Here is a 144,179-nt window from a genome sequence, read left to right as displayed (position 1 = left end):
CTGTTTAATCTTAGATAAGGACTCACCAGTAATAATAATTTTTATTATTGACCAATCATTTTTAGGTCATGTTCCACTTTTTGTTACCCCATCTTGGGTTTTGTTGGCAAAGATGCTGTAGTAGCTTGCAATTTCCTTCTCCAGATCATTTTACAAATGAGAAACTAAGGCACACACACCCTGATTTGCTCAGGGTCACTAGCAGTAAATGTCTGAAACTATATTTGAACTCAGGAAGATGTCTTCTAACTTTAGGCCTGGCACTCTATGCACAGTGCTACCTAACTATCCAGTAATGATAATAATGATACTCCAAAAGATTAGCTCATAGTATTTCTTACTCTCCACTCATATATATATATATATATATATATACACACACACACACACATATATATATATATATATATATATGTTTCAGTGGGTCTAGATCTACATATATTTAATATAATACAATGATTTAGGATTTTTAAACTATGAAAACTTCAAAACATAAGTAATAGAAATATTATTAATAATATAATTCCATTTATTAATCAGGACAAAGTCAGAATAGGTGAGCAAAATGATGTAGGAGACAGAAAATTTGCACTATTGTGAAGGTAACATAGATTCAAGTTCCATCTTTGATAAATGATGGCTATGGGATTCTCAGAAACTTTCTAAGACTATAAGACGCAGAACAGTTATTTAAATAAATGGAACAGAGGGAACTTCCTAGCTGGGTGTTCTTTATTTCAGTATAACCACTGTCCTGGACCAAAAAAATATCCCTAAAAACTAAAACCCCCAACATCTATAGTAGCTACCTCATAGAGTAACTGTAAGAATCAAATATGAGAATATATGTGAAATACTTTGTAAAACTGTTCAGTTACCCAATGCACACACATGTACACAGAGACCCCTAATTTGTGATTTGACAAATGACAATACCACTTGGTGGAACCCTACCATCAAAGCTGACCATTATCTACCATACAGTGTGCTAGAGTTAGCAACTAAACAGGGTGGCAAAAGTAGTAGCAATATACTAAAGCCAATTTGAATTTGAGAGCTGATGGCTAAATTTTCAGTGGAAGCATTTATGCCTCAAAAATTAACAAATGCTTCTAATCAGAGCTTGAACTATTGTTTTATGAATGCACTTAAAAATTGAGAGAAAAAATGTGTGATAATGAAATAAAATTTAAGGTCAAACTTAAAACTTAGTTGTCATGTACCATGACATATACATTCCTTTTCCACTTGGAGAACTGGTTATTAAATATTTACCAGAATACCACTGGTAGTATGTATTAGAGGCAATATTTGAACCTCACTCTTTCTTCTCTAAGGCTGGCTCTCATTAATTAACACATTATCTTTCTTATAAACTTTCTAAGTAATGCATAAATAAAAGCAATCGTTACTGAGAGATGTATATGAAAATATAAATACTATTTAGTTTTATCTTGAAATCTAATAATATATAGGGTAATATTTTTCAATTATATAAGCAGACCAGAAATCCTAGTTCTTATTTTAGTCTATACAATAGATACACATCATTTATTTTGTTTGTTTATCGCTATATTCATGATTTCTTCATCATACTCCTCCCCACACACACTCTGATCATTTTAAAATCATTGCATCTGTCAGAGTACCCAGAAGATTAGAGCAATGCAATCATTTATTTCATTTAACTCACTTGTAACTACTTAGAGTATGACTTTGGGTGTGTTTGTGTTTAAATATACAAAGTATCCCTAAATATTTATATCTCCAAAATCAAAGTCATTTAGGACACTTCTATATTTATATTTTTATAAGTTCATTAATACAAAAGTAGAACAAAAAAGGTGACATCTTTCAAAAATGTTTTAAGGTTAATATACTTTCAGTCACATAATTTTCAAAGCTTTAAAACAGTGAATTAAACTTACTTAGTTACCATGAGGTCAAATACTGGGAGTTGCAATTCATTTTGTCATGTGTCTATACCATGAAAAAGATTTTTCTTGTAAGGAAAAAAAATAAAGACCAAGGGATTATAGGCACCATCTAATACAAAACTGGTTTTAACAAGTACAATGTTTCATTAATATATTATACAAAGTCTTCTATAGGTTATTCTTGTTAAATATTTCTGTATTTTCATGTTGAAGAAGTCAGGAGAATGGCTTGCATGGAAAAATGCTTTATTAATGCTGATTGATCAAAGAAGAAAGGGAATATTGAAGCATTGAAGGAGTTTGTAAGTTTGGAGACCATGCCCTAGAAGGAGAAAAAAAAAAAAACTTTTTCAAGACAATTTTAGGAAATACTTGCCCCAAGGATTTAGGACCAAGAGCTATCAGTCCAGGATATGGGGTCCAAGATATCTTATAGCATGTTCTAATCCCTCAGTGACTAATAATATCTTCCTATGCTGTCAACAACATCAAGGACGGTAAGGAAAGGAATCTGTCATACCTTTACAAAGCAAAAAGAGAAAATGAATATCCTTTATGTAGAAAAATTGCACCCTCTTCCAAAAACAATAATAACAACAAAAAACCAACAGCAACCAAAACAGATAAACAAACCAAAACCTTGATACAGAGAATTAAGAGTTCTTGCTGAAAATGTTTGTAGCAGCCCTTTTGGTAGTGGTAAGGAACTGGAAATTGAGTGGATGTCCTTCAGTTTGGAATAGAAGACTGAATTATATTATATAGATATTACAGAATATTATTGCTCTGTAAAATGATGAGCAGGCTAATTTCAGAAAAGCCTGGAAAGACTTATATCAACTGATGATAAGTGAAGTGAGCAGAACCAAGATAATGTGCTTAATAACTAAATTATGTGATGATCAACTGTGATGGACTTGGCTATTTTCAATGATGAGGTGATTTATGGCAATTTCTATAGACTTAGGATGGAAAAGTGGCATCCACAATAGATGTGAATGAAAACATAGTATTTCACCTTTTTTGTTTGTTTTTTCTTTTAGATAGTTTTTTTCCCCTTTTGATATGATTTTTGTTGCACAGAATGATGAATATGGGTTGCTTGTTTTCTTGAGGAGAGGAGTGGTGGAAAGGGAAGAAGAAAAATTTGGACCAAAGATTTTGCAGAGGTGAATGTCGCAAAAACCATAGTTGCATGTATTTGGAAAAATAAAACACTATTAAAAAAAAGAAAACAAAAAAAAAGACTTATTGCTGGTAATTTTTCCAAAGGGAAAAGGACTCAACACATTTTGAATCTTTGAATATTGCTGCTGACTGTGTCACTGAGATTCTACAGAGAGAAGGCACTTCTTTACTATATGAGTGAAGAAGTATTCCTGGGCTTTTCATAAAGCTGAAACTAACAATGTTGTCTTGATGTCCTGAATCCTAACTGGAGGAATCTTTATGACTTTAGGAATTCAACTAAATTAATTGGGAATGAGTTTTATGTTTTCTGCTGATCTCTACTGATCTTTTTTACCTATTCTCACCAGGATTGGACTGGTAAGAGTAGCTGAGTGGAGGCTAAAGAGGGATCACTGTAATCTGAAAAATGCCATTATAATGGTGTAGAAAAGGACCAACTTTTAGACATGGTCAACTGACAGGAATTGGAAACTATATCTTCAGACATTCCCCTCATGGAGGAAATTAAGGAAATTAAGATCACCGAAAAATGCAGCATTTTTTATTACTTAGGTGAAATGTATTTAGGTAATTAGAGCAAATTATTTCCATGGCCTGATTATAAAATTATAATACATATTGAGCCTCAAAACACTTGCTAGTAATCTACCTTGTTTGGAGGCAGCCCTCTAATTGGAAAACAAAACAAAATAGAAACCTGATCTTTGATTTATAAGATTAAGATTATTCTCCTTATTAGCAAGTCAATGACCCAACATTTACAAAAAAATGTTTTCACAATAAAATTGTGACAATGAAATGCATAATATGTACATAATACATACACATTAAGCATTTGAAAGATGCTCAATTTTGTCATGTACTATTGCTGTATTGCCACATAATTTTGGAAGTACCAAGTGTACATAAATGAATAATCTAGCCTAGTGTAATAACTATCTACAATCAGATATATCCAAATACCAATAATTTTTTAACCTAAAAGTGGGATAATGAAATGTAATCAGGCTGTAATTGCATGATAACTCCTGATACATGTGCATAGAAATTTTGTAGAGGTGTGCCACAGTCAATAAAACCTTAAGTCATAGATTGTCAGCTATGTGCTTAAACCTAATAATCAGCCAGAGATCACAGCTCAAAGAAAAGATATTAAATGAAATGGCAAAGTAAGAAAAGCAAACAGCCTGTTGATTGTATATAGCTCTCCTTTACTTAAATACATTTGCATGTGTGTCATGGAATCACCTTCCTAATGTTATGTACTCTTTGATAATAAAGGACAAACAAAAATCTGGGAAGAACCCAGTATAACATACCTGATAAGTGATAGAACTAGACAAGTGGACAGGTGATTTAATTTCTGATTAAAGATCTTTAGTGAAGGGGAATTTACTACCTTCCCAAGTAGAATTCTACTTTTGAACATGATTAATTGATAGTAATTTTTTTCTGAAGGGTAGGCTGGAATTAAGCTTTCTGAAACTTCAATATGACAGTCTTTCTAATACATGCCTTCAAGAAAGTACAATAATCTATGGTCATTCTATTATGATGAAAATTATATCTATTAAACCAAAAGACACATTACTTGTAATGGAGATAAAAGACATATACAGAGTGTATTAATCAAGGTGTATGCATGGCTATAGCAAACAAACAAATAAACAGATTCCTAATAAATGTTGGGGAAATAAGAGAAACAAGGAGTCTCCCATTTTTGTTTTACATAGCTCTAAAAATGTTAGTGATAGTTAAAAGAGAAAAGAAAGAAAGTAAAGTCATAAATAATGATCAAGAGAGGTGACATTTTCTCATTTGATTGATAATATGGCAGTTTACTTATAAAATGTGAGAAAATCAACAAAGGAATTGAACTAATAAGTTCAGGAAAATTCAGGATGCAAAATAAAAATTATAAGCATTTCCAAAGAATACTAACAAAACATAGGAGGAAATGATAAAAGATGAAATTCATAGGAAAATAATAAAGTCTAAAAATAAGAGAAAAACATTGGAGGTCCCTAGTTTTTATTTATTTAAGACCTCAAACATGTAAGTTTCATCAACAATTGTATAGAAGGAAAAAACTATATGTTGGTAAAATATTGTTTGTATGTTTGGTGAACATATCTTCTGTTTTAAAAGATTCAAATTTTGCACAATCTAATTATTTGGAAACGCAGATTTTAGCAGAACTGCAAAATGGCATTAACACATACTGTTATGCCACAGTTCTCAGTTTCCATAATTATCCTGACCCACTCCTGACTCGGTTTCCCTGCTTCTCAGTTCTGCAAAACCTCCCCTCCATCTTTATCAGAATATTTGATAAGAATAAAAGATTTTGTGTTTTAGAATATCAGAATGCCTCTCCCCATCCCAAGCTAAAAGAACATCAGATACCGTCTTATCAAGATGTCTCTCCCCATGTCCGGGGTGCCTCCCCCTGATTATGTCATCTCATTTCTGGAGACTCACCCCACCTTGTCAGCATCCAGTTCTTGCTCTCAGCACCCTGACTCCGTCCACCTCAGTCTACCCTCTGAGTCTGAGCCACATATGTATATAGGTCATTGAAAATTCTGTCTGCTGGATTCTTGGAGACGATAGTCTCATTCAGCCCTGGGACCAAATCAAGGATCATTTTGGTCCCAGTAAATCTCTCCCATTTAATAAATTATTAAATTGTTCTCTAATGTCTATCTTGCTCAGTTTCTCTGGCATTACAATAATTGCTTGAAAGCAACAATATCTTAGATTGACTTGATACAAGCCAGTCAAATGATTCAAACAAAGATTTGGAATTAAAAATGTCATAGAATTCATTACCCTAAAAAAAATCTGACCGAAGTTGAGAAAGGAAATCCAGAAAGCTATAAAATTGGTTCAGGTAGTTCCCATTTCCCTTCCTTCTGCCCTTTTCTTGATGTTTAGTAAAATCAGTAGGGTATATTGACTCATGATACAGCAGGGAATCAATCAGGTCTGAAGAGGTCTTGGACTATGGGATTTTTATTAGGCAACATGGAAGCTATGACACTTGTATTATCCTTAGGAGACTGGTCTAGAAGATGGTTTCCTTTCAGTTGTGAGTATCCCCTAAAGAGTCCTATTCCTTGCATTAATAGCTGATGAGAAAATTGGGTCTAGTATCTACCTTCTTCCTGTGCTCATATAGAAACAAAGGAAGAAATCATTCTATCTTAGTTAAATTGGGTTAAAGACTGCAAATGCAGATTAGTAACCATGGAAATAAAGAGGATGGAGTTTGTCTTCAATTTAAAATGAGATCTATTGTACATACCTAAGGGGAAAAGGGCTGCCTATTTAATGGAAGCTTAAGTAGAAAGGAAATTTGGAGTCTGATACCTACACCAGACAAAATAACACTGGTGTGTCCCACAGGGCATTATCTATAAAGGAATTGGCAGACAACTCTCACTTCTACAACTCATCCTAATTGTAAAAAGAATAGCTGGTGAATCTACCTTAGAATAATCAAGAATGATAATTCATACACATATAAATGCACACATTTATCTCATATGCTAGATAAATTAAAAAAGGAAAGAAATATCAGGATCAGTGTAGCAATTATTTGAAGTCAAAAAGGATTTGTTTAATACCTATTATCTGCAAGATAATATGCTAGCAGAAGCAATAAAAAGAAAAAATTCATCATTGAACTTAGAACTACTTTCATTCTACTAAGAAACGCATTGTATAAAATATATAAAATAAGTTGAAGAGACAAACATTATTAATATTTTAGGAAATTAAGAAAGGCTTTTTAAATGAGATGGCTCCTAAATAATGCTTTCATCCAAACTAGGAATTCTAAGACATGAAGATGAAGAGTGAGTGTGTTCCAGACACAGAAGACCCACCTGTGTTAACAGACAGGAAGAAGCAGCTGGTAGGCCAGTCTTGCTTGGGATGGAGATTGTGGGAAAGTAAATCACAATTTTCCAAAGGTAAATAAATGGGATCCATATGCTGAGAGACTAACTAACTGATAATCAGGATTCATATTTTGTCCTAGAGGTTAAAAATAGGGAAGTCTGAACATTTTTGAGTGGGGAAATTAAGGAGATTTCCCAATCAGTCAAAAATCATTTAGGTTATGGACCTGGATTAGCTGTTGAGGAAACAAAACAAAACAAAAAAAAGAAACAGCCTTAAGGAATTTACATTATAATGGGGAGACAATATGAAGATATGTGAACAACAAAAACAACAATTGGTAGAGTCAGGAACCACCTCGTACAAGAGAAAGTGGTTGAACTGAGGTTAAAAAACAAAAATAAAAATGAAACAAAAAAATTGGGATTTCAAAATATAGAAGAGGAAAATTAGAATGGAAGAACCTACAAAATGGTTCTACCTAACAAATTCTATCTATCTAGGGAAAAAGAGAGTAATTTGTTCTAATGGCCATGAAAGTGGTTGAAGTAGAGACTGTGGAGTGCTTAGAGTTTGGTCAGACATCAACAACATCAAAATCATTCACTGCATCCTAAGCCATCCCCAGTTGTCTTTACTTTTATCTTCCTACTGGACTTGTGACTCAGAAAGAGAGAGATTAATAACTTTATGCAACACTTCTCACAAATCCAGTTCATGTATGAGTCAAGACATTATCCTGTAATGCCACTGGTTGGCTTAAAAAACAAAGGAAAAAACAACAACCAGTGATTAACTATGATTATTAGTTTGGTATCTGATTTGGTTGGAAGTTTAGGGTCTATATTGACTATAATTTCCATGTTCAAGCAGCTTTTTCCTTCCAGCTTCAGAAATGTCATTCCTAGCATCAGCAAATTAAATATTAATAGTAATAATATTTATAATAATACTTCTGACAACATTTATTTGGTACTTTATGTTTGCTAAGTACTTTGCTAATATTATCTCATTTTATGTTTGCAAAGTCTTAGGAAGTAGATACTATTATTATCCCCATTTTGTAGCTGAGGAAAATGATTCAAAGAGGAATTTTTCCATTGTCATACAAATAGTAAATATCTAGGACTGGATTTGAACTCAGTTCTTCCTGACTCCAGTTCCAGCAATCTATTCCTGATGCCAACAAATTGTCTTAATGAAATTTCCTCATTTTAGATAAATGAGTTTGCAAATCAAAGATGTCATGTTCATAAAGATATTGCATTTTCTCTTCAATTTTTCATTAATTTAGCATGGGTACACAAAGACAATAAACATTAAAGCTTAAATGTTGACAATATTTCAGGATTATAGAGTGATTTTACTTGCAGCCTGCAAAATTTGGTAATTAAAAACAATAACAATTTATGTACACCTCTTTAAAAAATGACATTTTCCAAGCATCTAAGCATTCCCATTTTACAGAGCAACATTATGAGTTTCGGTAATGTTTCTAACAATATCACTCTCAAACTGAACAGGAAGCATATCGGATAAAGAGGAGAGAACTCCCATTATCTATTCATTGTTGCATGGAATGAAGCTAGTTTCATATTATAGAGATCCTCTAAGTATGAGGACATTTTTTGTTACAGTGTGCTAAAAATAACACTGTCCTATAATTTCCTTTTTTTCCTGACAGGAACATTTTGCTATTTTTGTACATTTTTAGTAATGCTGATTCTGGAGGTTAAGAAGTTAGAAAACCAGCAAAAGGCAAATGGTACAATGTTCAAACACTATTTAATATCCTATCATGTTATCTCCTAATGCATGACCTTGGGAACCGAATTGGTTTCTTTTTCTTTAAGGGGAAGAATTGAGACATGGAATGGAGATCAAGGTCTATGAGAACCCATAGGAGAGTTCAGACTAAGAAAAATTTTAACCACTATCCTTACCAATATGTCTTAATTTCAGATTTGAGAAATAATATGTAATCTTTCATTTTTAAATAGATTAGTCTAAAAACTAATCAATGCACATATTAGTATAGGATGTTTATTCAATTTACAAATGCTCAGTTTAAATGTAATCTCTTGCCTGTCAAAATGAATTCAGACCTTAAAAGTCTAAACAAATTCAGACAAGTGTCAGTGAAGGCTAATCTTACTCTACTAAAATGGGAAATAAAGGTTTGTTCCTCCAAGCTTCTGGACAATTAATAATGCCTGGTGGAGTGACCAAGCATAGTCTCAGAATCAAACATGATTGATCACTGTGAATTATGCATTAGTAATGATTAATTGTGCTGACCACCTACTGGTTCCACATCCATGGACAATCCTAGTTGTCATTGTTTTAGAAATTCCTGTCTAAAAATGAGAGTGAAACTCTACAGATAGCTTCATTTTTTTAACCTAATCTTGTCCGCATTTTACTTCTACTAAGTATAGATATACATTTCCCTAAATAATTCCCTTAAGATAAAAAAAAAAAAAACATCACTCTGTTTACAATGAATAATACATAATGTAAGATATGATTTAGTCAATGTTTCATTACATGACTTTTGGAGGTGGGTTCATTTTTGCATTTTATTTATTTTATATAGGTTAATGTATTTGGTTTTCTACAGAAATAGACATTACTTTGAAAAGGCAAAAATAAATAAAAAATATAATAATAATAAAAAAGATAGTAAAAAAATTAAAAACTATATTTTAAAAAAGTAAAGGCTGATATATTTTCAGGAAGTACACTGAGGCACCCAGTGTGGTTTTAAGAATTCTTGCTTTTTTTGTACAGAATTTTCATGATCTTTAATTAGATCATTAAAGAAATCAATTAAAACACATTAGTATGATGCAGAAGCAACATTATTTTTTTAAAAATTCAGATGAGAGCTACATTAAAAATGAACTTTGCTTTTGTTATATCTGACTCATGAACCTATTTGTGATTTTTAAATAAAAATTCAAAGTGTTTTGCCAAAAAAAAATAGCAAAAACAAATATTACTTCTAAAAAGCAAATATATATCTATATATAGATATGTATTTATACATTTATTTGAATATATTAATGCATAACATATTTTGCATAATATATATTTATAAATGCATACATATATATATATATATATATATATATATATACATACATGGTATGGATCATTACAAAAGTGACAATGTAAAATGCAAAAAAAAATGAGTATCTCTAGAAATTATCCAGAACTTTTTCTTAAGAAATGGAGTTTAAGAATGAATTTATTCTTTAATAGTCAGAAAAGTATAACGGAAAAGAAGCAAGTAAAACAAAGAAAACCCAAACTACACAAACATTTTTACATATAATTCTGATAATATTTTGATTTGCATTCAGAAATAAATAAAAGATTAAATTGGAATAGCTTAAATGTATGATGTTAAATATACCTCAAATTGTGAATATACATTCTACATCTATTATTATGTTGAGGAAGCCTCTAGGGATGATTAATCTCATGTGATTTAAATAGAGGGAACAGCATGCATACAAGTGAGCTTTTAATAGCTTGTTACATCTTAAGATTCAGAACAGTGTCTAGAAAGAATGAAAGCACACACACACACACACACACACACACCCCTCTAACCCAAGACCATAATTCACATCATTCAACAAACTAAGGTTCTATCTAGCTTAACCATTACACCATCTCCCCATCTTATTTGTTTATTCCTCTCACCTGATCCCTCCCAGCTCCTCCTTTCCTGGCTCAATAATCAAATCACTATTAATTTTGTTATTGGAAAGGAAGTGAAATTCTAATGCTCTATAGTTTTCAATTTCTGTAGTTTCAATTTCTGATCATCATTTTCCAATATGTGATGTTTCTCCCAAATAAAATCTCTTTGAGAGCAGTACAAAAATCTCTTTTGTAAATTTATGTATCTACCATATAATTTGTTGATAAATTATATGAAATGTATCTAGAATAGAGTTGAAAGTTGTATTTTCTAGAGTACTGTTTTTCTGGCATAGAAGATCCATGATTTAATTAACCACATAGGTATTCCCTCCAATGATACTATCACAACTTTGCCATATTTTTTCATTTGACCATTTTCCCCATAAACTCTCCATACAGAATTCCAATAAAAGTAAGTAACATCATAGTAGTAAAAATGCATGGCCTAGAATAAATAAAACCTTAGTTTAAATTTCAACTATCTCTGTCTTCTTATCTGTAAAATGGGAATTTAATGCCTGCAATATGTAACTCACAAAACTGTCTTGAATTTTAAAGGAGATAACAAATAGCAATGGTATAAAGTTTATAAAGCATTGTCATTACAATTTTTTTTCTTGTTCATTGTTTAAGTTAAAACGGTGTTACTCCTCTTAGGGAGAGCTTAGGGAACATAAATTCACACAGATAGTTTTAAGTCACCAGAATGATAAGATTTATAGCTAAAGAGTTTCAGGAAACCAAATCAGAAACCAAAAGTATTTATGTTGGTCTTAGGATCATAGAGAATGACATAACTTCACTATTTCTCTAGAGGGTCCCACAAGCCTTGCATTTATTCACATTCCTAAGTTCAAAGTCAATTTCATCTCTTTCTTCTTTTTAAAAATCTAATCAGTTGCCAAATCTTGTTGCTTCTACCACTCACTTCCCCTTCTCTCTCTCTTTAGAAGGCTATCATATTTGTTGGGGTTCTTTCATCTAAACTATAACAATTGTTCCTCATTGTTCTTAACACTTTCCTCATAGAGGATGCTAAATTCATATTCTTAAAATATATTGATTGCCTCACTCCCTGTTCCAGAAATTGCACTGTCTTCTTCCTGTTCCTTGTGTAAAATATAGTCTGTTTTACAGAAATTAAAAAAAAAAAATCTCCAGATAACCTTTCCAAACTTATTGAGAATTGTTTTTTTCATTCATTTTTGCTGTCAAAATGACCTTCCTTTAATTCCCTGTTCACAATAATCATATTCATAATCTCTGTGCTTCTGCACAGCCTATTCTGCTGCCAATAAAGGTGGGTGTTGATTGATTATCCTAATCCCTCTTAAAAGTAATTACCTTCTTAAGTAAGAATACTTCTTGATTGAATTAGTCAATCAGTACTGAGTGTGAACAGGGCCTGTACAACTATTGGAATCAATCAAAGCCATTGTATGAGAGATTCAGTCACTCCTTGAGGTACCTGCATGAAAAGAAAGCCCTAGCTAAGAACCAGATAGAAATTCTGAACATCTAAAAGGGGAAAGGGAGGTAGAGGCCTACAAACCTGAGCCTTAAAAACCAATCAGTGACTTGGGGAACCAAAGGAAAAAAAAAAGTTATTTCAATGATGTGGTAAATAAAGGAGAAATTGAGGAAGGCAATCAGAAGGCAAGCATTTAGGAACAAAAACCTACCAGCAATTGTAACTACCTACTGAAAGACAAAGAAATGCCAAGGGAAAAAAACCCCACAAAAAACAAACAACAACAACAAAAATGAAGCTTTTTCTTTTCCTAGCTTCATCACCTGGTCTATTCACAGAAATGTAATACAATCTGCTATCTCATTATCTTAATGTTTCCAATGACCTGAATTTTGTCAACCATAAAGATACCTTGGTAGCTAGAGGTAGACATCGATGTAAATCAAGTCAGGGAATAGAATTTCTGGCTGAAAGAATTTTCCTAACTTGAAACTCTGAGTAATTGTGATTTTATTCTTAATTTTTCATCTAAAATAAACACTCTAAAGCCAGGGAGAAGGATAGAATTATGTGAAATTTAGAGTTTACAATATTGCTCAGGCTTAAAAGTAATTAATATGGTGTTCTTACTTCTTCCTCATATAAAATCTCACTTTCTTCAAACTTCATTTCACTAGCCACTTCATACAAGAAGTCAATCTTTGCTCTTTCCCAATTGTTCTCTCTTCATTTATAAATTATTTTACACAGAGTTTAATGTATTTAATTTTTACATACCTGTTTCCCTCCCACATAGACTCTTTTATTTCAGTTCTTTTATCCTAAGATCTATTACAGTTTGTGGTATACCATTCAGTAAATGCTTGTTGAACTACTTCCTTTGACAGATAAATAGTTGCAGACATTTATTAGAAACATTTTGATATAAAGAAAGTACACTGAACTAAGAATCTCAGAAGTTGGTTTCTCAATTGATTTTGCTGTATACAAACTGTGAGTCTTTGCAATCTACTTTTTAGTCAGCCAATAAGCATTTATTCAGCACTTACTATGCTCCAGACACTGTGCCAAATTATGGTGAGATAAAGAAAGGCAAAATCGATAACAAGATATATACAGGCTAAATAGGAAATAATCAACAAATGAAAGGTACTGGAAGTAAAAAGATTGGGAAAGGCACCCTGAAGTTGGTACTTTGAAGTTAAAAGGTAGATATGAGAAAGCATTCCAGGCTTGGAAGATATCCAGTAAACAATCCTGGGGTGTTTTTTGTTTTTTGGTTTTTTTAAGAACAGCAAGGAGGTCAGTATTACCAGATTATACCACCATGGGAGTATAAAGTTTTGTAATGTCAGAGAAACTGAGGGAAGATAAGTTTTTTTAATATTTTAATAGTGGAGAATTTGGACTAGCAGAAACTAGTCAGCTAAATGGGACTCTTGTCTCAAAGCATTCAGCAGCGAGCAATTAATTCCAGAGACTTTTATAGGACTCCAGCTATCAGGGAAACAAACTCAAGGTGGGGGTGTGTATGCAAAATACCAGGTAAATCATAATTTCAGGAAGGACTATAACTTCTTAATTCTGAGAAGGCAAGAAGATCAGGGACAGGAAACAGGAGTCTGGGGCAAAAGATACCCAGGCATTTGAGATAAGCCATCTAGAGTTTTATAACTTATGGGACTATGAGAGTGACCAGAGCTTAATGGGATAAGGAAAAGGGTAGTGGCCATAATATTTATTCAGGGTATAGCATAATAATTCAGGAAAATGAGGTATTACAATTCAGGAAAACTGAAGCATTACAGTTTAATAAGGAATGTGTGGGTCTTCATTTTCAAAGAGGTTGAACACAAAACAGGAGATTTTTATTTAATTCCAGAAGAGATGGGGAGTTCTGGAGTTTATTGAGTAGTAGGTGACAAAGTTGGAAAATCACTTACATCGATGCAGGATAGATTGGAGTTGGGAGAAACTTGTGGCAGTAAGCACAACCAGTAGGCAATTGTCCCCTTAGCCTCTCTCCAAGTATCAACTTCATCAGTAAGATGGGAGATAATAATTTACTATATAGATCAGAATATAGGATTATAAGGGGTGTGAAGTGCTGTAATTAAATCCCTTAAGGCAGCTGAGTCCCAAAGAGGATAATTAATTTGTATATTTTTGATCATACAAGGAAGTAACCAACATGGAACTTAAACTTAGGTGGATAGAAGGGGCTAAATGTTATGTATAGTCCAAGGGGTCATGGAGAGTCACACATGTTGAATAACATCTAACTCTAAATCTAGCATTAATTTTGTTGATTTTGTTTTTCACACAACAGACATTTCCTGGGATTCATCCTCACCAAATAAATGTTTTCTTGTTGCATTACAAGCAACAGAACATTCCATAGCCCTACTCAACATTCCTCTTTCTTTTCTGGCTCTCTTTCTCCTGCATCTCTTCCCTCCAACTTAATAGCTTTTTAAGAGCTCTACAAATGTGAGCTGCTGTTATTGTGCATTTGTTTCTTTTTAAGGAAACCAATTGCAATTGTAGAAATGGTTAAATTTAGCTAATCCTGAAAAGACAAATTCTTGAGAAATGTTATTGCCAAAAAGCGAGGTGTCTGAATAATTAAATGATCTGCCTTCAGTAATATTTGTAGAACTTTGGACTTTTATTTGATTTCTGTTTTCAGGTACATATTATTCCCTTGATTTTTGATTTTTTCAGTTGGCACATAGTAAATGCCTACTAAATGCTTTTTCATTCACTAATTCATGCATTCTGAGCCTTTGCTATGAATAGCAACATGTCTTATGGATTGCATTCCTAATAGCATCTCCATCAAAAAAAATACTTTTCATATATTATATCTTTATCTAACAAACTGCTTTGTATTAAAATGATATACAAATGGGGAGTATGGGCAAATATACCATATGTTTCAAAGCTATTAAGTGCTCATTTTGCTGCCCAATATTTTACCTGAAATTTTAAAGTTCTCAATCTTATACAGTAATAAACCTCAGTATGATGGATTAAAAAGTGAAGTATACAAATAAATTAAGCCAAATGTAGTATCTGGAATTTTAATGATCTCCAGTTGTTTGCTTAGTTTATAAACGAGTTGTTATTTACAGAACAAAATAGCATACTGATAGAGAGCCACAAACCATGGGCAACAAGAATAGTGCTCATGAATAGAAAGTGAAAATAACTGTCATATGCCTTAGCTTATAGTAATTTCATTTTTTTGTGCACTATTATCAGAAAACAAAATAAAGCAAAACAACAACAAAAACCAAACCAAGAATGGTGAATTTACTGCTTGAACTTTCTCTTGCATTTTAGAGGTTGAAAAGTCATTCTTTTTTTCATTACTTTAGTTTTTAATCCTTCTAGCTTTTGGAGCTAGGGGATGGTTTTGATAAGAAAGCCTTCCATTATGGCGAAGAAAATTCAGTATTAGGATTTAAAGGATATGGATTTGTGTTTATTAAATTCAGTTGCTAACTATGACATTGAATAAATAACTTTAATTCCCTTTGTCTCAAATTTCTTATCAATATGTTCCAGAATTAGCAGGGAGCTAAGTGGTAAAATCTTAATTAGGCAAATTTTCATAACTGATTTGGGGGAAACAGAAGTTTGACCTGAACATAACCACCTATACTGAAAGTGATCTCTGAACCTGCCAAGAGCCTTAACTTTGAACTTAATCTTTGTTACCATAGTTTAGTGTTCTATACTATATTTCCTTGTTCATAATTGTATATATAGAGACACAGGTTAGGAGGTGGCTTCACAAGGGTAACATGCTTAATAAATGGCTGATAAAGGATGATAGCTGTCTTTAATCATTTGAAAGGCTAGAAGGTTTTCAGTTATCTACATGGCCCCTAAAGCCAAAGCTAGAAGCAACTTTGGAAGAGCTACAGAGACCTAAATTGGTTTGAGTTTAAGTAAATCGATGATCTCACTACCAGAGCTATATCAAAATGCAATGGGAATTCTCAAAGCTTTGCTAGACTTACGATGGCTACAGCCTCATCTCATTAATCATTTTGTCCAACCCATAACTGTGAAATAATTTAATTTACAACACATTCAACACACGATTATGCAGCTTTTGTCTCCTGTTCATTATTGATTGTATTATTGAAGGTTCACTTTATATATATTCAGAAAATAGTATGGTATGAAAATAAGTGTTCTCTCTCTCTGCGTCTCTGTCTCTGTCTCTCTCTGTTTCTGCCCTTGTCTCTCTCTCTCTGCTTTTTTCCTAAAAGAAACCTGGTTTCAACTATTATTGTTTTGAAAGTTACCTAATAAACTAACTCACACTAAGAAATCAGTAGCCACTAACAATTTAATGTATTACTTCTTTCAACTGTTTATGTTTTATTCAATTATCTCAGAGAAACCTCGACTTCAAAAATGAATTCACTTTAAAATATTACTGTTCCTCTGTAGGTAATTTGAGGAGAGATACTTTGGCCATGGCTCAGTACCCCTAAAATCAATACCACTTATTCCAACTATACTTAAAATAGATTCTCTTTCAGGTTCCGTGCTGTCAGCCTAGGATTCTAAAATGTTAGCGTTAGGAGAGATTTTAGAGATCTTGGAGTGTGGTCTTCTATGGAACGATTAAAGGACCTGCATAATTAAGTTGAAGAAAAATAAGCTCAGGAAGGAAATGCTACCTGTCTTTATGTATGAAGGATTGTCATTATCGCTATGTTGTTGAAGGTATCATGTTTTTATGGACCATGTGATAAATTTTGAATCAATGTATAGAATAAACATCATCTAGAACATTTAACTATCTGCACTACCTTAAACAAATCACATCAACAATTTGGGTTTCAGCTCCTTTATAATTTTAGTTAGTCTTATGGATTCTAATTTCCTGTTGGTTCTAAATCTGACATTAAATTGCAGGCTAACAATCACCCAAGAAGTATTCAGTTCCCTTTCTTAGTCTGTCTAGCATCTCTGATTTGCAATTGGGTGGTAGGTGACAAAGCACCCAGTTAGCAATTGTTCCCACAACCTGCAAAGAACTGCAGACACTCTGGGATGAGTCAGGGATATTATTCAGTTTCACAGCTTCTCTTGACCTGAAGTGCTCTGAAGTCCTGGGCAAACCCAGTCCCTTCTGTACACAGTTTTCTTTGTCTCCATATGCTAACCAGTAGGAGAAGGGAAAAAAAAAAAAGCAAATTAAAACAAAACACTTCTGCCTTTTTCTTGCATTTCCTTATCAGGATTTATTGATCTCTTTGGAGAACTTTTTTTTTGGGGGGGGGCAGTGAGGGCAGAAGGAGCTCACTGTTCTTACTACTTCTGGGCTCCACCAGATTTCTTTATTTGTACTTTTTTAGGCTCCTTAGCATGAAGAAATGTACATGTGACTGGTACATTGTACTGTAGCATATACAGTGACTGGTACATTGTAGATGCTTAATGAATATTGTTGACAGACTGACTAATTGAAGGGGTTGCAACATGATTTCTAGTGTTCCTTTTAATTCTACTTCAATTATTTAATGAGTAGACTTGGGCATAGAACATATTTTCCCTAATTTTGCTTTCAAGCAGTCTGATAATTCTTCAGCCATCAATTGCCTCATTTGACATTCATGTAATCTTCTTACTCCACTTCTAAAATTATCCTTTGCATACCTAGCCACTTAATTTTTAATTTCTCTCTACTAAAATTTGTTGTTGACTACAAGGATGTCCTGGCCATCTAAAATTCTTAAAAAATCATCATCATTGTTATTAATAACAAGAACAACCGCAATAGCAACAAATATCTTAATTTGATTAATATCTCCTCAATTGCTTCATACTATATTGCTTCTTTTCATAAGCTGATATTCCAATAAAAGTTGTTTTCATTTTATTCAATCAATTTTTAGTCATTTCAAAATCATCAAAACCCCATTTGGGGTTTTCTTGGCAAAGATACTAGAGTATTTTGCCATCTTCTTTTTCAAATAGGGTTAAATAGACTTGTCCAAGGTGACATAATGAGTTATGTTGCCTGCTGTTTGTACTAGTTATGTTCAAATATTTTATTTTCATTCTCAGCCCTTTGCAATCTGCCTTTTGACCTCATAACAATTGAAAATATTAATTCCAAAGTTATTAATGATATTAATGGAAAAAAATTGTCATGTATTAAGGAACGGGCACATAAAGGGGACAGTTACTCGCATATCTTATAGGTAATATATATTTTCATACATTGTAGAGATATGTATGAAGTGAATATAGACAATTCCTACAAGATTCTAGTGATGGATGTAGGTTGGGAAAATAATTGCAAAGGCAAGAAAAGTGTTATTTGCATTCCAGTTCTGTAACTTATCTTCTTTATCATTTGTAGTCTAAACTTGAACTGACTTTCCCCTGAACTCTGTATGTATTTATGGAAGAATGTGTCATGGACTTTGGAGGATGATATGTCTTGTACCAATTGTTCTACCATAATAAATATTTTTCTATGTTTGATTTTGTTGTTGTTGTTGTTTAGACATTTTCAGTCATGTCCAACTCTTCATGACCCCATTTGTCATTTTTTTGGGTAAAAGTACTGAAGTGGTTTGCCATTTCTTTTTCCAACTCATTTTATAGATGAGGAGAGCTGAGACAGTGTTAAGTTGAGCCCAGAATCACAGTGTCTGAGACTACACTTGAACTTGAGCTTTGCTGACTTTAGGCATAGCGCTTTATCCATTGAGGTGTCAAATAAGCCTGTCTGGCTAACTATTTAATATCAACTGATAATTATGGTAAGGATATAAAACACATTGGTGAAGATTTATTATTAATAATAGTGGACCCACAACCCTCTTCCTCTTCTCAATTAAAATAAAAGCCTGGGAGAACATAGAAGCTACTCTCTGAGACAACATTTGTCTGTGCAAAGTTTGGGTGAGGAAATTAGTTCTAGAATCTACTGTTTAACTCTAAATAGAATGTGAACTCCTTAAGAAAATGGGTCACTTCTTCATATTAAAGATTCTCAGGTTTTTCAACTAAACTTTATATAGAATGATAAATCTACATGTATCAAATCCTTAATTTGCCTCTTCCAGGACTCCATTCATTTTCATCTTCCTTAACTCTTTTGATTATTTATATACTGTGAATGGGATATTAATTCCTCTCAATAGTGGATCACTTCATTTTTTTTGGACCTTAATCTCACAGAGTATTAAGATTCTAAATAATATGTAGATAGTGTAAACATTATATGATTCCAAGCACTGAATAATAATAAACATATAAATCTAAGATTCAAAGCAATGAGTTCATTTTTTAAAATGTTATAGAATTAAGAAAATCAATTTTGAGATTTTTGGTGTTGAAAAAAGTGTTATGATTGCACCTTAGTTATTGCTAACACCATGCTGGAGAAAAGATACTGAACTGGGAATCAAGGTGCCAGGTTCTGTTAACCTGGGAAGCTTACTTCTGGGATTGGTCTCTTTATCTGTAAATTGAAGACATTTCAATTATATGATATCTAAATTGCAATTCTACTCTAAATCTAGAATCCTATTATGATCATTATTATTTCTTTGACTTTTTATATTGTCTTTGCCACTAAGTTCCTTTCCTTTTATGTCTTCATTTTAATTTCCTTCAAGCTATAAAATATGAAATGTATTAGTTTTGGATTTTTCTTATTAATTTCTGCTAATACTTTAGTACAAGTCATATCAATGAGTTTTAGGAGGAGAACAGATCACCTTCTTAGATCATTTTAATGTCTTGTTCATTATCAAAAAGATAATACTACAGTTAGGTTTGGAACTCAGGTCTTCTTGATCTCATTTCCAATACATTATCCCTTATTCAGAAAGTGTCTCTTGAATAAAAATGTTTTAAAATTATTTATATTCAAGCAAATTATGATAAACATCAGGGATCTTATGAGATTTCAGTGACTACTTACTTTCCCTAAAAAATCCAGTAATTCTTACATTATAAAGAGATAAAGAGAATGTCAGATGATTGGCTACCCCGTTTGACTGCCAAAGCCTAGCATTTAAACATAATCTTTCCTTAATTGATATTTACATTTCTCTCCCACTTAGTCATATGCCACATGATATAATAAATGCAAAACCATATCTGCGTTTATAATGCAAGTCAGTTGCAAAACTGGTCTACCCCTTCATTTATAAATTCTATTTAAACCACCAAAGCATTATTCTGACATTGTCCAGATATATATTTGTTACAAAAATTAAATACTGTTTGAGTTTCCCCATAGGTATTCATTGCAATGATGATGTCAGATCTTGTTGGCAGTCAGAGGCAAGCAAAACTATTTTGGTAGCAGGTCTACCCCTCCCCCCATCCTAAATTGCTGAGTAAAAGTACAAATGGACAGATTTATCCTTGATTTAAATTAGAAAACAAACAATAACACATATGCTGCTTTGCATAAATATTAGCTTCCTGATACACACTTTTGCCTTGTAATATTTCCTCCTGGGAATGAATACAAACATGTATACAGACAGATACATATGGCTGTTGCTGCTCAAAAGATGCAATTTAGTTGAAGGTCTATTGGCGGCAGCAAGCCATTTGGTGAGTATGCTAAGTAATGAAGGAAAAAAAAAATCAGGAATTTAAAATATAAAAATATACCAAACCAGGATAAAACTTTTTGTAGATATTTGAATGAAGCTGAATTTCTTTTAAACAGATTCTCATTTTCTTGCTCAGTCTCCCTTCTACACAAGCACCATTTCATGCCCAGTAGTGGGTAAGCATTGCTATTACTAATAGCATATATTGTAATGAATTCTTTGGAGGATAAGAAAAGATTAAGTGAAAATGAGGCTATACTCTAATCATCCCGCTGCGTTTAAGAAGGCATAGTTACTTCAGCATTATTAGTTAGCTTTGGGCATCATTTTAATTCATTCCCTTTTTCCAGATTGTCTTCTTTAATAACAATAGTGAGAAAAAAAAGTAGTTCATGGAAGAAAATTTAAACCAGACAAATCCTATAGCTGGTGCAGTGACTGTGTGTATCTATATACATAGGAGTTCTTTCAGTCATTCAGAAATCTTTGAAATTTTAGGTGGGAGTACTCTTTTCATTATGCAAATTATACTTTCTTCATGGTCTTTATAAACTGATATGACAAAAATGAAACAAACAAAAATCTCCTACAGTCAACTTTGTGTTTCTCTTTTAGTGTTATGAATTTTTCTGAGCTTATCCTTGGATATCAAATACAGCCAGTATTCTGATGCATCATATATAATGAAAACAAACAAATAAACAAATAACAGACAAACCAAAACCCAACAATAGTACAACTTTTTGGATCAGTAGTTCTTTGAAGAGCTTATGCTGTATTGGCCCAAACATTGAGACCAAAATGTTATCTCCATGATTCCAGGAAATGATATGACTGACAGGGTGCTTATTATCCAGACAGATTATCCAATGTGATTTATGAAATCAGGCTTGTTTTATGTAATTATGTGTATACATCAATCAACAAGCACTAATTAAGCACTCAATATAGTCCAAACACTATGTTTGAAATACAAAGACAGATGAATATAAAGGATTTCATACTTTAAAAAGGCATATATTCTGATGAAAGAAAACAAACAAATATGAACACACACACACACACACACACACACACACACACACATATATATATATATATATATATATAAAATAAATACAAAGCAAATAAATGGTGAATTCTAGGAAAAGGTACTAACATTTGGAAGGAAGGATAAGAAAAAATGTCATGTGGGAAATGGAACTTGTTAACTCTTGAAAGAAACCAGACATTGTAATAAGTGGGGGTGAGGATATAATGACTTTTAAGAATTGGAGACAGCACATGTATAAAAATGAAGAGATGGAACATGGGGTTTCATAATTAAGAAAGGGTGATTTGATGGGACCACTAAGTGCGTGTAGGGATGTAATTGGGAATATCCCGAAATGGTAGGCTGGAGCCAACTTTTGTAGGGACTCAAATAGCAAACAAAGAAGTTTACATTTTTATCTCAAAGACAACAGGTAGTCATTAGAGCCTCTTGATCAATGAAGTTATATGGTAAGGACTGTGCTCAAGGAATGTCATGTTGGCAACTGTAGAAAATGAATTGTAAAGGGTTGAGGTAGGGTGATCATCATCACAGGGGTCCTCAAACTATGGCCTGCAGGCCAGATGCGGCAGCTGAGGACGTTTATCCCCCTCACCCAGGGCTATGAAGTTTCTTTATTTAAAGGCCCACAAAACAAAGTTTTTGCTTTTACTATAGTCCGGCCCTCCAACAGTTTGAGGGACAGTGAACTGGCCTCCCATTTAAAAAGTTTGAGGACCCCTGATTCTAGAGGGATAAAACAATAGCCCAAGCAAAAGGTTGTAGGAAGCTAAACAAAGTAGTGATTATATACATGATTATAAAGGATTAATATGAAAGAAGTTGTGAAGAAAGATAACAATATTTAGAAAATTAATAGATTAGGGGATCAGGAAGAGGGAGAAGTCAGGGCTAACTGTAGCTGCTGAAAGATGAAATGACTGAGCAAACAAAAGTTTGAACTTTGAGCATATCAATTTATTAGGCAATGTATACCAATTGCCCAAGAAATTGGGACCCATTTTCCTCCCTTAGTTTTGGCATTAGATCTAGTATACATATACATTACATACTAGTATACATTAAATAACAATTAATGAAATAAGACCAATTAATTAAGAGAAAACAATTAACCAGAATACAAAATTAGCTAATTTGATTTCTAATTGGAAGAAAAATTAGGGACTTTCCAAATTGAGATGGGGAGAGCTAACAGGCTCAATTTCCTAAAATTGGAAACAAGAGCTGTCCTTTCCTCACCTCTCGCTCCCATAAAATGTCTATATACAATTAAAGGAACATTCAAACAATAACTGATTGATAAATATGGAAATAAGTTTTCTGATAAGTCGAATGGGTTCCTTAAAATGTGCAATTGTTAAAAAATTGCTTTTATCTACTTTTGGATCTAATTGGATTACTGGTCAGCATAACTTAAGTCTTCTGCTAAGGGTCTCTAAATAGGAAGTACATCATCCAAAACCAGACCAGACTGAGTTTGAGGCAAGAATGTTTTCTCTTAATTCCCACAACTGAAGAAAGTTTTCTCACAAAATATAATTTGGGCCAGAATGGAAAGAGAAAAGAGTTAACTCCAGCATTGAGTCATAAAATGGTCAGTGTGATTCACTCAATTCCCACAATTAACTACTTTTGGTTGTAATTCTCTTGATTTCTTTCATGACTTTGAAGTTAGGAATCTAGGTAACTGGAAACACAGTGAAACCTTAAAGAAAAATAGTAATGTAAAAGATGAATGGGTTTGGAAGGAATGATAATGAATATTTATACAATGACATTATAAAAATAATTTTGAAATATTTTAGAATTCAATTTTTAGAAATGAATGTAATGACAAATCATTAATCCAGGACAGAAAATAAAACATATCTCTAATCTCCTGCCAAAGAGGTAATGAATTTAAATTAATTTTAAGGTAAGAACAATGTAAGAATTTGGTTCATGATAAGAAATTTTATTTGCTTACTTGTTTGTTTTTGTTTTCCCCATGGGCACAATGGGAAGGACAGATCATAAAGACATGTAAAGATTAATATTATTTATTTAAACATTCTTTTTAAAAGTTTTGAGATCAAATTCTCTCTCTCCCATTCCCTTTCCTCACCCACTGAGAAGGTAAGCAATGCAATATTAATTACAGATGCAAAACATTATGTCCATATTAGCCATACTTCAAAAAAAACCCAAGAAAAATAAAGAAAATTATACTTCATTTTGCACTGAGTTCATCAGTTTTCTCTCAGAAAATTGGATAGCATTTTTCCTTCAAGAGTCCTTTGGAATTCTTTTGAATGTATTAAAGTAGCCAAGTCTTTCACAACTAATGATTATTATAACATTACCCTTACCATTCTCAATAATCTCCTGATTCTTCTCACCTCACTTGTATGAAATTCATATAGTTCTTGTCCTGTTTTTTAAAAACTTAATTTCTTTATTTTTCTGTTTTTAATTGTATTTCATTTTCTCAGTCAAAATCTTATTTTTAACATTCACTTTTATAAGATTTTGAATTATGAACTTTTTTCCTTTCTCCTTTCTCTCACTTCTCTTCCAAAGATAGTAGGCAATTTTATATAGTTAATACATGTGCTATTATATATAAAATATATTTTGTATAATTCACATTAGTGAAAGAAGAACTATATTAAAAGGAAAAAAATGAGAAATAAAGTAAAAAAATATGCTCTGATCTGCAGAGTTCACCAGTTGTCTACTTCCCTCCCTCATTTCGTTTCCTTTCTTCCTTACTTCCTTCCTTCTTTTTTTCAAACTTACTGATCTTTGATTTTAAGAATTTCCAATTTGATGCTAAATGGAAATGTTCAATTTGTTCTTTATCAAGGTTTTTCTTTTTCATGTCTAATTCACTCACTTGTTATTTTTGCATTGGTTGATGTAAGAATTTAAAGAAATCCATTTTCCCTAAGTACTTTTTTAGATACATAAAATAAATTGTGGCATATTATCTCATTGGTATCATTCTCTTTAATGAAATTATTGATAGCTTCTATCATTTGTTCTTTTACCCACTTACTTATTCTTTAGGGTTAGATTATTAAGTTTCCCATTACTTTTTAATTTATCCTTCTACCATTTTTGAATGTAATTTTTTTTATTTTTATCCAAACAGAATACATTTAATATTTCTGCCTTTTTCCAAACATTTGATATTGAGATTTTTGTGACCTATTACATGCTTTCTTTTTGTGTTGATACCCATTGCTGATGAAATAAAAAAATGAGGTACATTTCTTCTGTTCTCATATAATTTTCTCCAAAGGTTTATTGTATCAAACTTTTAAGCTTCAATTTAGCTTTTTAGTTTCTTCCTTGTTTATTTTTTTGATTGGATTTATCAAATTTTGAAAGGAGTCATTTGAAGACTCCTTCCCTCCCCCCATTAACATAGTTTTACTGTCTCTTCCTCTTCTTTTTTAAAGCTTTTGGATACTATATAGCTTGATGCCTACATGTTTACTGTTGATACTTCAAGTCTGTGATATCTCTTACCAAAATTCAATGTTTTGGCTTTAGCTTCGTCTGAAACCCAAAATTGCTATTCCTGACTCTATTTCTGTGCTTCATGTGAAGCATAAAGATATCTTACTCCATCCCCTTAACTTTATTTTGTGTATTTCATTTTCATGTGTAATTTTGTAAACAATATATTGTAAGTTTCTGGTTTTTTATCCACTTTGCCATCTGCTTCTGTTTTACTGAAGAGTTCATTCCATTCACTTTCTTTAAATTTTTTTTAAAAATCAACAATATACAAAAAAGAAAACAAAATATGACAAGACAGAGAAAAAATAAAAAACAAACAACAAATAAAAAAAATTGCCATGTTCCCAGCAGAACATCAGAGAGGATTCAAAATATATGACAAATTTTCATTTCAAGAAAACATATATAATAAGAGTTTATATTCATGACTATCCATCTTTCTTTATTTTCTGGTAGATTATTCTTTTTTCTCTGCTGTGCATTTTTTATTTTATTCTTTTTTCTCCTTTCATCTTTCCCAATTCTCTTGAGAATGCTACAATAAAAAATGTATCTATATGTATATATTCTCACCCATTTAACCCATACAGATATCTATATACACACATGTTCAAATGCTATGTGCTCACACATGTGTAAATATGCATCTAAAACAATATTAATATGGCTGACATAATGAATATTTGTCTCTTGATTGAATCTTTGAGTTTGACTTTGCCTGAGACTGAGGATTATTAGTCTTTCTCTTTTTACTCAATTTTTTTTCTAATAAATTCTACTCCTGATCCTTGTTACTGTATTTGGGTATATTTCTTATTTCCTATCCCTCCTCACTCTTATATTTTAGTTCTCCTCTTGTTGCCTTGCTATTACTTAACTTTCCCCTATCTATGGTTCCTTCCTTTTTCTTTCCCCTCCACTTTTTCCTTTCCTCTTTATATCTTTTCTATTAATCTGCATATCTAATCCCACTCTAATTAATCTAAACATCCTTTGGTAGGGCACAAAATCCTTTTTCACTTTTTCCCCCCTGTAATCCCTTTCCCAATAATTTATACAGTTTGTCCTATTGACATAAAGTATACAACCTTTTATATTGCATCTTATTCTTATCCTCAATCTGTACACCTCCCATTATTATAAATTTATACATTTTTTATACCCCATTTATCCTATTCTCTCTCTCCTATTTCTTTATAGATTTTGGAGGGTGCTATATATTCTTTCATTGTGTGTGTATGTGAGAGTGTGTATATGTGTGTGTGCATGTATATGCAATGTTCCCTATTTAACCTATTCCTGACATGAGTAAGATTTTAGAACTACTAGCCCACATCTCCCTCTAATGCCTCTGTGTCTATCCTTCTTCTGCACCACATTTGTTTAACCTAATTGCTATTTTTACCTGATTGCTATTTTTACATTTTTCTAGACAATTTTGCTTTTTAAAGTCAGATGATATTCAAATATGCCCTAACCTTTCTTTTGAGCTATTCATTTACTAATGGCAATCTTAAACATACAGTATGTATTTCCAAATAAAGAATAAATAATTTGCCCACGTTGAATCTCTTGAAATCTTCAATGTTGGCTCCTATGTTGTTTTCCATTAAATTTGGGTTTTAGATAACATCCTGAAAATCTGCAAATTTGCTGAATGCTATTTCTTTTTTTATCTATTATAGTTTTGATATATTTTTGGCTACAGGCCTAGTTCTTTTGATTACTGATATATATTATTACAGAATCTGAAGTTTTTTTATGGTGGCTGTTGATAAATCCTATATAATTTTAATTAGTTTTTGTTGTTTAATATAAAATTCAGGTAGTTCAAATGTTCTTATATTTTCTTTTCTAGATCTATTCTCCAGTTGTGTTGTTTTTCTGATGTTTCATATTCTGTTCTATTTTTTTCATTCTATTTTGTTTTATTTCTTGGTAGATATTTAAAATATTACTCTTTTTGGGTAGAAGAGCCTTTTTTAAAACTTCCCTGCCCTCTGAAGATGAACCTTGATTATCCTTATACTCATAGTAAATTTCTATGGTTGGGTTCTAATCTTGGGCTAAGAGTGAAGGGGTAGAAGGTGCCTCTAACTCCACTTCAGCTCTTTTTTTCTGGGCTAGAACCCTAAACCTATAGCTCCTCCCTCTAGTAAGTGCCTCCTTGTTCCACTGCTTCTGCCTTCACTAGGTGTGTTGGTTCCTTTTCACCCAGGGCTGTGTCTCAGTAGCATAGCTGTGACTGACACTCCTATTCGACAGAAATTCCCTCAGTCCTCCTGGACTCAGACTCCCAGACTCCCACTTTCCTTTTGCTGTTAGGGAGGTGAAAGTTCCTGTGGTTGTACTTTAGGCTCCCTATAAACCCAGCTAGCCCCAGGGATCTGCACATACTTTTTTCTTAAGGGCTAGCCTGGAGGTTTTTATACTCTACATTGCTTAAACCCTTAGACCTGGGATCTTTTGGGGTCTTTTCTGTTGGTCCTTCCAGGACTACTCCTTTTCTGCCCCAAATCTACTTGTTTTTCACCAGTCTCTGTTCTTCCTGAGTTACACTTTTCTTCTGTTTGTGGAATAAATCTGGAGAGCTTAGAATTTTCTGACTTACTCCCATCTTCCCAGAATGCTTCTCTTTCATTCACTTTCACAGTTATAATTACTACCTATTTACCTTGATTGTATTTTTGCTTCTGTTTGTCTTCTCTTCTATCAGTTTCTCCTCCCTACTCTCAACTTTTACTTAATTTCTTCCCCTCTTCCTTATCTGTCTGGTAAAATAGATTTCTGAGTGTATATATCATCTCTCCCCTTTGAGTCAATACATATGAGAGTAAGGCTCAAATGATGCCTTTCACCTACTCTTCTATTTTTCCTCCATTGAAATAGGTTTTTCCTGCCTTTGCTTTTTAAAAAATTGATTTCAGGTATTATTTTAAAGTTGTTTGAAAGGGACTATTTGGACAGTTAAACTGATAGCTGTCCCCAATTTACCATAGTGATTCCACTCCCATACATCTAAATTTAATCACTTTATTGCTTTAAAAAAAGAAATATGGGCCTTGTTTTAAACATGTTGAGTTTGAGATGGCCAATAGACCTTAGATAACTGTGGATAATGGACAATTGTTCAAGAGAAATATTAGAGTTGGTTATATAGATCTTGGAATCATTTGAATAAAAATAGCAATTAAATTCACAGAGTTGATAAAGTCACCAAAGTAAAGTATAGAGACAGAAGAGAAATGAACCTAGATTTCATACTTTTGGGTACCTATATTGAGAAGATATAGAATTATGGCCCAGCAAAGTTGACTGAAGACATGATTAAGAAGAAGACCAAGAATGAGTATGTTCAAAAACAAAACAAAACAAAAACCTCAGAGAGGGATTGATAGACTATTAAATCCCAAAGAGAAATAAATAATAGTAATGATTGAATAAAAAACTAAAGTATTTGACAATTAAGAGAGCATTGGTAATAGTGAGGAGAGCAGTTTGAGTTGAGTCAGTTTGAGTTCTTAGGTATATCATGTCCGCTCTGGGTAGTAAACCTCAGAATCAGGAAGATATGAGGTAAAGTCCTGCTTCAGATACATACTGCTTGTTCAATCCAAAATAAGTCATTTCCCCAGCCAACTCCCTAAGATCACAAATTATAAAGTAGATAAAAAATTCCCTATGGCAAAGGAAGAAAATTTTTTCACTAGTTCTTTGTTAGTGAAATCACAGATTTGGGTAGATATACATGCGCATGTGTGGGTTTATAGGTATATGTATATATGTTGTCTATGTGTGCATGTGCACATAAAGATATCACATGCACACAGCATGCATATATTTTATAAATTTGCATGAATGTCTATTATGTCTATATAGACCCCATCCATCCATGTATGTATGAATGTCTATTTCAAGATGCCATCCAAATCCAAGTCCCTCCACAGAGACAGGCAGTTATGAGGAAATTTTTTCTCCCTTCAACTTTTAGAAAAGTTGGGAATGGGAATTACTAATATTCATGGTTCTGTCTTAAAAGGAAATAGTTACAGATTATGTATATATATATATATATTTCTGGAGATGGGAGAAACTGAATTCTTATAAATGATCCCTATCTCTTACCAGAAGCTTGACTTTTGCTGAGGCCTTATCTTTTACAATAGACTTCTTCCTGGAGACTCACCTGAGTTACCCTCATAGAGATCCTTCTAAAAACAATGAACAGTGACTCTTACATACCTATGGAATAGCCAACTATGGAAAGTCTTTTTTCTGTTAATTCAAAGAGATTAAAAAAATATAGAATCTTAATGTTATTAACAAAGTCATATCATCTCTCAAGCCCCTTGGAAGTCTCTACAACTAAGTGGGAAAGGGAAACTCCCTAAGTAATTAAATTTTACCTAGCCCAATTGCCAAAGACATTCCTGTTTGTAGTCTTTAAATGAAATTAAAGGCAAACATGCAGACCAATTACCATCCATTTAATCTTTTATCTAGCGAAAGAAGGAATTAAAGTATTATTGAACAAGTAGGGAACATTTTGAGAGGAAATGGAACTTAAGACATAGAACTCTTTTTTAGTGGAAATGGGAAGAGAGAAGAGAAAGGGGTATGAGAAGTTAGAATTTCATTAGCCATCTTGATTTTCTATGGAATCTTGGTCTATGGTGGAAATGTTTACCAGTAACTGGGCTTATATTTCATTGCTGTCTTTTTTCCCCCTTTGGTGGATGAGGATGCTGAGTGTCTTGGTGGAAACTGAACTCACCTATCATTCTCAGCCTTAGTCATATACATATTTCTATATCACCTCTGATTCTTGTTATCTGACTAGATCAAAAAACTTTTGAATCAGTATATTATTCTGATATGTATCAGAATATAGAATATTCTACTGAATAGCCTCTGAGGATGGTTTGATCTTTCCAAATTATGTAGAGGAAATCTTGTGAAAACTACAAGTCATAGAAATCAGGTTTTAAGCTAATTCTTTCACATGCATAAATTTTTATAACATGTGGAATGATATAGCATCTTGTTAGTAATATTCCAAAACTATTTGGGAATTTCTGTACATTCTGGAACAATATCAATATATTTATCAGTGTTTATTATTTTATCAAGTAGGATAGGACTTACTTGGAATTAAAAAAACTCTTTTAAAATTTCTTCAGGGAATGGATGTTTTAAAATCTGATGAAGATGATCTTATAGTTTCTCCTGGGATTTTGACAATGGTTTCAATATAGACTTCAAAGAAAAAAAAGTTAATTTATTCAGTAAGAATTACTTTTATCCAATCTCTAGTTTTATATTATCTTTCTCATTATAATTTTTTAAATTTAATTTACCTTTTTTTTGTAGCAGCTATTCTTTTTTTTTTCTTTTAACAGTCTTCTTGCTGTTCTTAGAAATGCAAGAATTCTTTGTCATTTTATAGAGAAATCAATAACAATTCCTGTCACTTTCAGGTTACTTTGAAAATTTTTGTTTTTCTTAGGATTAATTAGTTGCTTTGTAACAATAATTTCTCAGTTCTTATCATTTTTTGTAGCTATTGTTGTTTTCAACCCTACTTTATTTTGTATTTGTGTGATTGAATGACATTTCATTCCTGCCACATCAACAGTTGTGACAAACATGATTGATAGTCATTCAGGTGAGCTCTTAAAGATTTACTACTTTTGTATTTTTTCTTAAAGTAGTATCTATTCTTATAAAGCACAGGATTAATATATTACAGAAGGCGGTTCAATGAATCCATGGAGATGAAATCATACATACACACATATATATGTATGTGTACACATGTTTGTAAATGTTTGGGTATGTGTGTTTGTGTTTCATTTTAGAAAACCTGTATTTTCATTTCGGCAAAACTAGCCTACCTGCCCTGTGGTGAAATATATCCAAACAGCTTTTCTGAAGTTCTTATGGATTAGAGGTCCATAGCATAAAATGTTTCTTTTCAAAAAAACTCAGAGTAATTGCTCACAAATACTTAAACTCTTTTGGGTATTCTACAATTTTTTGAGTCTTTTATTATTTTGTTTTCATTTTAAAGTTATCTTATTTATCTAAGTGAAATGTAGATTCATACCACCAATTGTGTTCTCTATTATTTTCAGAAATCTGTGAAGAAATTTGAAATGCCTGGTATTTGAGAGAGTACAAAATTAATTTTCATCCCAAAAAATCTGAATGATCCTTGGCAGAGGGGACCCTTAGTTGAATGGGGAGGTGAGTGACCTAGGGCTAAGTACTGTCACAAACAACTATCACCATGAAGTGATTTGCTTTCTCACCTGAAGGATGGAAGGATAACTACCAGTCAAAGGCAAGAACCCAATCCTCATGGTGCCAGTCCCCCATCTTCTTTTGGAAGCTCATTCATTGAGTGGGTAGGATGAAACTTTATTTTTTTTCCCTTCTGTTTTAAATTATCTTTGAATTAAGGAAACCTTTTACACATTCACAGACAGGAAGTAATATACAACATTTTTGTAAAGTGATTACAGTTAATTAAAATTGAATAACCATGAATTTGGATATGAGTGCAATCCCCAGACCCACCACTTATGATAGGCTTGCGTAATCTGGGGTACATGAGTGTTTTACTATAGGGAAAGGCAAGAGAGGGTGATCTTGGTCCTCCCATATTTGTATACCCAAAAGAAAGGGTAGATCAAAGAGGTAATTGAGACTATTGACATATTAATATATTGTGATCATTTATGAAATATGAAAAACTTACTGACAAAATTAAAGAAAGCAATTTAATTGAACAAACAAAAATTGTGCAGTTTTAATTGCTAAACCATGGATGAGATCAACAATTCAGGTGAATCAGAGTCAACAACTAGAAAAGGAAGGGAAATCTGGGCTCTATACTAGTTGACTTCAGTGCTTTCCTCTAAAATACAGTAGTTTAGACTCATCCAGATTCTTAGTTTTCTTTCTTTTTAATTCTTCATTACTGCTATAGGTGATGTATAAGAACAACTGGGTAGTCTGATAACACTTTTATTTCATTTATTTTTTTCCTGAGGCAATTGGGATTAAGTGACTTGCCCAGGGTCACACAGCTAGGAAGTGTTAAGTGTCTGCGGCTAGATTTGAACTCAGGTTCTCCTGACTTCAAGGCTTTTGCTCTACCTAGTGCACCACCTAGCTGTCCCTAATTATACTTTTGATGTGTTGTTATTTTTGAAGATTTCTGAGAACTTTCATTACAGACAGGAATAGCCTCATGAAGATTCCCTAAATGGCCTAGAGGCTGTTTAGTGAATATCTCACTCTTAAAAAATACTTTTTCCCTATTATTGAATGTCTCCTTGTTTTTCTCTGTTAATGGAAAAATCATCAAAGTTAGTTATTTTTTCCTGGATCACTATTCAAACAAAATTACATCAAAAATTAGTTTAACTCATAAATAAAATTGCATCAGAAAACTGTTTAAAATATATTTTCACCTTTAGTGGATCCCAATGACACTACAACATTCAATAAGTATTAAATGAAAAAAAATTTTCATTAGGTCTGTACCAATACAAAAAGGATGCCACAATTAATCTTGGATGAATTCCTAGAGTATGATATACATATACAAATATATATATACACATATAAACATATACCTACTCACACATACCTATACACAAATATATACATACGTATGTATATATTTACATATATATGTATTGAGGGAGAGACAAAGGGAATACAATACTGACCCTTTAAATAAATATCCTCTTATATACATATATTCAAATAGAATCTCTCTCTCTCTCTCTCTCTCTCTCTCTCTCTCTCTTTCTCTCTCTCTCTCTGCTTGAGGCTGATTTTCACTCTTACTCTACATTCAAGTTGCCAGGTAATATTGTTTCAGCCATAAAAATAAACTTTTCAGAGATCTAGAGATAACCCTAGTGTTGGGGAAATTGTTAGCAATACTCACAACTTTAGCACCTGATCCCCCACAAGTGTGCTATTTACACAAAATCAACCGAAAGTCAATAACACTTTAATCTGAAACATTTACTGAGTAAAAATAAAAGTTAAAAAGCAAAATAATCATATAATAACATTTATTATTAGATATAAAAGAATAATGTAAGCATTCCAGTTCAGTCTTAAACTGGTATCACATTTTCCCACTAATTCTACACAGTATAAATGGGGATGAGTGTTAGGCATAGTTACAGAAAATTAACAATGGATCATATAAGTAAGGAAAACCATGTACCTTCGGCAATTTATACTTCCAGATAATAAGTATGGATGTTTATGGATCAGTCTGCATCAGCTACTGAGAACTCTTCTCATATGAGTCTTTTTCCCCTTTCCCTGTAAAATAAAGCATTTTTGTCCTGTATTGAAGACACAGAAGCAGTGTTTATAAGTTGTTTTTTTAAGCTAAGCCTTTAAGCTTCTAGTCTGCAGTGCTATACTTTTGAGTATTTTCTAATTTCCTTCAGTTTCAAGCTATTCAGTTTAGTACTGGGTTCTTCAAAAGCATTAGGGTTTATTTTCTAAAGGCTTTTAAGCATTTATCACTCAAACCAGAGAGGGAAAAAAGGGAATGTAATGAAGTCTTTAAGATGCTTTTTCTTATCAAATATAATCTAAGAGAAAGGAGTAAAGAGAGGAGAGACAGGCAGAGAAAGAGAGAGAGAGAAAGAGTGAGTGAGAGAAACAGAGAGACAGAGACAGAGAGAGACAGAGAGACAGAGAGAGACAGAAAGAGACAGAGACTGAAAGAGAGAGAGAGACAGAGACAGAAAGACAGATACAGAGACAAAGACACAAAGACGGAGACAGACACAGAGGCACAGAGAGACAAGACAGAGAGACACAAAGAGAAGGGGAGGATCCTTTTTCATACCAACTCTTTACTGACATCCTACAATAAACCATTTCAAATAGCAAAGATTTCCTCCAATCTGTTTATTAAATTCTCAGTTTTGCTTCTCCAGTCTTTCTCTTCCATCAGGTCCCAACTTCTGAATTCTGTAAGTAGCTTCTTTAATCTTTCTCATGTATTTAGTTTCTGCATTTGCTACTTTCCAATCCTCTATTCTGGCTTTTAACCTCTCACTTTTAAAATCTTAAAACATGGTTTCTTCATATGTATTGACTTCATACCAATTTAGGTTAACAAAAATCAAATCCATATATCTGCCAGTCACTATACAAATAATTATTATACAATATTCCCATAGTTCCCAAACATATTTAAAAATTTAATTCCTCAGTTTCAAAATTCTGGAAACAGTAACATTCAAACTGGCTGATAGGAATAATGTAATGCTACTGAAAACCAATGCTATTGTCTCAGAGAATGATTTTTCTTAGGTCTTCTAAGTACTGTTATCTGAGGACCTTTTTTTTCCAGAGAATAATCTAGGAAAGTCAGCAGGGATAAAATAGAAGAGATGTACACAAACACAATAATAACAATCAGGAATAGAACTTAATAGAAAAAAGCAGAGGTAGTAATCATTGAACTCAGACAAAGTTAAAGTTAATATTGTTTTAGAGTATTGAACACAACTAGATAGTGTAAGGTTAGAATATAGCTGTGGAATAGGAAATGATTTATTTAGTGGGTTTAGAATATTTTTTAAAGACTTTGTCCTACAAAGGAAGATGTTATCTATCTGCAGAGAAGCAGAGGACAAACAAGCATAATACAACCTTACAAATATATATATATATATATATATATATATATATATATATATTTAAATGTATATGTGTATAATATATGTGTATATTAGGCATCAATGTATATGTAGCCTTATAGTATGTGTATATATTATACATATACATAGATACATAAATATAACAGTATTTAACTGTAACTTACTAGGGAGACATGGAGGGAGGAAAGAGGAAAAAAATAAAAAAAAAATTTAAAGTGAACAGCAGAGGACAAAAGAAAACCTACAAGAAAGCAAAAATGGAGAATTCTGAATATAATTTGAAAATTATTGTTGCATATTTTGAATACTCTCATATTTTGTTGTGCACATGACAATTTTTTCTTCTTTTCTGTTTTTTTCTATTTTGTATTTGTTTCAAACAATGTATTTTTAAAAAGAACGACTTTGAGCAAATAAATGTTCTTGTCTATTATTAATACATTTGATCTCACATGAAAAAAATGCTATGTGCATCTAGAGAAAGAACTGATAAATATAAGTGTAGATAGAATAGTTTTGTATATGTATGCAAAAGTTAAAAAAAGAAAAAAAATTACATGATAATTTTGTTGTATATTTGAAAGGATAGTAACTTGTACATATTAGATTTGCAGTTCCATGTACAATCAATCATCTTTTGTTGTATTATGTTATGGAAATGCTTGTTTTATTTGATAAATTAGAATTTAAGCTTTTAAATAGGGAATTGTATGACAGGAAAAGAAGATGGGCTAGCTAAATGGTGAACATAAGAGATAACAAATGGACACCCATTAGTACGCTCATGATTTCAGAAGAAAGCAAGAGGCTTTAAGTATATTAAGTGACCCATTGTAATATAGACATTTAAGACAGTAAGTACTTGATGACAACTATTAGAGTAGGATATGGTTTAGGTTGGTAAAGGATGTGCAAGTATATATAGGTTATATTGTTGGTAGAAACTTTCAAATCAGTGAGATCACAGCTGTGTTTGAGTATGTAATCATTTTCTCTTCTATTAGGCTAAATTCTGTCCAGAGGAATGGTGCTGTAAGGTCTGTCAGAATTCATAACACTTTCATAGATTTTATGGATGCAGTATGATTAAGAGGTAATCTGTTGAGTTTCCCATCCTAAGTATTGCATATGTATTTTTAAAATTAACAGGCATTTTTTTTCTTTCTTTTTTGGGAAGGGGGGAGAAAAGAAAAAAAAAAAACAAATTCTTGTAACACACATGAATAGTCAAGGAAAAAAAAAATTACACATTCTATGTCCAAAAATGGGTTTTCCATGTTTAATCCAGTTAGGCAATATTCTTCATTATCAGTTTTTAGACCATGTTAATTATTCAAATGATCAGAGTTCCTAAGTCTTTCAGAATGGTTTATTTTATGAAATTATTGTTATGTTGAAACAGTTATTATAAATTATTCTCCTGGTTCTTTTTGCTTTAATCTGCATCAGTTCATACAAGTTTTCCAGATTTCCCTGAAATAATCTTTTTCATCATGTAGGTAAGGGTAGGTAAGACTTGTCAGTACTTGTCAGACCACACTTCAAAACTGCTTTCAGAATGACTGGTTCAATTCCCAAAGTTTTATCAAAAGTGCATTTTTGTTTGTTTGTTTGTTTTGTTTTGTTTTGTTTTTATGTCAAAGCAACTCCAACATTTTTAATTTTCCTTTTTCTGAACATTGCCAAATTTCTTTGATAAAGCTCTTATTTATAAGATATATAAGGAAATGATACAAATTTGTAGAAATAAAATCCTTTTCTCAATTGATAAATAGTCAAAATAAACAGGAAGTTTTCAAGGTAGTAAAACAAGCTACCAATAGCCATAAGAAAAAAATGTTCCAAATCATTAATATTTTAAGCAATTAAAATGAACATAACTCTGAGGTTCTACTTGTTGCACATATGTGAGTGTATATACACATATATTTCTTAATTTCATACACACATTATATATACACATAAATGCACAATATGTATGTATATGTGCACATTGGCTCCCCTGACTCAATTTTACCTTATTTAGGAATTTTTTTAAAATAAAGAAAAAAGTATAAAAGTAAGCTATGACAAAAAGTTAATTGTATATTACCATAAACAATTCTAAAATGGAATAGCTAATTTAGTATTAGCTCAGTAAGATCAGTATTGATGTATAGGAAAGTGCACATTTAAACTTAGAAAATGAGCTGGCAAAATGTTTAAATAATCAAACACTTAAGTGATTCTAACAATTGATTTTGAATCAATAAAATTGATGAACAAAGATTAATCTTGCACAGTATTTTATTTTTAGTATGTAAGTAAAAGAAATCATTGACATATATTATGAATCTATATGCTTCCCTATAATTATGATCTGCTACTGAAAGTAATCTTACTGATTGCTATAAAATAAAATAGTTAGCAATCAATTTTATATTGTGTAATTTTTAAAAATCACCATGTAAGATGAAATATGCTAATGGAAGAAAGCCTTCTTGATACCTTTTCATTTAATTTTTTATTATAGCATTTTATTTACAAAAGATATGCATGGGTAATTTTTCAACATTGACCCTTGCAAAACCTTCTGTTCCAACTTTTTCCCTCCTTTCCCCCACCCACTCCCCGAGATGGCAGGTAGGCCAATACATGTTAAATATGTTAAAGTATATGTTAAATCCAGTATATACACATATATATACAGTTATCTTGCTATACATGAACAATTGAATCTAGAAAGAAAGAAAAAAAAATCTGAGAAGGAAAACAAGAATGTATGCAAACAATAACAGAAAAAGTGGAAATGCTGTTTTGGTTCACACTCATTTCCCATAGTTCTCTCTCTGGGGGTAGCTGATTCTCTTCATTACTGAAGAATTGGAACTGGTTTAAATCATCTTATTGTTGAAGAGAGCCACATCAGAACTGATAATCGTAAAATCGTGTTGTTGCCATGAATAATGATCTTCTGGTTCTGCTCATTTCACTTAGCATCAGTTCATGTTATTCTCTCCAAACTTTTCTGAAATCATCCTCATTTCTTACAGAACAATAATTTCTTACAGAACAATAATATTCCATAACATTCACATACCACAAATTATTCAGCCATCTCTAATTGATGGGCATGCATTCAATTTCTAGTTTCTAGTCACTACAAAAAAGGCTGCCACAAACTTTTTTGCACATGAGGGTCCCTTTCCCTTCTTTAAGTTCTCTTTGGGATATAAGCCCAATACTGGATCAAAGGGTGTGCACAGTTTGATAACTCTTTGAGCATAGTTGCAATTTGCTCTCCAGAATGCTTGGTTTCATTTGCCCACAATTTATCACTGTCCTAGTTTCCCCCCCCAATATTTCCAGTAAATGGAATTCACCTGTTTAATTGAATGTCCATCTTCTTTCCTGGAAGAAAATTCTCAGTTTAGCTGGGTAGTTTATTCTTGACTACATTCCAAGTTCCTTTGCCTTTCGGAATATCAGCTTCCAAACCATTCAGTACTTTAATGTGGAAGCTGCTAGATCCTGAGTAATCCTTTTTGTGGTGGTTCTGTATTTGAATTATTTTTTCTGGCTGCTTGTAATATTTTTCCTTGGTTCAATAGTTCTGAAATTTAGCCACAATATTCCTTGGGATTTTAATTTTGGGGTCTTTTTCAGGGATTGTTCAATGAATTCTTTCAATGGTTATTTTACCTTCTAATTCTATGACATCTGGGCAGTTCTCTTTGATGATTGCCTGAAAAATAGTGTCTTGACTTTTTTTCATAATGATTTTCAGGGAGTCCAATAATCCTTAGATTATCTCTCCTAGATCTATTTTCCAGGCCTATTATTTTCCCAAATAGGTATTTAACATTTTTTTCTTTTTTCATTTTTTTTGGTTTTGTTTGACTGATATTTTGATGTCTCATTGTGTCATTAACTTCCATTTTTTTCAGTTCTGATTTTTAATGAATTAATTTCTTCATTTTTAAAATTTCTTTTTGTATTTGTCTACTTGAGTTTTTAACTGGGTTGTTTTGTTCTATGAATTTTTTTCCATTTCACAAAAAAATTTTAAGGAGTTATTTTCTTTTTCCAATTCACAAATTCTGTTTTCCTGGGTGTTCTTTTACCTTTTACATTTCACATTTCAGCGAGTTTTCTGTTTTCACTTTATCAAATCTTTCTTTTAATGAGTTATATTCCTTTTCCAAACTCTCTTGTAAAGTTTTCCTTTCCTTTCCCCATTCTTTCTGTAGCTCTCTTTTAAGATCTTTTAAAAATTTCATCCAGGAGAGCCTTGTGTGGTGGGCACTAGGTTATATCCCCCTTTGGGGCTTTTAGAGCTCAGCAAGCTTTGCCTTTTTACTCTTTTTCTTTGTTTTGTTTTATTTTGTTTTGTTTTATTTTGTTTTGTTTTCAATGTTGGGACCTGCTTTTTGGGGAAAGGTGGTTCCAAGCTTCCTATATAGACTCCCAGAAGCAGCAAAGGCTGTGATGGGATTGTGCTGAGTCAGCTGGGTGTGGCCAGGTTCTGTGAGATTCTGGTGCTTTGGGGTACAGTCTTTAATTTCCACATTTGTGTTGGATGTTTTATAATTTCTCTGCTGATCTACTGGCTTGCAATCAGGGCAGAGTAGCCAACACTGTGGTAGAGTCCTCCCCTTAGATTCTTCCCCTCATCGAGACTGCACTCTGCAAAGTCTGCTCAGTGTGTACTGGCTTCCATGCCTGTCTCCCTGCTTATACCGAGTCACCTCCTCCCATGGCCTGACTCGATCAAAACAGACCTTTTCTGGTGATCTTTGGAATTATCTTTTGCTGTTAATTTCCTGCACTCCTAATATTTGTGGATTCTGTCGGTCTAGCACTAATTCAGAGGCTGAATTTCATAATTTGTGTGAGGGTAGCAAGAGAGCTCAGAAAGAAGCATGTGACCTCTCCACCATCTTGGCTCTGCCTCTTTTTAAATTTATTTTTAATGAAGATTTTTTTTCTCTATAAGTGATGACGTACTATTCTCTGTAGTCATTTGTTAAAGAACTATTTAGTAAATCAAGGTCATGGAATGTTGTTCAGGAATGCTTAATAATGTTTCTTAAAGGTGTGTTTCTTTTTTTTAAAGTCACTACTATAAGAAAGTATATGTTAAAACATTGAGCATCAATTAATTTTAGATAAAAGTCATTTGTTATTAAAGACAAAATTTTTCATTTTATACCACTTGTGTCCTTTAACCAATTCATTATTTTTATGATTCCACCTGGGAACAAGTTTCTCCCTTTTAAAGCTTTAAAATTCTTAAGAAGCCATTCTCCATTTTCAGCAATTCTAACTATATATTAGGCATGCCAAATATTACATTTCATCTCAATTGCCTTGATCTATATTCTCTATTACATCTTTCCTCATTGGCTATTTTTATTCTTTTCTAATTTTTTTAAATTTACACACACACGTACACACACACACACACACACAAATACACAAGATCAAAGATCTAAAGCTGGAAGCTGGAATACCTTTGAGACTTTTAATTTAAACTGTTCATTTTATAGATGAAGGCCTAAGGGCCAGATTTGTTAAGAGATGTATAAGTCAAACAGTGGTAAAGCAGGATTTGAATCCATATCTTCTTTTAGAAAGTATATGTTTGATAATTTTATTTTATTTTTGTTTCTCATAATTTATTTCCTCCCAAATGCATGTCTATCTTGACACAAAATTCTTACTTTTAGCATTCATATTTTGAGTTTCAGAATTTTTTAACCTCCTTCCCTCCCCTTCCCTCTTTGCCTAAAATGAACACAATTTAATGTTTTATATATATATGCAATAATGTAAAAAAAAATAGTCACAATTGTGAAAGAAGAAACAGAAAAAAGTAAAAAATACAATAAAAATAAAGTGAAAAAATATGCTATGATCTTCATTCAGAGTCCATCAGCATTTTCCATTATGGGTCCTTTGTTAGGAATCCTTGTATTGCTGGGAAAAGCTAAGTCATTCATAGTGGATCACCATACAACATTGCCAATACTGCAGACAATCCCTTCCTGTTTCTGCTCATTTAATTTTGCATCAGTTCTTACAAGTTTTGCTAGATTTTTCTGGAATCTTCCAGCTTATCATTTCTTATAACAAAATTTCATATAACACAACTTGTTCACTCATTTCCCAATTGATGGATATCTCCTCAATTTCTAATTATTTTTGTCACCACTAAAAGGCTGCTATAGTTTTTGCACATACAATTCCTTTTCCTTTTTTTATGATATCTTTGGGATATAGATCTAGTAGTGGTATTGCTAAATCAATGAGAATGCATATTGTCCTTTGGGCCTAGTTCTTAACTGCTCTCCAAAGATCTCCTAGATCTTTCTTGACTGGAGGGCTGGTGTTATTTCCATCACCATCTCTATTATTTAAAGTTAACATGATTTTGGGGAAGTTCAATGACTCACTAAGTGTCAACTAGCTAGTAAGTGAGTATTGTAAGGCAAAAAGTCAAACCCACTGACTGCAATGCTTTTTCTGGTGCAATTTGCTGCAATTTTCTCTCAACTTTTCCTCATCTCTAAATCAGAACCTTACTATGACAGTTTTTAATAAGTTGCTGATCCCTGGCACATAGATTCATTCTAAATTTGAGGAGGAGGAAGAAGGAAGAAAAATCAGTAAGATCTACAAAGATGGAGTATAAGATGGATTATTCTCATATTATCCATGGCAACTCTTCCAAAACCTTTTCTCCAGACTTTAATTCCTAGGAGAATCTTCCTAGTCAGTATTACCATAAAGCAAATTACTTACTTTCTACTTGAGCCAGATCACTGAGGCCACATTATAAGCTTCATTAGCCCCCTGCATCGTATCTCTGAAATTTCTCAATGATGTTACCCATCTCTTCTCTCCAGTAACAGAGGATCCTAGTCAGACTCTACCTTTATCTTTTGTCATATAGACTGTAAACATGTATAGGAAATGAATTACCTTTTATTTCTTTGTATTCACAGTGCCAAAGTGCCCAGCACATAGTAGACAAAATAAATATTTGTTACTATCTAATTCTTTCCAATATATCCTTGAGATTCTTGTTCCCTCTTTTTTCATTTATGTTCTATATCTCCAACATAATTGCTCTCAACCCAGCTGCCTATAACCATGTTCAGATCTCCCTAATCTTAAAAAAAAGAAATAAAACAACAATAAAATGTTTGACCTCATACTACTATTCCACAGTACTATTACTATTATTCCTGCTCCTATTACCCCTACTCCTACTCCTTCCCCTTCCCTGTTGCCTTCCCTTTCTTCTTCCCTTTTCCATTTCCATTCCCCTTCTCTCACTCCTCTTCCTCTTCTGTCTCCTCTTCCTTCCTCTCCTCCCCCTCTTCTTTCCTCTTGTCTTTCCTCTCCCCTTCTCTTTCTCCTTCCCTTATTTCCCCTTCTTTGCCCCTCCCCTTCACCCTCTTCCTCTATCCTCTTCTGCTCTTTCTTATCCTCCTTCTTCCTCTTCCCCTCCCCCTTTCCCTCTTTCCTCTCTTTGCCCTCTTCCACCCCTCTCCTCCCTCACCCCTTCCTCCTATTTCTATCCCTCCTCTGCCTTCTCTTCCTCCTCCTCAAATTGAGTTTAATTCCCAGACTCTGGATTCCATTGCAAGCACTCTGCTGAAATTGCATAGGTCAACAATGACCTAATCAACAAACAGTATCTTACTATTGACCCCTTTTTCTTTTCTATATTTTTTCTTCCTTTTGTTTCACAGACATCATATTTGTCTAGTTGTTCTACGTTTCTAATCATTTCTCTACTACTGTCACCTACCCCTCTTCTCAAATGCTTGAAAATATGTCTGTACTCCAGAGTAACATCTCTCTGTTCTTAGACAGTTCTCCACTCACTAACCTCATCTTCTTTGAAATACATGTAATCTAGCTCTATCTCACAATCAAATCCTGGTGACAATTTTGTATATATCTTCAAATTCTGAGCAAATATGCTACAATTTATATTAAAGAATGTCACTAGGCCCTCACTGTTGCTAGATAATCTTTCTATACACTCAACTCATTATTTCTTTTCTGTAGAGATATCAACTCTTTTCAAACTGTTCATTCCTCCTCAGACTTCCCATAGCTCTTAATGTCCCCAGACTCTTAGCTGAGAAACTTGCCTTATGTTTTACAGAAAAAGAGAAGTTATTTTCCTTTATCTCCCTTCCTCCTCCCCCAATTCCTTGTTTCATGTCAATCAGAGGACTACAGCTATTATTTATTTCGTATATTTAACTTCTGTTTTTTTTTTTTTCTTTTTGATAAAGCCAACATTTCTAGTACTATACTGAATAATAGTGGTGAAAATGGGCATACTTGTTTTACCTCCAGTCTTATTAGGGATGTGTTTAGTTTCTCCCCATTATAAATTATGCTCACTGATGTTTTTAGATAGCTACTGCTTTTTATTTAAAGTAAACTCCATTTATTCCTATGCTTTCTGTTGTTAATAGGAATGAGTGCAGTATTTTATCAAAAGCTTTTTTCTGCTTTATTGGGATTATCATATGATTTCCATTAGTTTTATTATTTATATGATCAATTATGCCAATAGTTTTCCTTATATTGAACCAGCCCTGCATTCCTGATGAGAACCACATTTGGCCTTAGTGTATTATCTTGTTGATAAGTTGTAATATTTTTGCTAATATTTTATTTAAATTTTTTGTATCAATATTCATTAGTCAGACTGGCTTGTAATATTTTTTCTCTGTTTTTGATTCTTCCTGGTTTAAGTATATAATCACTATATTTGTATTATAGAAGGAATTTTGCAGGACTCCTCTGCCTATTTTTCTAAATAGTTTACATAGTATTGGAATTAATTGTGCATTAAGGGTTAGGTAGAATTCTATTGTAAATCCATCGGGCCCTGGAGAGTTTTTTTTAGTGAGTTCATTGATGGCTTGTTCAATTTCTTTTTCTAAAATGGGATTATTTAAGTAATCTATTTCCTCAAGCGTTAAACTAGGAAATTTATATTTTTGCAAATATTAATCTATTTCAATTTGATTATCAGATTTGCTGGCATAAATTTTGACAAAATAGCTTCTTACATCAGTGGTAAGTGCACTTTTTTCATTTTTGATGCTAGCAATTTATCTCATTCCTTTTTCTAATCAAATTAACCAAAGGTTTATATATTTTATTGTTTTTTCATAAAACCAAATTCTAATTTTATGCAATAATTCAATATTTTTCTTATTTTTAATTTGATTAATCTCTCCTTTAATTTTCAGAATTTCTGAATTAACTGGGAGTTTTTAATTTTTTTTTTTAGCTTTTTTAGTTACATGCCTAATTTATTGATCTCCTCTTTCTTTCTTTTATTTATATAACAATTTAGAGATATAAAATTCCATCCAAGAACTGATTTGGCTGAATCTCATAATTTTTGGTACGTTGTCTCATCATTGTCAATCTATGATTTGTTGTTCGGTTTACTCATTCTTTAGAATTACATTATTTAATTTCTAATTGATTTTTAATCTATTTTTCCCTAACCCTTTATTGAATGTAATTTTTATTTCATTGTGATCTGAAAAGGAAACATTTACTATTGGTAGCTTTTAACATTTGATTGTGATGGTTTTATGCTCTAATATAATTTAATAATAGTAAATTTTGTTTATGTAGGGCTGAGTAATTTTTGCAAGGGGTCTATCCTATCTAAGTTTTATAAGATTCTATTAACTTTCTTAATTTCTTTTTAGTTAATTAGTGGTTAGATTCATCTAAATTTGAGAGGGGAAGGTTGCGATCCCCCACTATTATAGTTTTGCTATTCTGTCCTGTAACTGGCTTAACTTTAAGAATTTGGATGCTGTTCACTTGGTGGATATACATTTAATATCAATGTCACTTCATTGTCTGCTATACCCATTAAGGAAATGTAGTTTCTTTCCTTATATCTCTTAATTAGATTTTTTGCTTTTGCTTTGTCTGAGATCAGAATTGTTAGCTGTTTTTTTTTCTTTATTTTACTTTGAAGCATAATAAAGTGTGCTGCAGCCTTTTATCCTTACTTTCTATGTATCTCTCTGTTTCAAATGTGTTTCTTGTAAACAACATATTGTAGGATTCTGGTTTTTAATCCAATCTGCTATCCCATTTTGTTTTATGGGGAGTTCATTCTATACACATTCATGGATATGATTACCAGCTGTGTATTTCCCAATATCCTATTTTTTTCTCCTGTACATACTTTTGTTCTCTCCTTCTTTCCTGTTCCTCCTTAGTAGTGTTTTGTTTCTAACCCACTCAGCCCTCAACCTGCTCTTCTCTCTATCCCCTCTCCTCTTTTCTCTTAAGGGGTAATCCTTTCTCCTAGTATTTCTGCCCTCTTGTCTATCTAGCTCCTCCCTTTTCTTTTCCCTTTCCCTCCTACTTTCTATAAAGTATACTTTCTATATACTTTCCTCCTACTACTTTCTATAAAGATAAATTTCTATACCCAAATGAATGATTTTTTCTCTATTTGAGCCAATACTGATGAGATTAAGCTTTAGACATTGCTTGTTCCCCCATCTTTCCCTCTATTATAATAGATTTTTTGTCCCTCTTCGTGTGATTTAATTTGTCTCATTTTATCTCCCCTTTTCTCTTCTTCCAGTACAATTCTTTTGTCCTTTTGTTTTTGATATCATATCAGAGTCCATTCATATCCCTCCATCCATGTATGCCATTTCTAATTCTAACTCATGCATTTCTCAGGAGGGTACAGGTATCATTTTTCCATCTAGGGATGTAAACAATTTAATCTTTAAATTATATAAATTTATATAAATTATATAAATATCCATCCATCCATCCATATATATGTATATATTATGTATAATATGTATATCCTCTCCAATCAGTTTATCTTTCTAAACTTCTCTTGAGTCCTGTGTTGAAGATCTAATTTTCTGTTTAATTCTGGTATTTTCAATATAAAGGATCGAAACTATTATTTCACTGAAGATCTATTTCTTCTCCTGAAAGAAGATACTAAATCTCAAACTCACAGGGTAGCTGATTCTTGGTTGTCATCTCAGGTCCTTTGCCTCCTGGAAGATGCTCTCTCCCTTTATTGTAGAAACTGCCAAATCCTGGATAATCCTGACTGTAGTCACTTTCCTTTTTTTCTTGGGGGGGGGGGGAGGTAGCCTGCAGTATTTTTTTTTCTTGACAATGTTTTGCATCAATGTTTCTAGGTTTTTTGTTGCGTGATCTGATTCTCTCAATGACTATTTTGCCCTGTGAATTTAGTATATCAAGGCAGTTTTCCTTCATGATCTCTTGAAGAATTCTATTCAGGTTATATTTTTTTTCTTTCTTTCTTTCTTTTTTTTTTTGGTCAAAGTCTTGTGATAGATCAATATTTTCTGAATTGTTTCTTGCCTAGATCTATTTTATGTCAGCTGTTTTTCCAATAAAATATTTTACTTTTTCTTCCATTTTTTTCATTCTTTTTATTTTTTACTGATTCTTGATGTTTTATAGAGATATTAGCTTCCAATTGTCTCACTCTAATTTTTAATATATAATTTAAATTAGCTTTCTTATATCTTTTTCCATTTTATTAATTCTTTTTTTGAAGGTGGTGTTTTCTTAGGTGGATATTTTTCCTTTTTTTCCCCTTCATTTGGCCTATTATGTATGTTAAGGAATTGATTTCTTCATTAATTTTTGTTTTTCCTTTTCCAGGCTATTGAATTTCTATTGAATATCTCTCAATTTCTTTTCCATTTTCTTCTTCTTCTCTTATTTGCTTTTTATAATCCTAAGTGCTTCCCATTTTGTGGAAAGCTTCTCTTTTGGGTTTGAGACCAATTCATATCAACCTTTGAGATTTCCCATGTGGGCATTTTTTCCTGTTCTCAATTGGTGTTTTGGTTTTCCCTATCACCATAGTAGCCTTTTATGATTAAAGTTCTATTCTGTTTCTTGCTCATTTTCTTTCTTTCTTTTACTATTTTGTGATTTTTAAGATAGAGCTCTGTTCCTGTAGTACATAAGTGTTATACCAAGCTGTTTGTACAACTCTGAGTCTTTATTTCCAGCTCAGGTGACCCTTATGTTTGGTGTTTTGCTCACATCAGAGGTTAGCCCTTCCTGATCTGAACAGGTAATAACCTGCTTTCCCAGGCTGGCAATTTGTCTTCTGCCCTGGGAAAGAGGCTTCCCCATTGGTCTTTCCTGCTACTGAAGCAGAACCAAGGTTCTCAATTGCTGAACTACTCTGATTAAGACCTTCTTTCTAGCTTTCCCAGACACTGAGCTGTGTTTAACACCACTTTCACCCTAGTGAGACTGACCTTTCTTAAAGTCCTTGTAATCTATCTTCATCTGTAGCATGGTTTCATTCCATCACACCCTATTCAGAGGATTGGTTTCATGTGGTTTTCAAGGGAAACTGGGAAATCTCCAGTAGTTTCCTGGATTTACTCCACCATCTTGGCTCCGCCCCCAGAACTATATATATATTCCTTCTAACTGCCCTAATAATGAGAAAGTTCTTTTGTGTTACAAGTATTATTCTCCCCTATAGAAATGTAAACAAATTAATTTTATTAAGTTCCTTATAATTCTCTTTTCTGATTCTCTACTTATGGTTCTCCTCAATCTTGTATTTGAAAGTCATATTTTCTCTTCACCTTTGACCTTTTCATCACAAAAACTTAAAGATCTTCTGTCTCTTTGAATGTCTATTTTTCCCCTTGAACAATTATATACTCATTTTTTTTCTAGGCATGTGATTTTTGGTTTTAATTCTAGTTCAATTGTTCTCTGGGATATCATATCCTGTGCTCTTAGGTCCTTTAATATGGAAGTTTCCCAAAACTTGTGTTATCCTGATGGTATATCCACTGTACTTGTTTCTTTACTGATTTTTAAAAATATTTTCTCCTTTACCTGAAAGTTCCAGAATTTAGATCTATATTATTACATTTATATTAGGCATTATTTTCATACCATCAACAAATTGGTAAGCTGAGATAAGACTACACAGCTAATAAGTTTCTTGATCTGTCTTAATGCCAAATAGTATAATAAATTCCAAGAGAGACATATTTTACTTAAAATGAGACTGAAACAAATTCAATTATATTTGTATCTATTTTCTAAAGAGTATCAAATAAAATCTTAATTAATAATTATAAGGATTATTTATTCCAAGTTTTCTTTTTTATGTGGCTCCCTATTTCCAGTCAATGCACTGCTCAAAATTTTTAAAGTGGCAGTAATCTACCCCAATCATTACACTTAAGAACACACTGTAATTTAGTTCAAATCTGGATTCTACAAAACTCAGAAGGAACCCATCATTATCAATTTACTCTCAATAGATTTGGGTAGGAGTTTTCATCTTGGGATAGCTTTCAGGAAATGATGGAATGAATTTTTTCCACTTTCTAATTTACCCTCTGTATCTAGTATATCAGGACAGTTTTCCTTGATAAATTCTTGAAACATGATATTTAGGTTCTTTTTGTGACCATGACTTTCAGGTAGAAATAGATTTTTCTGAATCTATTTTCCAGGTCTGTTGTTTTTCCAATGAGATATTTCACATGGTTTTCTATTTTCCCATTCTTTTGGTTTTGTTTTTATCATTTTTTGATTTGTCATAAAGCCATTAGCTTCCATTTGTTCAACTCTATTTTTAAGGCATGGTTTTCTTCAGTGAACTTTTGTATGCCCTTTCCCATTTCGCCAACTTTGCTTTTTAAGGCATTTTCTCCTCTTTAGCTTTTTTGATTTTCCTTTTACACCATTCTCATTTCTCTTCCCAATTTTTCCTCTACAACTTTTTTTTTTGATTTTCAGAATTCCTTTAGAGTTCTTCCATAGCCTGAGAAAAATTCTTATTTTTCTTGGAGGCTTTGGATGTAGGTGCTTTGACTTTGTTATCTTCTGAGTGTGTTTGTTGATCTTCCTTGTCACCATAGTAACTTACTATGGTCAGAATCTTTTTGGGGTGGTTGCTCCCTTTCTTAGCCTACTACTCAGTTTTTTACTCTATTAAAGTTATGGCTGCATTTCTGGGTTGGAGGCTGCACTGTCCTAAGCTTCAGGGGTTTTGAGAAGCTATTTTCAGAAATCCTTCTAGAGACTTGTAAGTTTTCAGTTCTTCTAAGGTGATATGATCCAAGGAGAAATGTTTACTACTCTCCTGGCCTATTATTTCTTCTGTGAGTAACACAGACACTCTTTTTCTGCCTTGAAACTGTGAGAAGGATTCAGAAACACTAAGGCTACAAGTTCTCGTATGCTACTGCTCCTCCTTGCCCTGGGATTTGAGTCAGTACTTTGTCCCAGATCTGATTATGGGCAAAGCAACAAAGTCTTGCCTAAGTGCTAACAAAGAGAATCCTGTAAGCTCCTTCTGAGCAACTGTTCCATCTCCTTCCCAAACTAATAATTCAGTAAGTTAGAAATATGGATTAGTAAAGTGAATTATGATTCTTTTAGGTTAAAGATTTAATTATGAAAAGACTGATGTAAATTTAATAAAAATAATCTTTAGAAACATAGAAGCTACTGCTGCTGCTGTTGATGCTGCTGCTGCCATTGCTGATAAGTCAGTGGCTCCCAAAGCCTCCACCTGTTGGTTAGAGCTCTCCTGACACCCTAATATTTGGAAACCACCCCTGATGCCATTGATTCAGAAACCCAAAAGTCTATTCCTGGTTTGCTAAGGTAGGTGCTGTGGTGTATGCTCCAGAACTGCTCTCCAGTCCCACCATAGTGCAACAGACCTTTCCTGCTGAACTTTTAAATTGTCTCTAGCTAGAAAATTGTTCCACTCCATCAGTTTTTTTGGGGTCAATTCTGATGCTCTAAAATTTGTTTAGAGTCATTATTTAAGGAATTTGGAGAAGTTTGGGGGAGAGCTCTGAGCATTTCCTGCCTTTTTTTTCTTCCATCTTGGCCCCACCTGTAGATTTTTTAAGGGCAGTGAAAGCAACTTCTCCCCAGAATAAACAATTCATGGTTTTGCAATTAGAAGAGAATAGTAATTTTACTGTTAAGAGAAAAGTAATCTATCAAGTATCAGATAATCAAGTTATATACTTGGAATTTTACAAAAAAAAGTCATGTAGGAGTGAGGAATATTTTTTGAATTGGTATGTTTTGAACTCATTAATTTTGCTGTAAATTATATGAGACGTGTTCATTTTTATGCTATATTCAGATTTATTATTTTATAGCTGAGAAGAAAGGGGATGCAATCTGTAAATGTAACCTTCTGTTCTTGCCTCCCATTAGCTTATGAACTGGAGAGGTTTATTATATGTCCTATACCTGTAATTCTTAAAGGAGAGACAATTGCTGTCTTACTTGAGATTAATCGAAAGCCGTCTGTCCATTTGAAGCTTTCTGGTCCCTTGGGAGAAAATGTCAGTATTTTCAAAGACCAGTTAGAAATTAAAGTGAAAGATTTAAGCCTAGGTCAGTTAAAAACTTTTTTTTTAACCTTAAATGGGAACTAGAAATAGCATGAACAGCATACTTTGAAAGAGTCAAAAGAAGTAGAAAGTATGGAAGTAGTATGGAAAGGCAATCAGATCCCCTAAAAACTATCTTTTGTCTAATCAGGATAATGTGATTTTTATTAGATGATACAAACCTTTCTCTCCTTCTGATCTCTCCACATGGAGAAGCTTTATACACTTTTAAGCTTTATACACTTTTTTATGAGGAAAATGAAAGACAGGGAAAAGGAAAAAAGAGGAGCAGAAATTAGAGAAAGCTCAGACATCAAGATCCCAGACCCAACTTTTTTCCAGGTGGTCCTCCTTCTTTCCCCATCAGTTTTAGAAGCTTGAGCACCTTCTCTTCATATCCAGTAGAAATATAACAAATGTTAACTCACCAACTGGAGCTGAGTATGAAAAAATATTTTACATTCAGAAGCAGCAGCTAGGGGGTAAGTTCTTTGCCTTCTTTTATGATAGCTAAAACTTTAACTGAATAATGATCTTGAAAACTAAAAGTTTGTAAATCCAAATTTAATTCGATTCCCAAACTAAAATTTACAGATTATGTTCAATTGAAATCCAAGAAACTATCTGGCTGTAGTATTTTGTATCTGGCTTCAGTATTCTTCTCCTTTTAATTATCTACCCAGTATCTGACATAAAGACAATGCATTTAAAACTGCGAAATAGTTTTGTTTTGTCCTCGAAGGCACACTTTGATCAAGATTTCTCCAAAGTGGCCTTAAGAATAATCACTTTAGAATTTTAGCAATTTATTTTAAAATATCCTACAAGAATAGTATTCAAGAATTGTTGCTAAGAATTGAAAAATACAACTCTCTTAACTTATGAATTACAAAATAATAACTTTGGGGCAGCTAGGTGATGCAGTGGATAGAGTGCCAGCCCTGAAGTCTGGAAAATCTGAGTTCAAATCTGGTTCAAACACTTCCTAGCTATATGATTCTGATAAAGTCACTTAACCCCAACTGCCTCAGAAAAAAAATTGATAATAATAACCTTCTCCAGAAAAGAAAAGAGAGAAAGTATGCTTTAATTCAAAATTATGTTCTGAGTTGATTTTTGTAGACAATGTTAACCTTGATTATTAATTAGACAGTCAAATCTCTGTAAACTATAAACAGTCTTGAAAGTAACCAGAATCCCACTCTCATGTTTCAACAAGATCGTAAGCCAGTAAAGGCCTCTTAAAAAATTTGTAATTAGTAAAAAAACATATTAATGGATTTTTGATGGAATTATGTCACAAACTTCTTATGTTGAAACTATGAATAGGCAGGACAAATTTCTATTTTCATTTAGGAGAATGAGAAAGACTTGGAGCTCTTATCTCCTAGAGAACACCTTAGTTTTAACTTCTTAAGCAATAGAGTGTAATTATGATAGGTAAATTAGTGAAGTAAATGTATAATTTGGTAAAGTAAGATTCTGATAAGTCATTTGGTTTAACAATATGTGCTAAAATTATGAAGAAAATATTAAGTGGAATGAATGTAATCTGGAATATGGTGAAGTAGCCTGAGTAAAAGGTTTGGAGATTTGGAAACAAATAAGAAATAAATTAAGGAAAGGCTATGGAAAGTAATAAAGAATGTTTGGGTTTTCAAACTACAAGAGCTGCATGTATAAAAATGAAGAAAATAGTTTGCCATATTGAAAAGATGTGAGGAAGTTGGACTTTCTTTAAGTGAAAAAGTTGTGAGTTTTAATGGTAATACAAATTGCAGTATTTGTTTGATTCAAAAGCCAGTAAATAAAGTTATATAAAGTTAAGAGTAAATCGATTTAAAAGCCAGTAGAGAAAGTTATATAAGGTTAAGAGTAAATTGATAAGAATGAGTTCTTTTTGTCATTGTAGAACCCAGATTTGGCCTAAATCACAATGTGCTCTTAGGTATAACAATTGGGGTAGATTACTTCTACTTTAAAAATCTTTGGCAGTGGATAGATTGGAAATAGAAACCCCATAATATGAAATGCTTGGAATAAATAACACTTATGTAAAATACAATACCAAGTAATTGGGATTATTAATTAAAATTCTGCTTGAAACTGTTTAGAAAATAGACCTAGGTATGACTGAATTTATTCTGGTCTCCATTTAAGTGAAATATTTCTTAGGATTTATTACATTATTTGGCACTAAGACAAATTGGAAAATATATGGATCAGGAAATTTGTTAACTGTGTGTTCTTAAGCTAAGTTACCTCAGCTTACCAATTTGTCAATGGTATGAAAATAATGCTTAACTTAAAACTCATAATTCAGCAAGTTAGTTAGAAATATGGATTAGTAAAGTGAATTATGATTCTTTTAGGTTAAAGATTTAATTATGAAAAGACTGATGTAAATTTAATAAAAATAATCTCTAGAAACATAGAATATAATAATAATGGTTTTCTGTGACATTGGTATAGCAAGATCTCCTTAAACTGTTCTGAATTATGAAAAGTAGAAAATTAAGATTTTACTAGTCCTACGAACAGTTGGAAGCTATTAGATGTGAGATTCTATTTCAGTTGAGAAATAGAAATTACAGAAGGAAACATTTCAATCCCTATTCATTATGGCATACTATCCAGCTTCTTAGTGAGTTACAAGTGAAGTGAGATATGCATCTAATAGCTATACTCACTCATTTTTTCAGGGTGGTTTGCAAAGAGATCCCCAAGGATTTTGGTGTGGGGGGAAAAGGGACCATGCTTTTTCAACTCCTCAATCCTTATAGATTTTTTTCTCCCTGAGATTTTTGCTTAGTCATTTACTTAACCCAACACACTTTTAAGTATAGATTATTACTTTGAATAATTTATAAGTATAAATAATAGCAGATGTGAGTTCAAACTGGTAGAGTTATTTATATATCTGTTTTCTTGTATTGTTAATATTAAATTAAATATCTATGTTGAAAAACTTTTTAATGCCAATGAATACAGGAAAATCAATTTTCAGAGCAGCTAGGTGGTACAGTAAATAGAGCACCAGCTCTGAAATCAGGAGGACTTAACACTTCCTAGCTGTGTGACCCTGGGCAAGTCACTTAACCCCAATTGCCTCAGCAAAAAAAAAAAAAAGAAATTTTGATATTTTTAGATTATAGATTCAGCTCTTAAGGATTTGTCCAAATGTTTCCAATGATCTTTGTTGAGTATTTTATTTCATTCAGATTGCATTAATGGGAAAAGAAAATTTTTTTAAAAACCTAGTTGCTTTTTTTGATAAGATATTTGTCATAGTTATATATATATATATATATATATATATATATATATATATATATATATGTTTTTCAACTGTATTGGCAGTATAGTAAAAATTCTTTGATGTTTAAACCTGAAAACTATGGAAATGAAAAGATGTATAGGTACATCTAGTTAGTATGAGAAAGTTATGTACATTTATGTAAATTACATTCAAATTTGTTCAGAATGATTTTCTGTGTAAGTTAATTTGAAGATTTGAAGAAGTTAATTTGACTGAATTGAGGTCACCTGATTAGAAATGGTTTTGTTTCATGTTTCAACACAGCTGTGTAGCAGCATTTTGAAGCTAAGGACTTTCTTGGGGGCAGTCACAAATCTGCACAGCTGGGGGCACAACCCAGAGCAGCCTCTAATCTTCACAGTGTGGGGCTCAGCCTGGGACAGTGAAATTTCCCCAGCTAGACTACCCCAGGCAGAGACACTTCCAGTGCCATGAGGAATAGGATAACTGCTAATATCCAAAGTGGGCTTTTGAGGGGTCAGTGATACTTTTGCTGCTCAGCCTCTAGCCCCAAGGAAGTCCTTAATTTGCACAGCAGGGCTCCTCGCAGGGCACTTCCACAGCTCAGCCCGTGATACCCAGGCCTAGTCACTTCTGGTGTGGAACTTTTCCCAGAGCACCCCCGCAGCTTAGCCATTCTTTGCAGTTCATTGACAGGACAGATATTGTCCATATACCTCTCCTTGCTCTGCAGAGGAAGCTGATCACCTCCTTGCCCTGAAAGCAGACCCTAAAGGCTTCAAACAAAATTAATAAAAAAATAAAAAGGGCAATTGATAGCTTCTATACAGAAAGAGAGCAGGTTTTCAAGCCCAAGTAGGCTAATAGTAGATAGTCTCCAGACAATACCCCAAAAGGGAATATAATCTGATCCCCAACACAAAAGGCTCTCCTAGAAGAAATTATAAGAAATCTTAAAATAGAGCTAAAGAAAAATGGGGAAAGGAAAGAGAAGCTATGCAAGAAAGTAACAATTTCCTGAACTGTGAATTGGAAAAGGTAAAGAACTCCCAGGAAAGCAGGATTTGTGAATTGGAAAAAAGAAAATAACTCAATAAAAAAATAGTGAAATGGAAAAGAATTTCATAGAGTAAAGCAACTCATTTAAAAACTCATTTGGACATATACAAAAAGAAGTAAAAAACGGTAATGACGAAAATAATTCATTAAAAATCAGAACTGAACAAATGGAAATGAATGATTCATTGAGACATCAAGAATCAATCAAGCAAAACCAAAAAAAATAAAATAAATGAAAAATTAGAAAAAAGGTTAAATATATACTTGGAAAAACAACAGACCTGGAAAATAGATCTAGGAGAGATAATCTGAGGATCATTGTACTTCCCAAAAATTATGATAAAAAAGAGTATAGATACTATATTACAGGAAATCATTAAAGAGAACTTCTCAGATGTAATAGAATCAAAAAGGTAAAATCAAAAAAAAATTGAAAGAATTCATTGAACACTTTCTGAAAGAGACCCTAAAATAAAAACTCCAAGAAATATTGTGGCTAAATTTCAGAACTATCAAACTAAGGAAAAAATATTGCAAGCAGTTAGGAAAAAAAAAAAAAAAAAACAATTCAAATACCAAGGTGCCACAATAAGGATCATTCAAGACCCGGCTTGCTGTACAAAAAGAATTGGACTCTGAAATATTGTACATTTAGCCTGTGAAGGAAATCCAAAATGCAGGCAGACAAAAATATAGGGATTGGGAATTCAATGTAATGGTTCTTAGTCATCTCCCAGAGTTCTTTCGCTGGGCGTAGCTGGTTCAGTTCATTACTGATCCATTGGAAATGATTTGGTTGATCTCATTGCTGAGGATGGCTAGGTCCATCAGAACTGGTCATCACATAGTATTGTTGTTGAAGTATATAATGATCTCCTGGTCATGCTCATTTCACTCAGCATCAATTCGTGTAAGTCTCTCCAGGCCTTTCTGAAATCATCCTGTTGGTCCTTTCTTACAAAACAATAATATTCCATAATATTCATATACCACAATTTATTCAGCCATTCTCCAATTGATGGGCATCTACTCAGTTTCCAGTTTCTGGCCACTACAAAGAGGGCTGCCACAAACATTCATGCGCATACCGATCCCTTTGCCTTCTTTATAATCTCTTTGGGAAATAAGCTCAGTAGTAAACTGCTGGATCAAAGGGTATGCACAGTTTGATAACTTTTTGAGCATAGTTCCAAATTGCTCTCCAGAATGGTTGGATATATTCACAATTCCACCAACAATGTATTAGTGTCCCTGTTTCCCCACATCCCCTCCAACATTCTGCATTATCTTTGCCTGTTATTCTAGCCAGTCTGACAGGTATTTAGTATCTCAGAGTTGTCTTAATTTGCGTTTCTTTGATTAATAATGACCTGGAACATCTTTTCATATGGCTAGAAAAAGTTTCAATTTCTTTGTTTGAGAATTGTCTGTTCATATCCTTTGACCACTTATCAATTGGAGAATGGCTTGATTTCTTATAAATTAGAGTCAATTTTCTATATATTTTGGAGATGAATCCTTTATCAGAACCTTTGATTGTAAAAATATAAATAAATTCATCTTAAAGAATGATTGAGTGAAACAGCAAATTATAGGCAAAATTAATAATTTCACTCAAGATAATGACAATGATGAGACATCATACTAAAATTTGTGGGATGCAGCCAAAGTGGTATTAAGGGGAAATTTTATATCTTTAGAGGCTTAATTGAATAAAATAGAGAAACAGAAGTTCAATGAATTGGGTTTACAATGTAAAAAGCTAGAAAAAGACCAAATTAACCCCCCCAATCAAATACTAAACTTGAAAATCTAAAATTAAAAGGAGAAATTAATAATATTGACAGTAAAAAAAAAACTATTGAATTAATAAATGAAACTAAGAGTTGGTTTTATGAAAAAACCAATGAAATAGATAAATCTTTGGTAAATCTAATTAGAAAAAGTAAAGAGGACAATGAACTTGTTAGTCTCAAAAACAAAAAGGGAGAACTTTCCACTACTGAAGAGGAAATTAGAGCAATAATAAGGAGTTACTAGCCTAACATTATGCCAATAAATTTTATACCCTAAGTGAAATGGATGACTACCTCCAAAGATATAGGCTTCCCAGATTAACAGACGAGGAAGTAAATTGCTTAAATAGTCTCATTTTAGAAAAAGAAATAGAACAAGCTATTAATCAACTGCCTAAGAAAAAATCCCCAGGACCAGATGGATTTAGGTGTGAATTCTACCAAACATTTAAAGAACAATTAGCCCCAATGCTATATAAACTATGTGAAAAATTAGGAAATGAAGGAGTCCTACCAAATTCCTTTTATAACACAGACATGGTACTGATACCTAAACGAGGTAGGTTGAAAACAGAGAAAGTAAATTATAGACCAATTATAGACCAATCTCCCTAATGAATATTGATGCTTAAATCTTAAATAAGATATTAGCAAAAAGACTACAGAAAATTATCCCCAGAACAATACACCATGATCAAGTAAGATTTATACCATGAATGCAAATCTGGTTCAATAGTAGGAAAGCTATTAGCATAATTGATCATATTAATAACCAAATTATCAAAAACCATATGATCATCTCCATAGATGCAGAAAAAGCATTTGATAAAATTCAACATCCATTCCTATTAAAAACACTTGGGATTATAGGAATAAATGGACTTTTCCTTAAAATAATCGGTAGCATCTATTTAAAATCATCAGTAAGCATCATATGTAATGGGGATAAACTTGAACTATTCCCAATAAGATCAGGAGTAAAACAAGGTTGCCCAGTATCACCATTATTACTCAATATCTTATTAAAAATGCTAGCTTTGGCAATAGGAGTGGAGATAGAAATTAAAGGAATTAGAGTAGATAATGAGGAAACCAAAATATCACTCTTTGCTGAGGATATGGTGGTATACTTAGAGAACCCCAGAGATTCTACTAAAAAGCTATTATAAACAATTCACACCTTTAGCAAAGTTACAGGATACAACAGAAATTCACATAAGTTATCAGCATTCTTATATATCACTAACAAAATCCAACAGTTAGAGTTACAAAGAGAAATTCCATTTAAAATAACTACCAATAGTATAGAATATTTAGGAATCTATCTGCCAAGGGAAAATCAGAAACTTTATGAGCAAAACTACAAAACACTTTCCATACAAATTAAGTCAGATCTAACCAATTGGAAAAATATTAAATGCTCTTGGATAGGGCGAGAAAATATAATAAAGATGACAATACTACCTAAACTAATCTATTTATTTAGTGCTATACCAATCAGATTCCCAAAAACTATTGTAATGCCCTAGAAAAAATAACAACAAAGTTCATATGGAAAAACAAAAGGTCAAGAATTTCAAGGGAATTAATGAAAAAAAAATCAAATGAAGGTAGCCTAGCTATACCAGATCTAAAATTATATTACAAAACAGTGGTTACCAAAACTATTTGGTACTGGCTAAGAAACAGACTGGTTAATTGGTGGAATAGATTATGTTCCAAGGACGAAACAGTCAATAACTTTATTAATCTCGTATTTGACAAACCCAAAGACCCCAACTTTTGGGATAAGAACTCACTGTTTGACAAAAATTGCTGGGAAAATTGGAAATTAGTATAGCAGAAGCTAGGCATTGACCTATACTTAACACCGTACACCAAGATAAGGTCAAAATGAGTTCATGACCAAGGCATAAAGAATGAAATTATAAATAAATTAGAAGAACATAGGATAGTTTACCTCTCAAACCTGTGGAAGAGGAAGGAATTTATAACCAAAGAAGTGCTAGAGATCATTATTGATAACAAAATAGAAAATTTTGGTTATATCAAATTGAAAAGTTTTTGTACAAACCAAACTAATACAGAGAAGATTAGCAAGGAAGCAATAAACTGGGAAAACATTTTTATAGTCAAAGGTTCCAATAAAGGCCTCATTTCCAAACTATATAGAGAATTGACTCAGACAATTCTCAGACAAAGAAATTGAAACTATTTCTAGTCATATGAAAAGATGCTCCAAGTCATTATTAATCAGAGAAATGCAACTCTGAGATACTACTGCATACCTGTCAGATTGGCTAGAATGACTGGGATAGATAATATGGAATGTTGGAGGGGATGTGGGAAAACTGGGACACTGATACATTGTTGTTGGAATTGTGAATATATCCAGCCATTCTGGAGAGTAATTTGGAACTATACTCAAAAAGTTATCAAACTGTGCATACCCTTTGATCCAGCAGTGCTACTATTGGGCCTATATCCCAAAGAGATTTTAAAGAAGGGAAAGGGATCTGTATGTGCAAGAATGTTTATGGCAGCCCTCTTTATAGTCCCAGAATCTGGAAACTGAGTGGATGCCCATCAATTGGAGAAGGGCTGAATAAATTGTGGTTTATGAATATTATGGAATATTATTTATCTGTAATAAATGACCAGCAGTATGATTTCATAAAGGCCTGGAGAGGCTTACATGAACTGATGCTGAGTGAAATGAGCAGGGCCAGGTCATCATTATATACTTCAACCACCATACTATATGATGATCAATTCTGATGGACCTGGCCATCCTCAGCAATGAGATTAACCAAATCAGTTTCAATAGAGCAGTAAGTTATTGAACCAGCTAACCCAGGGAAAGAACTCTGTGAGATGAATATGAACCAGTACATAGAATGCCCAATCCTTCTATTTTTGTCTGCCTGCATTTTTTACTTTTTTCACACTATTTCAAAGTGCAATTTATTTTGTACAGCAAAATAACTGTATGGATGTGTATACATATATTGTATTTAACTTATACTTTAACATATTCAACATGTATTGATCAATCTTCCATCTGGGGGAAGGGGTTGGTGGAAGGAGGGGAAAAGTCGGGACAAAAGGTTTTGCAATTGTCAATGCTGAAAAATTGCCCATTCATATATCTTGTAAATCAAAAGTTATAATAAAAAAAAGAAAGAAGTCAGAGACATTAAGAGGAAAAGGAATAAGAGGGAACATTCCAGTTTGGGAACAACTGTTGAAAGAATAGGGAGATGGAGTATGGTGTAAAGGAATGCTAAATAAGCCTGTATAATTGGGCCATAGTGTCTATAGATGAATATAAAGTGTAAGGCAAATGTAAAGGCAAGGTAAGGTACTCCTTTTCAAGATTTCAGGTAACATAAGGTGTGGAAAATTGGGTTCTATCCCTCTGAGGGAACTTTTGTTCATCAATAAAACAGTATGATTTAATGGGACTTTTATTTTCTGTGGACAATTTGTCTCAATAATAATCATTATGCTTGTCAAAGTATTTTCAATAATTTCTTTCTGTAAAGTTCTATCCAAAGAATCATTTATGCTATAGTCCTATTGGATAGCATACTATATGTGTGTACATAAACACATATATGTGTGCACTATATATATTACATATGTACACATACATAATGTACAAATACATTTAAAATATACATATGTATTATAAATATAAAATATATATATATATATATATACTTGTAAACTAAATTATATATGTTAAGCCTTTTCTATTAAAAACTCTTCTTGCTAATATTTTCAACAATTATTTCTTTGAAAAGTTAATTTAAGAAGATTATTTTACTGCTTATAGGTAACATACTGCTGGTCTCAAACATTCACTAGTTTTGTGACTTTAAACAAATCATTGAACCTCTGTCTGCTTCAGTTTTCTCATCCCTTAAAATGTAAGTAATGTTAATATCTACCTTCTAGGGTAGTTGTGTGAATAAAATGAGATTTTGTAAAATGCTTTGCAAAACTTAAAGTGCTATATAAATGTTAGCTCTTATTAGTTTGTATCCACTGGAAGATAGAAAGAATGTGTGACTCACTAAAAGTAAGAAAAATATTCTTTATTTTAATTTAAATTGGCCAGAAGTGCACAACAGATATCACTTATTATACTTATATAGGACATGTGCTTTGGATACAAATGCATTTAGTTGATGCAAAAATATATTATCAGTTTTTTGGGTGAATAAAAAATTAAAAAAAGTATGATAATGAATTGGTTCCTATTTATGTGTCCCTAAAATAATTTATCCAATCCCTGTTTCTCCAAAGTGTTATTCAGGTTTGGCCTGGATTTCTGATATAAATTCTCTTTCTCTCCCAATCACATTCTCAACAAATAAAGAGACCTAGCTTTACTTTCGTGGAGTTTAATCTATGTCACAGGAGACCCAGTGACCTGCTCGTCCAAAATACTGAGAAAATAAAAATGTCTTGGATAGCTCTGTGCCCCAAAGCCAGAAATCAAATTGTGGTCTCTTTCAGAAGCTGAACAATTCCCTTACTAGCTGCCAGGTTTTCAGAGTTAACCATTTTGGTTTTACCTTTAGAAGATTAAATCCAATCTAATTAACTCATAAGAAGAAGTAAAGCTAGTTTTTGGTGACGGCTATTTTGGGCTAAATAAAAACATTGTTGCAATTTTCTATCAATATATACTTATAGTGTAGGTAATCAATGTGCCCCATAGTTTACTAGACAATGTTAAATATGTAGATAGCTTTCTACACTTCCACAAGCTTTTCATTTTAATGTTAGGTTAAAAGTCATGCTAAGTTATATTTAAAGTAAAATAGACACATCATCCAAAGTAAATATGAAATAAATGCCTACCCACACCATTCATCTGTATGTATGAATATATATATATATATATTTCAATATATATATCCATATATAGAACCAGCCCTAAATCCTTACTACTTCCACTTGGTGTATTATCTTGCTAATTAGTTGTTGTAATCTCTTTTCTAAAATTTTATCTAAAATTCTTGCATTATGCATTTATACATATTTATGAAATTTATACATTTGCATTATGGAGATTGGTTTGTATTCTCTATGTAATTACAATTCATATCTCTATCTATTGTAGTGATAAATCTAAATAAACAAAACTACCTCAAAGATTCCATTTTTGACAGTAATTATTATAGCAGTGTGATAACAATGGGTCACAATGTCAATGGAACAACTGGCAGAAAAATGGAGACAAATAAGTTATGTTTTCTTTTTTATTTGAATTCAAGAATTACTTTCTTTTTCATTGAATGGACTAATCCAACTAGTGAATATGCTGTATAAATTACTTGTTGAAAGACAATGGATTCATTGTATGACCAAGGTAATGTCATTTTAACCCTCCTGTATCTCAGTTTTCTGACTTTTATAATGAGCACAATAATACCTTAAGGTCTCTGAGAGGAGCGAATAAAATAATTTATATAAATCACTATAAAAGCCTAAAAATAAAATTTAAATATTAGTTACTATTATTAACTGTTGTTTTTGTTGTTAAATTCTAGTTTAGGAGTAAAAGATGGGTTTTATTCTGCTTATCATATGTAAGTTACTTAAACTCTCATGTTGCCATTATTAAGGATGAAGATGTCTTTTCTCTGCCTAAGCTTATAAAATCCTTGAAAGAATCACTTGAAAAATGTTATGTGAAAGTGCTGCGTAAACTATAAAGGGCAATACAGATATAAGGCATTGATGCTTCTTAAATTATTGCTATATTGATGCTACTATCAATATTTATTATTCATTGTAATTAATAATTAATATTTAATTTAACAACAATAAATTTATAATCATATATTTAGAGTTTTGACAAAAAAGATCCTGGGACAATTTGCTATTTCACTCTTATTATTATTGTCATTGTTATTTCTTTTTCAGTTGGGTTCTTGAATTGGTAACCTAGTAATTGCTAAATGCATGCTACTGATGAAGATGATAAATGGATTTGCCATAGAGTTTTATTATTGATGGATCTCTTAAAACTATTTAACAAATTTAATTTGATCTCTATGTAAAATGGTAGGCATTCATTAAGAGTAATCATTAAGTCCTGCATGAATAAGAAAGAAATATGAACAGGGAAAAGATAAAGAATGAGCAAGAGTACATTTCATTTTTATCTTATCCAAATCACATTACCTATGCCTTATATTAATGTAATAGGAAAAATGATCTATCCTTTCCCCATCATAATTTAACTCTGAGGTAATGGCTTCCCTCTTTCCAGGCCCTATCTATATGTAATCTATTAGTGGAATTCATTTAATAACTACTAACTCTCCAAGTCTATTATGGTACTTAATGTATGTATGAACTAAACATGAAATACAATAAGGAAAAAGATTTTAAAAAATGATAATACCTGGTCCTAGCCATACAGGAAAAAATCCTGTTAGAGTTACAAAATATGTTGTAACAGGTCCCAAAATATGAATAAAAACAAACAAATAAACATTTATTCTGGCCTTCCATCAAAAATGGCAGATATTGTAATGATGGATGGAGAAGATCCACTGCTACAAAGCCATTTAGGAAGTTTCTATTTTCTTAGGCAAGGTGCCTAGGAGCTTAACTTTAATCAGTTCTCAACAAATGGAATTTGCATAGTGTAGGAATCTAATTGGACCTAGATTATTCAAACACAAGGAGGCTTCACAGTCTCATCTTTAAGGAAATATGTGAAGTCAGGCAGCTTAAAGTGGGAGGAGGGATAAGATAAAGAGGAGGGAATATTAGAAGAAAAAAGCTGAAAAAATAACACACACACATATGTAAGAAAAGTCAGGTATATATAAACTTCATTCCCACACAGATAAATTCAAGCAGTGAGGGTAGAAACAAAGGAAAAATAAGAGGCTCCTCCAAAGTTAGAAGAAAATGAATAAGCATTGTATATTAAAGGAAAAGAAATTCTATATTTCCAGTAAAAAGTAGAACATGACAATAAAATCTGTGCATTCCCCAGAGATTGTAGAACAGTAAAATGCAACTCCAGAAAAAGGGAGGAAAAAGAAAGAAATGGAAGGAAGGAAGGAAGGAAGCATTTAAGTGTTTTACTATGTGAAAAGTTCTGTTTACTATGTGCAAAGTGTTATGCTATGTCCTAAGGATACATAGGCAAAATGAGTCCCTATTCTCAAGGGACTAAATAGGAGAGATAATATATTAAATGTTTCAAGTCAGATGGAAAGACATCAGTGGTACTTTAAGTTGCAATGAAAAAACAGATTGTAATATATCTTCTTTAATGTCAATTCCATTAATAAAAATGTATCAGTTTCTCATTTTAAGCCATTTGAAAGTGCTAAAGGCACTCTCTTACCTTGAACTGCCAGTCATCAGTAGCTTTGCTAGTTGAAGATGCAAAGCTGTAGGAAAACAATTTGTTACATCTTACTTCTATAATTATTTCTTTGCTGGGGAGTCAACATAGCAGGGAGAGAGAAGTCATGAAGTTGCCCAAACTCTCCCCAGTTTGCCTCAGAAACAACACTGAGTCAGCCTAACTGGATTCTGGAACCAGGAAAACACTGTACCCAATAACAACAAGATTACATGATGATCACCTATGATGAATTTGGCTCTTCTCAAAAATGAAGTTATTCAAAACGATTCCAATAGACTTGAGATAGAAAGGGCCAATCATATTCAGAGAGAGAACTATGGAGACTGATTATGGATCTAAGTATAATATTTTACCCTTTTGGTTTGTTATCTAATTTTTCTAGCACGGCATGACAAAATATGGAAATATGTGTAAAAAGGATTATTCATATTTAACTTATGTCAGATTCTTGTTGTCTTAAAGAGGGGAAGAAGAAAGGGAGAGAGAAAATTTTAGAACAAAAAGTTTTACAAAAATGAATGTTGAAAACCATCTTTACATGTGTTTGGAAAAATAAAATACTATTGTGAGCAGAAAAAACAAATGAATTCTGAAGTGAAAGAATCATTTGGGTATAGAAATCTAATTTACTCTACAAGGAATTAGGAGGAGAAAGGGGCAAGAAAAGGGAGGTGGATGGAAAGGAGGGCAGTAGTAGAAGGGAAAAGGGGGAAAGAGGGTGGGGAGACTTATAGAAGGAAGTATAGATTGAAGGAGGCCTTGCTCAGAAGCCAACACCAGTGAGGAAGAAGAAGGTGAAAAGACAGAAGTATGAAAGGGGAGGAAATAGGATGGAAGAAAATAATATAAGTTGGTAATCATAACAGAGAATGTGCATGGGATGAACTCTCCCATAGAATGGAAGCAAATAGCAGAGTGCATTAAAAACCAGAATCCTACAATAGGCTCTTTTCAAGAAACGCATTTGAATCATAGAGATACACACAGTAAAGGTAAAAGGCAGGAGCAGAGTATATTATGTTTCAGCTGAAGAGAAGAAGAATTTACCCAGCCAAACTGAGCATTTTCTTCCAGGGAAGAAGATGGACATTCAATGAAATAGGTGAATTCCATTTATTGCTAATGAAAAAACCAGAGCTAAACAAAAAGTTTAACCTCCAAACATAGGACTCAAAAGAAGCATAAAAAAGTAAAAAGAACTTGAGAACTCTATTTCTGTTAGGAGTATACATAATGAGTAACATGAATAATTTGGTTTTACTGTTACAATATTTAAAAAAAGGATCTAGAGGTGGAGAGGAAATTGTTACATAAAGAGGGAAAAGTTGAGGTACTACATCTCACAAAGAGGCAAAGGAAACCTATTATATCTGAGGGGAAAAAAGGGAAGGGGATAAACATAGTGTGAATCTTACTCTCAGAATTGGCTCAAAGAGAAAATATTAGACATATTAGGTTTACAGAGAAACTTTTTCCACCCCATTGAAAACTGGGAGGGGAAAAGCAAAAAGGGAAGAGGTAGGCTAAATAGAAGGGAATACAGAAATTTTAAGGGAAAGGGGAGGGATCCTAAAGAGGGAAGACTGCCTGAGGAAGTGGTGCTCATAAGTTTAATACTGGGGAGGGGAGTAAGGGGGAAAGAAATAGAAAAACATAATCTGGGGTTAACAAGATGCCAAGAAATACAGAAATAGCACTTTTAACCATAAATGTGAATGGGGTAAACTTCTTGCATAAAGCAGATGCAGATAGCAGACTGGATTAAAAGCCAGAATCTTACAATGTGTTGTTTACAAGGAAACACACTTGAAGTAGAGTGATACATACAGAGTAAAGGTAAAAACATGGAGCAAAATCTACAATGCTTCAGGTGAAGTAAAAAAAAGCAGGGGTAGTTCTCAGAACAAGCAAAATCAAAAAATATATCTGATTAAAAGAGATAAGGAAGGGCACTATATCTTGCTGAAGGATAGCATAGATAATGAAGCAATATCAGTACTAAATATATATGACCAAGTGGTATTGCATCTAAATTCTTAAAGGAGAAGTTAAGAGAGATGCAAGAAGAAATAGACAGTAAAACTATAATAATGAGAGATCTCAACCTTACACTCAGAACTAGATAAATCAAACCACAAAATAAATAAGTTAAAGAAGTAAATATTGAATATTTGGAAACATTCTCAATTTACATATATATTCAGTGAAAAATATAAACTTGAACCAGGAAAAGAATCAGTGTTATAAAACAACCTGGGGTATGTAATCCAGTTAAATGAATCTTTATTTCTGACATAGTAAATATTTTCAAAATAGTTAAATTCTGGTATTAAAAAATTTCACTAATGTCTACATAGTATAATATGAATGTAAATTCTGTGTTCTCCATTTTTTGCTTTTAAAATGAATTAAAGCAAGCTCTTAAGCAAGCAAAAGCTAATCATAAGCATCAGTAAAATATTAAAATGAATGTTTTCAATGCAATTGCTTTATTAGTTATAAAATCAATTCTGTATGAAGCTTTCATACAACAGATATACATACATATATATGATCATATGATATAGTATTTTATATGTACTTGATTTCATATCTTTTTACTATATAGAATAAAAATCTTAATTACTTTCTTCCAAACATTAAGTGTGTCTCATACATATGCTAAATGTATTCAAGATTCCATGACAGATATAACTAGTGAATATTAATATCATATAAAATACACAAAATAATGACATATGTTCATCAGCATTGCATAAATTGCTATCTACAATGTACAAGTAACAGCTTTCCTACAGATGGCAAAATTTTCCAGATGTTTCTGTTTGCTGATGACATTGTTCTAAATGAATTGGGATCTGAAATAATATAGATGTTTTCATCAAAATATATGTACATATAAAATATCAATCTAGACACAAAGGTTGACTAAATTAACAATGGAAATTATATACAGAGAAAATATTAAGAAGACTGAACCATATTACTGAAAATAGTGTGTATATTGAAAATGGGTTGCAGCAAAATTTCTAAGAAATGAATGACTGACAGAAGTGAACTGAATATGTTGAAATATTGAGAGATAACTTATAAATAGCACCACTGTTTTACTGGGTTTTACTGGGATGTAAACATGAAAAACATCAAAAGAACCAAAGGAACAAATTACATTAAATCTTTTGAGGAGACTCTAAGGAAAGATAGGGAGGAAACTCTCACAAAATGATTTGCAATACTGGTAAATATAGAACTTGGGTTCTTTAAATATTTAGGTATTGCTTAAAGACAGTTTACAAACTAAAAGGACTCTGGTTATTTTTAATTTTATTTTTTTGTTAACCACATTTATTTATTTAAAGAAACAGAATAAGAAAAACAGAAAAAAATACAAATAAAAGTGAAACAATGCAAAAGAGAAAATTATATATATATATATATATATATATATATATATATATATGAAATTATATCCATGAATGCCCATTTTTTTACTTCCTTGTAAATTGTTTGGTTTTTATTTACTTATTTACTTTATTTTTTTTCTCCCTTTTCATTCCTCCCACCATCCCTAAGGAAGGTACAATAAAGTAAAAGACATATTTATACATACATATAAAGATAGATGCAAGCATACACACATACATGCAACACACACACACACACACACACCCCTTTCCTATCCCTGCTGGCTCTTTATTTTTGTTCCTAACTTGCCTTGCTATTACTTAACTTCCCCCTACCCATGGATCCCTCCCTTATCTTCTTCCCTCACCCTTGGCTTCCCTGTCTGCCCATCCTTCCTCCTTTATTTCCTTATAGATTTTGGAGGGTACTATCCCCTTTATGCTATTTGTGTAATGACCCTATTGAACTGATTCCCAATGTGAATAGGTTTTCAGAACTGTGAGCCCTTCTACCCCCAGTGCCTCTGTGCCTATTCTTCCTCTGCACCTCATTTGTATCATATAATTACTATTTTTACCTTTATTCTGCCCCAGTCTTTCTTTTGAGTTATCATATTGTTGTTGTCAATATTAAACATATGCTATAAATTTGCCATGTAAATAAAACAAAACATAAACATTTTATCCACGTGGAGTTCCTTGATGCTGGCTTTTATATGTTAAATTCTCTATTAAGTTCATTTTTTGTTGATAGAAAGTCCTGAAAATCTGCAAGTTCATTGAATGTCCATTTTTTTCTTGTTCAATATTATAGATAATTTTGCTGGATATGATATTTTGGCCACAAACTTAGTTCTTTTGTTTGTCAGATATGATTGCAGAACCTGCCATTTTTTTTTTTTTTTTGCTACTGATAAGTTCTGTACTATTCTAATTGTAGTTCCAGCATATTTAAGTTGTTTTCTTCTTGTTTCATGCAAAATGTTCTCTTTGAGCTGGGGGTTTTGAAATTTGGCAATAATGTTCTTATGTGTTTTTCACAAAGAATGTTGTTGAGATGATGAGCTGGGTTTTTTTCTGTTTCTATTTTCACCTCATGTTCCATCACTCTAAGGCAATTTTCTTGGAATATATCCTGTATTATGGTGTCCAGGTTCTGTTTTTGCTCACAACTTTTAGGCCATTCATTCAATTCTTATATTTTCTTTTCTTGATTTATGCTCCAATTCTGCCATTTTTCTTATAAGATGCTTCACATTCTGTTTTGTTTTTTCATTCTTTGAAATCTGTTTTGTTATTTTTTTGATCTCATAGTTTCACTGGATTCTTCTAGCTCAATTCTAATTTTAGAATTTTCTTTCTTTCTTTTTTTCTCTCTTTCCTTCTTCTTCTTCTTCTTCTTCTTCTTCTTCTTCTTCTTCTTCTTCTTCTTCTTCTTCTTCTTCTTCTTCTTCTTCATCTTGCAATTAGGGTTAAATAACTTGCCCAGAGTCACACAGTCAGTAAGTATTAAGTATCTGAGGCCGGATTTGAACTCAGATCCTCCTGACTTCAGAGCTGGCACTTTCACTGTACCATCTAGCTCCCCCCCCAAATTCTAATTTTCAAAGAGTTATTTTTGTCTTTAAGACTCTGTCTCCTTTTTTTAGTTAGATAATCATTTCCCCCATAATTTTATTTTCCTTGGATGGCCTTTTTTATTTATTAGTTTTTCCTCAATATATCTCATTTGATTATTGAATTCTTCAATAAATTATTTCTGAGCAATGAGTCATTTCACATTATTCTTTGAGAAGCGTTTTTTTACGGAAGTGTCCTTCTCTGAAGATGAACCTTGGTGCTCCCTGTTTCCATAGAATGTTTCTATGGTAGGGCTCTTTATTCTTTCTGGCTCATTTTTTTTTATTTAATAGCCTTTTATTTACATGATATATACATGGGTAATTTTACAGCATTAACAATTGCCAAACCTCTTGTTCCAATTTTTCACCTCTTACCCCCCTACCCCCTCCCCTAGATGGCAGGATGACCAGTAGATGTTAAATATATTAAAATATAAATTAGATACACAATAAGTATACCCGACCAAAACGTTATTTTGCTGTAGAAAAAGAATCAGACTCTGAAATATTGTACAATTAGCTTGTGAAGGAAATCAAAAATGCAGGTGTGCATAAATATAGGGATTGGGAATTCAATGTAATGGTTTTTAGTCATCTCCCAGAGTTCTTTTTCTGGGCATAGCTAGTTCAGTTCATTACTGCTCCATTAGAAATGATTTGGTTGATCTCGTTGCTGAGGATGGCCTGATCCATCAGAACTGGTCATCATATAGTATTGTTGTTGAAGTATATAATGATCTCCTGGTCCTGCTCATTTCACTCAGCATCAGTTCATGTAAGTCTCTCCAGGCCTTTCTGAAATCATCCTGTTGGTCATTTCTTAGAACAGTAATATTCCATAATTTTCATATACCACAATTTATTCAACCATTCTCCAACTGATGGACATCCATTCAGTTTCCAGTTTTTAGCCACTACAAAAAGGGCTGTCTGACTCATTTTTTAAAAAATTAGGAGGTATTAGTGTAAGCACCTCTAATCATGGGGTGGGAGAATGGTGTCTCTGACAACTTCAACTCTCTACTCTGACCAGAAATCCCTAACCAAGAGCTCCATCCCCAGGCAAGTGCCCATAGCCAGCAGCATCCCTGCCCTCCAGCTTCTACACTTACCAGGTGGGCTGGTTCCTTCCAGTCTAGGACAATATCTGTGTAGCACAGCTGGTCCTGGCATTCCCAAACAGATAAGGTTTTCGCAGTCTTCCTGGACTCTGACCCAGACTCTACAAGCAATCTAGAAAGTGAAAGTTTCTGTGATTCCTGCTTAGGCTCCAGCCATACCTAGTTTACCCCTTGGTGTTTGTTGTGGAGCTACCCCATAGGTATTTGCACTTCCCATGGGTTATCCTGGCCTGGATCTTTCTTTAGATTTTGGGTTTTATCAGGAGGTCTTCTGTTCTACTCCAAGTCTTCTTGATTTTATATCAGTCTATGTTTGCCCTGGGGTGCAAATGTGTCCTATTTGTGGGGGAAATCTGAAGCGTCTGAAATTTACTCTTCCATTTTCCCATAATCTTCCCCATCTATGTTTATTTTTAAAAATGAAGATGCTTTTTATTTTTAATTCAAATATCAGATATTTTAATTTTTAGTGCTGGGGGCGGTGATGGTGACAAGAATTTAGAGTATTGTAAACATTTTTTAAATATATAATTATTATCTTTACTGTGATATAACTTCCAGTGAATGGGTTATTTCATTCATTTTTTAAAAATATCTCTTCATTGCCAAAAACTCAGCTTTTCAAAAAGTGGTTACTAGTGTTATGGTTAAAATGAGGTAATGAGGCACAAAGTTCCAAATATGATTTAGTAAAGTGCGAATTTACCAATAAAGAAGATTTCAGCTTCCCCAGGAAAGCTAAAATCTCAAGATGGAAAAGGGATATCACTTTTATAGTTTTAAGAGAAGTGCAAAACAAAAAATGGGTCTTTGTATACAGGAAAATAGTGATAATTGATTAAAACTTGACATCATAAATGGTGAAATTACTGTGATTACAGAGTTGAGGCATGAGGGACATTCTGTTTGGCTGGAAACTGGAAATGAGCAGGTAGCAACAATTTCATCTTTCCCTCCTTTGACTAAGACATCTTTATTGTTTGAGTGTATCTGCAAGGTCAGAAACTTCTTTGAATAGAAAACTAGATATCTTTGAAGGATGTAAAGATCAGACTTCCTGAAGTCCATCTACACTCTTCAAAATTTCTTTGAATAGAACAAATGTTGACAAGAAAACTTGATTTCTAAACTAAACTTTCCAAGACAGCTGAATTTTCGAACTATGTTCAGAGACAAAGAATTGTGATTTAACCAGTTTATAGGATTAAAATCCATCAATTGCAAATAAGATCAATTAAATATGATGCAGTCACATTATTTCAGTTGTTAAATGTTTTGGTAAATGAATGATTCTTTTATTTTTCTTTGTTTTTTTTTTTCTTTTCTGGATCAGACTATGTGCATATTTGTATAGGGAACTCCCAAGGCAGAAACTCTCTCTAAAACTGTAGATCTGAATGTAGTCTGTAATTTACAGTTTTAGTAAATTGCCTGGAATACTGAGAAGTTAAGATTTTCCCAGGGTCATATAACTGTATTGTGAGAGATGTGACTTAAATCCAAGTATGTCTAAGTCAGAGACTGGTTCTCAGGAATGACTATATAAACCAAGATGTAAAAAAAAGTAAGTACTTTCTGTGTCCTAAATTTGGAATTGTGGTTATTAAAAATGTGATTTGGGAAAAATCCAGAGGATTGAAACAAGTATTCCTATAGTTTACCCCAAACAATATGTATATAATTCACAAGTGCTTTAGGTATTTCTTGAACTCCTTTGGCAGTATGATGAAGGGTATGAACCATTTCTTAAAATATTGTTTGTAAGTGCATATAATGCATAGAATTGCAAAGAATATTAATTATATTGAAATAGTTGTCAAAAAAATCACTGAAGTCAAGATAAGAATCTCGGGTTTCAGTAAATTCTATTGCTCTAAAATAAGTTAACTTCTTTAAGAAAATAAATAATATAATTAAAAGTGGAATTTATTGACATTCAATTCTTAAAATTGTGCACAGAAGCAAAGAACCATGTGAAGACTGAGAGAACAAGGGTCTAATAGTCCCTAGGGTTTAAACCTATGGTGAGGTGAGCATTTGCATCACCCATCAGCTCAAGCTAAAAAGTTTTATTTGAAACCATATACTCATGGGAATATGTAAAGGACTAAAACTCTGAATAGGTGCACTGAAATCAGACAACTGAGCACTTAAAGCTAATTATCTATTGGACAATACTCTATTAGCATATGCTTGGAAAATGGCCCTTCTCACTATTCTGTGCTGGTTCAATTTTTTGGTGTATACAGATAATTGTAGGAGAGATTAGTGGGTAGAGTAAGACAAGCCAGAGTCACTTTGCAGGAGGACAAGGGGAAGGAAGGTTGGTGGCAAGCCTCATGGAGTTTCGTCCATCTCCTTTACTTCTCCCCACAAAGACTAAGGACTTTTGCTGATCCTGACTCTGACTGATCCTGAGGTTAACAGGGAGCTAACTCGGACTCCACAGGAATATAGAATAGAAAAAAAAAATGAACTAATTGTGTGCAAAGGGCCAAATGACTCTTGAGTTCCTGGGTTTTGGGTGGGAGGGAATGGAAAGGACTTCCTGCATGTTTAATACACATCCTCTAGTAAACTTATGAAAGGATATGAGTAAGACTTGCACAGGATAGAAAGATAAGGATATATTGGAAATTTCCATTTTTTGTTGGGAATACGTAATAGATAAGATCATAGAAACATTTCAATCTGAGTGTACTAATATCTCTCTATCAAATATTTTTCCTTCAGGAGATTGTGTACTCCTGCCTATCAATCTAGATAAAGTATTATTATATATACATATATATTACACATAGCAAGTCAGTCAACCATTATTAATTAAATGCCTACTATGTGCCGGAAACTATGCCAAGTGATGGAAAAATAAAGAAAGGAAAGGGGAAAGTCTTTGGTTTGAAGGAACTCACAATTTAGTAGGGAGATTTTATATAAACAACTAAGTACCAACAAAACATAGACAGGATAATCTGGGAGGGAAAGTGCTAGCAATATATTAGTAAATATTTAACAATATACTCAGAAGAAGAAGAGATGCACCCAAGAAATACTTTTAAGGTTCTTCTAAATTATTCCCATTTTATCCATCATTTTCTTAACTCTAGACAATACTCCTCCTCCTCCTCCAACTATAGCTACTACTACAGGGAGAAGTCAAGCCCTGATTCATAGAATTTGAGACTTCTGAGGTATAAATTCTCATACAAATTTAACATTTGATTCTCCTGAGCAAAGCCTGCTCAATTTTTTATTTATTTTTTGAATATGGGGAAGAAATAGATATGTTTGTAGAGAGTAGAGAATCAGTTGTTGAAATGTGATTAAGATTACTAAGTGCAAGAATGTTAGAGGGGGTAATCTTTTGCAGAAGATGGGATAGAGTGATCACTTGGACATGTTTAGGAGTTCTTCAAAGACAAGAACCACTTTTTGTGAAACAATGATGAAGAAAATATGGCAAAAGGCATCTGAATTATGTGAGATGAGGGAGGAATAGGCGAAGAGGAAGACTTGTGCAAACCGCTTCAAATTTTTCTGAGAAATATGAAGTATTTAGCTGAGAGACTGAGCTTGGAAGGGAAGCCATACCCACCCCCCAAGAGGAAAGACAGCTTTTAAAATAATTCTGAGGGTGATGATTTTTATGTGATCCTTTTTATCTGAAGAACATGACTTCTGTACTCTAGGAAATAAGTGTCTTTGCTTTCTGACATCTTTAATTATCATCATATTTTCTTCGATTTAGGCAATAGATAAAAGCTGGTCTTCTAGGAAACTTATGTTCTAGAAAACAGGATACACCCATTTCCACTCACAAAAGGCATCAATATTGTTTTGAAAGGTCTGAAATTACTATTGGCATGAGAAATAGCAAGAAATATTGAAATAATTTTTATTCTTTTGGTTAAATGAACTAAATTAAAGGAAACAAAACTTCCCCCAAATGACCTGAAATAGATTTTTTCCCTTAACAAAAATGGTAAATGTTAGTTCATTGAAAAATCCACTTATATAAAATTAATTCAGTATTGTGGTTTGTAATCAATTAGAGAAGCTTGGATCTAGACCTGGGATTTCTCTTCACGATAGAGATTTTTCTTTCTTTGTTCTATTCTTTTACAAAATGTGAAAATATTTTACAACCATACATATGGATAACATCTGATTTCTTATCATCTCAGGAAAGGGGAGGGAAAGATGGGAAGGAGAGATAGAATTTGGAAAACTTTAAAAATGTTAAAACAAATGTTTTGTTTTAACTTGTAATTGGGGAAAAATAAAAAAAAAATGATAAGCTGGGGGAAATACTCAAACACATATAAAATGTCTATGTGTATGTATACAAACACACACACACACACACAGAGACATTCTCTATATAGAGGACGTGCAAATTATTCACATAAACATAAATTTTATATATATATATATATATATATATATAATTATTCAGACCTCCACAATAATATTGTCTGGGTATAAAGGCAAACAGACATTGACACACCCTCTAGAAATGGAATTTGAAGCTATAATTTCTCTAGCAGAGAGAGGTTCTGATTGAGGAGGCTTCATTGATAATACAGTTTGGCACTTTCTTGTTTCAGGAAGTTTCCAAGAGCAATGAAAAAAGCAAAAAAAAAAAAAAAAAAAAAAAAAAAAAAAAAAAAAAAAAAAAAAAAGAAAGAAATTATGACCAGGATCATATAGTAAGTATTTGAGAGGAAAGATTCAAACCAAGATGTTTCTTTGTCAGGACTCTTCATCCATGCTTCTCAGGGTGATATAGGTCCCCTTCCCACTAAAGTATCTTTCCATACACTCTGGCCTGGCAAATATAGACTGTAATAATTTTATAGACATGCAGTTTTGGCTCTAAAAATTTGCTGAATTTATTCTATACCACTATCAAGTCAAAACTTGTGACATAAATGCATATGGTTTAAAAAAAATGATTCTTAAAATTTTATTTATTTCCACACTAGTCCCAAAATAATAAGGCTTTAGTTTTGGACAAGGGAACCTATCTCTGTTAGTTTCTTCATCTGTGAAAACTGGAAGGTTTATTATTATTATTATTATTTTATAATAATAATAATAATTATATTATTATTATAATTTTGATTTGTTTATTTTTAATACACATTATGAATCATATTGGGAGAGAAAAATCAGAACAAACAGGAAGAACCATGAGAGAAAAAAAAACCAAAAATAATGAACATGGCATGTATCACTTTATATTTAGTATTCTTAACTCTCTTTCTGGCAGATGGCATTTTCTGTCCAAAATCTTTTGGAATTGCTTTGGATTCAGTGAAAACCAACTGTTTCATAGTTGATCATTACACATTCTTGCTATTACTGTGGACAATGTATTCCTGGTTCTGTTTGTTTCACTCAGCATCAGTTTGTACAAATATTTCTAGGCTTTTCTACGATCAACTTGTTCATAAATTTTTATATAACAATAACATTCCATTACCTTCCTATAACTCAGCTTGTTCATTCATTCCCCACTTTATGGGCATCTTCTCATTTTCCAACTCTTTGTTACCACAAAAAATTGCTACAAACATTTTTACACATTGGGGTCCTTTTCCCTTTTTTAAAATTTCTTTGTGTTACAAACCGACTAATGATACTCCTGGATCAAAGGGCAGTTTGATAACCCTTGGGTATATATTATTATTTTTTAAAAGTTCAGTCTAGCTAAATCTTGGAATAGTAGGTTTCTAAATCTTATATGATTACAGTGAAAACAATTATTTGCATAACTGAAAGAGCTACACAAATGTGAAGTAAGTTTATTTCATTCTACTTAGAAATGTTGTTGGGGCCAATTGATATTCTCTTACTATTTTATGTTTAGTTCTTCTTGTATACTTGAAGAGTGGGATAATATGATTGATTGTTTTTAAACTGCAGAGGAATATTTAGGTTTAATATCAGGAAAAGAACCAAGAAAATTTATCTACCATAAGTCCATGTTCCACTAAAACTACCACATGAACTTTTGTCTAGCCACACTTCTCTCAATCATGAGTTTTAAAGTACATTAAATAAATTGACCCACAAAATTTATTAAGTGTCTACAAGTTACTAGACACTGTGCTGAGTCCTAAGGATAAAAAATACAAAGATTAACATAATCCCTGTTTTCTAAGAATTTTAGAGTCTCAAGGAGATGCATGATGTTGTAATAAATATATCAATGGACTTGGAGTTCAAATTCCACCTCACATAATAGCGGTATGAGCTTGGGCAAACTAATTAATTCTCTCTGTACTTATTTCCTCATATTATAAAATGAGAATATTGGCTTTTATGATCCCTAAGATATCTTTGAACATTATCCTTACGATCTTAAACATGCATAAGTATACAGATTAAAGATAGAGAATGATTATAAAGAAATGCATGATATTTTGTGTGGAAAATACCTAGTACTAGCAGCTGGAAATGAAGAAAAGTTTTACCTTTTTCTTCCATTTTTATTCCAATTACATTCTCTTTATATTATACATTCTCTCTCTCTCTCTCTCTCTCTCTCTCTCTCTCTCTCTCTCTCTTTCTATTTCTCTCTGTCTCTCCAACACACATATGTGTCTATAAATATATAAATTATATATACACACACACGTATGCATACACATGTCAATATGCATATACAAATATTTTTACATAGAAATATGCATGTGTGTATATTTACATATGCCCCTACATATAATATATATTATTATTATATTATGTTGTATACAATAATATATTATATTAATATTATTATATAATTAAAATATAATAAGAATTTATAATATCCTATTCTCAATTTTAATCATTAGGCATGACACAATGTGGAAATACTTGTTGACTTGGTTTAAATTGAATGGCTGGTATTTACTAAGTTTCCATATCATTATAATCTATTCTTACTCAAAATTCTATATAATCCTACCATATTTTTACCCTTTAGAAAGTGAAACCTATTCTTTAGAAAGATCTGGAAATTTCAGATTTTCTGAAGGATATGGTCAAATTTAATAATCAACATAACACCATGGCATCACCAATTTTTTTTCTATGTAAGAGAATATGCTGAAAATTTCTATGTAATATTGCCTCCATAGTAAAAAAAAAATAAATCAAAACAACAAACAAAAAAGTGACATTCAGGTAGCATTTATATGTGCTTGACAAATAGACAAATAGTATCTCCTTCAATTCCTGGGCCATAGGTGGTATTATTATACCTATTGTATAGATTGAGGCAAATAGGGTTTGAGTGAGTTCCTTGAGATCACCCAACAAGTTAGTATCAGAGTTCAGATTTGAACTCAGTTCTACTTGACTCGCAAACATCTCCCCTGTTGCCCCCTAGCAGTCCTAGGCTCTTTTCAGTTAGGAATTAATGCATGGTCTAGTTTAAGTGCACTTAACTTGTTCATGTGTTTCAGTCCCTTTTGGCAGGCTGATGAAGTCTGTATAAATGCTCTCTCAGAGTAATAATTTTAAATGACAATCCCTTCCTCAACAACAACAACAAAACTATGATAGGGACAATAAATATTAATCAATTACATAGACACAAGAAAACTAATTATATTTTAAAAATTATTTGATATATTAAGTCAATTTACAAAAGCCGTATCCCAGTGGTGCATGTGAATCAATAACAGACTGCCATTTTCAAATGTCTTTAAGAGAAGTTGGATCATTTCTAGAGCTTTATTTTGTAAGAAGAACAAAAGACCCCCTCTGTTTTAAGACTAAGACAAGACAATTTTTTCTCTAGTAGTCTGGCAGCCTAGCCCCAGAGGACAGGACTACCAGTGGGAAAATCAAAGAAAGAATAATATTAGAGCCTCCAAGTGGATTAAATAACAATAACAAATATAAGGTAAAACGACGCCACTCATTTTATTTCTGTCCTTTTGTTTCTAATAATGCAAATGCTTTATGGACTAAGAAATACAAATCATCATACTTAACTGGAAATTGAAATCATGGTAAGTACATGGAGACAATGAGTATTTGAAAAGCTATCATATGGAAGAGAAATCAGATATGTTTGTTTTGCCCAAAGGGTATAACTAGGAAGAAATGATGAAAACTGCAGAGGAATATTTAGGTTTAATATCAGGAAAAAGAACCAAGAAAATTTATCCACCAGTACAATAGTATTGCTTCAGGTGATGGTAGATTATCCTTCAAGCAGAACTTTCCAAGCAAAGGCAAAGTGATCACTCTTTGGGCATATTGCAGGACAGATTCTTGTTTAAAGAATCACCTGAATTAGGTTTCCACTGAGGTACTTTCCTTTAAAATCCTGTGCTTCTTAGATTTAGGCTATTTGAAATCTGCAATTTCTTCAATCAGTCCTCATATTTCTAAAGTTGGAGGCTCTAGATCATCATATTGTTTGCTTTATTTTATGCTTTTCGTTATTTTTATTCTTGTTAAATATGGTCCCCAGAACTCAAATAGTTATTTTTCACGTGGTCTGACCAGGCTTAATATTGTGGAACCATTACTTCTTATTCTTGACCAGAAGGTCTTCTTTGGTGTGGCCTAATATCACAGCCTAATGCAAATTCAAATCTTGCTACTTATACTCTTATACTTGGTAAATTATTTTTTAGAACCCAAATGGAAGATATTATATTTGCCTCTATTAACTTTAACCTTATTTGTTTCAATTGAGCAGTCTCACTCGCCAAAATGTTTTTGAATCCTGACTTTTGTTACCAGTGTGTTAACTACCCTTCCAATTTAGTATCTTCTCTAAATTTAATAAGATTGCCATCCACACTTTCCCCCCCAGATTTTATAAAAATGTTAATTCTAGAGTTATATATATTTCCTTTGTTCAATCTTTTGGATATATATATATATATATATATATATATATATATATATATATGTGTGTGTATGCATGTATGTATATTAGAGTCCAGTCATTTAACTAGTACTCATACTAGCAAAACAATTGCTATTTTCTAGCTCATACTACTATTTCTTTTCCAGAACCATTTAAAAATGTTTTGTTATAATCTAATTAAACTTTTTCAAACCATTCCTTACCAAGTATTGGAGTGAAGGTTGAGAATGAAGTAAAGCTAGTTTGGAATAGTATTTCTTGCTGAAATCATTCCACTGACTCTTGGTAATCATTAATTTCTTTTTTTCTAGTTGTTCACTACCTTTTCAATATTATGTTTAATTTTATGTGTACACATGCATGTTTAAATAAGTCTAATATTTGTCTTTTTTAGAATTTTTTTTAGAATTTTCCAAACTCCTTTGCTTAACATCCCCTATATGATTTTTAGTCCATCAGATTCTTGATATTCTTCCTCTAAACTTTTCCCTAAAACCTAAGGTCTACATCTGACTACTTCTGGCTTTCCATTCCCATTTTCTCACAAAATCTAAGGCATAGTAGGTATTATCTTTTCCACAAAGGTGCCATCATTTATACTACAACAAAGAAGTATTTCATCTTAAAGTAAAAGAGCCATTCTTGGAATATGGAAGTAGAACTATATAATGTATAGAGCTATTAGGATCAAATTCCAAATGTAACTTATTCCTCTTGAATCCTCCATCTTTTGCAGTAAGAAATTATCTTAAAAGATAGTAAAATGTTTTAATTGTTTTGTCATGGAAGACAAGGATAGAGAGAGAAAGAAAAGAGAGACTGAGAGAGAGAGAGAGAGAGAGAGAGAGAGAGAGAGGAGACCGAGACAGACAGACAGATAGAGACAGACACAAAAAGAGACATAGACAGATAAAGAAACAGAGAGACAGACATAGATACAGAGATAGAGACAGAGACAGAGAGACAGAGATACACAGAAAGACAAGAGTCCCAGAGATCTGTTTCCTGGACTCTTCTTTCTTTCTTTTTTCTGCCTGTGTGTTATGTATCTCGCAAAAAGAATATTGCTTCTGTTATTGTCTTCATTGATCTTCAAACAAAACTTTCCATTCTACTTCCCTGACATTTTGCACATCTCCTAACCAGATTATTAATATTATTATTTTCATTATAAGATGTTTCTTTCCCTTCATATTTCACATTTTATTCACACATTTCATCTTTTTTTCACTTGTCTTGCTTGCTTATCTCAAATAATCATATTCATGGTCCAGAAATCCATACACCTTTCTTAGACATTACCATCTAAATCAATTCTTCACTTGAAAAAATTTCCCTTTATTTCTGAACCTTTAGCCTTTGATAAACACCTATATTTGAAATTTACTTCCTCCTTATTTTATAGGATCATAGATTTACAAGTGGAAGGAAAGTTAGAAGTTATCAAGTCAAATTCTCTCATTTTATAGATGCAGAAACTGGTGGCTTGGATAAAGTTACGGTCACATTTCTTGCCCTGGATCACACAATTAGTATCTGAAGAAAGAATGAAAATAGGTCTTTCCAAATCTAAGTTCATTGCTCTATACATTATAAGTTTCTGCTTCCATATTATAAAATCTCTTTTTTACTTCAAGACTAACCTCAAGTATTATTCAGTCATTTTTTTCAGTCCTGTTTGATTCTTCCTGACCTAATTAAGAGATGTCAATGACACTGGTTTGCCATTTCCTTTTCCAGTTCATTATATAGATGAGAAAACTGAGGCAAACAAAATTAAGTGACTTGTTGTCATGCAGATAAAAAGTGTCTGAAACCAGATTTGGATAACACTATTCATCATTCTATCTATCTACTCTACCTTAAGTACTGCCTCTACATAAAGCCTTTTCTGAACCCTTGAACTATGATTCCTTCTTTCTTAATTGTTTTGAATTTGACTTCTTTGTATTCATTATATGTCTTTTTATTCTGTACATATCTACACACATAAAGATGATATATTTAGGTAGATATCTATATTACACATACACAAAAAGTATGAATGTGTGCATGTTGTATCTCTTATAAAAACTCACTCACATGCACAAAATTCTTTATTTTTGTATCATGAGTTCATAGCAAAGTTACTGGTCCATAATAAATACGTTAAACTTTATTTTATTTTTAATTTAACAGTAGAATAATAGATACTTTAAAAATGCTTGTTGATTGATTGTTTAATGTTTGATTTTTCACTTGTTCATTCCTATGGATATGTTATCCCTTAGAGCACAAGGCATTTGAAATCATCTGACTCTGTTTTCTGAGGAAAAGTTTTTTAAACATTTTTCCTCTTTAGCTCCAAGGATTCAGTGGTTCTTTTCTCTTTCTCCACCCTGAGTTGTCTTTTCATTCTCCAAACTGCAGATTCAGATTAGGATTTCTCTCTGTCTTTCAGAACCATTTTATTCTTCACTGAAACCCTTCTTCCATTTAAAAAAATAAGCATCTTATTGTTCCCAATATACAGGATGTGCGAGACATATTGTGAGTCCCTTCAACTTCTGTTTCAGCCATGTGACCAGCCTGCCTTTTCGAGACTACAAGCAATATGCACTCAGTACAATTCATTGGGAAAGTATACTTGATCTCTCTCCATGCTTGCTGCAATCGAAATACTCAGTTCTTGCTATTCCTTTTAATACTATGGCAAGCAATGGCCATCTTTTAACAGAAAGTTGTCATTTTTTTGTGGCCCTTAGACTTCTTAATCACATCTATACCTGGAATGTTCATTCTCTAATTATTTCTAGCTTAGCACAGTGCCTAGCACAGAGTAGGCATGTTATAAATGCTTTTTTGACTGACACCTACATTCCTTTTCTTTCTGTGACCCTATCTCACCAACCTGTCATTCATTTTGTTGTTTCAACTACTTTTATTTTAATTTTCTAAAGTATTTCTGATGAAAGCCTCCTTTTTAAAATATATAGAAAACTGACTCAAATGTATAAGAATTCATGCCATTCTCCAATTGATAAATTTTTGAAGGGTATTAACAATTTTTCACTAAAGAAATTGAAACTATTACTAGTCATATACAAAAATGCTCTAAATCACTATTCATCAGAGAAATGAAAATTAAGACAACTCTGAGGACACACCTCACACTTCTCAGATTGACTAAAATGCCAGGAAAAGATAATGACAAATGTTGGAGAGGATGTGGGAAAACTGGGACGCTAATACATTGTTGGTGGAATTCTGAACAAATTCAACTGGAGAGCAGTTTGGAACTATGCCCAAAGAGTAATCAAACTGTGCATACCCTTTGATCCAGTAATGTTTCTACTGGGCTTATATCTTAATGGAGGGAAATGAACCCCATGTGAAAAAATGTTGTGGCAGCCCTTTTAGTAGTGGCAAGAAACTGGAAATTGAGTGGATGCCCATCATATGAATGTTAGGGAATATTACCGTTTTATAAGAAATGATCAGCAGGATGATTTCAGACAGGTCTAGGGAGTCTTACATGAACTGATGCTAAGTGAAGTGAGCATAACCAGGAGATCATTGTACACAGAAACAGCAAGATATGATGATCAATTCTGATGGAATTGGCTCTTTTCAACAATGAGGTGATTCAGCCCAATTCTGATGACCTCGGGATGAAGAGACCCATCTGCAGCCAGAGAGAAGACTGTGGGGACTAAGTGTGGATCACAACTTAGTATTTTTGCTTTTTCATTGTTGTTTGCTTCAATTTTATTTTCTTTCTCATTTTGTTTTCTTTTTGATTTGGTTTTTCTGATGCAGCATGATAAATGTGGAAATATATACAGAAGAATTACACACGTTTAGCATATATTGGATTACTTGCCATTTGGGAAAGGAATGGGAGTAAGAGAGGAAAAATAAATTGGAATCCAGTGTTTTGCAAAAGTGAATGTTGAGGGTTGTCAATACATATGTTTTGAAAATAAGGGGATTAAAATTTTTTTTTCTTCTACTCTTTTTTTTCACTTTGTGCTTGCCTTCTTTTCTTCCTCTCTTTGTAACTCCTCTTCTTCTTATAAGAAAACTATAAAATTGTAGATATTGAGTAGGAAAAACCCTGGAATTCCTCTATTCCAACCCATTCTTTTACTCATCAGGAAAGTGAGAGTTAAACCAGTATGTTGAACGACTTACTTAGAGATAAAGATATTAAATATCATGGTCAAGATTTGGGGAAAAAAACTAAATTATTCTCTGACTATAGATCTAGTGAGCTTTTGCACAGTGCTATTCACAGTGGTTAGAGACTTAGGCCTGGAGGAGACCTAAATTTCACATTGACCTCAGATGCTTACTAAGTGTGTGGCAGCTAGTTTCTTAATCCTGTTTCACTAGCTTCTTCTATAAAATGAGGTGGAGAAGGAAATGGCAAACTATACCAGTATCTTTGCCAAGAAAAACCCAATGGGATCCTGAAGAATCAAATGCCACTGAAATAAATGAACAGCAATAACAACAAAAGCAGTGTTTCACCTTCTTTTCCTTCATCATGAGTCCATCTTCTGTTCTATCTCTTCTTTTTCTTCAATTCTAACCCTTTACCTTCTTCAGTTAAAGTTTTCTTTCTTCTTGAACTAATAGTCGTCATTCACAATTATTTTTTAAATTGATCTTTGTAGTCATCTTTACAATTCCAGAGGCCTCTAAATTATTTCATAATTGCTTCTTCAGCTTTTTTCCTTCTTCTCATCTATCATCAATATGCTTCATATAGCTTCATTTGAAAACATTTCTACTTCATTACAAGTATGTTGTGACTTGAATGGAGTTTGGAGGAAAATGGAAGAAAAAAAAAAACAGAAGTTCCTTGCCGTTTAAAAGAGTTCATTTGTATTTTAAGATGTAAATATTTCAAACTCAGTAATTTCCCTATGTAAATATTCACTAGAATTTAAACAACTTGAAAGTGGACAAACTATTTACTAATTTAAATGCATATTTGTGTAATTAAAATTTTGCAGTTATTCTGATTTCAGTTAAAATGGGTTGAGGGTAAACTAATAATGTCATTGGCTATGTAGTTTGAGTGCCAAATGTCTGTTTACCTAAAAGATTATTTTATGAAAAGCTGCCACAAAGCAAGTGCTCACAGGGAGGTCAGAAAAAGTGGTACAAGGACACTCTCAATAAATGTCCACTTCTCTCTGAATAACTTTAGTACCAGTTGTGAGATATGGGAGACACTGGTTACAGGACTATCCAGCATTCTGTGCCTGCATCAAAGTATTGTGCTTGCTCTATGATCAAAGTAGAATCATGGTAGCATAAAGGAAGTATGAGATGTGCAAATCTAGAGAAATATACAACCCAAATGTTCAGATAGACTATTTGTGCCTGACCTGTAGTTGAGCCTTTGGAGCTATGACAGATCAGCCATAATCAATATACACTGTATCTTGAGTCCAACATCATGAATGGATTGGTCCTTGAGCACTAAGGACAAACAACAATGGCAGCAAGTGTTGTTGCTTCTTTGTGAGACATTTTCTATCAGACTATTTAGAAGGAATCAATGTATTTTTTAAAAATTTGACTCATCTAAAGGAATCAGTTGTTGTAAACAAATTACTTGGAACAAATGTTTCTTTAAGAATAATCAAAAGCTTGATAATCATGTGAAAGAATGCTTCATGCTACTAGTTATGAGAAAAATAAATCAAAATAATTCTGGGGTTTCACCTTATACTCAGATAATTGGCACATGTGAAAAAAAATGGAAACATTACATTTAGATTAGATTAGATAGAAGCATAAAATGAGGAATACAATATTGCTGGGATATAGGTTTATTCTACTTTGGATTCTAAAATTCTAAAATTTTTAAAATATGCTGGAATCATACTTTTAAAATATCACTTGTACCCTTTGACCCACTTTTGGTATATACTACAAGGGAGTAAAAATATAGAGATAAATCTCATATATACTATAATATTCACAGCAGAACATTTTATATAAGGTATCAAGGAACTGAAAACTAAATAGATACTTATTGTTTAAGGAATATATAAACAAATGTTGGCACATGTGTATCTATGAGATATTTCTGTCCTATAAGAAAAAATAGATATGAAGAATTATGAGAAGTATGGGGTAATTTATATGAACTGATACAGAGAACAGTAAGCAGGATTAAAAATAAAACTATGTACAAAGTCATGGCAGCAATGAAAAGTAAAAGACAAGAAAAAAATTAGGTATGGAGAAGAACTGAGTGAACACAGTTTCTTCACCTTTTTTGTGATGTACTAAACTAGGCAATTGAATTTTTGCATTTATGATAAAAGAGTTGATGTATTGATTGGTTTTGCTGAATATTTTTGTTTTTCAATCTTTATTACAATGAATGGTTTGCAGTATTGGAAAATGGGAGATTTCCAATGATATAAAATTTAAAGTAGTTGTAAAATTTAAACATTTAAAAAAATTAAAAATAAAGTAGAATTTAAAAATACTGATGCTTCTATGAGAGAACATATAAAGAAACTAGATAGAAAGAGAGGAAGGGAAGGAGGGGACACTGAGAGATTACTGCAACATATCAGAGTACAATTTTGCTCCCAAGAAGACAACTTAGTGAGAAAGAGGGAAATATTTTTGTCAATAGTTTAAAAGTAAATTTTCTTTTTTCCATGTTTATAAAAGGGAGAATAAAAATGATCTAACTTCCTTTTCTTTTCCCTCTATTCATGATTACATTCAATATCATGGCCTGCTAGCACAAGAATTGATATAGCATCAAGATCTCTAATCTTTTGCTCAGGTAACTCCCTGCTTCTGATTCGAAGATTTGATTTCCTCCAGAGAACAAAAAACAAGTATAAATTAAATTTATGTGCAGAATTTTGTTTTCTATTGTTTGCTCATTTCCCCGGCCTATTGCTTGACTTAAGTCTTTGTTAAAATAGGGCTCTGCATCCATGGTGGAGGATACACTATCCCAAGATTCAGGGTTTTTATGCAGTTGTTTTGAGAGATACTTTTAGGGATCTGTAAGTTTTCACTTATTTCAAAATGGGATGATCCAAGAAGTGCTTACTATTCTCCTATCCTGTGCTCTGATCTAGAACTCACCCCAAACACTCTTTTCTGAAATTGTGAAGAAAGTCTCCTTTTCACTATGGTCACCATATTTGATGTGATAGTGCTCCTCCTTCTTTTGGAACTGCCACCCAGGACTGGGACCCAGATCTAAGGATGGACAAAGTAAAGTGACCTTTGTAATCTCCTTCTAATATGAGTGACTCCCTTACTGTCTATGGGCTGATCACCTTGGAAGCAGTAGCTTCTGCTAATGCTGCTGTTTCATTGTCTCTACAGGCTTGCTTCTGATTTCTGGAGCTCATTTGTGCTGGCAAACTCTGTGCTAGACTGTATTCTGCTCTCATGGAGGTAAGAGAGACTGTCTTTGATATCTGTTGGCTGAATAACCATCACTGCAGCCACTGATTCAGTGATCCTGAGACTTGCTCCTGGTTTGTTGGGACTGGAACTGACTGGCTTGGCCAGGCTGACTCTGTTGTAACTTACCTTTTCTGCCTGCCTTTGAAGTTGTCTTGGACTGGACATTTTCTTTTCATTCCATTTTTTTGTGTGGCTTCTGCTGCCCTAGAATTCACATAGAATCATTATTTAAAGGTATTTGAGGGCTTTAGGGGAGAGCACACTCAAGTGCTGGCTTTACTATGCCATCATTTTTTCCATTCCCTTTTTTTTTGTGTGAGTTCTGCTGCTCTAGAATTCACATAAAAACATTATTTAAAGATATTTGGAGGACTTTGGGGGAGAGAATAGACAAGTGCTGCCATCATGTTTCTGCCTCCCTTTTATAGGGCATGTCTTTCAAAATGATCTCTCCTTTCTTGGAATTCCTAATCATTTACAACCTATTATATACTGGCTTGTACAATCAATTATCTTGTCATAAAATGTCACCTGATTAATATTGATTTGCTGGAATTCTTGACTGTCTAGATTCCCTGACTTCTTTCAGCTTTCAGTAAAAATCTCATCTTCTATAAGATATTTTTTTCCAGGTCTCTTTCATTTTATTTTTCCCTTTGTAGATTATCTAGTTTGTCATATATATGTACGTACCTAGATACATGTTGTTTGTACTTAGTTATTAGCATGTTGCCTCTAACATTAGATTGTAAACTCCTTGAAAGTGGGGGCTATTTTTGTCCCAAACTATTATTAACAGTATCTGGCATATATGTGCTTAAAGTTTGTTAGCTTCGCTTATCCTGACTCCCAAACGTGAAGGGATGCTTTTTGAGGAAGACAAGATTATACCTTAATCATCTTTATTCTTTGTGATGACAATGACGATGTTAATGTTGGTGGTAGTGGTGGTGATTGCCACATTCATATGTTGTCACCATCAATATTTTGAACTCTGGTAGCTGAACCTCCATCACTTAGATAGCACAATAACACAGCTTATAAGAGTCCTAAGATACAAAACTTGTATCTAGCTTGTAAACTAGCACAAAATAGATTAAAGTTTGTATAACATTTGTTTTATTAAAATATCCTATTGAGAGTAGGAAGATCTTCTAAGGATCCAGAACATGGAATGACAATTCATGGGTGTTCTAAATGAGGAGTCATATCTTGAAACATCATACCTGGAGTGAGGCAGTCTTATAATGGATTTGTTAAAGATATAATGACATATTTTTGAGAGTTAGGAAGAACTTCAATCTAGTTCATCTAGTTCAACTGATATACAATAGGAGAGAGGTTAGACCAGAAATGCCTCTAGGATAAAGAGGAATGCTTCAATTTTCCTTTTGTTTTTGCCTTAATTTTGTCATGTTTATATATTTCCTATCAAAACTCCTGTTTATTTTTGTTGTAATGCTTAGTTCTAATCTGTTAATGGGAACATATTCTATACTTCCCTTACAACAGAGAATCTCTGACCCCAGTATCCTTGTCAAACACTTCTCTAATATACCAAGAATGTCAATTTTTAAAGGCATCGAAGACACTTTAATTTCAGGGTAAAAAAAAGTAGACTTTCAATATGGAATTATTTTATGTGCAAAGAACATACTCTGCTTTCCTCTCCTGTTTATAGATAAAACATGCATGGATAAAAGAGCTATCATATTTCTCTTTTGAAAAACTTACTTCTTAAAGATGGAAGAAAAATCATTGTGACATTTGAATACACTTTGAAGTTTTTTCACAGCTTGAAACTTTACAACTTTCATTTTTTTTTCATCAACTACATTCATTACATTTCCATATAAAGAAAGCAGCAAGCTTGTTAAATGCTCTCTCCCTTGTCTGTTTCCTTCCCTGCTTCTCTCTATCTCTGTCTCTATCTCTGACTTTGTGCCTCTCTGCATCTCTGTCCTTGTCTTTCCTTTTCCCACAGATGCCCCTGTTCTCCCACACTGACGCCCCCATTAAGTAGCAACATACTATTTTATTAATCCCTTCATCTTTATGAAGACTGACAATAACTTTGATCATTCTGTTTATGTAATTAAGAGAAAAGCCTCCAATTGAAAGGAGGCACATCTTTTTGCTTTTCAAATCAGGAGAGTAAGATGAGTTTTCTGAGATGAACACTGTTGGAAAGTTCCCATTTCCTTTGGTGTCAAATCTATCTATGTCCCCCAGACTGCTCCACCGATGTCCCAATGACAATGATTAGCTATACCCCCCACTGGCTGCAGATGGAATGAGACAGAGTGATAAGACATGCTGCTTTTCTCTACTTTCTCAGATCAGCCTAGAGAGAGTCCTTCTTCACAGGAAGCCCAAGTGTAAGCCGTTTAAACAAGCGTGCAGGAAATATTGGGGTAATTACCAAGCACACGAGGGGGTCTCCAGCATTGAGAATGGATTCAAAAAATTCATTCAGCAGATTAATTGATCTTCTCCCTGAAGCTTGTCTCTGGAAACAATTCCTATGGAAATTCACAGCTGAAAGTTGGGCAAGTGTATTATGAAAAGATATTTTCATTACAGCTGTGTATATTTACATAATGTTTGAAGCCCCTTTACTTCTGCCAGAGAAGTACTGACTTCTCTTTTGATCATCCAAGCTTTACAACCTTGCTTTCTAATAAAATAGTATTAAGTCCATAAAGAAAAGACAACCTTTGTTTCCTTTCTTCTTTTTTGATATTTTACTTATTGGAAGCTTTTAAAATATTTTTTTATTATTGGAAATATCTGTTAGTTAAGCTGTTCCTTTCAGTTTTATTCTGCTATTAGCAACTTGTCATCCGAATTTACTTTTTTACCTAGAACCAAACCTGTTGTGAATTCATTTGGCAAGAAAGACAAGTGATGTCTTCAAGAAGTAGACCTGGTTTCCCTCAGTCCCTAAAGGTTAGTCAAGTGGAACATCAGTGATGTGACAGGTTTGTTTCTGGGAAACAGGGTATTGACCTCTGTCTTCTTTTCTAAGCAACTGGCAAGTATTTGCTACTGACAGCCATGATGCAGAGATACTTATTTATCAGATAGTCCAGGTGCAGGGGAAGGGGCCATGTGTGTCAAAAAAGCAAGTGGAGGTGTGTCTTCCAATGTTTATTTAATGCATAAGACAAAAAGTGTATTAGTATGTGTGTATGGAAGAAGAAGGTGTTCTTTTCTTATTAAATTTATTGCTCAGAAATACATGATTTGTAGTCCACATATCCTTTTTCAAGCAACCTCATTGTCATCTTGAAGAGAAAAAATGCATATTCCATTTGATGGAAGATAGTGTTTAGGTATAAAATTACTCTATTCTCCTGTCTATTAGGATACCCACATTCACTGAAAACAATGAATCAAACTAAAAAAAGTCAAATGTCATTCTTTTGAAATGTAGAAAATGACAAATTTGGGGGAAAGTAGAGTATTTAGGGGGATGCCATGTTATATTTGAGGAGAGGAGTAATAAGAATATATTTAAATTTTATCATTTTCTTGAACCCCAGAAAGCAGGTTATCAATGAGAGGAAACTGCAAATAAAAAATTGTACTTCTAGGACAGACTTCCTAAATTTTAGAGCTGTTGAAAAATGAAAAGGACTGTCTTATTGGTACAGCAAAATTAGGAGCAATGAAGAGTTAATGTAGAATAAAAAACGGGAAAAAACATATTGGCTCAACAAAAGGAAAACCTTAATAAAGGTATTCAAAAAATGGAATTGCCTTTGGAGTGCCTTTGAATATTAAACTACCCTGAGTAGAAAGGTTTTGGTTTTTATAAAATAAATTTTATTAATAACATTTTATATCCCATAATTTATAGAAATATTTTCTTCTTTAAAACTGAAATTTATGACAAAGAAAAATAGTTAAACAAAGGACAAAGAAGAAAAGAAAAACAAAATTCTATAAAAGTAATCCTATCACTGCAGTAGTTTGTGAGGAAGAGTTATATTTCCTTAAGAGCTATATTTCCATCCATTTCAATTACTCAGAGATCATATCCCATTTAGTGTTCTTTCTGTTCATTTAACTTTTGTAATCACTATTCATGTTATTCTTTGGCCTCAGTTTTTACTGATTACTTAGTAAAAATCATTCCATGTTTCTCTAGATTCTCAAATTCTTCATTTTTTACAATAATAGTCCATTCTATTCACATTTTTATTAAATCATCACCCAAAGGAAAGACACTGACTTTACCATGCATTATGCACATATCAATGTCATTACATGCACATATATGTGTGAGCATGCTTGTGTGAGTATATATGTGTATTTATCATTATCAAATATGTTATGAATGTTTTATATATGTATGTGTATATATATATATATATATATGCATGATTTGTGTATTTCTGTATGAGCACACAATACATATCATTTTATTTCCTTGGAAAAATGCCCAGTGGTATGATTGTTGTACCTGAGGGAATGAAGGAACTGTTTATTCACTTTCCTTGCATAATTCAGAATGAAATACAAAATGCCACATACCTTCACAGCTTTATCAACAATGTATTACTGTTCTTGTCTTCTTATAATTATCGCAATATTGAATATATTGAATGTTCCACTTTTTTCCTATTTTCCAATGTAAATAAGATAAAATCTCAGAATTGTTTAATTTTTAATTATCTTATATTTTATTATATTTATTCATAATATAGTGGGTATTTTTCCTGGTCATTTATGTTTTACAATTTTTCTTTTTGAAAACTAATTGATCATTATATATATATGTGGATATTATATATATATATATATATATATATACATCTATATGTATATAGATATGTTTATAGATATATATACATATACACATCTATACACATCTATATATATATATATATGTGTGTATAGATATATATACATATACACATACACACATACATATCTTAGTCTTAGTTATTATCTCATATGTCAAGTCCCATATACAGTTTGACAGATAATTTAACTAATAATATTTCAGTCAACATTCTTTTTCTTATGTTTCATTTATTTTATTTTATTGTTTTGTTAAACATCTCAAATTTTAAGCTAACAAAATGGTCTCTTTTGTACTTTTTTTGTTCACTTTTATCCACAGGATTTGTTAATAATTTTCCCATTTCCTCTAAAAAGTACCTTCTTCCATTCTTTTACTTTTTGGATTTATATGAATTTTAAATGATGGAAGCCTATATATTAAGGGAAAATATGGAGATTTTTACTTAATTTTTTTTTTTTTTTTGCTGAGGGAATTAGTGTTAAGTGACTTGCCCAGGATCACACAACTAGTAAGTTTTAAATGTCTGAGGCTAGATATGAATTTAGGTCCTCCTGACTTCAGGGCTGGTGCTTTATCCACTGTGTCGCCTAGCTACCCCCAATATGGAGATTTTCAAATGTATCCAGGATAGTATGTTGTGTCAGTTATACTTTAATCACTCATAATATTCTGATATTATGCATATTATTTTAAAGTTATTCCATCTTCTGAAGAAGAGATAAACCTTCTTATCAAAACCAATCACTCTATAGGTAATTTTAATCCCATTTTCTCTATCATTTCATGACTATCATCTTTTCAAAACTTAATCCCTAAATCCCTTCTATTGGTTCTTTTCCTTTTGCCTACAATGCACTCAAGAGTTTCAAGTTTAAGAAAACTTCTCTAGATTCAATCCCATCTAAGATGGATGACTATTTTGTTGTATCCCTCCTATATCTTCTCAAATCTTTCTCTCTTTCAAACTTCCTTTTACTGACAAGGAACTATCCTCACATTCATCACTCTCTCACCCAGTAACTAAGTATCCAGTATATTTCCAAATCTCATCCATTATATCTTTGCAACAGCTCTCCTTTATATAGCTTTTTCTCCTGTGCCAGTGTAACTATCTTGGTATCTATAATCTTCCTCATCATTTACTGCTTAGGCTATTACAATATTATACTGATTAACCTCCTTGTTTCAAGTTTCTCATCTAACCGGCAAATTGATTTTTATTGTGGTAAGTTTATTTATTTTTAATACACATTACTTTATGAATTATGTTGGGAGATAAAAATCAGAGAAAAAGTTAAAAAAAAACCATGGGGGGAAAAAAAACAGAAAAAAGAAGTAAACACAGCATGTTTTGATTTATATTCAGTTATTTTAGTTTGTTTTTTTTTTCTGGATGCAGATGGCAATAGTACAAAGTCTCTTGGGATTGCTTTGGATCATTGAACCATTGAGAAGGAACAAGTCTTTCATAGTTGATCATCACACATTCTTGCTCTTACTGTGTACAATGTATACCTAGATTTGTTCATTTAGCTCCGCATCAGTTCATGTATGTCTTTCCAAGCTTTTCTAAAAGCTACCACATAACTCCATCAACAATGTATTAGTGTCTCAGTTTTCCCACATTCCCTTCAACATTTATCATAATTTTTTCCTGTCATTTTAGCCAATCTGAGAGGTATGAGTTGGTACCTAAGATTTGTTTTAATTTGCATTTCTCTAATCAGTTGTAATTTAGAGCATTTTTTCATATAACTATAAATGGCTTTAATTTCATTATCTGAAAATTTTCTGTTCATATTCTTTTATCATGTATCAATTGGGAAATGACTTGTATTTTAAATTTGACATAGTTCTTTACATAATTTAGAAATGAGACTTTTATAGAAATGCTAGCTGTAAAATTTTTTTCCTAGCTATGTACTTCCTTTTTTATCTTGATTCTGTTGGTTTTCTTTGTGCTAAAACTTTTTAATTTAATCAAAGTTGTCCATTTTGACTTTCATTGTATTCTCTAGTTCTTTGACCAAAAATTCCTTCCTTCTTCAAAGATCTTATAGGTAAATTATCCCTTCTCTTCTTAATTTGTTTATGGTAACATCCTTTATGCCCATTTTGACCTTATTGTGGTATGAGGTGTAAGATGAAGGTCTAATGCCAAGTTTCTAGCATATTACTTTCCAGTTTTCCACCAACTTTTGTCAAATAGTGAGTTCTTATTCCAGAAGCTGGAGTGTTGGGCTTTATCAAATACTAAATTACTATATGCATTGATTATTGTGTCATGTGTATCTAATCTATTCCCACTGATCCACCACTCTATTTCTTAGCTGGTACCAAATAGTTTTGATGTCTGTTGCTTTATAATAGAGTTTGAGGGTTGGTACTGCTAAGTCACCATCCTTTGTATTTTTTCATTGATTCCCTTGAAATTCTTGATTTTGTTCTTCCAGATGAATTTTGTTATTATTTTTTCTAATTCAATGAAATAATATTTTGCCAGTTTGGTATGGCACTGAGCAAGTAGACCAATTTAGGTAGAATTGTCATTGTTATCATATTATCTCAGCCTAGCCATGAACAATTGATATTTTTCCAGTTGTTTAGAACTGATTTAATTTGTGTGAATAATATTTTGTAATTGTGTTCATATAGTTCTTGGGTTTATCTTGGTGAGTAGATTTAATTTATTTTGTCTACCGTAATTACTGTAATTTTCTGTGTCATCTCTTGCTGATAGGCTTTGTCAGTAATATACATAGAAATGTATGGGTTTATTTTATATCTTGCAACTTTGCTAAACTGTGAATTGTTTTCAGTAGACTTTTGGATGATTAGATTTGTCTGATTCTGAAATGGGAAGGTTGAGATCCCCCTCTAGAAGATTATCTATTTGTTCTTGTAATTGCCTTAAAATCTTCTCTAGGAATTTGCCTACTCTACACCTTGGTGCATTTACATTTAGTATTGTTACTACTTAATTATTTAAGATACTCTTTATCAATAGGTACTTTCCTCCCTTTTAAAATAAGATCTATTTTTACTTTTGCTTTATCTGTGATCAGAATTGCTCCCCCTTGCTTTTTTTTTTTTTAACTTCAGCTGCAACATAATAAATTCTCTTCCATCCGTTTACCTTTTACCTTAATGAGTCTCTCTTCTTGTAAACACCACATTGTAGAATTCTGTTTTTTTTTTTATTTTAATCCATTTTGGTATTCATTTCTGTTTTATGAGAGAGTTTATCTCATTCAAATGCTCTGTATTTATTTCTATCCTATTTTCTTCACTGTAAATGCTTTTATTCTCTCCAGCCACTCCTTAAGTCTTATTTTTCTTATTTTTTTACCTACCCCACCTAGTACCTTATCTTCTATCACCCCTTCTCTCTTTTTCTTACCTTTTCTCCTAATGTTTCTGCCTTCCCTTCTCTCCATCCCCTCCCTTTTCTTTCCTATTTCTACCACTCCTACTTTTTTATAAGTTTAGATAAAGTTTTATCCCCAACTAAATAATTAAGTTATTCCTTCTTAGAAGCAAAACTGATGACATCAAGCTTCAGACAATGCTTATCCTTCTCCCTTATTTCCTTCAATTATAATAGGTCTTTTGTGTCTCCTCCTGTGAACTAATTATTCCATTATAGCTCTCCTTTCTTCTTTTTCCAGTATAGATTTTTACCACCCTGTAATAATTTTTCTTTGATGTCTTCACATCAGTGTCCATTCACAGACATACCCTCAGTCCTTGAGATGTCCCTCTCTCTCTGCTCCAGTGACAGATACAGTTCACAAGAGTTAACAGATATTATTTTCCTATGTAGGGATGTAAATAGTTTAATCTTTAAATTATATATATATATTTCCCCTATTTACCTTTCCATTGTTTTCTTGAGTCCTATGTTTGTAGATTAAATTTTCTGTTTAGTTTTAGTTTTTTGAATAGAAATGATTGAAAGTTTCTTCATTGAAGCTCCATATTCTTCCTTTATAGATGATGCTCAGTCTTACTGCATTGTTAATTGTTGGATGCAACCCCAGTTCCTTTACCTTCTGGAATACAGTATTTCAAGTCCTCCAATTTTTTATTATAGAAGCTGCCAGTTCCTGGTTAATCAAGGCTGTTGCTCCTTGAGATTTGAATTGTTTTTGTTTGCCAGCTTGCAATATTTTTTTTCCTCTAGATTATAGTTTTGCAGTTTTGCGACAATGTTCCTTGGGGTTTTTCTTGTGGGATCTCTTTCCAGAAGTGATCAATGGATTCTTTCCATGAGTATTTCCTCCTCTGTTTCTAGATTATTGGGGCAATTTTTCTTAATGACTTTTTGTAGAATGCTAAAAAGACTCTTTTTTTTTTTTTTTTTTTTTTTGCTAATGGACTTCAAGTAGGCCAATAATTTTGAAATTCTCTTCAAGATCTATTTTCTAGATCAGCTGTTTTTCCAATGAAGTATTTCACATTTTCCTCCATTTCTTCATTCTTTTTAATTTGTTTGAATGATTCTTTCTGTCTTTCAAAGTCATTAGCTTTCATTCATCCTGTTCTCATTTTTAATGTGTGGTTTTCTTCACTTATCTTCTGTACCTTTTTTTTTTCCAATTAGGTTTATTCTACTGTTTAAGGATTTATTTTCTTCAGACAATTTTTTCCTTCCTTTTCCAAACTGTTGACTCTCTCATGCATACCTATTATGTCTTTTCTTATTTTTTTCCTATCTCTCTTCTTTGTCTTTTGAAGTCTTTTATGAGCATTTCCAAGAAACCTCTTTGAGTTTGAAACTAATTTATATCAATCTTTGAGATTTCTTCTGTGGACATTCTGTCCTCATCTGAGTTTGTGTTTTGGTCTGCCCTGTTGCCATAATAGTTTTCTGTGGTCATGGTTCCTTTCTGTTTATTGTTCATTTTCTTTCCTTTTCTTTTGGTATTTCCTTTTTAAAAAAAAAAACAAAAAACTTTTGGTCCAGTTCTCTTCCTGGGCTAAAGGGTCCACTGTCACAAACTTCCTTTGTAGCTCTGAGCCTTGGCTTTGACCACAGAGACTCTTTTGTTTGCAGGTGTATCTTTACCCATTCTTTTCAGGAAATAGCCTAGTTTCCCAGAGTTTGCCTTCTGAGCTGGTACTGAAAGCTGCTCCACTGAATTGCTCTTCTACTGAGCCAGAATTGAGAGTCTTAATTGCTGATTTGCTGTGATAAAGACCCTTATACCAGCTTTCCCAGAGTGTGTCTGATGTGGGCTGAACATCCTTTTCACCCCAGTGAGACTCATCTTGAAGTTTGTTCAGTATGGGGAATGATTTCATTCCATCAGTCTCTGTTAAGAGGCTTAGTTTCATGTAGTTTTCCAGGGAAACTGGGAGAGCTCAAACAGTTTCTTGACTTTACTCCACCATCTTGGCCCCTTCCCTGGATCATAATGATTTTTTTTTTTTGGTTATTCTCTCTGTCTCGCTGTCTGTCTGTTTCTCTCTCTCTTTTTCTCTCAAATTTTAAGGAAATAAAGTTTAAATAAAGCTTACTTCAATCTAAATTCAGAAATAATCAACTCTTTCCTCTGGTTATGGATAGCATTTTTCACTCTAACTCCTTCAGAATAATCTTGAATCACTGTATTGCTGAGAATAGCAGTCATTCACATTCCAAAACATTTCTATTGTTTTGTACATAGTACATTTGATTTTGTATGAGTTCTTGGAGGACTTTCCAGGTTTTTTTTTTTTTTTTTTTTTTTTCCTGAGAGCAATCTGCTCATCATTTCTTATAGAACAATAGCATTCCTTAAATATACAAATATCAGGATCTATGCAGCTAATTGCCACTTGATGGACAGTTTCTCACTTTCCAATTATTTGCCCTGAGAAAAAGCTCCTATAAAACTTGTTATACATATCAGTCCTTTTCCCTTTAAAAATATGTTTTGGATTCATGCCTAGTAGTGGTATTTTTAAATCAAAGGATATGCACAATTTTATAGCCATAGTTTGCCATATAGCCTTAAATGATTATATTGCTGAGAAGAGCATACTCTTTGCCATAGTTTATATCTTGTTATCATTTATCAATTGGGGTGTGGCTCTTATTTTTTATAAATTTGACTCAGTTTCCCATATATTTGAGAAAAAAAAGCCTTTGTCAAAGAAACTTGCTTCAATTTTTTTTTTCACAATTACTATTGCTAACTTTATTTCTCCTTCCCTGTTTATTCTATTTTCTCTTTTTGTTCACCCTGTCTCTCCTCAAAAAATGTTTTGCTTCTCACTACATCCTCCCCCAGTCTGCCCTCCCTTCCATTATTATTACTCTTTCTCTTGTACTCTTTTCCCTCCAACTTTCCAGCAGGGTAAGATCAACCTTTATATCCCTATTGAGTGTGTGTTATTTCCTCTTTGAGCCAGTTCTCCTGAGAATAAAGTTCACTCAGCCTCCCTCCCCTCCTCCTCTTCCCCTTCATTGTAAAAGCATTTTCTTCCCTCTTTTATGGCAGATAGAAAATTGATCTTCTTAAAGAAAGGTATGACCATGTTGCTACTTTACTCAATACTCTTCAATGTTGATTACCTCAGAAATTAATTGTAAAATTCTGTCTGGCTTTTAAATATGGCTAGAATATATTTTACTTTACAATTATTATTTAATACAGTAACATTGTGCAGATGATCATCTAAAATAGAATGTGATCTTCTCAGCAGTATAATCATCCAAGGTAATTCCAAAAAACTCATAATGTCAAATGCTATCCACATCCAGAGAAAGAACTATGTAATCTGAATGATTTTTTGATTTTTTTTTCTCATGGTTTTTCCCTTTTGTTCTGATTCTTTCACAACATGGCTAGTGTGGAAAAATGTTTGATTATAATTATATTAAACATAAAAATATATATTCATGTCATGTATGTTTATGTAGATATACATATGATATAAGTATAACCTATATGAGATTGCCCTCATTGAGAAGGCAAGCAAATAGATACAGTTTATAAATATGCATTTATGCAAAACATATTTCCATGTTAGATTATGAAAGAAAATACAGACCCCCCCCCAAAAGATTTAAAAAACCAAAACCAAGAAAAATAAATAAATTAAGGAAAAAATATGGTTTTATCTCCATTCAAGACTCCATCAATTCTTTCTCTGGATAAAAATTGCATTTTTCATCATAAGTCCTTCAGAACTGTCTTGTATCATTATATTCTCCTGGCTTAGCTCATTTCACTAAGCAAAGATTTTTCTGAGAGCACCCTACTCACTGTCTTACAGAAAAATAATACCCCATCACAATAATATGCCACAACTTGTTCATCCATTGCTCAGTTTATAGCATCCCCTCAGTTTCTAATCCTTTGCTACCACCAAAAGCTGCAATAAATATTTTTTTCATGCATGACTCCTATTTATTTTTCTTTCATTCTTTTTAATCTTTGGAACACAGACATGGTAATGATATTGCTGGATCACAGGTACACAAGATTTTACAGTTCTTTGTCCATATTTCTAAATCACAATTTCACCAATAGTCAATATATTAGTGTCTCAATTTTCCCAAATCCTTTCCAACATTTATCATTTTCTTTTTTGTCATATCAATCAATCTGATGATGTGAGTGATACATCAGAGTTTCTTTAATTTTATTTTTTCTAATCAATAATTATTTTCAGAATTTTTTCAAATGACTATAAATGCCTTTAAATGCTTCTTTTGGAAAATTGTCCATTCATATCCTTTGATCATTTATCAATTGAGGAATTACTCAGCCTCTCTCTGTTTCTCTCTCTCTCTCTCTCTCTCTCTCTCTCTCTTTGTCTCTGTATTTCTCCCCCCTATATTCTTTCCTTCAATTATACATTTTATTCAATTTTTTATATCTTTGAGAAATTAGAACTTTATCAGAGAAGCTTGCTGTGATTTTTTTCCACAATTATGTTTCCTGTATATTTCCCTCTATGGTCTTCTGCATTTTTTTTAATAGTACTTTCTCCATTTACCCTGTCTCTAAGTGTTTTATTTCTGACTACTACCTACCACAAACTGCTATTCCTTCTGTCAGCTCCACCCCTTTTAGCTTATTTACTTATCTTCCTACTTTACTGTACAGTAAGAAATATTTCTATGCCCTATTAAGAATGTAAGTACTCCCTCTTTAGACAATTCCAATAAGAGTAAGGCTCAAATAGTCTGCTAATTCATCTATTTTCTTCGTCAGTAAAAATCATTTCACACCTAATTTATTCCATTCTATCTTTTCCTTTCCCCTTCTCTCAGTGCATTCCTTTTTTTACTCCTTAATTTTTTTTCTTTAAAATTTTTTTAAAAATCACCCCATTAAATTCAGCTCACCCTATGATATTCAGTGTCTTTTGTCTGTTTATAATCCTTCTAACTGCCCTAATAATGAGAAAGTTTTTAGGAGATACAGGTGTCACTTTCCCATAGCATTTAACTTTACTGAGCACCTCATGATTTCTCTTGAGTGAGGCATCTGAATATCAAATGTTTATTTCAGCTCTGGTCTTGCTGTGGCAGGTTCTAGCATGTTAATCCTCTTTCTTTAGTCCTTTTCTTCCTCATTCTGAGACTGGGACAATGACTGGGACCCATGTCCATGTATCTACTTCCAGCACAATCTCCTTTAATTTCTTCTGACTAGTTCTATGATTGCTTTCTTTCTGTGGGCTGAGAGCCCTGGAAGCCACAGCTGCCACATAAAATCACTTCCAAGTCATTTTTCTGGTGCAGCATAAGATGGATTGTACCTCACTTTCATCTTGGTGCAACAGACTCTCTAGATCATCTTAGCCTAAAATTGTTTTGTTGTATCATTTTGTGGGTTCTGCCAATTCAGAATTCATTTTGAAATGTTATTTAAAGTTGCTTGGAAGGGAATTTGGGAGAATTCAAATGAGTCCCTACCTTTTCTCCCCCATCTTGTTTCTTCCTCTCATCCTGATTTTAAAATAATGAAACTGAGGTTGAAAGAGATTAGTTGACTTGTCCAAATTCCCCCCCCCAAAAAAAAACCCCGAAGTATTTGAAAAAGGATTCAAACTTCAGTATTCTTGAGTCTAATCCATTCTTCCTGAAATATCTTCTGAAGTGAAGCTCAAAGGCCTATTCAATGCTGATATATCTTGTGCTACTGACTCCTAATATTCCAGAACATTATGGATTTTTTGAGTAACAGTCAACAAATAACTTTTTTCTCCCTGTACTTAGGTAGGGCTTTGTCAAACATATATGAGATTGATTTTGAGGTAAATTATCATTAAACTCTTTCTAGTGAGCTTTCATGAAGTTGAAGCCATTGGTAGAAATAGTCAGGATCATGAGAATGTCAGAAGATGTTAAATTATTTCTTTCTAGTATTGAATTGAATGAACTCTCTCTTCTGTATGGCTATCTTGAATCCACACACCAGAATGACAGCTTCTTTGGTCATCTGTGAGTGAATAATGAACTTCTAAGATCACATTAAATCACATGTCTCTATACCACCTATGTACCAAATGAAGCAGAAAACATCTGCCCTCTTTACTTTGTAGTCAATCTTGAGTTGGGATTTCATTCACATGGGTCCACCACTCACCCCAACCTTACAATAAATGGTTCTTTTTCACCAAAGACCTTTGCCTTTTGCTCATTTTGTCATGTCCAGGGTATCATGGCCCAGCTTAATTCTTGAGGAATGGACATCAGGCCATGGACTGGTCTCACTCTATGGCTTCTTTCGATAGGTATTTAAACTTTTCTCTCCTGAAAATTTGAATCCAAGTTATCTGAAAACAAATATGGGGCTCTTATTTCTCCCTTTCTGCTCAAGTCATTCATATAAACTTCTGTCTTTCAATTCTATTCAATAAACAGTTATGTGACAAAATGGGTAGGGTGCTGAGCCTGAAAGTCAGGAAAATGTGTTCAAATGTAACCTCAATTACTTTATAGCCCTTTTGGAAAATCACCAAACCTGTGTTCAGTTTCCTCATCTGTAAAATCAGCCTAATAATAAGACTTAATTTTTTGAAATTATTTTGAAGTTCAAGAAATAATCATTGTAAAAGCACTTAGCACACTGATTGATGTAGGGTAAGTGTTACATAGATTTTGGATTTTTGTTATTGTTTTATATTAAGCACCTCCTATATGTCTGGCACTATTTTGAATATGAGGGTCACAAATATGAAAATGAAAATCAGTCCTTGCCCTCAAGAATCTTATAATCCCAAGAATGTTTCCCATGACAATGAATATATGAAAATATGACAATGAATTATATATAGTCAACAAAATCTTATGGGGCAGGTTTGGTGCTAGTTAGTGATGCAAAATAAAACTGGTAAAGAAACCCTTCAAAAAAGGTTCCTGATCACAGATACCTAGAAGAAACAAAGCACATATGTTTTCTTCTTCTCATCAGTTCATTTCCCAGGATTTCTTTTGACGATCTATCATAGCATCCTAAGTGTTGCCTCCATTGGGATTCACACTACTTATTCAATCTATTTATACCAAGTTAATTAAGTGATAATCCCAAAGTATCAGAGCACATATGAAGTAATAAATGTCTCTTCAATTCACACACACATTGAGACCACATGTTGAGGAGTGACAGAATGGAAGGCTGGTTTATAGGCTAATGATATACTCTCCTGTATAGGGAATATTACTATTAAGCAATCTGTTCTCATTATTTTAAAATGGTTCATTCTTTGCTTTGGATAAGCATTTTATTGTTGTTCATTGATAATATTTTAAAAGCACATTCAAGACCTGATTTATGGGCATGCGTGAAATGTCAGCTTGAATAAGAAATTAATTACTTTAGTTCATTATCTTTAGTTCACATCATTGTGAAGTTCAATATGACACAATGATTTTAGTGTGCAAAACAAAACAAAATGGAACAAACCCATAAAAACAATTTCTAGAAAGGAGATATAAAACAAACATATATATATATATATATATATATATATATATATTTAAAGAATCTTGTTGCCAATATAATGATATAAAAGCAACAATTATTAAATGTAAAAGTACTCTATAAATTGCTCAAATCACATTATTATTCATCACTTAAACTAATCAATGATCAAGTCCATCAAAAATTTTATTTACATATTTATCTTTTTTTAACATGCGAAATTCATTTTCAGATTCATGTTCTTTTTCCCTATTCAGAAAACTGTCCTTTGTTAAAGAAGAATAAAGAAGAAAAATCAAGAAACTATATATATTATCCCAAACTTATAGTCCACCCTTTTTACAATGAAAAGAAGGATAAGCCTTTTCTCAAGGCCCCTACCTAGTTTCAGTGGAAATTTTAAAAGATTAATAAATAATTGTTCATTAATAGTTCTGTCCTTGGTACTTCAATATATAAACTTTAATCCACTTTGTGATTAGTCAGTAAATATTTATTAAACACCAACTATGTGGCAGACACTGTCCTAAGTGATAAAAATGTAAAAGCAAAAGATTGTCTCTTTTCTTATGGATCTCATATCTAATGAAGATCAGTACACATGTGCTTCTGTATACAATCCCCCCTCCCACACACACACACACACACATTCACCACCAATACACATCAAATCTATTTCAGAAAACAACCAATTAGTAGTTGAAGCAAAACAAAAACAAAACACAGATGTCTTATCATTAACTAACATTTTTAAAAAGAGATCATATATTTTGGGAAGTCTCTCTCCTTATATATTTAGGGTCATAGTTTTATGACAATTGAAACCTGTTTGAATACCAACTGTTTAATGAGGACCATAAAGATAAAATCCAATCAGACTAATATGTATATTAATATTTTTATTTTCCTCAGTTACATGTGAGAAAGTTTTTTTTACATTTGTTTTTAAAAACTTGAATTCTAGTTTCTCCCCCTTTCTTCCATCCTGCATTAAGAAGGCCTATGTATAGTTGTGCAAAACATTTTCATAAAAGTCATGTTGCGAAAGAAAGTAGATCTCCTTCGTAAAAAGGAAAAAAAAAACCCTCAAAAATAATAAAAACTATACTTCAATTTGTATTTAGATATTCAGATCTTTCTCTGAATATGGATAGCATGTTTCACCATTAGTCGCATCATTGTATTGCTGAGAATAGCAAAGTCATTCACAACTGATCATCCCACAACATTGTTATTACTATGTACACAGTATATTTCACTTTATTTGAATTATGGAGGACTTTGCAGATTTTCCCAATATCATCCTCCTAATCATTTCTCATAGAACAATAATAGTTCTTCAGAATAAAATATTTTTTAAAAATGAAGTATCTGTCTGGATAGAACTTCCCAGTTCCTGACCCAAATAACTGCATCACTGGGTACACAAAGAAAAGATTTATGAAATGGCTAAACCATTGACAAGTGCTGAAAGAGGACAAATGCTCCTATTAAAACAAAAAGGGGAAGAGGATAAGAATGACAATTTTGAAGTAGAAGCTTGGAAACTTGATTTCCATTTCTTGGAACAATCGAGAATATCACTGAAATGGAGAACTGGCCAATGGTCCCTATCATTATGAGCATGGGCAGTGATTAGGTGAAATAATATCCAAGAGGATTTTGGAGACTTGCACACATATTCTAATCTGATAATTGTATGATAAAAAGTAGCCTTCTGAATTTATGGCCAAAGAATAACTAGAGTACATTATGAAATGCAAAATGGACAATTTTGATTATATTAAATTAAAAAATGTGTAAAACCAAAACCAATGCAGACAAGATTAGAAGGGAAGCAGAAAACTGGGGAAAAAATTTATATCCAAGAGCCTTATTTCTAAAATATATAGATAATTGACTCAAACATATAAGAATACAATTCATTTCCCTATTAATAAATGGTTAAATGATATGAATAGACAATTTTTAGATGACAAAATTAAAGCCATCCACAGTCATATGAAAAAATCTTCTAAATCACTATTGATTAGAGAAATGCAAATTAAAACAATTCTGAAGTACCACCTCACACTCTCGTATTGACTAAGATGACAGGAAAACATAATGATAAATGTTGGAAGGGATGGGAGAAAACTGAGACACTAATTGTAAGAAACAAAATAGCTTACCAAGAACTCCAATGACTCACTGATGAATGCCTGAAAGATTTATTATGCCTTCTTGCAAGAGTGGGTGCTGAGGTGAGTAGAAAAGGGTGAGTAGACTTTTGAAATTCCAAAGGCAGCATTGTATTTCCTATCCTGAAGCACAAGTCATTCCCCTAATTCCATTAATTAGATGTTTCAGAAGTTAGAAGACATGCATCTCCACTGCTCATTACATACCAAAAATTTGCTCTCAAGGAGTTTACATTATGGAAAGGGGAAGGTAACAGAGAAGGGCTAAGGGAAAAGAACAAAGGATTCTTTTCAAATCTCAGGTGACCACTCCTGATTACAAAAGTCAGTCCCTGTCCCCAAGGAGAAGAATGTATATTCTTTGGGAGAAGATAACTAATCTCCACCCTGGATTATTCTTTGATGTCCTTGTGAGTTTCAATTTTATAACTTGTTTCACTTCTTCAATTTAATTTTTTATATTTGTGGAAACCAAAATGCTTATCCATTTCTCACATTAATGCATTGTTGGTGGAGTTGTGAAATGATCTAACCATTCTGAAGAGTAATCAGGATCTATGTCCAGAGGGCTATCAAATTGTGCATTCCCTTTGACCGAACAATACCATTATTAGGTTTGTACCCCAAGAAGCAAAAAATAATCAACATGTGCAAAAATGTTTCTAAAAGTTCTTTTTGTAGTAGCAAAGAACTGGAAAATGAGATGCCCATCAACTGGGGAAAGGCTGAATAAGTTGTGGCATATGAAGGTTATGGAATATTATTGTTCTATAAAAATGATGAACAAGATGCTTTTAGAAAGACCAGGAGAGATTTTAACTAACTGATGCTGGGCTAAACAAGCAGAATCAGGAATACATTATACATAGTTGTAATGCTGGAGAAACTGAGGCAAGATAGAGAATAGAGAGATTTAATAATTTATTTGAAAGGGAGAGATTTACTGGGACCAAATGGATCCAAGGTTTGGTTCCAGGGCTGAATGAGATTATTGTCTCCAAGAATCCAGCAAACAATGTGAGTTTTCAATGACATATATACAGGTGGCTCAGACTCAGGGCATAGACTGAGGCAGGGGTGGAGTCAGGGTGCTGAGAGTGGGAATGGGACTCTGACAATCCGGTTCTGACAGGGTGAGGGGAGGCATGGGGGATATCTGATAACTGGGATTACAGAATGGGGAGAGGCACCTAACACTCTGATGATGTCTAAAATAGAAGGCCTTTCTCCTTATCTGGATCATCATGATTAGGAGGGAGGGGTGGTTGAGCAGAACAGTTATAAACTGAGGCAGAGCACTTAGGGAAACTGAGGCAGGACTGGATCAGGATAATTAGGAAAAGTGAGTCAGGACAATAAAAGAGAACTGTGGCATAACATAGTAGCACAAGGTTGTTTGATGCTCAACTACGAAAGACTTGGTCCTTCTCAGTGCTTCAATGATACAAAGGAATCCCCATAAACTTTTGATAGAAAATGCCATCTGCATCCAGAAAAAGAATTATGGAAATTGAATGTAAATCAACACATAATATATTCACTTATTTTTATTTTTTCTGTTTTTTTGCCTGTAATGGTTTTTCCCTTTTGTTCTACTTTTTATCTCCCAACATGATTCATAAAAAAGTATGTATTAAAAAATTTAATATACACATATAATCAGAAAAAATAAAACAATTAGAAAAAAGAATCAATGCCAGAATAATCTTAATCCCACCATTTACTAGGTACACCAAAGTAGTATTGTAAATAAGTTTTTTTAGATTTTATAAAAGTATTTGATAAAGTATTTTGTGTAAATCTTATGGAAAATATGAAGACTTGGACCTATTAACCATGTGCCAGCACTTTGCTTTGGAACCTTACAGTTGTTATTTAACTCTATCTTCACAAAATCTCTGGGAATTAGTTATAACTATCCTTATCATACAGATAAGAAAACGAGGCAATCATAATTCCCATGTCACTAGCAGGTTTTATTCCACTCCTCTTTCATAATTGTCTCACATGGAGAGATTGGTCATGGACCCCAATGGACTCAAATGATTCCAAAGAAGAGAGTGTGGTTGATAACTGAACAGCTCTTTCTCATTTAAATTCAATTCTCACTTAAATTCAAATGAATAACAATATGTGGGTAGTAGCAGCTGCCCTCTGGGGCCCAATTGGCCTGTTCTAATTGGGCAATATAATTATAATTCTCCTCCTTTTCCTCTGAACACATGAAAAGTCATATCCTTCCATGTGGATGCTTGGTCTAAAGGAATACAAATTTTGATTGCTTATATTTAGTAAGATCATGGGGCTTGGGAACCAAATTTTTTTCTTCTTATTTCATTTATTGTATCATTGTATTTTCCAAAAATCATCTAATATAATTTTCATTTATATTGTCTTGAAATGCAATTCTGATAAACTAGGTTTAACAAAACCCATTGTAATTCAAATGGAGAAACTTGACTAAGTTTTTAAACCAAAATCATTTTAACTTTCACTAGTCAATAATAGGTTTCAGCCCAAGCCTCATTTGCTCATTGTTTGGATTTTGATGGCTCAGACAGGTAAAGAACTGTTGTTTCACTTCTGACCAGAAACTCTGAGGGTCTTCTCCTTCCAAACTGATTGTTTTGTGAAATCAAATTAGACCATATTTTGCCTCAGTTCTCATCTAGCATTTAGTCATTAAATAAATGTTGCCTCAGAAAAATTGAGAATTAGGAAAGGCTTTAGCTTAAAAAAGAATAGGGTCTCCTACTGCATTTGTGGGGTTATTAGCAGTTGTCCTGACCCATATTTTTAAGGGGACTCAGATGACCTTGGGAGAAAGAGGCTGATGCCTTTGCACAGCTCTGTCTCACTTAAATCCAATAGACCTGCAAGTCAACAAACATAACCCTCTTGATAGCATCAAGAAAGAAAGATGAACAATTACTTGAAGAGATCTTCCTTCTCCTTTCCAAGACATATCCCTCATCACATATCCTTGATCGCATGCCCTCCTATCTTATATAGCAGATTTCCACTTCTATCATCTTCTCTTTTCTAAACTTCAATCTTTTCCTATATGCTGGATATTTTCCTATTCCATAGTTCCAATATGTTACTACTCCTTTCTCCTCTAAATCCTTTGTAATATAAAAACAGGCTTTGTATTATGAAAGTCTAGTTTCAAGGTTGGCACATGATGATTGTGTACGCCTGGACAAGTCATGTAACTTCTATTAACCTCCTAGAGAAATCCTTAAGAGCAAATGGCAATTGTGCATTGGTAGAATGATTTTCCAAACTAGGGGTTCCCTACACTTATTAAATGAGAAATCTGGACATAAACATAAAGAGAAATAAATTAATGAAATACAGAAAGAAAAATGAGCAAATACGTAAATACTTGAATAAGTAGATGAGTGAATAAATAAGCATGTAAATAATTTAAATAAATAAGCATGGTTAAGTATCAAACTTATGTCTCTATCTTTGTAACTTCTATCTCTAGTTGCTTATTCTGTCCTAAAGAACTAAAAAGAACAAGAATAATCTATCTTCCACCAAGCAGTCATTGAAATATTGGAGTACAGTTGTGTCCACCCTAGACATTCTTTTCCGCCAAGCAAATGATCCTCATTTCTTTCAATTAATCCAATGACACTTATCATCTCATGAATGGATTTCTGGATAGATTGTTGAATAGTCTCTGCCTCAAGTATCTCTCCACTCCAGTTCATCCTATAACATTGATCTTTCGAAAATATAGCCCTGACCAATCCATCTCCTTTATGAATATATTCTGGTGGCTCCCAATTATATTAATGATGAAATATAAAATTATCTACTCCACATTTGCCTTAAGTACCTTGCCTCCTTAACACTGATCCTACCTTGATAAGTCAGTTTTGTGATTTATCATACATTCTATTGTCCTTAATCACAAATATATGCTGCTAAACAAAATCATCCTATACACACATACATACATACACATTTAACATGATAATTGAATATCCTATGAGTTTATATTTCATAACCTCAGCAGGACCCACATTGGTGCGAGGTTATCCATTTAAAATTCCCTGATTAAAGTCTACCTCACTCAAAACATAGGTACTTTCCAATCTTTTCATTACTCAAACCTCATATTTCTTCTCATATACTCACAGTGTCAGTTAAGAAACTAGCCACATAGTTAATGAAAAAAAATGCTAAAAAAGGTGGCCTAGCAGTATCAGATCTAAAACTATATTATAAAACAGTGGGTATCAAAGGATAAAATAGTCAATGACCATAGTAATCTAGTGTTTGATAATTCCCCAAATACTTCGGCTTCTGGACTAAGAACTCACTATTTGACAAAAATTGCTGGGAAAATTGAAAAACAGTGTGGGAGAAACTACCAGGACTAACCTAACACCTTATACCAAGAAAGGGTCAAAATGGGTTCATGATTTAGACGTAAAAGGTGATGTTATAAGGAAATTAGGACAGTCTAGTTCTTAGATTGGTGAAGAAGGAAATTATGGCCAAAGAAGGACTAGAGAACATTATGAAATACAAAATGAATAATTTTGATTATATTAAATTAAAAAGGTTTTGTACAAACAAAAATAATGCAGCCAAGATTAGAAGTAGTAAACTGGGGAAATTTTTTACATTCAAGATTTCTGACAAAGACCTCATTCCTAAAATATATAAAGAAATGATTCAAAGTGATACATGCCATTCTCCAATTGATAAATGGTCCTAGGATATGAACAATTTTCACACACAAAATTAAAGCCATTTCTAGTCTTATGAAAAAGTGCTCTAAATTACTATTGATTAGAGGAATGCAATTAAGAAAACTCTGAGATACCACTACATCCCTCTCAAATTATCTAAAATGAGAAGAAGTTATGCCCAAAAGACTATCAAACTGCATACCCTTTGGTCTAGCAATGCCTCTATTGTATCTGTATCTGAATGAGATTATTTAAAAAGGGGAAAAGACCCACATATGCTAAAATATTTGTAGCCACCCTTTTTGTAGTGACAAGTGGCCCATCAGTTGGGGAATGACTGAATGAATTATGTTATATGAATGTTATGGAATATTATTGTTTTCTAAGAAACAATCAACAGGATGATGTCAGAAAGACCTGGAAAGACTAATATGAACTTATGTGAAGAAAAATAGTTCTTTCTCTGGATATGGATAGGATTTTTCAACATAAGTCATTCAGAGTAAATGGGGATGATTGTACTTCTGAGAATAACAGTCATTTGTAGCTGGTCATCCCAAAACATTACTAGCATACTTTGTATTCAGTATATTTCACTTTGTTCATGGAAGATTTTCCAGGTTTTTTGTTTCCCTGAGACCATCCTGCTCATCATTTTTCCAGAAAACACTATTATTCCATCAGTGAAATTTGTTTAATTTTTTTTTTACGATTACTATTGCTAATTGTAGCCCTCCCCCATTTATTCTCTTTCTCCTTTCACAATGTCCCTCCTCAAGTGTTTGCTACTGATCACTCCTTCCCCCAATATTCCTTCTCTTTTATCAACCACCCCACTTCCCACATCCCATTCCCCTCCTGCAGAGTAAGATAGATATTCCTTTGGAGTATGTATATTATTTCCTATTTGAGCCAATTCTGATAAGAGTAAGGTTTACTCACTCACCCTCTCCTTACCCTCTTCCCTTTCACCGTAAAAGAATGACCTGCAAAAATTTATCTTGGACTCTCTTCTCTTATATCTATATATTATTTTACTTAGTGATCTCATCATCTCTCTTAGATTCAGTTATCATCTCTATATATTTGGCACTATTGTCTCCTGATTTCTTCTAGTTCTACATCACCACCTGCCTCTTGAACATATCAATATATTCAAAATAGAACTCATTATAATACTTTCCAAACCCTTGCCAACTTTATGATTATTGTCAAGAGCTCACATCTTCATGATCAACTTTGATTTTTAATATGCACTCTCTTTAAATATTCAATATATTTCTAAATCTTGTCACTTCTATCTTTATTGCATATCTTAAAATGCATTCCTTTTTCTCCATTTATGTAGTAACTACCCTTAGGAGAATCCTCATTACTTGACTTTTGGATGTTTATAATGACCTTCTATTTATTCTATCTTTAATTCTTTCACCACTGTAATCCATTCTTTATTCAGTAGCCAAAAATAATCCCCCTAAAGCTTAAGTTCACTCTACTAAAAAAAGAAAGAAAGGAAAAATCCAACCAAACTAGACAAAGTACAACAACGCAACAAGTACTCTTGGATAAAATATAAAATACTCTGTTTGACTTTTAGAGCTCTTTCCAACCTGCTCTTTTCCTAAATGTTTTTCCAACAGTCTTTTTATACTTCACTCCCACATATTCTATGATCTTGTTAGCTAGCATCTTCTTGTTCTTTGAAGGAGATTCTTTCTCTGCCAAGTCCATAATTTTTCATCAGCTATCCTCTAAACTAAAATGCTCTCCTTCATCTCTGGAATTTGGCTTCATGAACTTCATCTCAATTTCCACTTGCTATCAGGTCTTTTTTGTCCCTCTATTACTACTGCCCCTTCCCCTTTGAAAATATTCTTCATTTATTATCTATGTGTCTTATGAAGTTACAGTAATTAGCAATAAGAGTATTTTAATGTGTCAAAAGTGCTTTAGAATTTATCTTGTCTTACTCTCACAACAACTTTGGATGGTTGGTACTATTATTATCCTCATTTTATAGATATGGAAACTAACACATAATTTAAATTACTTGCCTAGAGTTACAGATACCTAGTTAGTAAAAGTCTGAAAGTAGATTTGAACTCAAATCTTTCTGAATCCAAGTTCAATTCTATTTACTGCCACAAGTGTAAGCTCATTGAAAGCAGTGGTTGTTTTTGTCTTTTCTTTATATAGCTAATGCCCCAGTGTCTATCACCTAGTAGGTATTTAATAAATATCAAGTTAATGATTGATTTATTGAAATTTTATTTGGTTAAGTAAATTGATGTAAAAATAGGCATTAATAATTCCAAATTAACTGGGAAAGAGATCTTCAGGAGAATGATCCATGATCCCAGTCTTCTGCTTTTTAACGTGTTTATTAATGATTTGAATAAAATCACAGATGATAATTTTTGGTTGTCACAAAGCTAAGTAGGATATAGATAATACATTGAATGTCAGAATCATATGTATGAAAAATATAAAAAAAGAGTCTTTTGTGTCTATTTATTCCAATACATTACAAAAATGAACCCCCACTATAACATGCTAGTCAAGTGATTATCTTCTACTGAAGAATATCATAAAAATGGAATCTGCCACCTCTGAATTGAAGCAAACAATTTCATTTTTAGATAGCTCTAATAATTTGGATTTTTTCTCTCATAATTAGGATCCAGAACGATCTTGACAGGCAAACGTATGGAGATGAAATTAATATGCTATATTTTTCAGTAGGGATAAATCTCATTTCTTATACTTGAATTCAAGAAAGGGATATATGGAGAGTTAGAACTTTAGAAAAAAAAATCTGAGAAGTTTAGTGCACTACAAGATTAATATGTATTAATGTTGTTATATGATAGCCAAAAAAATGTAACGTAAGGATGGACTTCAATGAAAAGGATAGTTTCCTGATATTAAAGAGTATATTATTTTGCTACATATTGCCTTGATGACACTATATCTGTTAGAAGTTTCATTTATAAGCTGAAAGGCATTTAGATGATAGGCAATAGAATGCTACATGAGAACTAGCTGAAAGAGATGAGAATGTTTAACTTTGAGAACAAGATGAAGTTTCCTGGGAATTATATTACTTATTTTCAAATGTTAGAGAAGTTATCTTCTAGAAAAGTGATTAGACTTGTCCTTCCCATAGCTGAACAAGGAAAAATGTAGTGAAATCTAAGAGGAGATATAGGCATATGGAAATTTTAAAGGCATGATGTAAGGGGTGAGAGAGGTAATGGATTTTCTCTCACTGGAAATCTTCAAGCAGAACATGGATAATAACCATCTGTCTTCCAACAAGCATTCTGTTTCTGGGTATGGATAGTTGTAGATGGTCACTGAGGATTTTTCAAGTAAAATTTTAGAATCTTACAATTCTTTAATGCATTCCAAAAAAACAGTTATTAAGCTCTTACTATATTTAAGGCTCTACTGTACTAAGTAATGAATATATAATGATTAAGAACAAAACAAAACAAAAAGGAAAACAAAAATCCTTCTATATTAAAATGATATTATTGTCTATTTAGAAAATATTATGTGTGTATAAAATGTCAGTGGGAAGTTCAAGTTTTCCAGAATTATAAGTGATATTCACAAAATCTTCCTTCTGAATTTATTCCTAACTTATTTAACATAACTTATTCCTCCATGTTGTATCTGAACTCTACAACCACACACATCACCCTATGGAGCTTCATTTCATTTCATGGATTGACTTGAAGAAACCTATTATTTCCCAGTGTGCTAAAAAAAAGTTTTTGTTTGTTTTTTTTTCCTTCCCATGAGGTATAATATCCTTGTTTCATTTAATAGAAATATTCTTATTGGCTAAAGATGTTGTGGTAAAACAATATATTAAGTACTTTAATTGAGGCAGGAATAATTTATTTGTTATCACCCTTACAATTCAGAAATAATCTTCGACAAACTAACAAATGCCATTTTTATTGATTTTAGGTTTTTTATATTTTGACAAGGTAGAGAAACTCATTAAATAAGACACCTTATAAAGCAATACATTTAGTCAATTATCAAATATTTTTGAGAATGATGATGTTCGAAAGAATTGCAGTGGACATATGAGCTCCTTGTATGATACTGGTTTTTTTTAAGAATGTGGAATTTTTTAAAGTCACATTTAGAAATATATTTCTTTTTTGCCATTATACTCCTGCATACTAAAAATAAAAATATTCTAGAGACCAAAACAAATTAAGTCTAGTGAACAATTAATGCAGAAATCTACAGCATATAGATATGAGTCACTTCATTTTTATCTTTCTCTTTTTAGGATTCACCTGTTAGAAACTTAATTTTTAGTTTCCCTCTGTTTCCAAATGAAGATGCTTCTGGGAATACATGATTTCTTTGGTTTGTATGTTCCCTTGGGTCTTTCACATTGCTATTTTGTACTTGGAGGTTTTCTTATTTTATCATTTAAAATTGTTCATTATATGATTGTTCCCCAATATTTTCTTGTCATTTTCTAATCTTTTATAGTTTTTTCCAGTCTTTTATTTTCTAGTGATGTCTTTTACAACATGTCCCATACTTAAGTTATTATGAATGCCTAAGCAATTATGCTCATTTCTCTCCCTCTCTGTTTCTATCTGTCTGTCTGTCTGTCTCTCTTACACACAAACACACACACACACACACACACACACACACACACACACACACACTGAGGCATCCAGGTGACAGACAAAGTGGAGAGAGACCAGATAAAGTGGAATTCAGAAAACCTTAGTTCAAGTTCAGACTCAGACACTTACTAGCTGTGTAAATTTGGGCAAATTAGTTGAACTCTGTTCACCTTATAAATACAATTATAATGCCTAAATCCTAAGGTGGTTGTGAGATTCAAATGAGATAACACATAGCCCAATTTCTGATGCATAGGAAGCACTGTATAAATTCTAGCTATTACTATTAATTCTATTTTATGTACATACATATGCTCATGCATATATGGAAATGTTTGTGTATATATCTATAAACACATGTGTACATGTGTGACAATAATGTAACATAGGTATTGTGAAGATTTTTGTGTGTAAATAGACATATGTGTGCATATCATTTTTATAGGTTGTATCTCCCATTTCACCTAGAAAAAATACTGCAAATACATATTTAAAAAAATAAAACAATTGACATTATCAAGAAGGTCACATTTAAATATGGGGAAATTTTATATATATATATATATATATATATATATATATATATACACACACACACATACATGTCTGCTGCAAGTCAGATGGAAAGTTCAATGCAAAGTGTATGGTAATTTTCTGGGTCATTTCAATTAAAAAAAAACATTCAACTGAACCATATGATGGTGCTAAGGACTTTGGTAATGTGAATTTTCTTTAATAGTTGTGTCTACTATTGATTGGTGGAATTGTGAACGAATCCAACCATTCTGGAGAGCAATTTGGAACTATGCTCAAAAAGTTATCAAACTGTGCATACCCTTTGATCCAGCAGTGTTACTACTGGGCTTATATCCCAAAGAGATCTTAAAGAAGGGAAAGGGACCTGTATGTGCCAAAATGTTTGTAGCAGCCCTCATTGTAGTGGCCAGAAACTGGAAACTGAATGGATGCCCATCAGTTGGAGAATGGCTGAATAAATTGTGTTATATGAATGTTATAGAATATTATTGTTTTGTAAGAAATGACCATCAGGATGATTTCAGAAAGGCCTGGAGAGACTTACACGAACTGATGCTGAGTGAAATGAGCAAGACCAGGAGATCATTCATTATATACTTCAACAACAATACTATATGATGATCAATTCTGATGGACATGGCCCTCTTCAACAATGAGATGAACCAAATCAGTTCCATTTGTTCAATAATGAAGAGAGAACCAGCTACATCTGGTGAAAGAACTCTGAAAAATGAGTGTGAACCACAATATAGCATTTCCACTCTCTCTGTTTTTGTTCATTTGCATTTTTGATTGCCTTCTCAGGTTATTTTTACCTTATGTCTAAGCCCCATTTTTCTTGTACAGCAAAATAACTGAACAGATATGTAAACATATATTGTATTTAACATATACTTTAACATATTTAACATGTATGGATCTACCTGCAATTGGAGTGGAGGGAAGGAGGGGAAAAGTTGGAACAGAAGGTTTTGCAAGGATCAATGCTGAAAAATTATCATGCATATATCTTGTAAATAAAAAGCTACAATAATAAAATAAAACATAAAAAAATATTTGTGGCTGTTAAGGAGACAGAAATCACACCACATATGAAGGTAATTATCAAGTCAAATCTCCAAATTTTTTTCTCCTGATCAACTGATGAGCGGGGCACACTAGAAAGTGGGCCACAATAGGGGATAGGTGTTAGTACTGCTCAAGCTCTTTGTCTTACTCACTCCATAATGGCAGGTGATTTTCAATTGATGTTGATGGTATCACAGATGGCAGAACTTGTCTCTTTTTCTTTCCTGCAAGATGACTATAAGGGTGTGCTAGAAGTAGGGTTTTGTTGTTGTTTGGATGTTTTCAGATGTATTTGATCCTTTGTGACTAGTGTCAAAGGCCACATTTGAACTAATATCTTCCTGACTCTGGGGCCAGTACTCTATCCACTGTACCATCTAGCTATCCCAGAGAAATAGGGTGGAATTGTGCCATTTCAAGAGCTTTTGAGCACATAGTTCTGGGATACACCACTGGGTTGTGAGAGAAGATTTTTTTTTCAAGGAGACTGTGGTAAAATGATTGGCTTTGCTCATCCATTCTATCTCTTTTTTGGGATAATTTGCTGCTTTAAGTAAAGCCTTAATAGTGGCAGTTTGTTATCCCTATGCTTTAAAAATAGTCAATGGACAATAAACACAGTGAGATCTAATGCTCTCTCAACAGTTTAGTCAAATATGACTAAAATATGTTATCCTATAGAATTTTCCTTATTTCCTTTTAAATACCTTTAAGAAAGATATATTTGACACATATCCAAAGGGTTCTAATAAATAGTTTATAGTATAGGAAAGTGGGTTCCTAAGTTATTAGTTATTAGAATCTCAGTTACTGTGGTAATTAACATCTATTTTCCAGGATATGTTATATGTATTTGACTGGATTGCTGATAGAAGTGGACCATGATATTCATATTCTGGATGAACAAACACCCTCCAACCTCCCAACCACACACCTGTTTTCATAACTGAAAGGAGAACAGGCAGTAGTGATTTGGGGAAATTGCAAAGTGTTTTTAATGAACCAAAACTTGTCCCTGAAATAAAGTAACATCTTTTCAACATCAATTTTATTCCAATGATGCCACATTGTTTAAGTGTCAGGAAATAAAATACACTCAAAAAAAATTAAAGTAGTAAGTCACTGGAGGGCAATGGAGAAAAATGTGTTGGCCTCAATTCAACAATGCATTACAAAGAAACAATTAAAAAATGGAATAGAATAGAATCTGAAAACAATAGATCTGTGAATGCTCTTCCCTTCAATTCCTGAAAAAGTTCCGGGATGTGATTTTATAAGAATTGTCAATATGCTTTAAGAAAAAAAATAATGGATACAAAGAATAAAGTATAAAAAATGTACGATTTTATGAGAAACAGGTATGCCAGAACTATCTGCTTTCCATTTTTGATAAAGTATATCAGGGAAATGTTTTTTAATAAAATTTAGCTAAATCTTAGCAAATCTTTGCAATATTTCTAATAGTATTGTTTTTAAAAGACAAGATAGTAAGATCTGTGATAATAGTGTGTAGGTGGATTGAGAACTGTTTCCATGTCTTGATTTGAAAGAATAATTTTTAATTATTCAAAGACACCTTAGATGGAAGTTTATTGGATAAACCCCAGTATCTCTTTGTGCTATTTAACTTTTTAATCAATTACTTGGATAATAGAATTGATACTATAATTGTTTTATATGCAGATGACATAAACTTAAAAGGAGAGTTAATACATAAAACAATACAGTCAGGATTACAAAAGATTTTGACAAGCAAGAGAACATTGAGTTAAACTGAATGAGGTCAAGTTTTATAAGGATATCCATAAAAACTTATAATTGGTTTCAAAGAAATCAACTTCATAAATATAAGATGGGAGATGTGTGTTACCTTACAAGTGTAAGGCAGAGGAAGAATGTTTAGCTCATCTGAAAAGTATCTGAGGATTTTAAGGGATTGCACGCCATTACAAAAGATTCTGAAATGTGACATGGCAGCCAATAAAGTAAATTAAATCTTAAACTTCATTTGGAGTAGCACAGTGTTGAAAAATAAAGAGGTTATAATACTTCTATCTTCTCTCTGGCAAAATTGCATTTACTAAGTATAAAATTAAAAAAAAAATACTAAGCTAGACAATATCCAGTGGATACCACAGTGATGGTGGATGGCCTCAAGTTCATGCCATGTGAAGGTAAATTGAAGGAAGTAAGAACATTTAACATGGAAAAGAGAAAATTTAACACAAGAATAATATGTTTCTATGTATAACATACATAAGATGTATAATATAATATAATATAAATAAGTGGGATCAAACATACATCTTATGTATGTTTATCTTTAATATTGTATAATATTCTCATTTGCAGAGATCAAATTTGAAGAGACAAATTTAAGCTTAATGTAAAGAAAATATTTCCCAAGACTTAAAGCAATCCACAAATAGAATCTACTAATTAAGAAGCTAAGGAAAATCCTTTTAAAAAGTCTTTTAAGAAAAGACTACAATTGGGCATCATAAAAGTTTGACTAAATATTCACTGAGATCTCTTTGAACTCAAAAGATTCTGGAATTCTGTGACCTAGTGAATTGTATAAGAGAAGCAACATGAAGGATACAATAAGAATGGTATATAACTGGAAAAATTTGTCAGTCACAAAGCACTTATTAAATCTTTGATTGTATTTTGCTAAGCATTAGATATACACAGAAAGCATTTATTATTAATCAAATAACTCACATTGTCCTCAAAGAACTCACATTTAAATGAGGAGAAAACATGCAAAACAGGTAGCTATAAGATGTACATATATCAGAGGAAGGATGATCTCAAAAGGAGACTGCATTAACAGATGGTGGAACCAGGAAAGCCCTTCTACAAAAATGGCACTCAATTCAAGTCTAGAAGGAAGCCAGGTGAGAAGAAGAGCATGCCAGGAATGGAGAAAATCCAATGGAAAGACAACGAGCAGGACATATGTTATTAATCTTTTATTTTCTTTTTTCATTCATTCATTCATTCATTAATTTAAAATTTTTCCCCAGTTATATTCAAAACAATTATTTTTACATTTGTTTTGAAAATTTTTGAATTCTAGGTTCTCTACTTATCCCCATCCACAATTAAGAAACCACATGGGAAGTTATGCAAAACATTTCCATAAAAGTCATGTTGTGAAAGAAAGCACAGATCTCCCACCATAATAAAAATAAAAACCCTCAAGAAAAATTAAGTTAAAAATAGAGAGAAATAGAATGTGTTTCAATCTGTGTTCAGACCCAGTAAGTTCCTTCTCTGGGTATGGATAGCATGTTATTTCCAATTTGAGCCAATTTTGATGAGAGTAAGATTCACTCAACCTCTATTTCTTCTCTTCCATTCTACTGTAAATTTTTTTCCTACTTCTTTTTTATGGCAGATAATTTGCACCATTTAGCTTCTCCCTTTCCCTTTTTCCCAATACATTGCTCTCTCACCTTTTCATCATTAAAAATAAGCAAAAAAAAAAAAATGATAAGGGGTGGAGCCAAGATGGCAGAGAGCAGATACAACTCTCTCTGACCTCCTCTGAGCTTCTCTCAAACCAGCAGCAGATTAAACCTCTAAACTGGTTTTAGAGTCAAAGGATACACAAATATTTGGAGTACAAATTTGGAGTACATTCCCAGAAGAAGATACCTTGGAAAAACTTCAGAACAGGTCTGTTTCAAACAAGCAGGGGGACAGTCTGCTGAGACTAGACAACAACACAGGGAAATCAGGGAAAGAAGCTGGGGTAAGATTCAGAGCCTTGCAGTTTCCACACACCTGGGAATCTTCTATGAGCCTCAGAGGCTACTCTGTCTTGGTTGCAAGGATGTGGTTCGGCAGATTTGCCTTTTGTAAAATGTAAGGTCCTGGATAGCTTTTTGGTGGGCCTTGGGAGCAGCCTGAAGCTTTGGGCTTAGTGAGGGAGTGAAGTGAAGGAGGCAGGAGATCAGCCACCACATGGCTGGTCAAAGATGGAGTCTGTACTCTGGAGTTTGGAGCCTGAAGTCTCTGCGGGCTGTGATCTCTGGGGCTGAGAGAGCCCATTCTCAGTGGGACTCCCTTAAATACCTCAGCACAACTACATTAGGTCATGGGCAGCTGCAGAGCATCACATCACCATAATACCCTAAGTATACACCAACTAAATTGACCACATCATTACATTACATCAAGTATGTGCTTAGAGAACCACCATCTCACAACAAATAGGTATCTAATTACAAGTACCCTCTGCTGTCTTAGATTCCAGTGCACCCTTTCAGAGTTCTGGCCCATTATCATAAAAGGCAAATTATAAACCACTGAGGCCCAGAAGAAAACCAGACATAGCTGCCTTTACTTAGCACTAGAAATTAATCAGCAGAACTGCCCCAGAGCAAACTGAAACAGCTTTCACTCCTTTGCATTGAACAAAGTTTAAGCCTTAAAAAAAATGAATTAAAAAAAACAAAAAGAACTTGCATTATAGACAGCTTTTATGGAGAGAAAGAAGAACAGACCTCAAATCTTGAGGTTCCTAAAGGCAAAGCAACTCCAGATAAAGCTCTAAAGGGAGGTGTGAGCTGATCCCCATTGCACAAGGCTTACTTGGAAGATTGCATAAAGAATCTTAAAAGAGACTTAGAAGAAAAATGGGGAAATGAAATAGGATCATTGCAAGAAGGAATGGAAAAAGTGTATAAGGCCCTACAAAAGAAATATGAAAAAAACATTAATTTACTGAAAAAATTTCTGAAATGGAAAAAAGAACGCAATGAACAAAAAAATTCAATTGGTCAATTGCAAAACAAGCTAAAAAAGATAACTGGAGGAAATAATATACTTAGAATTGAACAAATGGAAGTGAATGACTAAATAAGACTTCAAGAATCAGTCAAATAAAAACAAAAAAAATTAAAAATAGAAGAAAATATAAACATCTCCTAGGAAAAACAACTGACCTGGAAAGTAGATCTAGGAGAGACGATCTAAGGATTATTGGACTTCCTGAAAAACATGATGAAAAAAAGAACCTAGACATTATCTTACAAAAAAACTACCCTATTTTAGAATCAGAAGGCAAAATAGCCATCAAAAGAATTCACTGATCACTTCCTGAAAGAGACCCCAAATTTAGATCCCCAAGGAATATTGTGGCTAAATTTCATAACTATCACACCAAGGAAAAGATATTGGAAGCAGCCAGAAAGAAACAATTTCAATACTGAGGAACCACAATTAGGATTACCCAGCACCTAGCTGATTCCACCTCAAAGGATTGAAGGGCCTGGAATATGATATTCCCAAAGGTAAAGGAACTGAAATTACAGCCAAAAATAAACTCTCTAGCTAAAATGAGCATTATCTTTCAGGAAAGAAGATGGACATTCAATGATATAGGTGAATTTCCCCTATTTCTAATGAAAAGACCAAAACTGAACAAAAAATTTGATTTCCAAATACAGAACTCAAGAGAAGCATAAAAAGGGTAAATGAAAAGAACTCTTGAGAACTATATTTCTGTTATGGGTATACTTAGAGAATGCTGGTATAATTTGATTTTATTATGATAATATGAAAAAGAAACTAGAGGTAGAAAGGGGATCATACTGGAAAAAGAGGCAAAAGGAGGTAAAATGAGGGAAATTATATCTTACAAAGATGCAAAAAACAAAAAAACCCCAAAATTTATTAATCGGTTTCCTAAGTAAAAATCCCCAGGGCCAGATGGATTTACATATGAATTTTACCAAACATTCAAAGAATAATTAATTCCAATACTATATAAAGTATTTGAAAAAATAGGGAAAGAAGGAGTCCTACCAAGTTCCTTTTATGATACAGATATGGTGGTAATAACTAAACCAGGTAGGATGAAAACAAAGAAAAGTGTAGACCAATTTCCCCAATGAATAGTGATGCAAAAATCTTAAATAAAATATCAGCAATGAGATTACAGAAAGTCATCCCCAGGATAATATACTATGACCAAGTAGGATTTATACAAGAAATGCAGGGCTAGTTCAATATTAGGAAAATTATTAAGATAATCAACTATATCAGTAACCAAACTAACAAAAATCATATGATTATCTCAATAGATGCAGAAAAAGCATTTGATAAATTCCAGCACCCATTCCTATGAAAAACACTAGAGAATATAGGAATAAATGGACTTTTCCTTGAAATGATTAGTGACATCTATTAAAACCATCAGCAAGCATCATATGTAATGAGGACAAAGTAGAATAATTCCCAATAAGATCTACTCAATATTGTATTAGAAATGTTAGCTTTGGCAATAAGAGAAGAAAAAGAGATTAAAGGAATTAGAGTAGGTCATGAAGAAGACAAATTATTATTCTTTCCAGATGATATGATGATATACTTAGAAAATCCTAGAGAATCAACTAAAAAACTAATAGAAACAATTCACAACTTTAGCAAAGTTTCAGGATACAAAAACAATCCACATAAATCATCAGTAATTTTATATATTACCAACAAAATCCAGGAACAAGAGATACAAAAAGAAATGCCATTCAAAATAACTGTTGGTAGGATAAAATATTTAGTAATCTATCTGCCAAGGGAAAGTCAGGAACTATATGAAGAAAACTACAAATACTTTGCACACAAATAAAGTCAGACATAACCAGCTGAAACAATGTCAAGTGCTCATGGATAGGCTGAGAAAATATAATTAAAATGGCAATATTACTTAAATTAATCTACTTATTTAGTGCCGTACCAATCAAACTCCCAAGAAATTATTTTACATATATATCTAGAAAAATAGTAACAAAGTTCATCTGGAAGATAATAGTAAAGAATTTCAAGGGAATTAATGAAAAAAATGAAGGTGGCCTACCTGTGCCAGACCTAAAACTACATTATAGAGCAGCAGTCATAATGATCATTTGGTATTGGCTAAGAAATAGAGAAATTTATCAGTGGAATAGGTTAGGTTCACAGAACAAAATAGCTAATCTCTATAAGAATCTAATATTTGACAAACCCATGGACTCCAGCTTTTGGGATAAGAATTCACTATTTGACAAAAAATGCTGTGAAAACTGAAAATTAGTATGGCAGAAATTAGGCTTGACACACATCTAACACCACATACCAAAATAAGATCTAAATGGGTTCATGATTTAGATATAAAGAGTGATATTATAAGCAAATTAGAAGGACACAGGATAGTTTCCCTCTCAGACTTGTGGAGAAGGAAGGAATTTCTGTCCAAAGAAAAACTGGAAGTCATAACCGAACACCAGATAGATAATTTCGATTATATTAAGTTAAAAAGTTTTTGTACAAACAAAACTAATGCAGACAAGATCAGAAAAAAAGCAGTAAATTGGGAAATCATTTATACATTTAAGGGTTCTGATAAAGGCCTCATTTCTAAAATATATAGGGAATTAACTCAAATTTATAAGAATCCAAGCCATTCTCCAAATGATAAATGTTCATGTTAAAGGATATGAACAGACAATTTTCAGATGAAAAAATTAAAACTATTTCTAATCATGTGAAAAGATGCTCTAAATCACTATTAATCAGAGAAATGCAGATTGAGACAACTCTGAGATGCCACTACACATCTCTCAGATTGGCTAAGATGATAGGAAAAGACCAGGATGAATGTTGGAGAGGATGTGGGAAAACTAGGACACTTATACGTTGTAGGTGTTTTTGTTGTCTGCTCATTTTACTTGCCTATTACTCAGCATTTAACTCTTTGTTAAAGTAGAGCTCTATTTCCAGAGTGGAGGGTGCCCTGTCCCAAGCTTCAGGGGTTTTGTGCAGCTATTTTCACAAATCTTTCTAGAAATCTGACCACAAGGCACTTTTTTTTTCTGCCCAGCAGCTGTAAGATGTGTTCCACTCCACTATAGCTTTAAGATTGAGTATGCTGGCAGGGGTCTGTGCTGAGACAGCACATCAGACTTTTATCTTATTACCACAGACCGTCTCCACTGACCTCCTGAGTCCTCGTAGGTGTCCCTGGGCGGAGAGGTTCAGAAGCCTACAGGACAGCTGTGATTCAGAAGTCCAACCTTGCTGTTCCTGGGGGCTGACCCTGTGTTGGAACTGCCCTGTAGGCTCTCACTCTGTTGCACAGATTTTTCCTGCTGATCTGACCTTCAGTTCCTCTTTGGAGTCTCTGGTCTGAGAGATCTGGAAGCCTCCAGTATCAGTTGCTGCTGATTCACAGGCTGGGCAGGGCTGCATGCTGGATTCTCACCTTTTCTGCTGAGCTTCTAAGTTTCTTTGGCTGAAAAATGTTCTACTTCATCTTTTTATGTGGTCTGATGCTCTAAAATTTGTTTAGATTCATTATTTAAAGAAATTTGGAGAAATTTCAGGGAGAGGTTGAATGAATTCTTTAGTGTCATATTGGCTCTACCTTTTAATCTTTCATTTTCAAAGTGAACAAATGACATCACTGTTTCATGTACTGACTAGCACATGAATCAGAAACAAAATTTTACAAAATCACCACACTCTCTTTTCCAGTCATTGAAGTCTAGTGGCAAGACAAAAGTTTGGTAGACTGCCATTGGCCCTGGATTAAGTGGATGTCCTTGACTTTTTTGATGCTCCATAGCACCTGCTTTGGCCCTTGAACAAATTCTTCTCATCTATTTCACTCAGAAAAATCTTCACATGCTTGGGGAGATAATTCACTAATAGGTCTGGGACCTGTTGGTTACCCTCAACTTGGTTTTGCCCACCTGCCAAAATGGTTTACTGGGTTGTAGATGCTGTTGTAGTATCTTGGAGTCACAAGTTAAAAGTTGAGTAAATATGAACACCAAAGATGGATGAGTGTTTTTGAATAGGACTTGACAAACCCTCACACCATAAGTGGTATTGCTCTCTGAATCCCCTGTAGATACTGGTGAATAATAATAATATAATAATAATAATAACTGCATATCCTATGCAGTTGTGTGTATGTAGAGAAGAATAAAGTATAACAAGAGTAGACTAGTGACTGGGTCTTTGTTATGAAGAGTTCTGAAAACCAAATAGAAGAGATTATATTTGATTTTGGAGTCTAATGGGAGTCACTGAAGTTTTTTTTTTTTTTTAATCTACCTATTTATCTTCTGTCTATCTATTTTTCTGTCTATCTATCTATGTATCTATCAGTCTAATGATTTATCAATCTGTCTATGAATTTATATATTTATGTCTCTATGTATGTATGTATCTATCTATCTGTTTATTTGGGGGCTGTAGATTGTAAAGCCAGATCTATCCTTTTGGGGTAATCAAATTGGTAGCTAAAAGGTAGATATTGGCTCATTTATATAGTGAAAGAAAATTCATGGTAATGGACAATCTGTGTATTCTATTATTATTCATGCAACATTAAGAGATGAGGGACTCTATCCTTTTGAGTGTACCCTAGTGCGGAGCATTGATAGGTGAAAATGGGCTAAGGTTTTACATGATGAGAGGATAAGGAGAGGCTAATTTATAATCTGGACTTTCAGATAAGAGTACTCACATTAATGAAATCACAGTTCCAATGAAGAATTGATCTATAATTCTAGGTTTTATAGTTAGATAGTATCATAAGGATTGTAGTAGTGCTAAAGTGATGGCCTTTTATCCATGCCTCAGTGAGAAGTTTTCATTGAAAATAACTTTTTTTTTTTTTAAGATGTCTTAGCATTATCTCCTCAAGTACATAACCATGAAGATACACCCAGTCACATTAGTGAACTCAGTTCATTATCTACCACTGTGTCTGTTCTACACTTAATTCTTGGAACCTTAATTTAATAGAAGGGTACTCACTAGGGGTTAAGCTTCTATGCATTTTGAGAGATTGTTTGCTAAGCTTTAGATTTATAATCTGGTTCTGGACTCTTTGCAAACTCCTTCCAGTTCAAGGAACACTCCAGTGTATGGACACTTCTAGTGTAGCCTTCAGGGCCCCAGTCTCATCTCTATTATGATGAACTAACAAAGTATGATTTGAGTGAGAAGTCCTGAACAAAACACACACAAAAGGGAAAACCCAGTGTAATAATGAATATATGGGGAAAATATATTCCTATTCCTTGGTTTTGGAAAAGAAAAAAAAAAGAAAATTCACTGAGGTAATGTATGTGTCAGTATTTAAAAAAAAAGAAACTTCTTTGTCCAGAAAAATAAAACTGAAGTTTTATATATATATATATATATATATATATATATATATATATATAAAATATGTGTGTATACACATATATACATATACATATAGAGAGGGTAATGTATATATATGTATATATATACACATACACATATATAAATACTCATATGTACTGATACATATATACATATGTATGTGTACATATGGATATAAAATATATTTTTTCCTCACTTATTCAAAACACAAGAATTAAACAGTATGGATGTATATATACACACACATATATAATATATATAATAGCACATGTAATATAAATGGTATATATGTAATACATAAATAGTGTGTGTGTAAATGTGTATATACTATTTAAAACTTATATTCTCTGAATGAAGAAAATAAATATTCAGGGACTGAAGCCTAAAAAATGCAACTTGGTTGGTGGCAGTAGGTATCCTATATAATTTAGTTTTAGTAAAGGATAAAGATCTGTAGAAAAAGAGATTGCTGATAAAATCCATTTTATTGCTTTAAACTGACATCCTCAGCATAAAAGTAGAAGATGAGTTAAGAAGAATTTTAGAAAGAAAAAAATTGATTCAAAATGAATTTGCTAATTGCAAAGAAAATAATCCTTAAATAGCACAAAAATAATTTCCAGAAAAAAATTTTGACTGTTATATATTGCTTGCCAAAGGCATCATTTTCAACATTATGGGATAATCATGAAGAGACTCATTATATAAAATTTGTTCTGAGACCACCAACTGAAGATTGGAACAAATGTCATGTAATCTATAATCCTTTTTTATTCTTATTTCTCCTTTCTCCTTTGTACTTTCTTTTAAAACATATTAGTTTTTCATTTGTCTCACTTCCTTTTTTTCTCCCATTCAATTAATGAATTAAAATAAAAAAGATACAATTACTGCATTGCTTATAACATTCTCATTTTATCATTAATTTTGTTTGACATTTTGCATGATTAACCTTGATGTCACTCATATCTACTCTTTTAAACCTTAACACAATCCATTAAGAAAAGAAGAAAACTATTTTTATTCCATTCCAATAATTTAGCAATATTTTGGTTACAATAAAGATTAGCAAAGGTCACAAAAGTCTTTCTGTATTATATGTATATATACATATATTGCATAAATATGATAATAATAATCCACTGCTACTAAAAATCTCCCTCAAGCTCAAGAGTTTTATTTCTAGTATATCATTATTGAAATCCTGTTATCTTTCCATGCCTTGTCACAGCCTCTCTGCTAATCTTTGTTACATAGAAGAGTACATAATGTTCTTGTCATTGAGCAGGATGCCTAAAATTCCAGCCTGGCCCTCAATTATTACTAAACATTCCTTGAACACTTTGATGTTAATATATTTGAAACCATTTCTTTTACCTACGATTATCTTGTAAACAGAAAATCTTTCATTTAAAAAACCTACAAATTTAAAAAAAGAAAATAATTAGATTTTTAAATGATAAAGTTTAAAGTATCCTAAATGACATCTTAAGACTTTTAATGTATCTACAAAGAGCAGGAACTACATTACTTTATATTTTGAATGAATCTACCAAAAAGAAATACCTTTCTAATAAAAGATTTGCAGAGATTTTCTTCTTAGATTCAGGTAAAGGGGGAATTGAATTCTTAATCTAAAGTACAAATATAGTGTGGATTTGCTTTTAAATTGGGGTAAAATGAAAATAAATACATATCCCCTGAAGAATTACAACATTTAAAAGTTATTGTGTGTGTCTGTGTGTGTGTGTGTATTTTTTTTCCCTGAGGCAATTGGGGTTAAGTGACTTGCCTAGAGTCACACAGGTAGGAAGTGTTAAGTATCTGAGATCAGATTTGAACTCAGGTCCTCTGGTCTTCAAGGCTGGTGTCTAACCACTATGCCATCTAGTTGCTCCCAAAATATACAATATACAAAATATTGTATATTGAAGAAATAAACAAATTCAGTTGAGTTTTGCTCTGAGACTCAAATTTAAATAAAAAAGAAAGCATTTGCAGGGCTTTTGTAAAAGCAGGGAGGAATTGAAAGTTAACAGTAAGAATAATAAATTATAATATTTAGCTACTAGATAGTTTGTTTCTTCATTTTCTGTCTGTATTTCAGCAAAACTTTTGCTCAGGCTAATTCTACCCCCACCTTGCCCCAGCAACATTTCTCCCAAATCTCTCCCATCAGTGGCCTATGTGGATGTCTCATCAAAACAGCTGGTTTTATTGTTTCCCTGGATACAATTTGGTATCCTTGAGGACAGAAACAAGCAAAAAAATGCTAACTAATGCTCTAAAATATTTAATAAAAATATTAGTCCTTTATTAAGGTAAGGTTATGTATCTATTTTTAGTTTAACTATCATGTTGTATCTTATATCAATCAATGAATGAATATTTATTAGCACCTACTCTGTGCCTATTAGGAAGTGGGGATAAAATTACAAAAACAAAATAACCCCAACCCTTAAGGAATTTAAATTCTATCTGAGGAAAACAATATACACAGACTCTGTTTAGGTCCCTTTTCTCTAATTCTGCACATTTTCTTTCCTGACAACCTTATCAAGACAAATACACATATTCAGGAACATAAACTCACCCACATATACATGCACATATATAGATACATATATGTAAATAATACATATACATACATGCATATACAACTAGGTGGTACAATGGATTGAGCCCTGAGCCTAGAGTCAGGAAAATACTTCCCTGAGTTTAAATTCAGTCTCAGACCCTTATTAGCTGTATAACTCTGGGCAAGTCACTTAATTTTATTTTCCTCAGCTTCTTCATCTGTAAAATGAGCTGGAGAAATAGCAGACCACTCCATAATCTTTGTCAAGAAAACTCCAAATGGGTCATGAGAAATCAGATATGACTAAATGACTTAACAGCAACTATTTATCTCTATAACTATCTAAAATAAATGCTGGAATGGTTTGCCATTTTCTTTCCCAGCTCATTTTATGGGTGAAGAAGTGAGGCAATGTAGTTACATGACTTGCCTAGGATCACACAGCCAGTAAATGTCTGTGATCAGATTCAAATACAGGAATTGACTGCACTCAAACTACTATGTCCTCTAGGTGCTCACCCACTGTGCCATCTAAATTATGTTCAGTTTCTACCCCATGCTTTAATGTTCTGTGACCATCTATTAGATGCTTCAAATTGGATAGCCCAGGGATATCACAGGCTCAGCATATTCAGAACAAAACTCATTTTCCTTCATAGAATATTGTTTTGTGAAAATAAGAGATTTCCATAAACATAATAAAAGGCGATTTTCTATAAAACTGTGAATTCCATTTCATAGTGCTTACTTTAAAAAATAACAATTTAATAAATTAAATTATAGCAGGGCTTCTTAAAAATTTTTCTACTTGCAACCTTTTTTCACCTGAGAAATTTTTGTTACTATAGATAAAAAGGTATATAAAATAGGTATACAAATTAAATATTTACTGATAATGAATCATAATTTTACAACTCCCACATTTATTTACAAGATCCCATATGTTGTTGCAAACTGCAATTTAAATTGAGTATATAGCACAAGAATTGTAATTCACTAGGCATCTCAAGCAAAATGAATCAATATAGTGGCCATGTCCAGAATTCTTTATAATTCTGGAGGATAGTGTAGAAAGTGCTTCATCACAGGTCCTCAGGACACAAGATTGGCCATCCCATTAGCTAGAATTCAAAGTTGTTTTTCTATGAAATGTTGGTATCTTTCTATAAATTGTTCAAGTTATGCTCATTTGATTCTTTATCCGTTCAAACTTTCTAGTGTTGTCTCAAACAATCACTTTCATCATTTCTTATGGCTCAATAATATCTATTATAGCTATATGCCATAATTTGTTCAATCATTTTCTAATAGTTTAATAGGTGAGCCATGGTACTACCTTAATTCTTTGCTTGTCTTTCACCCTCTTTTTTTTCCACTTCAGCATCAGAATGACTGTTTTGCTTGATGCTATTCTTTTTACCATTATTTTTTCTCTCTAAACTCTCTCTCCCTTATCCCCACTTTCCGGGGTATTGTTTTACATATTTCTATTTCAAACTTTTTGTGTACATGTATGTCTTTATTCACTCTTCCTTTGTGCATTTGAAATAAGTACAGTTCAAATGATTTCCACTTTTCTGTCACTTCTTGCAAATTTCTTTTTCTTATGAATCTCAACATGAAAAATAGCAATTTCGAACTCATTTTTATATTCCTCTTTATTTCAACTTTTCTCACCCTTAGAAAAAAACCTGATATAAGCCTCCCCCCCAAAAAAAAACCCTACCACCACCAACAACAAATAAAGTTGTGTTTATTTTTTCTCATGTAAACTCACGTTATGTATTTAGGATATTAAAATTATGACAGGACAATTGTTCCCTCTCCCATTAGAATGCTAATATTACATCATCATATATGCATGTCCTCATAATTTCTCAAATTCCATGTTTTCTCTAGCTTCTTGTGTAATTCTGGTCTTTTAATCAGAAATATTTGAAAGCTCTTTATTCCATTAAGTATCTATTTCCCTTCACCCACACAGTTTTACTCAAATTATTCTTGATTATAAACCTCTATACTTTTGCCTTTTGGAGTCTTATATTCCAATATTTCCTCTAGTTTATGTTAGAAGTTGCCAGTTTATTTGTGGTTTGACTATGGTTTCTTCTTTCCATAGATAGAAATATTCTTTACTTGATGCGAGAACTCTCCCTTTTGGCCTTCCCTTTTGGCCTTTCTCTCAAGAGGTGAGTGGAGGATTTTTTTTTTTTTAATTTTCATGCTGTTCTCTGTTTCTGGAATAATTTCTGGAATAGTTTGAAAAGTTTCATTTGTGATTTCTTGAAATAATACTGAGTTTTTAAAAATGGAATTCAATGATTAGTTTTCTCTCTTTGATCTGTATTCATAATCAGTACTATTTTAGGTTTTATAAAAATTTTGTAGTAATATTTCTTGCTCAAGGACTTTTCAGTATATTTTCAGACTATTCTTGCCTTCAAGGAACTTGTTACTTGGACAAGATTTACTATTTAATCTTCCAAAATATTTATTCTCTTATTCTTTCTTACAGAGATTTTATTTTTTAAATCTCATTTTAATTTAATTTTTGTGGACAGTATATTTCTTTTTTCTTTGAGTTTTTGCGACTATGAAATCTCTAAGTCTATACCAAGTATTGATGCTAGTTGATTTTTTTTTTTTTTGATTTGGTCATCTTTCCAGCTTTAATCACAGACCTGAGGTTTTGTGATAGGCTTAGATTTTTTTCTCTTTCCTCATTTTTGCCTGGACTCAAGCTGTACTTGATCTTGTTCTATTTTACCTGTCTGTTCTTAACTCTATCACCTGGGGTTATTCATCTCCCCCTCCCTGACTACCTCCTTACCCAGTGAATATTTCTGCTTCAGAGGAATGTATCTTAAGGACCCTTTCTGATTTCTCCAAAGAGTGTTAGTGAACTCAGAATCTCTGAGCTGAGTACTGAGGCACTGCACTGGCTACTGATTATTGACAATCCCCAGCACTACTAATGTCCCATCTCTAGAGCCTTCTGACTATCCTGGGACTATTTTTGGGAGCCCTCTGCTTTTGCTGCCTTATCATAGAATTTGAAGACTGCATGTGTCTGCTGACATTCTGGAAGCTTCATGGTTTTGTTGGTGTCCCCTTTTCCCATTGTTCTAAGGTTTCTGCCTAATCTTATGGTTTCAAAAGTGGAAGAATTTTCTCATTAGTTTTCTTGATTAATAGACAGTCTATTGTGTACTTTATGGTCTTTCTAAAATAGAAATCTAGGATTCTGACAGGTTACTTCTTATTCAGGTCACCGTCTTAGTTTCAAGTCAATTAATTACCTTTCCTTCAAAAAATGACTCCTCTTCCAAATTATCTAATTTTTATCAAAAGTACTGACATTTTCTAAATCTTCCAGGCTCAATTTCAGTACTATGCTAAATCCCTTATTCTCTTTCCCTCCACATATTTCAGTCAGTTGTCATTTCTTTTCATTTTTACCAATACTAAAATTTCTTGCACCAAACCTTTCTATGTCAAGACAGTTCTGGTCGTTAACATCTTTCACTTATATTTTTGCAATGGCCTTCTAATAGATCACTCCTCCTTGTCTCTCCTCAAGACAGTCACTTCTAAACACTGTTGCCAACCAGATTGTCCTTTAGTATAGAACTTGCCATGTTGTTTAATCTACTCAGTTAAATCCAGGGACTACTTATTGCCTCTAAAGTACAATATAAATTGCTCTGATTAGTTTTTCCCCCCCAGGAGCCCTCTATTTATTAGGTCAACAATTGATTTTTACCAATACAATAACAGGATATCTGATTACCTTATAGAACCCTTTGACTTGTTCTCAACCTATATTGCCAGTCTCATTGTCTATCAGTCTGCTTCCTACACTTTGAAATCCAATGAAACTTGAATTCTTTCTCATTTCTCACACATGATATTGCATTTCCCATCTCTACATATCGGCATGAATTATTTCAATCCATAGAATACAATCTATGTTAAGCTTCATCTAACAGAACCTACCTTCTTCAAAATAAGTTCAAGAATCATTTTATAAAGTCTTTCCTGATCTACCAAATGTTTGAGGCCTCCCTTGAAGATTAGTTTCCATTTAACTCTTTTGACTTGTTCCTATTTCTCTCTCCACTTACTATATACTTCTTGTTCATTCCTTCCTCACTCATTAAAACACAAATTCATTTAGAATAGAGAATAGTTAATTCTTTGCATCTGTCTCTTTGCCATCTAGCACAATTCCTGGAGATGTAGATGGAATGACATGTGTGAGAAATAGTAAGTAGACCATTTTGTCTGGGTCTCAAAGGATCTTTGGATGTATAAATTGAGTTAATATATGATATTCTGAAAGGCATTCTGGAGACAGACTTTACATGACAAAAATGATAATTTTTATTTGATCCTAGAGGCTCAGGGGAGCTTTTTGAGCAAAGAAGTGACACAGTCAGACTTATACTTTGGGAGTATGGTTTTGGTAGCTGTGTGGAAGTTAAACTTACTGTTGCCATTTATATCATATAAAATCTTTTTTTAAAAGGAACATTGATTTTGAAAACTGTTATCAATAATAAAGATGCATTCTATTATATATATATATATTTTTTTTTAATAAGCTTACAGGCAAGTATGATGACAGAAAGTTTCTGATTTTGTTTTCCCCCTCAAGATAGAAGAAAGAATGCATAAAGAACAATGAATAAGAATTTTTTAAATCTACCAATTGAAAATAGTGTAAGGTCCTTTTTGATATCTCTTAATTATCAGTTCCAAGAAGATAACAATAGAAGTATAATGAAAAGATAGTTTATCTTTTTTAATCCTTACTTAAGAGGAACATAGCAGAAATATTTTTCTACAAAATACTTACTTTCAGTAATTGGTATTTTCTAAATCTAAAAACTGAAACCAAACTGCAAAATGACATAATAGTACCTAATAAAAGCAGTCACTTAATCTTGTCTTTGCTTCTCCAAAAGCTTAGTTAAGAGTGACATTTTCATTTTGTTGATTACTTGAATACTTACAGTAGACATATTTTTCAACAAACAGCCCATTAAGCCACATCCTACATTTCTACAACCTAAATGCACTTCAAAAAAGTACAAACTAAGATTTAATATGTTCACTGTAGTGAAGAAAATGTTGCAAGACTGGATTAAGTAGGATATGAGTGAGCAAGCAGAATAAACCAGTAAAATTTAATTAAGCCATTTAGCACTCCATAAAAACAATAACACATAAAAGAGTAATGCAAACCATAGGGGGGTAGTGAACTACTAGACCTGATCTCTCAGTGGAATTAGAAGAGGGCACAACTGTCTACTCCATTTAACCCTGCTTACACAGATTTCTCAAACATGTATACATAACTATAGCAGCTTGACTTAGAGGAGTAAGGACTAATGATCAACAAATTCCTAAGCTTCTATGAATGACCAAATATGTTTACAAGCATTCTCAGGAAAGCTATGGAAAATAAATGTGTTTTTTCGTTTTTGTGTTTTCCCACTGTCAAAATAATTTCCCTACTCCTTCTTTTCCTTTCTCTATCTCTGTCTCTCTGTCTACACATAGACAATAATTGAGACTGAACTTGTGACTTCACTCATAATGGAAATTGCCCAAGGAAGAAACACCCTCTAAAACTACATATCAGCATCTTCTCTGTCTCTTCTAGCTATAAGAGAATTGTCAATAATACTAAGAATTTAAATAGTCATTAAGCATTTATGAAGCACCAGAAATGCACATAATACATACATGCTTGTAAAAGTATATTTGTTGTTTAGTCACTTTCCAGTTATGTCTGACTCTTTGTGATCCTATTTGGGCTTTTCTTAGCAAAAGATATGGGAGTGGCTTTCCATTTCCATCTTCAGTACAAACAGTGTTAAGTGACTTGCTATTATGTGTTTGAGGCCAATTTTACACTCACAAGGTTAAATCTTTCTGACTGTAGGCCCAATATTATAGCAACTGTACCATATGTGTGTGTGTGTATATACATATATATATATATATATATATATATATATATATATTTATAAAAACAAGGAAAAACTTTGATGACATGAACTACATTGGTTTATCTGGATAATGTCATCAGATTTGGAAAGTAGAAGTGCATTATTCATGGTGCATATACATTTAAACACATGTTCTCATACACATGTGTATATGTAATATGACATGAATATGTGTGTATATGTATCTATGTATGTGCATTTAGACATATGTATATATTTGTGAAAACACACGTATATATTGCATATGCATACACATATAATATGAGACTCTGAATTAAATTAGCTTGGAGATCTAGCTAGTTTTACACAAAAAAAATAGTAATTTTTTTTTAATCTACTCTAATAACTTAGGTATAGCTATAGCAAGGTCTCTCAGTCCCCTCTATTACAAATCCTCTGAGTCAGAAAGAAGTCTGCACTTTAAGGCCAGGGTAGATTTGGTAGCACAGAGAAGGGAGAAGTTTAAAAAAAAAAAAAAAAAAGAAAAGAAAAAAAAAATCTTTGAATATATAAGGCTGCTGTACTTGTCAGTTCAACAGACATTTTTCTGGGAGTACAATGACATAGAAGATACAACACTGTCCCAATAACTGGGGTTTCCTCGATAGAGAGTTTTGGTGCCACATGGCTGTGGTCCCTGCTTCTGGGGAAGCTGAATATGATGGATCACTTGAGTTAAAGAGTTTCTAACTACAATAAGGTTAAAGCCTCTGGGATATCTGTGCTGTCTGACACCAATATGCTCAGTTCTTGTAATAGCAATCCACCAGGTTGCCTAATGTGAAACCAATCCAGTTCAGAAATATCTTTCAGACTAAATACACACATAAAAATATACATACAGATTATATATTATATATTTACATTGTAATTACGTTTGCATTTGTAAATTGTACAATTTGTACAAATTTATACAAAAATGTAAATTGTAAATGTAAATACATTTACACATTATGTACATATGTGTGTATATGTGTGTGTATATATATATATATATATATATATATATATAGATAGATAGATAGTTAGCTATAGATAGCTAGACATATAGATAGATAGATGTCTGGGATGTGTGTGTGTGTGTGTGTGTGTGTGTGAAAAATGTATGAAACCTGGAAAAGTTAGGAAGGGAACATGTTAAAATTTCAGACTTGAACTTCCTTTGAAGATGAAATTAAAAACTCAGTGTGTGTCTGTGTAGAGGTATATATACCTGTATATGAGTGAATAGAACATATAAGCTACATTATAAAAATGCCAATATGATACACTATGCATTTGTTAATTAAATATTTACCAGAACCTTGGAGAAGGAAGAGGGAAAATCTAAAATATGATACCTATCCTCAGAGAGTAGAATGAGAAGAAACTGCCATATTTACAATTTCTGTCCCTGCTCTAAAATTCTTGTAGTTAATGAAAAATATTAGCTAAGCTTTTTATAGCAACCAATCAGCCAATTAGTCAGTCAATCAGTCAAAATTTCTAAAATACCTGTTATGTGCTATGTACTTGTCGAGGAATGGGGGTTACAGAGACAATAATGAACAATACCAAACTTTAAGGGTGTTAGGGTCAGTTAAAAGAGATAACAGTACATGTATAAATGCATACACATATACAAAATAAGTGTCAAGTCATTTGGTTGGTGAACAGAAATAGAAATCTGCCAAGATTAGTAGTGTAGAAAAGCTGAATATCGAAAGAAATGGGAATTCCTAGGAGGAAGATGGAGTACAATGTAGGCATGAGGGACAATAAGAACAAAGGAAGAGATGCCATATGAAGTGTCACATGTAAAGAATACCAAGACCTATTTGTTGTACCATAAACTGAAGAAAGACACATAATATTTAATTAATTTTGAAGGGCTTCAAAAGCCTTTGTATTTATTTGCAGAGAAAATAGAGATTGTGGAGTTCATGAAATATAGAGTTAACTTAAACATACCTGAGCTTTTGGAAAACTGCTTTTGCATCCTTGGGACGGTGGGATTGGAGAGGGAAGAGACTAAAGATGGGGAGATGAACAAGAAGCTATTTCAGGAATCTAGACAACAATGTAATGAGGGCCTGAACTGTAGGTTCACTTATTTTAGTCAGTTTGTTATAAAAAGAGGAAATGGCTTTGCTATATAGTGGTTTTTCTTTGACATCATAGGATACAAATGTAGAATTAGGCATAATTAATGGATTTGATTGATTTGGTTTTTTGGGTTTTTTTTCAGGGTGAACTTTTCTTTGAATTCAAATAAATCCCCAAACAATTGAACTGAACCCAAAATTTGTAATACTCATAAGGTTCCTAAGGTAGGGACATAGACAAGTTAAATAGCCTGTCAAACAATTTATCAGGATTAAAATGCTCAGTGTTAGGGAACAAAAGTCACATTTAACCTAGTTAAAAGGCAGAATTACAGACAAATTTGTAAGTTAAATATTGTTTATTATTCTCAGGTTTTCTGAATATTACAAACTAAGTTATGAATGAGAAATTAGAAGTTAAACTAATACTTGATCAAAAGTATTTTAAAATATTTAAAATTTAAAAGTATTTAAAGGTTTTAAAGTATTTAAAACAGTCAATGCCATACAAATCCATGATTTTATCAGTGCAAATATTTCTCATTTGATGCAGATTTCACCCCAAGTATGCTTTTTCAGTCTATATGAATTGTACAAGGGGGAAGGGAAATGGCTGAACCCAGACTTCTGGTAATAAACACTATAGGTAGATCTTTGGATAATAGACATGTAGATGGGCAGTGGCCCTGTGCTGTAAGATTTTACAGATTGAAAATGTCTGCTTTCTTGTATTCTGTTTATAGAATCTTTGAGGTTGTGATATTTTCATGTCATCAAGAAGCACAAGTATTGAAGAGCAGTATATAAAAATATATCACAAAATAATTCCAATTAGAGTTTATTTCATAAGAAAATTTGTTTAGTCATAACAAAGATCTTGGTCTCCCCCAGATTCAAGATACTCTGTGACTCTGCAGTCTTTCAATATCTGCTTACTGCTTAGACAGCCAGAAGTCACAATTAGGACAAAGTCATTTAATGAAATGGCATAGTAAGAAAATTAATAGTAGAACAATCCAGATTTATAAACCTGAGGAATAGTCTCTCACAGAAATAAACAATATCACTCAGGAAGAGTGGATATATAGGGAAATATATACATATATATGACATATGTAAGAAAATCAACTTGTGAATACTGTGATATCTCCAACGTCTTCTAGTAACATTAGCAAAATTTTTATTTGGTATGTTCCCTGTCAGAATTATATCTCTTTTTCTTTACACTGGGTAATAAATAATGTTTCTTTTATAATTTTCTTATTACTGGTATATTTTTACTGCTACCATTTACTATAAATTAGTTGTAATTCTCAGTTGAGTTGTTATCTCTTCCTCACAAAATGTCAGCTCTACCTTACTTTTCTATCTTTCTCTGCATCTTTCTTTTGATTTTCATCTTCCCTCCCTCTCTTTTACTGTCTCCCTTTCTTAATTCCTTCCTCTTGCTCTTGTCATGAAAATGGATCAAAGAAGCCAAGGACAAAAAACATTTAAGCTATTTTATCCTTAATGTCATGTCTGTGCAACTCAATTCTTTTAAATATCCTTTTTGAAATGTATTTTGAACCTACCAACTACCAATATGCCTACTAACTTACTTCCCAATCTCTGAGCTTCTCTGGAAAAGTTAGACAAATAACCATTGTCATTTCTTCTTTCCATATGTAATCATTGAGAGGGATATATTTCAGATGCTAAATTCCCCAAAGCATTTGAATACTATTCGAATCAGAAGTTCTAATCATTTACATTTTTATTCTTCACATTCTCCATGAACTTGAATATATATTTTGAACCTAGGAAAAAACCCATTCTCCTGTTTCATTCCCCTATTTCCAACCTCTTCCTTCTCCAGTGTTCACATAATCTTGTCTTGTATATATCTTCCTTTATCTTCCTTAGAAGTGTAATATCGTATTAGTTTTTTTTTTTTTTTTTTCCATCTTCATATCATATTGATTCAGTCAGGAATGGATGTTGTCTCAGACAAACTGACTCTTGGGAAAGATCTATTTTAAAAAGGCCAAGGTGTTTCACTGCATTTGGAGCCATCACTGGTCATTCCAACCTATGTCTTGACTATGACTTTGGAAAAAAAGGTGAGATTCATGACTTTATACAACCCTGCCTCATTCAAATCTAAGTCACTTGGAAGTCAAGACATCACTCTCCTAATGTCATTATTATTCCTTTTTGAAAATGAGAAATGAACAACAATAATGACTTAGTCCATTGGCAATTGACTAAAAGTCAGAGATCTTTTACCTATAACCTGAGGTCTTGCCATATTTACTTTAACTTATACTTCTTTTGCTGATATTTAAATAGAACTTAAATAAGAATACCATTTTTTTAAAAATTTTCTTCCCTGAGTCTTGTTCCAAGGTTTTGCTTTAGCTTGATGATTTCTTGATGAGTTCTCAAATCTATAACAGGAGAGCTGACACTGTGGCAGCTCCTCCTGAACAGAGCCCCAAAATTCTCTAAAACTCCTTGAAGAACAGACTCTCCTTGAATTCTGGCCTTTATAAAAGATCCAGAGAGATAGGCACTCCCCACTTTGATAATACTTACTACAGATTAAGCTTCCATTTGAATTAAAGAGACTCATTCAATTCTATTCAAATTCAGCTCAAGCAGTATCTAGCCCTATCAAGAACTGCCCTCAGCTTGTAGCCAAAAGCTTCTATTATAAAAGAGCTAATCTTAAACCCTCTCCTTTCAGAGAACCTAATATGCCAAGAAATCTCTCTTCCTGGCATAGCATGCCTTTGCCCACTGGAATGATATTCTCTTCAGTGTTACCCTTTTTTTATCCTCACCTATTTCCCTAATGAGACTTTATATCTCTCTCTCTGGATTTCTCTACTAGAAATTTTACTTCTCTGTCAGACCTTTTCACTAAGGAATTCAGTCTTTCTATTCATGCATAGCAAAGGCTGACTTCCCAATGCCTATAATAAATTTCTTTTTATCAGTCTAACTTTCTTGATTCAAAAATTCCTTTACAAAGGACCTGTGTGCCGCCAGAAAGGGGGTCCCCAAGCTCCCTACCTTGTGCCAATCTCAAGGGGACTTGGGGGCGCCAGACCTCTTCATTTGGTTCCCCAAACCTGCCACTAGACTCGTCATTTAACTCCCTGACCACCAGGAGCCCTAATCTCATTTTGATACCCTGAATTTAATCTCATCACTCCCAAGCTGGACAGATTCAAAATATGGACCAGGTAAGATCTATCTATGTATCTTGAAGGTATTTCATGAGCCAGAGTTCTAAATCACGGCTCCTTTCTTCTCTTTTTCTCCTCAGTCCTCTGTAGTAGACTATCCAAAACCATCATTAAATCAGAGGGCCTCTTTTCCTTATTCTAGAGCAGCAGTGAGAAATTTATCATGGTCTTTATGTGGTCTCTCATCCCTACCAAATTTCCTTTCTAATTTTTTCCAGAGCCTGAAAGCAAGAAGAATTGATTTCAAATCTGAAACTTACTATCTATGTGACCCTGGCAAAGTCACAGTAATCTGTCTGATTCAGTTTCCACCACTGTAAAATAAGAATAATAAAGGCTCCCAGGACTTCTGTGAGTATCAAATGAAATAATATTTGTAAAGCACTCATCAAAGTACTTGGCATACAATAAATACTTCATAAACAACTATTTGCTTCCTTCTTTGTATGGATTTCTAACTTGTGATTTCAGGATTTTTGAGTGTGAACATTTCTCACCCTTTTAGGGTATTCTGAAAGCTTATCATTTTATTATTAGACAAGACCACCTCAGGATATAGTACATATTCACTCAAAATAAATTTCTTATTTTGGAAGGCTATGATTTAAGTACTAAATTGTCGGTAGCCTTAGTACTATAGAGATTCAATTCAAAGGGTTTTTACCCTTTCTTGCTATTCCACAGCTATGCTAGACTGGCTTTCTGGGTTATTTTCTTTAGATGTTCAAATCAGCTAAGTTTGTTTTCCCTCACAAACACCCACCAGTGTTTTTACTTTTTCCTGGAGAACAAAGTTTCAAGAAAAAAGCATTTAATGGAAATATATTAAGAATATGGTAATAAAACATTCTTCATAAAACTGAGTCACACTTTTCTCTCAAACACATATCATCAGGATGGAAAGTAGCCCCAGTTTTGAGGCACAACCCATATGCAAAATATAATACCCCCAATGAACACATATGGAGGGTTACACATGTTGAGAGAACTTATATGATTGGAGGGTATTACAGAGAGGGAATCTTCAAATCCACCAATATCTTCTAAGGATCCTTCTCATTCCCGTGGTTTTTCTTGGTTTAAGATCTGTGCTGGAAAAGTAGCAACCCATTTTCTATTGGGTATTGCTTCCTATAAGCCTTGATGGCTGTTGCTCAATGTTGATTCTATATTTTGGCCTTCACCTGGAATTATTAGATTGTAAGCTTTCTTTTCCTTGTAGAAAGAAGCTCTTTCATGATCCATTGATCTCATAAATCACAAATTTCATATTCTAAATCGTCCCTTATTGCATAAGCTTTAACATTATTATTCATTCCACTGGGGATGGAAGCATATGTGCATAGATTTCAGTGCAGAAATCCTTCTCTTATTTTTCCTTCAGAAAGAATGATTTACCTCTTTCTTAGAGCCTCAAGTAGAACAGGCTTTCTTCTACAGTAGGAAATGACTTGCCCTATCCAAACATTATATTCTCTGTGTGTGTGCATGTGTGTGTGTGTTTGTGTGTGTATGTAAATTGTGTCCAGGGGAATGGACTAGTTGTCATAGTAAATAACAATAGTTTAAAAAGACATCTTAAATTTTCAATAATTTTCTATTTTTGATTATATGTTCTCTCTTTCATGCTATTTTTTCATATCTAAAAGACACTATGCTATGTACCTCTTTTTCTCTTTTACTTTAAAAGTCCCCAAAATCTCATGTATAACATAGACTTTTTTTTTTGAGGTCAGAAAAATTCTTCTCTTTCCTTCCCTGCTAATCCAGATCAAACCATAGACCATAGAGAAACACACATACATGCACCATAGAGAAACACACATACACACACACACACACACATATATGTGTGTGTGTGTGTGTGTGTGTGTGTGTGCGCGTGTGTATGTGTATGCATGTTAGAAATCTTAAGAAACATTGCAGTGGTGAAATATGTTTAAGTTGACAACAATAAGACAAAAGCAAGGGTGTGAATTCCTAAACAACATGACATTGAAATGAAATAAAATTATTTCCTTATGAGCCACTATATCCAAAACAGAATCATTTTTCTCTTTTTCAGTTTCTCGAATGATTTTCTAAGAAACCATTTTATTGAATAATATACTTGTGCCATGAGAAGCCAGAAAAAAATGCGTATTGGAATCATGTCACAGTGTGGGAAATTTTTCACACCAATTAATGATTAACCCTTAATTGAAATTCCTATTAATTTAGCCTTTTGCCTAGCATAGGAATTTTTTCCAAGAACAATCCATATCACTCAATCAAGCTAGCACAATGCTAAGCAGAGCTTTTATAAAAAGATGATATCCTCGCTAAAGAATAATAGTTATTGAGATAAAGAAACCATAAAGGCTATGATTCAACCTACTCATTTTACAAATGGACAAACAAAGACCTGTGGACATTGTCAGGGGCAGTAAAATCCAAATCTTTGGATTCCAGAACCAAGCTGTTTTGTACTCTACCTTGTTTTCTCATAGCAAACCCCTACAGAAATCATGAAAGCAGGATCCCAAGAGCAGTTGACCCTCATCTAATGATGTCATTCAGCTTCATTTCACATGACTATACTCTGTCAATTAGAATAAAAGACTCTATTGAGATAGTGAATACAGATAGTAGAGAAACTGTTGGAAGAGCAGAAATCAAAGCATTGGGTTTAATGCCTGAGGCCTGTAACATAAAGGAGAAGACTAGATTCTGGTCCCATATCTCTCACTAAACTTGTCACTTAATATCTGCAATCCTTCATTTCTTCATTTATCTGTAAAATTAAGATCATAGTACCTGAACTTCTTACCTTCCAGAATTGTTTCAAAAAGACTAAAAAAAAGAATATAAAGCATGGAGTCCTGCCTAGAACGAATTTAGAATTAGAAAGAGGTGAGTTCAATACTGTATTAATCACTTGCTAGCTGTGAAAGTCCAAGAGAACAAGTTATCCTCTCTGAATTTCAGTTTCCTCATCTGTAAAATGACAATTATTGAAGTGATCTCAAATGGTTATTATGAAGAGCAAATAAGATGATGAGTAGGTAATGGTAGTTGAATTGGAGGTTGCATCAGGGGGAGTATGTAGGGAAATGGGCATCTAAACACTATTTCATGAAACATGTAACATAGGTTTCAGAGCTTCTCTGGAATCCCCCAAAGACGTTAGGGACCTGTGGGAAAGAATTAAAGAATTTGTGCTTTGAGATGATAAAGCAATGCTTTATTGATTCAGTGGATTTTCAAAAGGGCACAACTTTCTCTCAGTTACCAATTAGATAATGTCAGGACTGTTTTCCTTCTAGCTGCATACCATGTCAAGACAATTCTCTTTTCTATGAGAAGCAACATGACTTATCCTACATGGAAACTAGAGTATGTTGAGTTAACACAGTATATTTGAACCTTAGACATTGGCTACCCCTTCCTAAATTTTAATTAAATTTTATTTTTAATAAATAAAAATTCTCTGACCCTTCTCCCAGAGTGGAACAGGGCTTATAATAAATATTCATAGTTGAGAAAAAGAAATCCCAGTTGGAGTATTGATTGAGACATACACTTTTCGCAAATGATCACTGCTAGGATTTATTTTTCCTAGTGTTTGAAGTGATCAGAGTTCTTAAATCTTTCTAACTTGTATTTGCAAAGTTGTTGATATTACATAAATTGTTTCCCCAATTTGGTTCACACCTCTTCTGTGCCACTTTACATAAGAATGTCCAGATTTATCTCAGATCATCCCTTCTATTATTTCTTATATCATTACATTATTCCAAAACATTCATATGTACATTTTTCCAAAGGCAATTGGGGTTAAATGACTTGAATACGGTCACACAGTTCCTAAACATTAAGTGTCTGAGTCCAATTTTGAATTCAGGTTCTCCTGACTCCAGGACCAGTATTCTATCAATTATAACATCTAGCTGTTCCTGTATGCTGTAATTTTACAGACACTACTCAATTAATAGGCATCTCCTTAGTTATTTGCAACTACAAAAAAGATGCTATAAATAATATTTTTGTTCATAAAGGTCCATTTCATTTCATTGAGAAAAAAGACCCAGTAACAATAATGCTAAGCTGTGTTTTTTTTTGTTTTTGTTTTTGTTTTTTATAATTTTAGTAACATTTTGAATACAGTTCAAAACTATTTTTGGAAAAATTTTGGAAGAATTTTCAACTTTCTTCACAACTCATTAATCTTTTCCATTATTTATCTAGGTCTTTTTATAAACTTTCTCAATGTGATGGGTATGAGATTTGCTTTGGTTTGCATTTCTGTTTTCATATGACTACAGAAAGCTTGGCTATCTTCTCTCAATGATTGCCTATTTATGTCTTTTGACCATGTAGTAAGTTACATGTAGTTCTTTTTTTAATGGTATTTTATTTTTCCAAATATATGCACATTAATCTTTGCAAAATCTTGTATTCCAAATTTTTCTCCTAGGGTAGCTAGATGGTGCAGTGTTAGAGCCTTGACCCTGGAATCAGACTTAACACTTGCTATCTGTGTGACCCTGGATGAGTCACTTAACCACAAGTGCCTTCCAAAAAACACACCAACCACCAACACCATCAGTGTCCCAGTTTTCCT

At 32.7% G+C, this 144,179-nt stretch overlaps 1 long non-coding RNA gene across 1 annotated transcript; it reads left to right on the top strand.

Annotated features, from left to right (window-relative positions):
* The first annotated feature begins 31,530 nt into the window (after positions 1 to 31,530).
* LOC116419932 lies at positions 31,531 to 89,282 on the top strand. Its single transcript, XR_004230254.1, has 3 exons — positions 31,531 to 31,638; positions 86,491 to 86,562; positions 88,913 to 89,282. It is a non-coding gene; the product is annotated as an uncharacterized LOC116419932 (long non-coding RNA).
* Positions 89,283 to 144,179: the final 54,897 nt, after the last annotated feature.

Source organism: Sarcophilus harrisii, chromosome 6, assembly GCF_902635505.1.
Source record: "Sarcophilus harrisii chromosome 6, mSarHar1.11, whole genome shotgun sequence".
Taxonomy (NCBI): domain Eukaryota; kingdom Metazoa; phylum Chordata; class Mammalia; order Dasyuromorphia; family Dasyuridae; genus Sarcophilus; species Sarcophilus harrisii.
This window is presented reverse-complemented; position numbering and strand designations above follow the sequence as displayed.